Source organism: Oppia nitens, unplaced genomic scaffold (genome assembly GCF_028296485.1).
Source record: "Oppia nitens isolate AA-2021 unplaced genomic scaffold, nextdenovo-longstitch-racon4-pilon3 scaffold3_pilon_pilon_pilon, whole genome shotgun sequence".
In the NCBI taxonomy this organism is placed as follows: Eukaryota; Metazoa; Arthropoda; class Arachnida; order Sarcoptiformes; family Oppiidae; genus Oppia; species Oppia nitens.
In genome coordinates this window covers 4,922,015-5,036,571 of record NW_026533221.1, presented here as the reverse complement: position 1 = coordinate 5,036,571, position 114,557 = coordinate 4,922,015, and the positions used below count along the sequence as shown (strand labels likewise).

General features: G+C 26.5%; 25 protein-coding genes across 26 annotated transcripts; 10 read left to right on the top strand and 15 right to left on the bottom strand.

Moving 5' to 3' along the window:
• Positions 1-6,631: 6,631 nt before the first annotated feature.
• LOC128957905 (acanthoscurrin-2-like) lies at positions 6,632-7,369 on the bottom strand. The gene is made up of 2 exons (XM_054303719.1): positions 7,123-7,369; positions 6,632-7,071 (listed from the first exon to the last, which is right to left on the bottom strand). Exons 1-2 carry the CDS (start codon positions 7,367-7,369, stop codon positions 6,632-6,634), a joined length of 687 nt encoding a protein of 228 aa, XP_054159694.1.
• A 3,988-nt stretch (positions 7,370-11,357) lies between these two features.
• On the bottom strand, positions 11,358-16,318 carry LOC128958656 (transcriptional enhancer factor TEF-1-like). Its single transcript, XM_054304556.1, has 6 exons — positions 15,844-16,318; positions 14,915-15,215; positions 12,621-12,895; positions 12,054-12,560; positions 11,826-11,978; positions 11,358-11,708 (listed from the first exon to the last, which is right to left on the bottom strand). Exons 2-6 carry the CDS (start codon positions 15,195-15,197, stop codon positions 11,598-11,600), a joined length of 1,329 nt encoding a protein of 442 aa, XP_054160531.1. The 5' UTR covers positions 15,198-15,215; positions 15,844-16,318; the 3' UTR covers positions 11,358-11,597.
• Positions 16,319-21,002: 4,684 nt separating this feature from the next.
• On the bottom strand, positions 21,003-24,436 carry LOC128958905 (alpha-L-fucosidase-like). Its single transcript, XM_054304866.1, has 9 exons — positions 24,137-24,436; positions 23,927-24,067; positions 23,725-23,846; positions 22,268-22,395; positions 22,074-22,207; positions 21,940-21,977; positions 21,676-21,868; positions 21,441-21,611; positions 21,003-21,368 (listed from the first exon to the last, which is right to left on the bottom strand). Exons 1-9 carry the CDS (start codon positions 24,349-24,351, stop codon positions 21,137-21,139), a joined length of 1,374 nt encoding a protein of 457 aa, XP_054160841.1. The 5' UTR covers positions 24,352-24,436; the 3' UTR covers positions 21,003-21,136.
• A 3,574-nt stretch (positions 24,437-28,010) lies between these two features.
• Positions 28,011-31,419, bottom strand: LOC128958946 (transportin-3-like). Its single transcript, XM_054304912.1, has 6 exons — positions 30,827-31,419; positions 28,895-30,756; positions 28,742-28,833; positions 28,381-28,678; positions 28,203-28,315; positions 28,011-28,145 (listed from the first exon to the last, which is right to left on the bottom strand). The coding sequence occupies exons 1-6, from the start codon at positions 31,167-31,169 to the stop codon at positions 28,085-28,087; spliced, it is 2,769 nt and encodes a 922-aa protein (XP_054160887.1). The 5' UTR covers positions 31,170-31,419; the 3' UTR covers positions 28,011-28,084.
• A 16,984-nt stretch (positions 31,420-48,403) lies between these two features.
• On the bottom strand, positions 48,404-49,986 carry LOC128958350 (BTB/POZ domain-containing protein 10-like). The gene is made up of 6 exons (XM_054304195.1): positions 49,697-49,986; positions 49,501-49,621; positions 49,339-49,436; positions 48,912-49,011; positions 48,681-48,791; positions 48,404-48,608 (listed from the first exon to the last, which is right to left on the bottom strand). The coding sequence occupies exons 1-6, from the start codon at positions 49,919-49,921 to the stop codon at positions 48,526-48,528; spliced, it is 738 nt and encodes a 245-aa protein (XP_054160170.1). The 5' UTR covers positions 49,922-49,986; the 3' UTR covers positions 48,404-48,525.
• A 6,249-nt stretch (positions 49,987-56,235) lies between these two features.
• On the top strand, positions 56,236-58,434 carry LOC128957353 (BTB/POZ domain-containing protein 10-like). Its single transcript, XM_054303096.1, has 7 exons — positions 56,236-56,427; positions 56,503-56,804; positions 56,880-57,000; positions 57,065-57,162; positions 57,489-57,588; positions 57,709-57,819; positions 57,909-58,434. Exons 2-7 carry the CDS (start codon positions 56,505-56,507, stop codon positions 58,271-58,273), a joined length of 1,095 nt encoding a protein of 364 aa, XP_054159071.1. The 5' UTR covers positions 56,236-56,427; positions 56,503-56,504; the 3' UTR covers positions 58,274-58,434.
• Positions 58,435-62,216: 3,782 nt separating this feature from the next.
• Positions 62,217-63,934, top strand: LOC128957903 (LIRP-like). The gene is made up of 4 exons (XM_054303718.1): positions 62,217-62,318; positions 62,452-62,686; positions 62,801-62,983; positions 63,873-63,934. Exons 2-4 carry the CDS (start codon positions 62,452-62,454, stop codon positions 63,932-63,934), a joined length of 480 nt encoding a protein of 159 aa, XP_054159693.1. The 5' UTR covers positions 62,217-62,318.
• Positions 63,935-64,977: 1,043 nt separating this feature from the next.
• On the top strand, positions 64,978-71,968 carry LOC128958991 (nucleosome-remodeling factor subunit BPTF-like). Its single transcript, XM_054304960.1, has 4 exons — positions 64,978-68,578; positions 68,639-71,277; positions 71,495-71,579; positions 71,641-71,968. The coding sequence occupies exons 1-4, from the start codon at positions 65,167-65,169 to the stop codon at positions 71,835-71,837; spliced, it is 6,333 nt and encodes a 2,110-aa protein (XP_054160935.1). The 5' UTR covers positions 64,978-65,166; the 3' UTR covers positions 71,838-71,968.
• A 3,915-nt stretch (positions 71,969-75,883) lies between these two features.
• On the bottom strand, positions 75,884-76,216 carry LOC128957902 (heterochromatin protein 1-like). Its single transcript, XM_054303717.1, has one exon. It carries the CDS (start codon positions 76,214-76,216, stop codon positions 75,884-75,886), a length of 333 nt encoding a protein of 110 aa, XP_054159692.1.
• A 232-nt stretch (positions 76,217-76,448) lies between these two features.
• LOC128957901 (nucleoporin Nup37-like) lies at positions 76,449-77,827 on the top strand. The gene is made up of 4 exons (XM_054303716.1): positions 76,449-77,215; positions 77,280-77,461; positions 77,518-77,647; positions 77,708-77,827. The coding sequence occupies exons 1-4, from the start codon at positions 76,583-76,585 to the stop codon at positions 77,825-77,827; spliced, it is 1,065 nt and encodes a 354-aa protein (XP_054159691.1). The 5' UTR covers positions 76,449-76,582.
• A 97-nt stretch (positions 77,828-77,924) lies between these two features.
• LOC128958298 (39S ribosomal protein L23, mitochondrial-like) lies at positions 77,925-78,700 on the bottom strand. The gene is made up of 4 exons (XM_054304115.1): positions 78,570-78,700; positions 78,387-78,509; positions 78,155-78,317; positions 77,925-78,095 (listed from the first exon to the last, which is right to left on the bottom strand). Exons 1-4 carry the CDS (start codon positions 78,581-78,583, stop codon positions 77,925-77,927), a joined length of 471 nt encoding a protein of 156 aa, XP_054160090.1. The 5' UTR covers positions 78,584-78,700.
• A 596-nt stretch (positions 78,701-79,296) lies between these two features.
• On the top strand, positions 79,297-80,728 carry LOC128958770 (mitochondrial dicarboxylate carrier-like). Its single transcript, XM_054304694.1, has 4 exons — positions 79,297-79,782; positions 79,860-80,044; positions 80,101-80,229; positions 80,289-80,728. Exons 1-4 carry the CDS (start codon positions 79,395-79,397, stop codon positions 80,517-80,519), a joined length of 933 nt encoding a protein of 310 aa, XP_054160669.1. The 5' UTR covers positions 79,297-79,394; the 3' UTR covers positions 80,520-80,728.
• A 58-nt stretch (positions 80,729-80,786) lies between these two features.
• On the bottom strand, positions 80,787-81,568 carry LOC128958771 (protein BUD31 homolog). The gene is made up of 2 exons (XM_054304695.1): positions 81,164-81,568; positions 80,787-81,003 (listed from the first exon to the last, which is right to left on the bottom strand). The coding sequence occupies exons 1-2, from the start codon at positions 81,450-81,452 to the stop codon at positions 80,849-80,851; spliced, it is 444 nt and encodes a 147-aa protein (XP_054160670.1). The 5' UTR covers positions 81,453-81,568; the 3' UTR covers positions 80,787-80,848.
• A 289-nt stretch (positions 81,569-81,857) lies between these two features.
• LOC128958940 (COP9 signalosome complex subunit 6-like) lies at positions 81,858-83,140 on the bottom strand. The gene is made up of 2 exons (XM_054304905.1): positions 82,476-83,140; positions 81,858-82,412 (listed from the first exon to the last, which is right to left on the bottom strand). Exons 1-2 carry the CDS (start codon positions 82,995-82,997, stop codon positions 81,888-81,890), a joined length of 1,047 nt encoding a protein of 348 aa, XP_054160880.1. The 5' UTR covers positions 82,998-83,140; the 3' UTR covers positions 81,858-81,887.
• A 1,850-nt stretch (positions 83,141-84,990) lies between these two features.
• On the top strand, positions 84,991-86,489 carry LOC128958900 (oxygen-dependent coproporphyrinogen-III oxidase-like). Its single transcript, XM_054304860.1, has 3 exons — positions 84,991-86,006; positions 86,061-86,237; positions 86,300-86,489. Exons 1-3 carry the CDS (start codon positions 85,153-85,155, stop codon positions 86,487-86,489), a joined length of 1,221 nt encoding a protein of 406 aa, XP_054160835.1. The 5' UTR covers positions 84,991-85,152.
• Positions 86,490-86,643: 154 nt separating this feature from the next.
• On the bottom strand, positions 86,644-88,767 carry LOC128958749 (signal recognition particle subunit SRP68-like). The gene is made up of 5 exons (XM_054304671.1): positions 88,608-88,767; positions 87,851-88,551; positions 87,224-87,787; positions 87,030-87,158; positions 86,644-86,963 (listed from the first exon to the last, which is right to left on the bottom strand). Exons 1-5 carry the CDS (start codon positions 88,699-88,701, stop codon positions 86,736-86,738), a joined length of 1,716 nt encoding a protein of 571 aa, XP_054160646.1. The 5' UTR covers positions 88,702-88,767; the 3' UTR covers positions 86,644-86,735.
• A 316-nt stretch (positions 88,768-89,083) lies between these two features.
• On the top strand, positions 89,084-90,588 carry LOC128957900 (solute carrier family 25 member 46-like). The gene is made up of 4 exons (XM_054303715.1): positions 89,084-89,477; positions 89,548-89,726; positions 89,803-90,231; positions 90,354-90,588. Exons 1-4 carry the CDS (start codon positions 89,169-89,171, stop codon positions 90,586-90,588), a joined length of 1,152 nt encoding a protein of 383 aa, XP_054159690.1. The 5' UTR covers positions 89,084-89,168.
• A 44-nt stretch (positions 90,589-90,632) lies between these two features.
• LOC128957899 (myb-like protein I) lies at positions 90,633-92,107 on the bottom strand. The gene is made up of 6 exons (XM_054303714.1): positions 91,973-92,107; positions 91,809-91,906; positions 91,589-91,736; positions 90,878-91,520; positions 90,762-90,816; positions 90,633-90,660 (listed from the first exon to the last, which is right to left on the bottom strand). Exons 1-6 carry the CDS (start codon positions 91,997-91,999, stop codon positions 90,633-90,635), a joined length of 999 nt encoding a protein of 332 aa, XP_054159689.1. The 5' UTR covers positions 92,000-92,107.
• A 199-nt stretch (positions 92,108-92,306) lies between these two features.
• Positions 92,307-93,176, top strand: LOC128958392 (cytochrome c oxidase subunit 5A, mitochondrial-like). The gene is made up of 2 exons (XM_054304240.1): positions 92,307-92,567; positions 92,637-93,176. Exons 1-2 carry the CDS (start codon positions 92,492-92,494, stop codon positions 93,050-93,052), a joined length of 492 nt encoding a protein of 163 aa, XP_054160215.1. The 5' UTR covers positions 92,307-92,491; the 3' UTR covers positions 93,053-93,176.
• Positions 93,177-94,078: 902 nt separating this feature from the next.
• LOC128958370 (SHC-transforming protein 1-like) lies at positions 94,079-101,182 on the bottom strand. Of its 2 annotated transcripts, XM_054304217.1 has the most exons (9): positions 101,128-101,182; positions 96,894-97,343; positions 95,815-95,992; positions 95,669-95,742; positions 95,492-95,545; positions 95,254-95,432; positions 94,718-95,172; positions 94,377-94,654; positions 94,079-94,306 (listed from the first exon to the last, which is right to left on the bottom strand). In XM_054304217.1, exons 2-9 carry the CDS (start codon positions 96,939-96,941, stop codon positions 94,178-94,180), a joined length of 1,395 nt encoding a protein of 464 aa, XP_054160192.1. In that variant the 5' UTR covers positions 96,942-97,343; positions 101,128-101,182; the 3' UTR covers positions 94,079-94,177. The 2 variants fall into 2 exon arrangements, with proteins under 2 accessions (XP_054160192.1, XP_054160191.1); XM_054304216.1 differs by lacking the exon at positions 101,128-101,182 and having other exon boundaries at positions 96,894-98,141.
• Positions 101,132-102,149, top strand: LOC128958397 (cyclin-dependent kinases regulatory subunit-like). Its single transcript, XM_054304245.1, has 2 exons — positions 101,132-101,644; positions 101,727-102,149. The coding sequence occupies exons 1-2, from the start codon at positions 101,586-101,588 to the stop codon at positions 101,947-101,949; spliced, it is 282 nt and encodes a 93-aa protein (XP_054160220.1). The 5' UTR covers positions 101,132-101,585; the 3' UTR covers positions 101,950-102,149.
• A 114-nt stretch (positions 102,150-102,263) lies between these two features.
• Positions 102,264-104,016, bottom strand: LOC128958378 (G2/mitotic-specific cyclin-B2-like). Its single transcript, XM_054304225.1, has 5 exons — positions 103,906-104,016; positions 103,685-103,837; positions 103,314-103,622; positions 102,594-103,253; positions 102,264-102,533 (listed from the first exon to the last, which is right to left on the bottom strand). The coding sequence occupies exons 1-5, from the start codon at positions 103,933-103,935 to the stop codon at positions 102,432-102,434; spliced, it is 1,254 nt and encodes a 417-aa protein (XP_054160200.1). The 5' UTR covers positions 103,936-104,016; the 3' UTR covers positions 102,264-102,431.
• A 284-nt stretch (positions 104,017-104,300) lies between these two features.
• Positions 104,301-105,008, top strand: LOC128958395 (kxDL motif-containing protein CG10681-like). Its single transcript, XM_054304243.1, has 3 exons — positions 104,301-104,571; positions 104,634-104,833; positions 104,895-105,008. The coding sequence occupies exons 1-3, from the start codon at positions 104,411-104,413 to the stop codon at positions 104,972-104,974; spliced, it is 441 nt and encodes a 146-aa protein (XP_054160218.1). The 5' UTR covers positions 104,301-104,410; the 3' UTR covers positions 104,975-105,008.
• Positions 105,009-106,188: 1,180 nt separating this feature from the next.
• LOC128958387 (transmembrane protein 65-like) lies at positions 106,189-107,104 on the bottom strand. The gene is made up of 2 exons (XM_054304235.1): positions 106,583-107,104; positions 106,189-106,501 (listed from the first exon to the last, which is right to left on the bottom strand). The coding sequence occupies exons 1-2, from the start codon at positions 106,950-106,952 to the stop codon at positions 106,233-106,235; spliced, it is 639 nt and encodes a 212-aa protein (XP_054160210.1). The 5' UTR covers positions 106,953-107,104; the 3' UTR covers positions 106,189-106,232.
• A 224-nt stretch (positions 107,105-107,328) lies between these two features.
• LOC128958367 (kinesin-like protein KIF23) lies at positions 107,329-110,531 on the bottom strand. The gene is made up of 5 exons (XM_054304213.1): positions 110,340-110,531; positions 109,956-110,269; positions 107,653-109,885; positions 107,486-107,587; positions 107,329-107,413 (listed from the first exon to the last, which is right to left on the bottom strand). The coding sequence occupies exons 1-5, from the start codon at positions 110,348-110,350 to the stop codon at positions 107,398-107,400; spliced, it is 2,676 nt and encodes an 891-aa protein (XP_054160188.1). The 5' UTR covers positions 110,351-110,531; the 3' UTR covers positions 107,329-107,397.
• Positions 110,532-114,557: the final 4,026 nt, after the last annotated feature.

Here is a 114,557-nt window from a genome sequence, read left to right as displayed (position 1 = left end):
ATTAAATTATTTATGTTTATTTAAATATTGACATCAAATATTAATTATTATAATTTTTTTAAAGAAAATCTTAAATTAATTAAGAAATTATTCAAAATATGAATTACTTAAAAATATATATAATATAATATCAATAAATAGTATAATATTAATAAATGTTGAAAATATTTTAGTTATAATTTATTTAATCTCCAATTCATATTATGAATACACTAAAACACTAAAACTAATATTTCAATGTTTCCAATATAATGTTAATTATAATAATAAAGTCGTTATTAATAAAATTAATATACTAAAATATACCTGTATAATATTATATTAAATATTTGTAAAAAGGCAATTATTGATTGACTGAATTGATGATAAAATTGATAATTTTAATTTGCTGACAGCACTTAGTTTAATCCATAGATTTTATTAAAGATATATAAAACATTTAATGTTTAATTTAAATAAGTTTTACTATTTATACTTAAAATTAATAGATTTTTATTTGTAACAAAAAATAAATTAAGTTATTTTCCATTATTAATATTTCATAATTACTATTTCATTGATGAAATACTACTTTATATAATCTTACTTTAAATAAAATAACAATAAAATTAATAAAACAGTAATAAAATAATTTCTTTTTCATGATAACACATTTTTTAGTCCTTTTCTTAATAATTATTGTTTTAATAGACTGTATTAGAATATCGTTAATATATTAAATAAAGCGTTTTACCATTAATTATACAATAAATACAATACATTGAGCGATACCTAACAATTGTTCAGATTTATGATTAAAGTAATATCCAAGTTTACATATACTCAGATTTTTGCCATTTTTACTTCTCAATACCCCCACTCCCAATCCCACGCCACCCACCCCTCATTTAATCAAGAACCTTGTTTAACCCTGATTGCAATTTTACAAATTAAAATATAAATTGTAAATTATTTACTCTATTTATTATGAATTAATTCAATAAATAAATATACATTATTTTCTATTATACATAATTATTATATAATAATTATCATAGTAATGATACACTATTTTATCACATAAGATTTTATTATTCAATAATTAAATTAATTACAAAATTCAAAACACATGCAAAATAAATTCATTGATGATTTATCAATAATAAAAATACATTATAACTATTTTATTATTAATAAATGATAAATACATATTGCATTTGTAAATAAATCTATACATATATACTGTATATTTCCAATAAAATAGATGCTATTTATAAAATTGTTTAATTAAAAAATAACAATAATTTATATAATAAATATATTCTATTAATCAAAATATTTTGAGAGATATATCGGCACTTAATTCTTTAAATTTAAAAATTAAATCTTTTTAATAGTAAGCGGAATATCAAAAGCCTTTTCCCACTGACTTTTGATTGGAGTCAACAGTTTTTTATTCATATCATTAGTATATAAATTAATTGTAAATTGAGTCTCAATATTGTCGTCACAAAAGATTAATTTAAAAGACTTTGATTGAAGATTTATTAACACTTCTTGATTTAAATTAGTGATCATTTCTTTATAGAGCGCTTTAATCTTGTAGTCATTGTTTGCTTCAAATATAAGTTCGCCTAAAATTACCATTTCTTCAGTAACAATGACACAAATATTTTGCTGTAATATTAATTCACTTTTCATATCAACTCTCTTATATTGAGCTGATTTAATGAAATATATAATTATTATGTCATCATTAAATGGCATTGGATTTTCAAAAATTATTTTTTCATTTTTATTTTGATAATTATGTATTAAAAGTGATTTATGAGTCGATTCCTTAAAATATGTAATAAATGATTTTCCAATAATATCATCAAAGAAGACAATTAATGTATATAAAGAGTATGAATCAGCTGAGGATGACTTCTTTACTGAACCAAATCTATTAAGAAATGACTTCGATTTCGATCTTTGCTCTAACTCTTTGCCATCATTTCTAAATTCAATCCAAAATCCTTGTTCTGCCAAAAGAATTGGAAGATCTTTGACATTAGATATCGTAGAAATCGGTTTAGAGATAACAAGTCTAAGATAAGCGTCTAAATTATCATAATCTTCATTCTCATTGATGGCTATAATCAAAATATTTTTGTTGGAAATGACTAAATAAGACGATTCCAAGTGTTTTTGGTTACCGACTAATGTTCGACATTTAATAAGTGCTTCGAGTACTTCTTCTTCTTCTTCAGATGTCGAAGAAAATAGTTTAACTTCAATGTATAACTTAAGACTGTGTTCAACACTAGTAAAGAATGAATTATCATAAGAGCTATCGATTGAACACAACTCTTCCCAAACATTGCTCTCAACTACTGTTTGGTTTTCTTCTTCTTCTTCACTATCTGTTTGATTTTGTGGTGATTTCATAGGATATAGTTTATGGTTGTTGTCATTATTTTTAACCATTGAATTACTTCCGCAAATACCACAACATAATTCCTGAAATGAACTTCTTTTTGTTTGTCCGCATTCAAGACATTGGTATAGAAGTTCTTTCTTAACTATCAATCGTTTTTTCGAAAGCCAAGGAATTATAAATTTTTCATTAAATGCTAAACAAGACTCTGTATTATTGAATTGATATCTGACTTCGCGTTTAAAACTAACTTTTGTATCAAAACGCATCTTAAGGATCACATTATTAATTATCTCAACGTTTATTAATACTTTTAGATCATGAGTTCTTAGCATTTTTCCTTCACTATCCTTTTCAAAGAGTATACCATCCTCTTCACTGACATAAACAAAAATGGTTTCATTATTATCTAAATTATCGACAATTATTATGTTTGTGTCGTTTTCCAACTCTTTATCCGTCCAATTACTTATAGGTTCAGTAATTATATCAATGCCGTCATCATTGGTAGTATTGCTTTCCAATGATACTTTACGATCAATTCGTGGTGTCGATACTGCTATCGGCGAAGAGATATTAAAATCTAATGAATTAAAATCACAAATTAAAGCCGAAGTATTTTCTCCATTGTTTTCAAATATTTGTTTTATATAAGATGTATTTTCAAGACTTGGCTTCAAAGAGATGAGCCATTCATCGCCACCTTCTTTACGCTTTTGTATCAGCTCTTGTGCTTCATTCAAGTTATCATCATTTTTATGAATCCATGGTTTTGATTCAATATCATCACTAATATCTGTTTGATCTTTAATCTCAACAATTCTGTGTTTCTTTTTCTTATTTACTCCATTCTTAACGGATCCACTTATTAAACTACAATCCATTGAATCACAAGAAGCATCAAAATAAAGTTCGCTTTCATCGTCTGTCGATTTGGTCATCAAATTGCTATCCCTAACAATGTCTGACTTATTATCTAATGCTTCAACTATTGATTGATTTCTATTAACTATTTCATTGAGTTTTAATAAAAAAGGTAACTCTTTATGAATAACAACAATAGCTTTGCGATCGCAAGCAAAAGGATTTCCATCGATCCATAAACTTCTTAAAGATTTACATTTCTTAAGACATGAAATAACTTTATTCAAGTCAATCATACAATTATTTCCGATATCCAGTTCTTCAAGATTTGTAAACTTCTCGATGCCATCAATGGCTTCGATAAGATTTTGGCGAATATATAAAGATCTGAGAGATAGACAACAAATTGTATTAAGTTTTGGCACTTCAAGCAAACAATTGTAACTGAGATCCAGTTTATTGATTGCAATAACAGAATAGTTGGCAATATTAGTGAAGAGTTTTATGTGATTCCAACTGAGATCAAGAACAGTGACAGATGTCGGAACCATTGATCCTTTTATTGATATAATGTTATTGTGACTCAACTTCAAAGATGTCAGTTGTGGCCAAACACCAAACTTTTGCCAGAAGTCTTCGTCAAGTAATTGAGTGTCAAAGCATTTGAGACAATTCAATGTCTTGACGTGTGGTCTCAATTGGTCCAAACCGTCTAACCGATTGAATGCAATACGGATCAGCTGAAGTGACAGACATGACTCAAACGCGTCGACCGAAATCTTCATCAAATCGGTGGTCAATCTGATGTTATCACTGGTTATCTTTATTTGTGGTATTTTACGAAACAGTTGTTTCAAATAATTGTATTTATAATTATTTTTGTTGTCGTCTCTTGAGTTGTTGTTGTCATTGAAGACACAATGGATGAGTGTATCAGTCAATGATAACTCCAATTTGCCGATCAATAGATTGGTCTCTAGTTTTCGGCACATTTTAGCCAATCTTTCGACGTCTGCTATGACTGTATCTCTTGAAGACGACATTGTCTTCAGCTATCAGTTCATACAAAACACAATAAAAATTCGTTGTTTACAAACAAACACTTGTTTTGACTGTTTGTCGACAAACAGAGTGACGCCTCTCTACACGTATAACACGTATAACACGTATAACACGTGTCTATAATTACTTTCAATTCATTATTTAGTTAAATAAAGTGTATAACGATTGCTATATTCAACTAATCATTAATTTTGGCTAATTTTATGTCTACTTATGTTATCTATAATATGAAATAGCATTTACTGACTGTTAATACTGTAGTAATAATAATAATTTGTAATTTTATTAATAAACAAATAAATGATAACTATTTTTCATAAAATATTTTGATAAACATTTTCTGATAATTCATTAGTTTATCATTAATTTGTTATCCTCTTTGAAAACAAATTTGAATGTCATTTCATTATTGAAAATATTATTTAATAGTTTTTTAGTAAAACTTTGTCATATTATAAAATTACTACAATTTGTATATTGCATTGAAAATACACATATTTTTCTATTATCATATAATATATAAAAAACAGGAAATAAGAGAAATTTTAATTGATTTTTGTTTTAAATGTAAAAAATTAATTAACTAAAAAAGTATTATTAATTGCATAACAATTATGTAAAATTTCATTAACAAAACATTTATAATATCACAAGTAATTGCTTATATAATTAATTATAAAATATATAATAATTGTATTGACATTGTATTATGTCATGTATTTTATGATATTAAAAATATTGGTTTCAAAAGTAATGACACAAAGAAATGTTGAACACCTTCTCTAATGATTATTGATTAATATATATGTATTTTGTTATTAAATCTAATTTAAATAGTTTTTATAGTTTTGGAGATATAGCACATACTTGAGGTTACATATCAGTGCCTTAATATTATAAATTTATATCAAATTTGCAATACTATTGTATGTAATACTATGTATCAGTAGAATTCAATTTTTACATTAAATAAAGTTTACTTTGATATCTATTAATAGATTAATACAGTAAATATTTATTTTATTTTTAAGTTTTGTTAATATTTAAATAACCCGAATTCAAGCTAAGATTATTTACGTGTTAACTCAAAAATAGTATTTTAATAATAATTAAAAAAAACTAAAATCACTTACAGGTATAACAACACAATTATTTATTTTAAAATATAATGATTTATTAGATAATGTTTAACGAATAAAAATTTTAAAAATTAAATTTTATATAAATTGGCAAAAATAATGAATGACCTCTAAAATGGAAGTTTGAATTTTTAAAGGATATCAAATTGAATGAAACAATAGACTGAATATGTATTATAATTTTAGGCAAACAAAAAATGATTATCTGAGAGCCAGAAAGAGTCGGGGCATATCACATACACGACATCGACGGATATACTGTCCACCGACTACTTCACCGTCGGGATTGTTAATCAGATCCCATACTGTAAATAGCGCCGGTTTTTTGGTGGGTCCGCGATATGGAGTCCATGGAGTGGGCGGTTCGCTACGGGTTAGACAAATTACTGTCGCCAGATATATAACTATTGATATTAACTATTAAATTATTATTAATAATAATCTGAAATAAAAAACAATTTAAACCATATTTAATTAAACTTACTGTTAGATTTTTCATTTTTTTGATGACTATATTTTTTGAAACCGTTTAAATAATTTTTACTTTAAATAAATTTTATGTTAAGTGAACACAATTAGGACAACGATCTCAAAGATCTCTCAATTAATGGGAACAACATATCCATCACTGGAGGCGTTGTTTTTTTAAATAAATCCAGTTTTTGTGGCTTTAAATCAAAATAATCTTTAATTTAAAATTCAAGTTTAATCTTTCTATTTAAACAAAGACTTTATGACTATTTTTATAAATTATTTATAAAATACAATTTACATTACGTATAATTATAATAATTAAATTAATTTTTGTTTACTTTTTAATTGTACAATAATTCTAAATAATATCGCTTCACATTAAATGAATAAAAACTTTTAAAATAAGGTTTTATATTATGTAAAGTATATTTAAATTAAATAGAAAACAAATTATATCATTTACACAGAATATATTTAAAAGTGATATATAAAATGAAACTTATATTTTATTTTACAATATAATTACAATGAATAATAGACACAATTTTTAAATAAGTTTAAGTGTTATATAAATTAAAAAATTGTTTGAAAACTAATTAAAAGTATTTTAAAGACAAATAGCAATTAATTAAATAAATTACTAAATTAATCAATTTGACACAATTATGTGATGAAAATTGAAAAAATGATTATTTTATCCCATGAGACCCAATGGATCTAATCCAAGACCTCCTCCTAGACCTCCATCTCCAAGGCCGCCACCTCCAAGATCGCCACCTCCTAAATTTCCGAGACCTCCATCAGCGCCACCACCGAGGCCTCCAAAATCATTTCCACCACCTCCACCGCCTATATTTGCTAAATTTCCCAGACCACCTCCACCTCCATTACCTAAACCACCCAACTGTCCTAATCCATCGTCGCCCCCACCGCCGCCTAAAATTTGTCCTAAACCGCCGTCATTTCCACCTCCACCACCGAATAACTGTCCTAAACCTCCATCGCCTCCATTTCCTCCACCTCCTAAACCGCCTAGGAGTTGTCCTAACCCCCCACCACCACCACCACCACCATTTCCTCTTCCACCTCCGAGACCAAGTTGGCCTAAATCTAAACCACCTAATAATCCACCGCCTAATAAATTATATAATAAATAACTTTTTAATTAAAAAATAAACAAATTACCTCTTCCTCCATTACCGCCGCCACCACCACCACCAAGAAGTTGGCCAAGACCTCCTCCCTGACCGCCTCCAAGTCCACCTAATCCTAATTGTTGCCCCAAAGCTCCCAAACCTCCGAGTGGTCCGCCACCCTGACCACCACCTCCACCGCCTAAACCGCTGAGTAGACCTCCGAGTCCTCCTAATTCATTGCCTCGTTGTGCCGAAGCACTGGCTACCAGTAAAACAATACAAATTGTAATAGACATCTGACTTTCAAAACGCTCACAAATTAACCAAACTTTCTAATGATTTGAATTTTATAAACTTTTCATTTAAAAAGTTTTTTATATAATGAAAATTATAACAATAGGTTTATATGTTAAATGCTTAAATTGTAAGTAGTTTTTTAGACAGAAATATTTTCTTATAAATGGTTCACAAATCATAACTTATCTATAATTAGTATTTCCCTAAAAAATATTACACAAAATAAAACCAAAATCCTTGTAAAGTTCCGCTCATTTTTAAAGAGTTTTGGCGATTATTTTGATAAAATTTAAAGGAAAATAATGCACGCATTGGTGAACAATAGCTCAGAGAATATAGGTTTGACATTCCTATTAACTAACATTTCATTTGAAACAATTAGACATTTATTTGTTGAATAAAAAATAAATATTAAAAATTTAATAATAAATAGATTGTGTAATTTAATAGTTGTATATTTTACTATATGTATTGTACATATTTTTTTAATTTATCAGTTTTTTAAACAAATCGGAAATTGTAACTTGATTTTTAAAATATGTTAACAATGTTTGTTGTTATTTTAGTATTTCTAAATAAATTTAATCTAGATAACTTAGTGTTTTTATTAGTAAATAATTAAAATTAATTATTGATTACATTATTTAAAATTATTTATATTTAAAATTATAACATCTTTAATTAAAAGAAATAAAAATTAAATTAAATTAAAACACTATAATGTTAAATTTAGTTAGTATGATGATAATAAGATAAATATTTAAAGTTTTGAAATATGTTAATAAAATGCATATCATACATAGTTAATAATTTGCAATTCAGCCAGTTACTAAGTTAGTTAATTAAATTTGTAAAGTTTTAAAATTCACCCTATACAATTAATAATTCAAACAATAGTTGTCAATAGACTTAAATATTGTTTTTAAATATTACTAAATTTGTCTAATTTTGCTATAAATATCTAAATTTTTCAAATAATTACTTCTAATAGAATCACTGCACAAATTTATAAATTATAATAATTTATAAAATATCTAAAAATCTTTCATAATTAATTAGTTTTATATAAATTATTAGTTTTAACTTAATATGTTATTCTTGTTAGTTAATATGTTATTATTTTTTGATTATTTATAGTTATATTTACAAACTTAATCACAATTTTATAGATTAATGATTATTCTTATAATAACAAATGTATTGTATTTTATTTTTTTAACATTTTAATGTATAAAACAAAACAAAAATCAAAATTATAAAAAAATTAGTATACCATAAATTAATATTACTATATTTTCCTAATTAAATACATTATTACTATTAATATATATATATTGCTAAAATTTTATTTAATAAGCTGTATATGAAATCAATAACCGATAAAAATATATAGTTATCAGTAAAATGTTTGTCTCATTTTTTAGACATTTATTGATATGCGACAACTGTTTTGTCTAATATATTCAAAAATATGCAATTAATTTGTTTTGTAAAATGCAAGTCAATCATAAAACAAAAGACAGTTTTTTAGTATTTCTTTTTAATGTAAATTATATTAATATTTGAGAAGTAATCGCATTTCAAAAATCAATGTAAAAAATGCTAACTAATGTTATTGATAAATTTTTGTTTGCATTTCAATTATACATAGAGATGGGCAAATATAAATTTTCTAATAAATTTCCCTAAGAAAATTTTTAGAAAGTTTCTCAGGAATAATTTTCTATAGAAATTTTAATTTATGATTATACTATGGGATCCCCATATCTATAGCTATTGTAATATTGTAGTAATGATACATAATATATACCACACACTAATACAATGGGATTCTTATTTATAAAATTAATATAATTAAAATAATAATTCAATCAATTGAGAAAAAAATAGCGCTAGAGATCGTCATTTTAGTATTATGGGTAATACTAGAGGTCCTGTACTACTACTTGACATTAGTTTACATTTGATATCTATGGTAACTAAATATTTGGTCAACTTTTTTGACACAACTCTTAAATTACGTTATCATATTTATTGCTTACACAATAGCTTAATAGCAATAAATATGATAACGTAATTTAAGAGTAGTGTCAAAAAAGTTGACCAAATATTTAGTTACCATAGATATCAAATGTAAACTAATGTCAAGTAGTAGTACAGGACCTCTAGTATTACCCATAATACTAAAATGAGGATCTCTAGCGCTATTTTTTTTCTCAATTGATTGATTATTATGATCAATATTAATTAAAATACTAATAATAAAATTTAGTTAATATTTATAATTATAATGAATTGTTTGAAAATAACAAATATCGAGACAACAAAATTAATATGGGATCCCATTGTCAGAAATTTCTTTTAGAAACTTTCCAAAAATTTTCCTATTATTTTAGAAATTTCTATTTTTTACCAACTCTAATTATACAAAAATATTGAATTTCTTGAAAAATAAGTTTTTGATCACATTTTAAAAATATAGTTTTATATTTTTTATATACATTTTTAATTAGATTAATCAATGATAAATACAGTATTATTTTATAAACTTTATAAACTAATTTATCTAAAGTTTAGACTCTAAACTATTACTTTTTAAAAATGTAAAAATAAAATTAGTTTTTGCTAATCATAATTTATTTAATAATAATAATAAAGACTCCTTTATTAATAATAATAATATTAAATTACATTCAGGTTAATGAAAATCATATTAAATACAGATTACTGATCCAACTAATCAAAACTATTGACTAAATACTATGAATACTCATTGGAAGCAAAAATTAGTCATTACATGACAGCTAATAATAGTCTATTTGTTAGGAAAATTGATTTTAAACTACATGTTTAAGAAAACAATAAATTGTGTGCAAAATGAATATAAAGATTTGAAAACAAATTGAAGTCAAACATAGAGTTAAGCTGAAGATTGCGTGAAATAAAAGTCAATAAAATGAATAAAATAGTGAATTAAAGTAAACCATTATTTCATATATCCATTGGAGTCCTTGAGTTGTGAATCGGTTTACTGTATCTGTGATTCAGTTAAACGAGTTCTCAGTTGTGGTTTTCTTCTGTTTTTTTTTGTGTATCCAAACATATTATAAGCCACTTATATAACAACAAAAAACAGCTAAATATCGCAAAACGCCTTAACCTTAAACTTAGGTATTGTTCAGCACTTGTATGAGTCATCCAAAAAGGCAAAGTACTGTTGTTCAGCAAATTGTTTGAAAAATCAATTCAATACAAAACAAAATAAATGAAAATTATTTTAATAGTTACTAAACAAAAACATAAATAATATAAATAATAATAATAGAAATAGATAATTGTTTGGATCACATAATTATTATTATAATAATAAGATATAATTGTTTTTAATTTTGCTTTAAATAAAAAAATTACATTACTATAATTATATAATTAAATATTAAATTTTTGTTTATTTAAAGAAAAAAAATGTTTAGATTTAAAAAATTAAATTTAGAGCTACATTTATCAAAATTAAATATAGTATCATTATTTTACTCAAAATAATCATTTTGCTGTCAAACAAGAATAATAAAAATAAAACAATAATTATAAATGGCTAATTTAAAAACATAATAAGTGCTGCTCTTTTTTTGCATAGAATTTATATGGGAAAGTTAGCTAAATGTTAACAGTTATCAATTTAAGTCCCTAAAAGAGCTGCCCATAAAAAGCTTAAAATATACAGTATATATATATTTATATAAAACAAAGAATTGGCCGTTCATTCAATGGCACAATAAGTGAGATCTGTGTACATATTTTTTATCATTATATCAATTTAAATACAATTATTTTTTATATAATATAAATGATTTTCTTTTTCACATTTATCAATATATAATATATATTTATATAAATAATTTACAACAAAATCATTTAAAGATCAAAATCAATGTCTGCTTTAAAAAAGACAAGAATAGCTGATATTATCATAAAATGATTTAATTATAATATCGCTAATATAGGGTTGATATTGAGGCACGTTTTCTAATGGCAATTCAATATTATTTATAAAATTATTTAAAAGTCATTTACAATTTTTGTTGTTGTTTCGATTTATGGCATAAAAACGTTATGACAACTGAGACAATGATTCAAATGAGATACAAATATTTATATTATTAATGATGTGATGAGCGGATGAGTTGACGGATGAATTGATGGCTTATATTTAATGGTTTGTTTGTATTAATCCTTCACTAATCGGTAGATGTGATGTTGAGTTCCAGCCGTTTCCGAGACTTCAAACACGTATGCCATACATAAAAGTGTTTCTTGTGTTTCACGATTTGTCACAACCTATTCAATCAATCAATTGATACAAACGATTGAATGACATGACAGCACAGGAAATGAAACATTTAGACAATTAGTGGAAATGTATCTAAAAATAAATGTATCGCATCATTGACTCACTTGTAAAACAGTAAAGTTTTCGAGCACTGAGTTCATCATATATTTTTCGGGAAGATTTTTCAATTTATGTATGAAATTAATCATATATTCACACATTGGAGACCTATGTATCCGATATATAAACCGTCCGTTTTCGAAACGAGCGTATTCTGTCTGTAATTTATAAACATTATTATTAATATTATTATAACAATTAATACAAACAAATAAACACTTTAAGTACAATACCTCTACTTTCTCGACAACTTGTTTGCCAAAAGAGCACACTTTAGTAGAGCAAGTGATGGTCATATTTTCCGTACTTTCATATTGAGAAGTGACGCCATAGAAGGAACCGGACTCATCAAGAAGTGAAGTGTTGAGATCAGCCCAAAACTTAACCAAAAAGAAAGAATTTTGCGGTCCCTTATCGTATAACTCTTTGAGTCCGCCTTTCTTTTCAGGAAATTTATCGTAAATCTGTCGGATGTCTACCGACTCTAGCATTGGATCAGAATAAGTGGGTGAAGTAATGCCAATGTGAACAAACAGGTGTTTATCATTATCATTGTCGTGTCTCTCCATAAATGAGGAGAACTCCACTAATCGCAACTTRTGTGTGGCAATAGCCCGACCTTCCCATACGGGACCTGAATTCAGGTTATTATTATTATTACTATTAATATATTGACCACCGGTTGAATTGTTAAAAGGTTTGATGTCTTCGTTATTGGTCGGACCCATGGATTGCCAAAACTAATTATTTAATTAAATAATATTAAATTTCTATAATAAACTTGTTTTCTTTTATCTTACTGGTGATGGTGTATATGGGGTTACTGGAGGCGCCAGACCAAGAGTGGCCAATCCAGCGACGGCAGCGGCCACATGAGGTGACGCGTGATGGGCGTGGTGTGCGGATTTTTGGGAGGGCGTCAATGAATGTAATGATTTATTGTCCACTTTCAGCTTAGACTGTATTTCCCTAGCCTTCCGTCGGGCCAATACTTGTATATGACTAGAAACCTGTTTACGGGTTCGGGTTTTGCCGGTTCGTAATTTTATATATCTTGCAATTAACTCATTTCGACCTAAAAATAACAAATGGATGTATTTAGCCATTATTAGTCATTAGGCGTACTGTCACACCATCAGTGGTCAGTTTCACACAATTTTATAAATCATTTTAATATTAAATGTTTAAAAAATAAAACTGTTCAGTAATTAATAATGCATTTATTATGCACACAAAATAGTTTTTATTGATACTTAATAAAGGCAACTAAAATTATTTATAGTAATATAAAAATTTCAATTAATTATTGAATATATAATTTCTCAATATTATCAAAATTTATTTTGTAGGCTTTTATAACAAAGTTGTTAAGGTTTTAATAATCATTTACTTGAATAATAATTTTAATTAACCAATATTACTAAACTAGTATATTCTTGTAATTTTGCATCAAACTCGCTAAATGTTTATCAAAAAAAAWATATATATATAATATCATTTTTATATACTATTTTTATTTTAAATATTTTCTTTTAAAAATTAGATATCCTATAAATTATGACATTACTATAATTTCTATGAATGCATAACAATCAGGTGTCTATAAAGCAGTCAAAATCGACTTATTTTTAATAATTTATACAAATTTTCAATTATTTTATTTATTATACCTAAAACAGCGTTTTATGAAAATTTTGAATTTCATTATATTTATAAATTAAAGTAGATTTGAAAGCAAACAAAACTATCAGTTTCAGTGAACCGCACATTGTATGCCATTTGGTATATTTGTAGTCATTATTACTTTCAACTAAAATATAACTCAAAAACTCTAATATAACTCAAAATGTATGGATATTATAAATGCAATGTTATATTTGTTATATTTTATATCTCTATGAAAATATGTTAGGAATGCGAACTCATAAGCAAAATGCAATGCAAGCGATGGGATTGCAGTTGTATTTCATGTGTACGGTTGAGAGCACAGGCAGATGGGAGATGGCATACAAAGAGAGAGAAAGTAACTAACGGATGACGTAAGGGATGCCTATTCTCTCGCTATTATTGGATGCAGAGCTCAATCAAATAGGACAGAGAGCTATACAGTAATAAGTGGTGAATTTGGTATCTCTTGGATACGAGGAATGTTAGGAATGTCAGTAATGCCAGCGATTTAATTACGTGGAGAGCAGTCATTGCAGTCAAACTTTGAACACAACATACAGTTTGATTCAAACCATCAGTATATATATGACAGTCTTTTCTCTCTAAAATAAATGCTGTTATTGAAGGACTAGTACTATGCTTAGGGATCAACTAAATAATATTATATTCTATACAGTAGTTTCAGTATAGGAGAAACTATATGTAAATATGTCTCAAAACAGATCATTGAATTGATGCCAACTTTTTCGTTTAGTTTTAAAAGTCAAGTCAAACAACAAAACTCTTGCCATTTATTACACTTATTTTTAACATATATTTCCAATCCAAACGATCTTTAAAACTCATTTAATATACTATTTTGTGATTTATTTATTTATTTTGAATATATGATGATTTGTTGTATCATAACTATTGCCTTTTAAAATAAATGTTTTAATTAAGTTTTTCCTGAAGTTCTACTTTTAACTAAAAACAAAATATTAATACAAAATGATTAGTCATATGCAATGATTTTTAAATAAGATTTTCCTACAATTCAATCGTAGTTTTGAATAAGTTATGCAAAACATTAACTGATTTTTCATTATTTTCAAACTTGAACTTCAAAACCAATTGAAATTCATGTCAATATATATGCAATTCTGGTTTGAGAGCAAACAACAAAAAAGTTTATGGTTTTATCACAAATCAAATATTAAAGAAAATTCAGTTCAATATATAATTAATTCAAAAATATTGATTAATTATATGTAACAGAGAAAGCGTTAAATATATAACACAAAAATTAATATAATTTACAATAAAAGCTATAACACACTGGTATTGAAGCAAATAATAAAATTGAAATATAAAAAATAATTTCAATTTTAACGGCAAATAATCATTGAATTAATAATAATAATAATAATGTATTATTGATACATACCATACATCTTTCCCTCGTCAGATAATATGATTTTTCTTCGACCACAAGGAGGGTAAATGGCGAGCGCCTCCTGAAAGCTCTGTTCAATATCAGGACTCCAAACTCCTTCAGCATCACTGCCACCACCGGAGCCGTTGAGATCACCGGAACCTTTAAGAGATCCATCTTTACTGCTGTCGTCGTCATGAAGCGAGTCCTCACTGTCGGCATAATGAGGTGCCTGTGGAGCCCCCCCTCCCCAACCCGGTGGTGCCGCGCCGCCCGACATGTCTATACCTTTCATATATCGTACATATAATGTCTTTATATAATTGATTTAAAATAAGAAAAATTAAGTCAAATCTAAGTGTAAACTAAAAAGTTTAGCGAAAAATGAAATAAAGAGAAACTGGTTTTACAAGTGCTTAGAGTTAGCCATATTGTTGGCCATTATGTATGTGTGCAATGGTTTGGTTGGTTTGTGTGGACCAGACATTGAAACAGGTATTGCAAGTCAAACACCACTTCCAATATTAGACTATTACTTATGAGAAACAGAGAAGAGAGGGGAACGGGAGCTCAGGAAACACGACACGACAGGTGAGTCTCATAACGAGGGCTGTGACCACACTATTGTGTGCACAAACACCGGAGGCACACATTGGGGGTCAGGGGGTAACAGACAACACTGCCTGTGCCTCACTTATGCCAAACCAATATTTTATAAGAAATGCAACAAAAGCTCAAAAAAACTCAACGGAAATAAAGTTAAAGACTAACTCAACAAATGGGATCAAACAAGCGATTCAACTCATTGTACACTTTAAGACACAAAGACATAGAGAAAGACACAGTTAGACAGTGTTTAGACATTTGTTTAGACACTGTTAGCTAATGTGTTAATTGTAGTCAAATATGATTACAAATGATATGTAGAGTCAATCACTTACTTAATAATATGTTTGTAGTGTTTGTTGTGTTGTGTTATCACAACTATTAACGCATTCAATGTTCACACAAAACACTACACAACACAACACATCAATCACTTGAATGTCACCCAAACTGTCCATTCAATAGATTGTCAATACTGTAGACGTCTTAACTAATATTAACTAATTATTGACTAATCAAATGCACTAATTTAGCGCTCAGTTAGGTTTTTGGCAGACAAAGCAAGTATTGGTCACAACAGTAGACATACAGTGTTTTCAGTGGAAATACGTTTGGAGTTATCGTTGAGTTGTTTTATGCATTGCTTTGAGAGAGAGTGTGGAGAAACTCAACAGTTGTTGCACTGTTTGGACAGGACTTCGAAAAATGCTGAATATGTTGGGTATGAATACAATGCAATACTATGAATGTGCACAATGTGTGTGCATATGGCATATGTATGGCATAGTATGGCATAGTATAGCATAGTATAGCATAGTATGGCATACTATACACACACACACACACACTCACGTCACTAAACACACGCCCAATATATACTACACATACATTACGTCATTGACTAAGACTACATCACTACTAGACGACTGTTCTCTCAGATATATAATCAACAACCGAACCGAAAGACCCGATAATTACTTTTTTGTAGTTTGTATTCATATTATTTACTATATATTATCAATACATTAATTTTAAAATTAATTCCTTATAATAATTATTATTAATTAATACTATTTTTATATTATTTTTTTTGTCAGAATAGTACTGTAATTCAAGAATTCTCATAATATAACAAATGTTTACATTTTTATTTAGTAGTTTAATTAAAATTTAGTTAAACTACTAAAATATTTAATTCATAATCAAACTTAATAATATAATAAATTAATTTATCACAAGTTATATTTAAATTTGTAATTATAAATTATTGGATAAAATTTTTTCTAAACAATGATATTATTATAATTTTTATATTTAGTTGAATTTAATACCTATATGTATGTCTAGTTTGTAAAAGTTTCACAATTTTTGAATCAAGTATTGAGTGTTATATTGTTGAGTGTTGTTTAACCATAAACTGTACACCAATTCATGTTTAGTGTGAACTCTGGTGACAACCCTATCAAACATATGACAAGTTGTGTCTCATCTAAACTTGACATTCAATGTTATATAAGTTTTGATGAAAACTATTTGCTATGAAATAGTTTATAAGTTGTGCAATTGATGACAAACTAGAAATGCATAAATAGACCTGATCAGTTTTATTAATATTATATTTATTTATTTTTTAATAATATGCTTTACATACTGTTTTTACATAAATATAGATTAACACGAATGTTGCCATTTTTTTAAATAGAAATTAAATGTTTTTCATTATAAATAATAAATTACATACCTGTATAGTACAGTACATTACATACACTTTATGCAAACATTTTTAATTAAATATTGTTTTGATTTCCAAATATTATACAATTGTGTATTGAATGCAAATATATACTATATTTTTGATGGTTATCTCAATTATGATTGTTGTAAGAATCGGATGAATATAATTTTAATTCAAATAAACGCTATATTTGTAGTCAATAATAGCCTGCGGGTTGTAAGTCATGACTAATACACTATTAGTTATGCATAAAGATATTGTAGAAAATATATATATATATAATATAATGTAGTGATTATAAGTTTTTACTGCTTTTTCTTAGTATTACTTTTTAGTGATCAAACAGCAGAACCAGTTTCTCGAGGGGACTCATAACCACTTATAGCACCGTTTCCTCACTTATACTCTCTTTGTCTCAACCATTAGGTCTCCCTTTTTGTTGGACTCAAACCTAAACTTAAGTAAACTACAAACCACTGGCACATACACTACCCCTCACTCATATATAGAGTTGGCTCCACTTAAAAATTATATATGAATTAACTTAAAAAACTTTTTATATGTTCAGATATACACTAAATTTAGACTATATATTATATATTAAAGTTTGAGTCTATTTACCAAATGGCGATAAAAATCAAATCATATGAGACAAACAACATAGTGATAATACAATATTTCGTGGGAACTCCTAATGGCTTCTAACTTATGCTAATTTTCAAATGCATTAAAAGCAAACTTTTAATTATTTCTAAATCAAAAGTCAAGCTATAATCCGGTGCCTCAACTACTATCTGCACCTTTAATACCTGCAATGATATCTAGAGGGGTCACACATGATGTGAGTGACAACTCCTTTATAGGCTTTCTTGGGTTGGCACCAAACAAATCGGTGCAAAAATATTAGTTTTATTTTGAAAAGTTTTATTTTAAAAAACCGGAATTTAGAAAAACGTTTACTTATATTATATAATCATATTTTGTCAGCATTTGAGTGTCCATTTTAATGCCATTGATTGGTTAACATATCTGCAATGTATTTACCATTTATATGATAATATCATTTATTATATTTCTTATGACACCAACTCGTTTCATAACATATATCAAGTTTTTCATTAAAACTGTTATTTTTTAACAAATTATAGTTGAAATGCAAATATTCAAATCAAATGAGCATAAAATGCTTTAATTAATTAATTAACTGAAATTCTATTATTTTTATATTAAATAAAATAATGTTTAATTATTAAAATTACATTAATTTAATTATCTTAATTTGAACAAGTGTATTAAAACTAATAAAATAATTGGTTATTTTCATTACTTTTAAACCAATTAATCAATTAATTATATGGCAATTTTTATTTAAATTGTACATGTAAAATTGCAATATTAAAGATAAATATAGTGCCGGATGAGATAACAGTGTATTATTTAAATAAACTTTATATTAAGTGTAACTTTTTTTTATTATTTGTTTTGTTTCAATACATAATGATTAGCTGTTTGACAGTGAAGTCAAGCAAATCAACTTTTGTGCTCCGATTTCACCACTAACTCAATGACTAATCGTTGCCAAACAACCATCAAAAATAAAAAGACAAATTTATCTCATAAAACAATTTTCAGACAAAAAATAATAATTATTGATAAATAAACTATTAAATCAAACTATAGTTTGAAAATTACTGTAACTAAAAATTTCCACAAAAACTCAACAAAAATTAATATTTATTTATTTATTAAAATTAGTCTATCTTCATTAATTATATAAATTTACAGTAATATCTACTATTTTTAAATCATTATTTATCAATAACAGTTAATCAATAAAAGTTAATTTTTATAATTAAAATATAATATTTGTAATTTATAGATAGACAGAAATATTTTAAATAAATAGTATTAGAAAATATTTATATATAATGTTATTGAAATATAAAATATTATATTTTTTAAAAGATATAACTTTTTAATCAATTTTTAATACATAAATATGTAATATTTATTATATATAAAAGTTAATTTATAAATTATAAAACATTGCATTTGGTTTTTTTATAATAATATTTTATAATTAACATTTAAAAGATAAACAATAAATGTATGATTATAATATTTTTATTGTTTTGTTATGTAAAAACATGTATGAATTTAAAATAAATATTTTCTAGAAGTATTGAAACATGGTATTTTTATAAATTTCATTATATGATAAGATTATTTAACTTATTGTTTTAATCGCAACCTTGGATTATATGTTTAAATAATTTTACAATAAATGTTTTTCAAGTATTAACAAAACTATTATTATTATTATTATTGATGTTAATAAATTATTAATTATTATTATATTAATTTATATATTTAATTAAGATATCTATATATTAAATTATTTATATAATTCATATGAATAGTAATTTAATGAATCACAATTTAAAATAAATTGAATTATTGATTAGCAATTTTTTAAATATAAAAATAGTGTAACCGATTTTACACTAAATCATTAAATAAAAACTAGTTTGAAATTATATAAATCCTAACAACACTTTTATTTATGTATTATTAATTAAAATATGACTTCCATTTCAAAGTTGATTAGCTCAACGAGTTTATCAAATGTATATCAAACCGGTATTAATTGTCTTATTATAAATATAATTCAAATCTTTAGGATTTATGATAAGATATAAATTAATTAAGTTTATAATACTTAGTACCACAAGAATAATATTGGGATCAAATCAATGTTTTTTTTTATTTATAATAACTGTATTTATAAACTAATTTAACTAATTTATAAAATCAATTTATTATATTTTTTTATATTACAAGAACTTTAAAAATAAATTTGGTTAATATAGTTAAAACACTAACAAATTTGCTATTTGGCTATTGTGTAATTAAATATAATTAATATGTTGTTATATTTATATTGAATATAATACTGTGTATACTGTATAGTATAGTGTCTGTAATTTTGTAGTCAATAAAGAGGGAAACACCTAAAAAGAAAGAAATAAAAAGCAAAAATTTTCACGACTCTTATCCACGACTCAGAGATTTTTAGTAAAATAATTTTTTGTAGTAATTTTAGATCTCATTTAGTATTTATTACAGATTTTTAGCATAAAGTAATAAATTAAATGTAAATTAATTTGTTTTACAAAAGTTAATTAAGAGCTAATTGTGCGTAATATCCGGAAAAAATAAAGTTAACCAATAATACAATATCTCTATCGACAAACATTTTAAATGCTTTTATGTAAATAAAATATATTATAAATAATGAATTTTATTTGTATTTTAACGAAGCAAAACAAAAAAAGTCTAATCTATCGATTAAATTGTGATTACATTTTAACCATTTCTTTCTTTTTTTAGAAATTTTATTTTTAGCCAATTTTCTGAATTATCCAAACTTATCAACAAAAAACAAATAAAATCAAAACAAAGTAATAAAAAAGTAGTATTGTATAATACAACTTATGATTTCATAAAAAGATTTATAACGTTTTTTAAAAAACCTATAAAATTTTTGTTTAAGTACATTGAAAAATTTTATTAAAATATTTGTAGCAAATAAAAGGAAATAATTATTTGTTTGTCTCTTATTGTTGGTATCTCAGCAATAGATACTGTATGTCAAACATTAATATCACAATTTTTTATTACTTTTTCTACAATTTAATAGCCAAACTTGTGTGTGTTATTACAGTATACAGAAAAATAAAATAAAAAACATATTTGTTTTAAATCTTTAAAATAAACCACAATTATTATTAATAATAAAAAATAATATAAATTTCATAAATACTATTTTGATAAAAGCATTTAAAAATATAATATACTGTACAACAAAATCTGATAAGAATTGAAAATAGTATTTATTTAACGTTAATTTTGAGTACATAAGCCCATTGTAATAGTTGAGGATTGACCGGAGGAAAGGTCACTAAAGTATGTCCGTCAGAGTTGTTAAACTCAACATTTCCTTTAATACCGATAAGTTGAATGGTGTCCACTGTATTGTATTGGACGGCACCCAATAGCACTTTATTATTTTCGGGCCAATTCAATACTATCGAATAAACTATTTTACCACCATTGCTAGTATACCTGAAGTAACCAAATATATATATATATATTACCGTAATTATCATTAAAATAAAGTGATGCAGAAATGATTACCAAATATCTTTAGTAATCGTATCGTTTTGATGAGTCCACGCTTTAGTGCTATAAATTGCTTCTCCATTGACATCAAGCCATTTGCCTAAATCTCTTAATCTTTCCTCAAATATGGGAACTACACGACCATCATGTGTGGGACCAATATTTATTAACAGATTTCCACCACAACTTTAATTATAAAATTTTATTTAAATACCAAATAAATATAATTTGTTCAATAAATTGAAAATACCTAACAGTTTGTGCCAATGTTGTGATCAATTCATGAGATGTTAAATAATCACTTAATTGAGAGTTTCTTCTAAAACCCCACGAATACTTGTCTAAAGTCATAGCATTTTCCCATTTATGTTTTTGCAAAGTACCTGGGTTATATCTATCTGCACAACTATAATAACCTCCATGTTTGCACGATGTTCCAGCACCTTTCAAATTATATAATCAAATATATTTTAATTTCTAATATTAGAAACTTAGTTTTTTATTCAATTAATACCCCAGCGATCATTGACAACAACTGTATCCTTGACGGGACTATTATTTAAAAAAAAAATAAATACAAAACAAAACAAAACATAGATATACAGTAAGTTTTAATATTTATTATTGAAATAGTATTTTTAATGTTACCTTTGATTGTAAAGCCAGGCTAAGAAGTCAGTGCTGTTCCAGTAAGAGTCGGGTGCCTCCCAATCACCGTCAGACCAAATAACCTCTGGTTTATATGTATTGATTAGTTCTTCTAATTCAGGTCTTGCCTTAAACTATCAATAAATAGAAATATAATTTTCTATTTATTTTTTTCAAATTTTATTTTCACTAACTTTAACAAAGTCTTGTGTTTGCCATTTATTATCCTTATCTTTGAGATAAAGTGGATTAAACCATTCATACCATGAATGATATGCACCAAATTTAAGACCTGCCTTACGAACAGCTATAGCCAAATCACCTAATTTTGTTTGTTTTAATAAATTTATATAAATCAAAAATATATTCAAAATATTAAATAGTAATGTTATAATAAAGTATTTTATTGTCAATTATAAAATTTATAATTGAGTTCATTTATCGCAGCTATTTTTACCATTTGAAACAATAATTAAATGTAAAGATATTTTTTAAGTAATATTTTTTAAAAGTTAATAAATGAATATTAAGCTAAATAAGTTTTTTAAAAATAAAAGTTGATATAATAGATTGTTAAATTCATTAATTAGCTGAAATAAGGCAACAAATAAGCTTTAAATATTAAAATATTATTATTATTGTACAAATAATTTTATAAATGTCATTTACAAATCAGACTTAATTAAGATATTAACGCTTTGTGATTATCAGTAATTAATATTAATATTATTAGTTATTAATTAATATTATTAGTAATTAATTAAATTTATTAATTTGATATTAAAAGTTAACAATAACTTCATTTGTCACAATTTTCAGAAATTTTCATATGGATTTTTTTTTTAGAAATTTAAAATTTATATGTACATCTCTATTTTGAATATAAAAATATAACCAAAAATTTAAAATAATAAACTTTTACTGTATGTTAGCTTATTATATAACATTGAAAATACACACTTGAGTGACTTTATACTTTAATTTACATTTTGTACATAAAATACTAACCAGTTTAAACCAGTAGTTTTAATTGTCAAAAAATACTTTTTAATATAATAGTTTATTATTTGTCTTAAATTAATATTATAATTAAAGCATCATATAAAATTATATTTATGAGTCAAAAATTTAAACTTATAAAAGTATCAAAAATATAAATAAAATTTTTGTTTTTTTAAACTTATATTGTTTTTAGTTTTTATTTTACGAAACAATGCTTCTCTTTTATGATTTGTTTGTTTAAACGAGAAATTTATTAAACAAACAAACAAATGTTGGGTAAAATAAAAATAATACTAAGTATAATATAAGATAACAAAAATGTAAATTCTAATAAAAACAAAGTTTTAAAGGATTATCATTTCAAATGTGTTGAAAACATAAGTACTAATAAAACTACAGTACATATTATAAATTAAACAAATACTATGTATTATATTTAATCAGTTATATTGTATTATAGTTAGCAGGTAGACCACTATTTCATCTGATTTTTCTATTTTTGTACATAATTTTTCATATTTGTCTAATGACTTAATTTTTTATACTAATTGAAATAAATAAAATAATAATAATAATAATAATAATAATAATAATAATAATAATAATAATAATAATAATAATAATAATAATAATAATAATAGAGACAAACCTAATAAATCACGATTGGGTCCGATATCTCTTGCATTCCAATTCCACGATGTTTTGGACGGCCATAAAGTGTATCCCTCGTGATGTTTACTCGTCAATACTATATATTTAGCACCCGAAGCCCTTTTCCAAGTTTACACCAATAGATTATACATATTATTATTATAATTACTATAATTGTTAATATTATTGAATGAATATACTTGAAAACATCGGCCCAATGATTAGGATCGTAAAATTCAGCCGTAAATTGATTGGCAAAATCGGCATAAGTAAAGCCAGGCTTAAAGTTATGTGTCATATAATCGATATAACCCTTATCTTTAGTTCCCATCCAATTCCACCTATTTATGTCATCAAATAATTTGATATTTATGTCCAATAATAATGAATAAATTAAATATATCATTTACCAGAACCATTCACTGCCAAATGATGGCACCGAGAAGACACCCCAATGAATAAATATACCAATTTTTGCCGCGTCATACCAATCGGGAAGTGTCCGATTGTCTACTGATTTCCAATCAGGACTGTACTGTATGTCCATTGAATGGCTTTCCTCTGGTTTGCAATAAACCAGAAGAACTAACGCAACAAATATAACGATATGTTTACTATAAGCCATATTTGACAGATTTATAATATAAAACTTAATAATTTGTATAAACAGCTTATTTATATTAGAAGAGACACTCAGGATATAAACATTTAGTTTTCTCTTCACCACAATTTTGATTACTCTCACACCCAGAGTGTTATAATAATCAATGCATTAATTGATAAATAAATAATTTATTTATAATCTTTTTTTTGTTGTCCCCTTAACTTTTGTACTCTAGAGTACAGTATATTTTAGATTATATTTACTTAAATTTTTTAAAACTATTCTAAATTATAGTTTATACCTGATATTCCCAAAATATGACTATTTGTTTAAAAAAAACCTTATTGTTTAAAATTATTAACTATTATTGATAATTTTAGTTAATATTAATAGAATTTTATATAGATTAGTAAGTAAACAATTAAGTAGTTATAGTTTATTTGAGCATGATAAAATATTTTATAATAAAAAATAAGTTACTTGACTTATTTCTTTTTAAATTAAGCTCACTTTAAGGATTTGCTATTCTATATTAATGTCATGTATTAAATGTGTATTAATTTTTGCATACATCATAATTAGAAAATAAAATTATATTTAGTCTAAACAAAATATCATTACATATATAATTACAACTATAAATAAAATTACTGTATATAAAATCTGAGTTAATCAAGGTTTTCGATTTTAGGTATGTGTAGGGGGGGGGGTAAATGGAAAATAACTAAAAAATTAGTAGAAACCAGGGGTTAAATTGTAAAATTATGATTTAAAAGGTAAAATTAATTTGCCCTTTACATCCTTGATTAACTTTGATAGAAATATTAAACATAATATTTATTATTTATATTTCAAAAATATAATTTTTTTCTCTACATTTAATATTACAATTAATTATAATGTATTTTTTATTCTCTAATCATAATTTAATAAACACAATATATAATTTTATATATGATAATATGTCTCAAATATTGAATTTAAAATTTTATAAAATACTTTTTATGTTTAAATATATAACACTAAATAAAAGTCATTATTAATGTGTAAGAAATTTCATTTAGATATTAAGATAAATTGATAGAAATGGAAAATTAGTTTTTTTTTAAATATCTTAAATAATAAAATTATGTAATTTGTTTTATTCAAAATTGATAATAATAACGATGAATCAATAGAAAAACAAATATCTAAAAATAAGATTTGTTATAGATTTTAATATATTTGTTTATATATAAATTAAACATTTTTGATTTCAACAGTAAATACATTATTATAAATTTAAATACTGTATATACACTGCTATTGCAGATTAAGCGACGCATTTTGGTGTACTTTTTAAAACAATTATTACGGATAGTAATGTATAAATAACATTTTAGTTTTAATTTTTTTTATAAAGTAGACATATTAATTAAACATATGCAATATTAAATAGTTTCAATTTTAGATTAGTTTAAATAATATTAATTTAATAATATCGACATATTTTGAGATTTAAGAAAGTAATTTTTGTAACATTTTTTAATTTAAAAAGTTTGAATAATTCAATAATTTTATTTTTTTTCTAAAGTTAACACATTGGACCAATATATCTAATAATTATTAGATTGAAATATTATTTACTCTAATTAATATTAATTTTTAAAATATGATGATTTATATTACATTGTATGACAAATTGATGATCTTTCCATACAAAACAATGTAATTTTGAATCGAAATCAATAATTTGCAATTTAAATCATCAATTTTTAAAAATTAATATTAATTAGAGTAAATAAAATTTAAATCTAATAATTATTTAATTAATATGTCTACTTTATAAAAATAATTAAAACTAAAATGTTATTTATACATTACTATCCGTAATAATTGTTTTAAAATGTATATCAAAATGCGTCGTTTCATATGCAAAGGACCTATAAATGTATAATAATTCAATCTTTAATAGTATAATATAATAATATTTATGTATTTCATAATAATATTAATAGATATTAAAATATACTTTTATATAATAAATGGTTATTAATTCATAACTAAAAATGTTTTTTTAAAGACACTAATTATATATTTTTTTCATAAATAATTTTTTAAATAATAATTTAATAATTGCATTGAAAAGAAATTATTATGTTTTCCATGTCTTTTGCTTAGACCTTATGTAAAAAGTTTAGCCAAAAGTTTTAGTGTATTTACTTTTTATGCGAACCAATGAATTAAAACTTATTATAATTTTAAAAATAATCATTTTATTTAATTATTTAATTTTGATAATATATTTCAATAGTTTTAGTCCTATAGTACAGACATATCAAAGCATATAATGAATTGACAGTTCTGTTACTTATACTGTAGAGTGACTTAAAACAAAGGGTTGACCTTTAAATATGTCGGCAGGTATTTGATGGCTAATAAATGTAGTCAAAGTGCTATTTATGTTCAGTATATTAAAAGTATCCAATTTTACGTTTTTACAATAATTTGTTAATTAAATTATTGTTTTATTTAAATAAAATTTTACTAAATTTAAGTTAACTTAAGTATAAAGCATAGGTAACCGTACTTATTTATTACACTATTATTTTCCTGTTTGTATATTTTTATCATAATTTTGATATTTTGATAAAATAAATCATTAACTTATAAATATTTATTATTTTTATAAAGTAATAATCACTATGGACACTTTTAATAAACTATATTTTAATATTAGTTAATAATAAATATTTAATGTTAATCCGAATGTATTTTAAATATTAAAGTTTATCATTCAATACAACACTTAAAGTGGCAAAAAAAGAGAAATTTCTAGAAAGTTTCTAAAATAAATTTCTGTCTATGGGATCCCAATGTTAATTTTGTTATTTCGATATTTGTTATTATTTAACAATACATAATATTTATAAATAATAACTAAATATTATTATTAGTATTTTAATTAATTTTAAAAATAATAATAAATCTATTTAATTACACTAAACTTGAAATATAATTGAATGATGAATAAAATTTTACAAAACTAATTATAATATAGAGATAGCATTTGTAGAATAGTGTAATGTATAGTAAATTTATATCTATGATAGTATTATAATAGCTATAGATATGGGGATATCATAGTATAATAATAAAGTAAAATTTCTAGAAAATTAATTTTTGAGAAATTTATTAGAAATTTCTATTTGCATACCTCTAACAACACTTGACATATAAAGTGGTTATAACTTTGATTTATCATTTAGAATATTATCATAATATTGTAGATAATATACTGTAATAATAAAATTAGTTATTACCGTAAATTTAATTGAAAACAATAGCCATTTGTAGAAACTGAACCCAAACTTTTAGTTTCAAGTGTTTTTAATGAACTTTTGAATTAAAAAGTAATGAAATAATTATAATTTATTAAATACTGTATACAGTATTATCATAGGATTGCCAATAAATAGATACAATTGTTTCAATAGATTCAATAGTTATATTAGTAGTATAAAACAAAAAGTCGACACTCCTTTAAGGATAAGCCTTAAACAGTTGTAATTTCGACTTCAATTTATTAATTACATTATTAAAATTTAAATAATTGTAATTCATTTATTTATAGTCATTCAATATTATACAATCAATTAAATAACAATCAAAATAAAAATACATAATTCAAAAAATGTGGTTAAAATTTATTTTTAATTTATTAGTTCGTCGAAACAACATTTGCTAAATCAATAATACTTTTCAATTATCCATACTATCGATAAAGTCGTGCCAAATATCGCAATGAATTGGCGATCAATTTTGGATTACTTGCTCTGAATATAAGATTTATTCATTAATTTATAAATCATTCATTAATCCAAATTAATTACTTAATGCAGTCTTTGTAGAAATCCTCCAATTGTTCGGTACTGGCGGTAGTCATTGTTGTGTTATTTTGCGCCGGCACTGACTTCAATGAATTGGCCAACCATTCGTTTGCTGCCTATTTATTTCATAATAGATTATAATATTATATAATATAAAATAATAATAATAATAATAATATACATTTCGATCAAATGAAATCAAACTCCATAAAATATCAGTCATATCTGTGACCATATATGATGGCAAATGAAAGAGCGATGCATTGATGACTGCATCCATCAATTTTTGGCCAAAACCTTCTTTAAGCAACTTCTCAATCAAATGTCTATAATTTTTTACTTCAATCAACTCAATAGCAAACTTGACAACTGATCCATTGGCATCCTGGTGCTCTAATGGCATTGCGGCTATCAATAACTTCAATATATTATCCAACATATCGTTATTTAAGAAAGCATTACTACATTTTTGAAGAATTCTGTAAAATATGTTTAATTAAATAACAATTATCGGTATTTATTTAAATCAATTAATCACAAACCGAGTGCAAAGTCTAAAAAAGTCATCGATAGTATCGGGATGTTGTCGTAATTGGGAATCACATAACAGTTTAAACGTAGTCAATGAAAATTCCTAACAATTAAATTATTAGATTAATAAAATAAATAATTAATAAATAATAAATATATAATACATTAAGCATTCGGATGAGTCCTGAAGATATAGTAATGTCATTTTCAGATGCAAACTCATCCACTAAAATGGATCCCAAATAGAGAAATGAGGTGTGATTTGGAAATTGTTGATAGAGTGGCACAATTTGGTTGACAATTGGCTGCAAAAGCCACGAGGGTTTGAATGAACGGATAAGAAATCTCAAACAACGACTACATCTCTCAATTAAATGTGGATTTGTTGCCGCGTATGCCGTCAATGCAATGCTAGCCAATGGCCATAACTGGTCGTTCACTAATGAGGCTAATATTGGTGAATGAAGTGATACTTCACTTAATTTCATTTTCCTAAATATAGCGGCAATTCTATCGAAATAAATAACAATTTGACTTTCATTTGCTTTGTTGTTCACTAAATCTTGAAGTCTCTCCAAATGAGGTGTTAATAGCTGAGCGACTAAGTGGTCCTGATTTTGATCGGATGCCGATATAATAGCAGCACAACATTGGACTAAATTAGTCGAGGCTTCGGCGCTCTTTATTAGGTCTATTTGGGAACAGATTTGAATCAAAATTGATATTAAATTATGATTTCCAACCAAATGCTGTGAAGCACACGACTCTATAATTTTTTGAAGAGCTTGAGCGGCATGTGATGACAACTCTTCAATTTTATGACAGTTTGCTATCATATTAAGCAAGAAATTCAACACTGCGTCCAAATACATGGCGTTTGATTTAAGCCAATCTGAAAGCTCGCCTAATATATTACAAATAGTGGCATAGATTTGGATATGTTGTGAACTCTGGTTCACTGATGTATAGTTTAAAACTAAATTAATAATTTCAGCAATCATTTGATTGTCATCGGGTTCGACCTTTTGGCCGATAATACAACTAATTATAAAAAGATTTGACTCAATCACTTCCCATGCGTTTACTGTTTTTAAAGTATCGATAATATTATTGCCATTAATATAATTCTTGATACCAATTGTTGGAATCATTTCTTTGACTAAATCTTTGACTCGACATCGAAGTTCATATAAATCTGATTTATAGTCAAGAAGTGCAACGCAGTCAGAGTCTAATTGGCAATGTTTGGTGAGTGCGGCCATCAATCGATTGCAATGGGGTATGAAAGTAGTGGTTCGCCGGTTGTATATCTTTTCAGAAAACATATACCAAAAGTAAAATGTTATGTCTATTATCTCAATATCATAGTGACCACAACAAGTCAGTAAGAGATCCAATATCTTTAAATCAACTTCGTTGATAATTAATGGATCAATCACTGATTCAGCCAATTCGGTAATAACTTTAGTATAATTTTCTACTTTCTCTGTGTCTTCATTAGCCACTGCCAGATGATATGCTGTTTCCAATTGATATACTTGATTGAGAAGATAGTGAGTCAATTGTTGGTAAGTTTGGTATTCTTCACAAAGTATTGCTGTGTCACAGATTGTATTGGAAGCCGAATCATGAATCAGTTTCGGACAGTTTGGGTTCCGGAGGGCTTCAAAAGCAGAGGTAAGAATTGGCTCAATTTGGTTGATAACCGAAACATCTATAAATCGAAGCCAAGCGCCCAAACATTTGTAGATATCGGACAACAATTGTTCCTGAGTTTGACTGTTCTCTTGATTCCAATTGATTTTGGTTTCACTCAATGTCTTCATCAAGAGTTGGATCACATCATTGGAAATTTGCTTCAAGTAATCACTGAATACAGCCTTTCTTTTGCCTCCAATTCTGATAGCATTGCGTTCTCCCTGTACTTCTTCAGCCAAACAAATCAATATTTCTATAAGAATTGATACGTCGGGCACCTGTCGGGCCAACTCTTCAATCGGATGCGTCCATTCGGGTACTAATATAGCTATGAATTTAATAAACATAAATAATATTATAAATCAATGTTCAGTTAATTCAATTATTGTCGACAATACCCAAGTAAGTGATGGCCAGCGAGAGTTGTGTGCGAACAACAGTCTCCTTATTGTTGCGCAAGTGTTGGATAATCTTGTCCTTCAACTGGGAATAGCTTTCTTGTGGCAGCTGTTGGAAGTGTTTCTCGATCTTATTCTTGAGTATTTGAGCGGCAAATATACGACAATAGATGTCCGAGTTTTGGTCACTAAGTATTTGATCGGCAATAGTCCAGCCGTAGACCGAGTCCTGTATGGCCTCCATATTGCGGTGCACTTCGGGTTTTGGATCACTTAAATAAAAACTTTTGATCAGTGAATACACTGTCTTCAGATCGGGTACTGTGTCTGTAGTCGTGTCCATTATCTTCGGGTATTACAAGTGATGCCTTTGACCACTCAATTGACCAAAAATTATGTAATTTTAATGAAAAATATAATCAATTATTTAATATTAATTCAAATTTAAATCAAATTAAACACTCATTTCAGCCATTGTTTCGTTCATAACGTTCATAATGTATATCATATTATTATTGGAATACAGTTTCAGTCAATTATTTATACCTTATTTTTAATAATATTTATATTGAAAAGCTCTACAATAAAAACAACTGACTTTTGAAACGCCGGTTTGAATATATTTGACGAAAGGAGGCGTTAATCGAGTCTATGTTTATCACAAACAATCAGTCATTGAATGACTGCTTTAGACAATAGAGTCGTAGAGTTCTAATAGGGTTTCAATACAAAAGTCGAAACCGAATTTAATTTAATTAAAAAATAAGTTATATTAAGAAATTAAATATTATTTTTATTAAATTTACTAATTTTTAATAAATTATAAATTTTAAAAAATATATTGTTTTATTTAAATCACTTTAAATCAATTAGAATTTAATGAATTGCAAAAAATCTAAATTTTAAGACAAAACCCGAACCGAAATAAACACGGTTTGAGTTCTGGTTCTTATTATTACTTAATAACTAAATATATATAAAAAATACGGATATTTTGTATAAATTTTAAAACTTATTTATCTCTTATATATTCTTATTATTATTTATTAATCGGATATAAGTTTATCTGTGATTATAAATAATGCAAACAGTGTTGTAGTCCACACTTCAATCATTAAGAGATCTTTTTGATATTTTTTTATTATTTTTTTATGTATTGTATAAATGTTTTGTTATTTTTAAAGAAAGAAATTATTTTTTTATTCATTTATCTTAATTCTAAAGTTAAGATTTATTATTGATTTTATAAATTTAATTTAATACAGTATTATACAGTATTAACATATAATATACAGTTTAATATAACGTATAGTGAATACAATAAATAACAATCATAATAAATATAATTAAAATATTATAAATAAAATTTGATTATTAGAAAAAATATCAGTTAAAAAAATAAAACTTATATTTTATACGTTATATTATATTGTGTTAATCATTGTTTAATTTATTAGATTGAAAACTTTGCTATATTTGAATAATGATATTAACTATAATAAATAACTTTATAATTGATTAAAAGATAATTTGATTTTTATAGAATTGTGAGAATATTTTAGAAAATAGATATTCTTTACATTATATTATAGTTGTCTTACAATACAAACTCAATTGTGAAACAATTTAAGTCTTGATTTACACCTTCAGAGACAATACATCTAAAATGAAATTACTTTTAAGGGCTCTTTCTTTTTGAATGTACAGTAAACTCAATTTATTTTGTTTTCAAACCCATGTATAATATTATTGATTGTAACGATTAGAGATTAAAGACGAACAATGTTTTACACTTTTTTCACAAACAAGTATTGCATACAACTATTGCACTCAACAATCGATGGCATAAATTCATGTCAAATATGTATCAAATGTCGCTCTCTTTCGTCTCTTTCGTCTCTTTCGTCTCTATCATCTCTAACTAAATCAATAAAACTTTTAAGGAGATTAACAATTATTTTAAAAAGTATTTCAATATTTGTTTAGAAATTTCAACATTATTTCAAACAACAGTTTTTATCTAAAACAAGATATAAAAAGCTTAAGAATTTACTAAATTCTTGGATATTATGAAATCAATTTTGAGTTTAATATATAAGTTATTCTTTATTTATTTTAAACTTTATATCAATATTAAATTTTAAAGTACATAAATATATAATGATAAAAATTTTACATTTAGTTTCTTTAAAATCATTGTATTTTGTAAAGCAATTCCTTTTCAATACAATACATGAGTGAAAACAATATTATTATATTTAGTGCAATTCAATGTAACAAATAATGTGAACAATTGAGACCATCATTGAAGTACTGCTGACCTGACATATCAATACAATTGGAAATGTGGTGTCTTTTTAAGCATCGATTGCTTTTTATGTCTCTTCTCTCAGTAATGATATCTCATTTTACTGACATTTTTGGACACAAAAGCAGTTTAATCTACAACTTTACTAAACTCCTATCAATGCATTTTCAAGCAACACATTAGCTATAGATTTATATTAATATCATTATTTTAAACGATAATAATTGTTAAGAGATTGCATTTCTGTTTCATCTTTATATTAAAACTTAATACTAAATAATACAACACTTATTTAAACTCAAGAGTTCTTGAAAATAATGTTTGCATAATTTACAAAATTCATTTATGCAAACATTATACTGTATTTAAAGTATTGTCATAAAAGATTAGATATAATATTATTAATATTAAAGTAAATTTTTTAAAATTTGTAAACTAAAAATTAATTTGCATAATTGAAATATTTTTTAACAACATTATAGTATTGGTGTGTCATATGACTCATATCAATATAATAAGCATTTTAAAGATAAAAACGCAAATCATATATATTATATAATATAAGAAAATATGTTATGTACCCTATATTATCAAAAATATTTTAAATAAATATTATTTATGGAAATACATGTGAGTGAAAGTTTGAAAATATATATTAAGAAAATGTTTATTGAAAGTCAAATGTAACATAAATTTAATCGATTGATTTGATTGTAGAGTTTGTTTCTCAAGAATCAACACAACATATAAGTGCCAAAAGTGCTCAGTTATGCATCGAGAGTAAGCACTGACACTTCAGTACAGTATATATGCCTTTAAGTAAAAGCATATACCTCTCGATCATGTCATTGAATTTTGATATAATTCTGTGATATTCTGTATATTCTGTGTTATTCTAACAAATAATTCAGTTTTCTTTTGCCATTCCAGTCGTCACTTGTTTTTATAACCATTTAATTCTTATGTCAACACGTTTTGATCGTTTCTTTATATATTAAATTGATACCAAATGTACTGTAACTTTATATTATATAATATTCACTAATATAAAAATATAGTTACAATATTTATCTAAATTTTTCACAATTAACACTTATTTTAATGATTTTAAAACAGCATATTTATAATTGAAATTCTATGAATAAGACTATCATTTAAATGTGATTTGAATGATGAAAATATGTGACAATAAGTGTAAGTATAAGGCATATGTTATAAGACGTGCAAATTGTTTGAACAAAAAAACAAATTCACATAAAATATTAAGTTATAGTTTATATACAATGGCTTACCAAATGAAAACATAGACATTGAGAAACAAATTTAAAGATAACGTTATTTTCAAAAAAATCAATTGTTTGCCAAATATTTTTCAAACAAATATTACTTTCATATCTTTCTTCAAAAGCTTAGTTTCATATAAAATACAAACATTTTATAAATTTTCAATCATTTATTTATTTGATGATAAAATAATAAAAATTAATTTAATTTCTATAAATAAAATTTTTTATAATATAGTATTTTATTTAAAGAACAAAAATTTATTATCATAATTTATATAACATTTTGTACAGTATTTATATAAAATAATTACTTCCTTTTAAAATAGCATTTAATTATTTTTAGCATTTAAATAACACTTTAAAATGTAATTCATAATTATTAATACAATGAGTTGAGTACAGACAACGAAATCAACATAACATATAATGAAAAAAAAATTTAAGCGATAGTAATAAATAAAATAAACTATTGGTTATTAAAATTATTATACAACACATATCACTATTTATTACAATCACTATATTTGCTTTCTGAAAATAAATCAAAGTTTGATTTTTTTTGTATACTTCCCATTATAATCAAAATTTATTTTATTTAATAACTATGAAAATATTGATACGATTGATCTAAAATTTAATATATATATATGTAAAATTATAATATATATCAAAATATATCAATTAAAATATTAATTTCCAAAATTTGCTTAACCGCCCCTGCTACTTTATTATACACATATTATAAATATATAGTAATACAACTAATTTAAATAAAAAATATTAAAAGCTATTACCAATTCATAATAAGACTTATTTTGAATTTTTGAATTAATGTTAATATTTTTCAGAAAATAAAATCAATAATTAACTGAATAAGTGTTGAATAAGTTACTACTAGTCAATGATCTAATTATTGATTTCAATTAACTACAAATATTTACTAAATATTTTTAAAAATAAATAATTTAATCAAATGTTATTATAAATATTAATTATAGTTTTATTTTGTGCATGGTCAACTGTACCGTATTTTTATAGAATAACTAAATTTGTGTCAAAGTCTAAATATAAAACTAACTCATTATAAAAATTTTATTTTCTGTACTCAAAAATAGAAAATAACAATAATACTATTTTATATAATAATTAAAGTTTGAAAAAATGCTAAAATTATATGATTATAAAAATAAATTAATTTGCATGAAACATATTTAATAAATAACAAACTAGGTCATCCCAAGAGTAAAATACAAACATTATTTAAATATTGTTTTTTATATAATGTGTTTCATTATTTTTTCTAAATTATTTAAATAACAATTGTATATACAGTACATGTATATTGTGAGCACTAAACGACAGAAATTACTTTAATGAATATTTTCTTATTTTCTCATTCTTTACATATATTAAGCCAATAATGACTGAATCTTTAACTAAATTTATTTTAGACAAACTTATACTACAATATGTAAGAAATAGATTGACTTAAACTGAGTTTTATTATATAAAAATGTTACATTAATTAACACAAATTCACCATTATATAATACAATACAATAAAATAAAATAGAAAAGTTATTGTATTATATAAATAAACATTTTATTATTTCTAACAATTCTATACTAATATATAATTTGAAATATATTATTACTTTACATTAACCTTATAATAGCTTATAATTATAAACTTTCAATAAAAGTTTTATTTATATATTTACAGCCAATGTATAAAATATGTTTATACACAAATATAAATATATTAAATATAACTTTTGATATATACAGTATATATTAAATATATCTATAAAAATATTTAATGTATTTTTAATGATTTATTAGTAATATATATTTATGTTAACTAAGTTATTTAGTAATATATTTATAATTAAATTAGTTTTGTATAACCATGTTTAAACTAATAATCAAATTGGTGATGTAATGGGCAAACGTTATTGATAATTATAACTCTTTTGCCAATTAACTAAAAAACAATAAACATATAAATTATCAATTTTGAATACTTAACAGCTTTTATCAATACTATTCTATAATTCAATTTATAATTTATAAATATTTTTACAAATATAATAATTGTAGTATATATTTGTAATGTACCGATAATTACACTCAATATTAGGCCTAATATTCAATATTTTTTTTATTCTAGTTTATATAAATTCAAGTTATTAGTATTCATATTCAATACGATATATAAGTTTAATAATCAATGAGTACTAATGAATAATCAATTTCTATTTCGATCTCATTTTTCTATATTAAGTTAAATAATTTGCTATTAATTATTTATAATATTTTTATATTTAATCCTATTTTTGATATTTTCAATCGATTTATGACTGCTTGATATGCTTAACATAAGGGAGTGCCTATTCAGAGGCCATAGACATCAGTTCATATCATAACATCGATATGTAATCAATTTAAAACATTTTATTATTTCAATTATTAATTATCTGTATTTTAAATATTATTATTATTAATAAATCTATTGAATTGTTAATGTGAAGTATGAATTGATAACGAGTATTGCACTGATAAAGTGATTACCATAGTTGTGATATAAGTGTTAAGCAGTTATTTAGAGATTACTAAGTGATGTGATATCTTTGACATCATATCGGATATATTTTCCGAAGAAACTAAGGCCTGAAGTGCACCATTTGAGCTACCGTTCCCCAAGAGTTAGTCATTCAAGTCTATAAGCCATTACATACTTATTATTTTATTATTATTAAAACTATATTTTATACTATTTGATGATTAATTTCTTTATAAACATTTGATATTTATAATTAAATACATATGTATAATAAAATATAAGATAATTGTAAGTATTGTATAAAATATGTAATTATTAAAATTTAAATATGAAATTATAGTTTTTAATAAATAGAAAAATATTATTTAACTACTGTATGTGATTACACAATGAAGAAAAGATTAATAATTTATAAAATAATTTAAATAGGTTTTTATGACAAAATTATATACTTATTGAATTGAAATATTATTTTCCGGTTTTGGTTTGTTGTAATCAAGTAATTAAAAGTAACGTAATTTTGGGATACAATTGGAGAAACAGATTAATACAGTTCAGTGAACATTACAATAGTTTATCTCTTCAACTAATGTTCATTAATGACAATACAATACAATACTATAAATTTATTAAATCATTCAATAATTTTTTGACAACATTTTATTTTATTATAAAAATCGGGAAAACATTTCCAACGTAAATTTCTTTTTAATTTTTTCCGAATATTTATTACATTAAAAAATAAAAATAGTTTTCAATACTTTTTTTAAAAATTCTTAAAATAACAATATTTTAATGTCATTTTTTAGTTTCAAAGCTAATTAAATTTATTACTTTGATAATTAAATATTTAGTTTTATTTTTTATATAAAATTATAAATTATTAGATAAAAATTAGTACAAAAAGATTGTGTAAAACTAAGTTATCGGAAATTATATATTAATATTATTAATATTAAAAGCTTTAAAATCTTACACAATTACTTATACATCAATTTATTTACTATAAAAAGTTATAAATTTAGTTTAAAATTTTGATTATAAATTAAGAAAAGTCAGATCAATGAATAGTTTTTTATTAATATAAATATATTATAGAGAATGCAAACAAATAGAGATAATTTAATCATTTATATATAATGGCAAATAAACAAATAACATGTTTGTATGAAAATTGTAATTTAATTAATATTTATTACTATAAATATATAAATTATATAATATAATACACTTTTGTTAGTCTAGTTCAAAGTTATATGCATTTAACTGACTAATAAAGCAGTCCCTATGCTATACGTTTACCACATGTCACAGACTAACACTTAATATGATAACAGGTATTGATTATATGGGGTCACAGTTTATAAAGGATGACCTATTGTACACAACTATATAATTAAATATATTAAATATATTAATATATAAATTATACAATATATCACAATGTATTTGATTTTGTTTTCTTTCGCAACTTTTGGTTAATTTACAAATTTTGTTTTGTTAACTCAAATTTATCTGTGTGTTTATCTATTTTAAATTGGCCTAAAAAAATTCAATCAGGATAAATAATATTTAATTATTTTGTATTTTTAATTACAAACGTTTATAATGATAGACAGTTTATACAACAATTAGATATAGACTGTAGTTTATGTTTATTATATAAAATCTATTTTTGACATTTTAAACTGGGTTTTAAATAAAATTAGAATATTTAATGATTTTTGTAATGATCTTTATAAATTTAATTATCCTCATTAATTAGGTTTATAATGATAGTTTTATGTAAATTTTTATATAAATATATATTTCTTAACAATAAATTTATTTTAATTTACTTTAGAATATACAGTAGAGATGAGCAAATAGAAAGTTTCTAATAAATTTCCGTGAGAAAGTTTCTAGAAAATTTCTCATAAATAAATTTCTATAGAAATTTAACTTTATTGTTATACAATAACTGTATGTGATCCCCATATCTATAGTTATTGTAATACTATACATATAATATTATACTATACAGCAGGGCTTGATTTTGAGTGTTTTTTTGTCTAGACTGACTGGCATTATAATTATTTTTAAAATAATAATGACAACACAGAGAGAAAAATACAATACCAATAAAAATTTCTAGAATTGTCATTAGCTAAATAATAATAATTCAAGTAAAAATGTATTAAAAAAGTTTATAGTTTATTAATAATATTTATATTTATAAATATAAATAAAATTAATTATGTTTATTAATTATTAATTAATTAATTACAAATATAAAATTAACATTTTGCCAAAAAAAATAATATAAAATAATTATTTAATTATTCATATCTTTATAAATAGAAAAAATATATTGTTAATTATATTAATATTATATATTAATAGATATTTTTTTCACAAAATTACAAAATTAACCTTTTATCATTTTTTATTTAAAATTGTTTTGTTAAATTTAATTGTATATTTACTAGTTAGATCCATGTAATAAAATGTGTATCAATAGTTAACACGTGCAACAATACCCTCTCTCTCTCTCTCAATCTATCTCTTTACTAAACAATGCTTTCACGCGCTATATAATATACAGTGTATTATAAAAAGTATATTTTATTTAATTTATTTTATTTAATAAATTAAAATTATTAATAATCGCCGACACAAAAAAGTAATTGTTTGCGTGACAGAAAATGGCACAAACATTGAACAAATTATATAATAGTATAGATTAGTTTAAATAAAACAGTTGGTTTTATAATTTTTTAATTATAATTATAACTGTTTTTCATTTTAATTAATTTTTTAATTAATTATTTTAAATTAAATATTTTTAATTAATTCATTTAATTAATATTTTCTAATTACTTTATATTCTTTAATTCGTTTTTTATTAAACTATTTTATATCTATTTATATTGCTTCATTATATTATCTATTGTGTTTTTTTCTCTGTGTAGTTATTATTTATTTAAAATAAATTACAATGCCAGTCAGTCTAGACAAAAAAAAACATTCAAAATCAAGCCCTGCTATACAGCTGTGATTATCAATTTTGCTATCATGATAGTATACAGTAATATACAAATGTGATATCTGTATATATATATTATAATTATTTAATAATAATTAATTTTGTAAAATTGTATTCATCATTTTATTATATATATCATACTGTAGTTTAATTAATTATTTTTTTACTTTAATTAATAATTAAAATACTAATAATAATATTTACGGTAATTTATTGTTATATGATAGCAAATATCGAGATAACAAAATTAAAATGGGGATCCCATAGATAGAAATTTCTTTTAGAAACTTTCTATAAATTTCTCTATTATTTTATAAATTTTTCTTTTTTTGCCAACACTTATATAAAGTATATCATAAGTTTAGTTAAAGCAATTTACTTAAATAAATGTCCATTTCGTTTAATTAATATCATCTAAACGTTTTAACAAAATGATAATCAATACAAAATATGATTAAAATGATTAAATTAAGTAAATATGATTATAATTGAATCAATTAAAGTTATAATGTTTAATGTTATATATTTATATAATAATAAGATATACAGTATTTTGAATTGTAACATAAATATATGTAATTAAATAAATTTTTAAATTATAAATCATTAAAAATTTAATTTATAATATATAAAATTTTCTCTAAATTTATTATATTTATCAATTTTTAATATTATTGACTTAATATATTCATTTAATATAGTTTATTGTTAATAAATTAATATTAATAACTTAAAGTATATTACTGTAAATTAAATAACATTTTTATTTTCTAAAAAGCAATACTTTAGTATTAAATGAATAAAAATAATTAACGTTTAAGTGATTAAGTATTCAATATAAACATAAAACAAATGTTTTCCTTTAACAGAGTTTTCTATTTTTGATTGAATGTTGAGCTTATGTCTCAATTATTGACACTAATTATAGATTAATAAAAGAATCCATACATTAATTAAACTAAAAACTAATTTATCAAATTGTATTCAATAAATCAATTATATATTGATATTACAATTATTATATATAATTAAATATAAATAAATAACAAGTCAATAAATTAACTAGATCAGTCCATAAAATTTTTATACTCTCTCTCTCTCTCTCTCTCACTCACTCACTCACTCACTCACTCACTCACTCACTCACTCACTCACTATATAATTTGTTTTTTAAATATTTAAATTTTTACATTTCGTGCTTACTTTTAAGTATTTTTCTTGTATAATAATATAGTATTTATAAATTGTTTGAAAAATTATGTATTGTTTGGAGAAGAAAAAATAGTAATTTATAGTAAAATAATATGTTTCTATTATTATTATTATACTGTACAGTACAGTACAGTACTTAAAGTACTGTACAGTATCTATTGAAATAGCAAAAAAAACTTTAACATATAATTTACATAAAATTAGGTCTTAACACTAAAATGCTATAATTATAATTCAAGTTGTTATAAAATTATAATTACATGTAACTGTAAACTGTAATTACAATTAATTGATTATATATTATTATAATTATTTAAGTTTAAGTATAAATTTTATCAAAGTCAAAATATTATAATTTATAATAATTTGATAATAATTATAAACAATTTAATAATATAATTATACTTCTAACCCCAATAAATACAATATAAAAACTGATTGATTGAAAATTATAATATATATATATATTGTTTTTTAGCATTATAAATTTACATTATACAATATAATATATACTAAATAATAAAAATACTATTTAACAGTATCTATTGTATGAATATACTGTATTCATTAATAATTTTTTAATTAATAGTTAATTTTAACAAATAATTTAAAATTTTTATCTAATTATTAGAATTGTAAATATTAGCAATTAATAGACATGTAATAAATTAGATAGAGTTAAGCGAAAACAAATTTTGAATAAAAGGGGTAATGAGTGGAGTAAAATGGAAAAAAATCTCGAAAAATCTTGTGGAGGAGGGGGAGGGGGGAGTACTGATTGTGATGTATACTTTTGTTGTACAATATTTTTAAACAGAAATTTTATCGAAATTTGCAAATCAAGGGATAGTCAAGAGGAAAATTCCTTATTAATTCTCAAAGTTCCCGAAAACTTTGAAGAAAATTCTAAGGAATATAAGATAATATTTTTTAATTGATTCAATTAGTTTTTCAATATTTTTTTAATTCGGTGAGAAATTTTGATGACAATTTCACTGCATTTTTGAATTAAAATTTTGTTAATTTTCCAAATAGTCTGCCATAATATCCCAAAAATTTTGGTCTCTAAGTGGTAATATGGCTTCAGATCTTAACACTGAAATTAGATATTTTTTAGACAAAAATGTATAAATAACATGTATTATAGTTATTAATATCATTTATTGAAAGTTATTGACACATTAATATATTGATAAAGTATTGTTTTATTTTAACATAAAAAACATGAGTTGTCAACATTTTGACAATAATAATACAGTAAATTATGTAAAGTAATGATTAAAAAAATTTTAATCAAAATCTAATTTTTAATTTACTCAACATTTGAAAAATAAATAAAAATCATTTATAATTTATTTTTCAAACCGCTTATCAATCATTTTCTTTGTAAATCATTTTACTTTATTTGAAATAAAAAATTCAATATTTTATTCATACATTAAACATCGATTTTTTCAAATAATGTTTGATTTTTTTAATCAATTGAAATAAAGTGAAAATAGAAATAATAAATTAGTTATTTTTTGCAGACAAATAAATATACAATATAATACAGTAATAATACAGTAATAATACAGTAATAATACAGTATATAATATTTTAGTAAAATATAATAATTAATAAAATAACATACGAAGCCTAATAAAAATATCTATTAATAAATGCATATAAATATAATATAATATTTCGTATAAAAATATAATAATTATTAATAATATAAATGAAAATTGAGAATAAAGAGTAACACATGTTTATAGACATATCAAATGAGATGTCGTAAGTAAATGAATGCTTTATTACTCTTGTATTATCTGTACATTCATTGAATTATTGATTACATTGATAATGCACTTCATATGCAATAGTGTGTGACTGTTTGCCACCAAACAAACAAACATATATATACACAACACATACACATACACATACACATACACATACACATACACATACACATACACATACACATACACATACACATACACATACACATACACATACACATACACATACACATACACATACACATACACATACACATACACATACACATACACATACACATACACATACACAAAAATATATATAAATTATAACATAGCGATTCAATTTGTTTAATATCTGTATAACCTATAAATTGATAATCACTAAATATTGTACTCTAAATGCAACTAAAAATAAATATCATACATATATAAAAAAGTAATATTAAATTATTATTATAAATATTGATATTCTAAATGTCTGATAAATAAACTGATATAATATATAAACTTAATCTATATATATATATATATATAGATTTATTGATATATATATAGTATACATCACAAATATATTTTGGGTTAAATATAAATGTCATTTTAGTTATACCATTAACGTGAATATCATAAATAAATATCGAGTGAAGGCATTACATAAAACTAAAAAATAAACTAAGATGTAAATATTGATGGTATAAATGGAAATTAATAGAAATTTCTGGTAAATTTCCTTTAAAAACTTAAATAAATTATATTGTAATAAATTTACAAAATATGTGAATAAATTACAAGATATGAATTTTAATAATAATTTAATTAACACTATTATTAGATAAATAATATGAAAAAATATATCCATTAGACAGACATTTTTTGAAACTTTCTAAAAATATCCTAATTTTTAGATATTACTCTTTTAGTTCATTTATAAATGTAAAGCATTTGTTGATTTGTTTATTAAGACAAACACTTTTCATTGACTCACCCACTCATTCATTAAGTCATTCATTCACTCACTTTATATTTTTACTAATTGCTAATGCATTGAATCAACAATAATTATTATCATTTACTTTTAAAATGATTGCACAGTATTTACTTATTTTATTGTTAAATATACATCAAATAAATAACACATAAAACTAAGACATTTTTATAATAAATTATCATAACTTAGAATGTATTGTATACTGTATTATCAATTTTTAAGATATTAGATATTAATATTTCTTAGTTTTTTATTCGTATTAATTTTCAAAATAAAAATTTTATTCAAAAAAAAGTTAATTATACTATTAGTTTTAAATATAAATTACATAAAATACTCAATTATTATTTATATAATTAATATTATTTTGAAATCTAGACAATACAACCTCATTGTAACTAAAATAAAAGATATAAACATAAAAATAAAAACTAAATATAATATATACTGTATATATATAATAATATTTTGTTAGTAAGATTTGATGACATTTAGCATAAATAATAAAATAGTTTATTTGTGCGAACTATTTTAATGATGAATATTTTTAATAGGCTAGTCATGGATTATTATATATATATACTGTTATATATATATTATTATATATACTGTATTTATATTATATGATAATAAATTTTTTTACAAAACTAATAATAATATACATCTATATTATATTTTAATGACTTATTAACAATAAGTATAACAAAATATATACAATATGCTTCTTATATTTAAAGTCTATTTAAATATAAACCAAATGTTTAACTTTATAATAACTATGATCACGTTTTATTTTCCAAAAGTTCATTAAGTTCCCTGGGAAATCATAGGGAATTTATTTTCTTGTGCTACCATCTATTAAACCCTGAACAACACATATTAAATTAAAATGTATTTTATAGTGGTATTGATAAATAGTATCACTAGAGTTCGAGCAACTTTTTCAGGAAGGAAAGTTCCCTAATAAAATCCATCCAATTTTTATGGAAATTAAGGAAAATATTTTATTCTCTTCCCGTTCAGCGTTAGAACTGGAAAATATACTTTCAATTATTACAATAAATAGTACAAAAACGTTAATATTTTGCAAAATATTTTATTGAAATATTTAAAATTATCGTTAAAATGTGTTGTTTAGGGTTCAATAGATGATAACACAAAAAATAATTAACATTGAGGAGAGAACACAAGGAATTTTTGAAAAATATAATGAAAGAGAATTTGATCGAACCTTAAGTATCACTAAGTTTATTGAATAGAAATTTATTTTTCAATAATTTTTTGCAAAATATTTAAGTTTTGGTATTATTTATTGTATAATAATAATATATAATAAATTTTCCTTTTCTAAAGATAAAGGAAAAAAAATATTATATTTTCCAGTAAAATCAGAGGGATTTTATTAAGGAACTTTCCTCTCTGGACACTATACTGTATATATCATATCCTGGATATTCATAAATAATTTATAAATGTAGTCTCATTTGTCATTGCATTTGTCATTGCATTTATTAATAGTTTTAGTAGATTATTATTATTATTATTATTATTATTATTATTATTATTATTATTATTATTATTATTATTATTATTATTATTATTATTATTATTATTATTATTATTATTATTATTAGTAGTAGTAGTAGTAGTAGTAGTAGTAGTAGTAGTAGTAGTAGTAAAAGTAGTAATAGCATATCTTTTTTAACATTTAAAAAAATAATTTGTAGTGTATTAAATTAAAACAAAACTATCACAAATAGCATTAAACTTATACTTAAAATATAAACTCCTTTTTATATTACAGATTAACTTTAAATATATAATAAATAATTATAATGACCTATCTTTGAATCTTTTCTTTTATATTATATATTCCTAAATGAAGTTTTTAGCAAAAATTTTCTTTATGCAAAAAACAATAATAAAAATTTTGACACAAACTTTTAATTTTGTTTTTAGTTTATAAAAAATCATTTTTTTGTTAACATTAACTCAAAATTTTAAAAAATCTAGATTTTATAAATATTATAAAATATAATTATTATTTGTCACTATAATTGAAAAACTGTAGAATTTGTATGAATTGTTGTTAAAAACATTAATATAATACAAACATAAAAACTTGATTATTATGATTTGTGAATCAATTTATCTAATAGATAATAATAGAGTATTATTTTTAAACTTGTAATACAATTTGTAATATATTGTATCGCATATACTATACAGAAAGCTTTTATAAAAACAACTTAATTTCAATTTCTATTTGTTAATAAAAATTTATTCATTATTATACAGTATAATCAGCATTATTTGAATTTAATTTTAAATTTAAATTATATCTACATTTATTAAAAATATGAATCCTTTTACTGTACTTATTATGTAAAATATAAAAGATTTTTGAAAATTGTATTAACTAAATAAATTAGATGCAAGATTTGTAAGTTATTTATACTAGAATTGTATTTATATATAAAATATTTTTTAAAACTAAAGAATTTAATATTATTATTACTACTATTTTTTTATTTCATTTTATTATATTGATTGCTATTACATTATTAAGATTTTATACAGTACAATAAAATTTAATTATTTATAATACATTATATTTAACACAGTAGTTATTTATATAAAAATGTAGAAAATGATGATAAACTTTAAAATATTATATTATGTATTTTATATAAAATAAATAATATGATATTTGGTTCAATATTGTAATTTTTATCGGAAGCGATTATAGTTTTAGGATATACTATCATTATATTAATTGTTTTGCAGCAATTTAAGCGTACAGTTTAGAAATATAAAAATTTAATATATACTCATAGATAATAATAGAGGAGTTTATTATAAAAATATAGTGAAAGAGAATAAGTGTAGTGAAAATAGTATATAAGATATGAGTTAAAAGATATAGAAAAATGTATACAATGTTTGCAAAAATCAATGAAAGCTTTGTGTTGTAATGCTGTAACCCCTGACATATCGACAAATACTAAATATAAAAATAAAAATAATATTGTATTTTCTTTTATTTATATATAGTATATATATATATATATATACTATCAATAAAGTTATGAATAATTAATATTAATATTGCTAATGTAATAATAATAATAATGTTAACATACACTATATTTTGTCTTTAATAATAGTAATCGAGAGGTAATAAGTAATTGAATTGATTTATAAATTTTTATTGCATTTTAGTTTTACATTCACTATTAGATTTTACGTGTATATTATATTAAATATATAAAATTATAATAAATATTGTGTTTAATGCAATATGTTTTTTGCATAATTAATATTAAGCTTATAAAAGCATACCGGTATATATTGTATATATTATTTAATAAATAGCTAAATATAATTACTGCGACCTATTAATGCAAATTGTAAATATATTGATTACGTTTGGCAATTAAGGTATCATTTGATTAATTTTATGAGTTGAAGCCGCAGGACATGTCATCCAAGTGTATACAGACTTAAAAATACTGATGAAAATAACACATTATTATTAATTGTATATATTATTATATTATATTCATTAAGCATTGATATCCAATCTATTTAAAAATTTAATTATTGATTAATAAGTTATTAGCAATTCATTTAGATAACTAATGCAAAGTTGGCATCAAATGATAAATTATGTTTTCCAGAGTATATTAAGTTATGTCATTATATAGTATATATTGATATGAATAATATATATTCAAATAAATGAAATCTATATATTATAGTTGGCATTAAATGAATAATTTGATGGTCAAACTAAACACCAATTGCTATTAATAAATAATACATTACCTCATGATTTAAAACAAAATACTATTTTTTGAAAAATAGTTATTAAATAATTTATTATATAAAACATTTTTATTTATTTATTTATTAGAATTAATTGTTACAATTGTTATTAAATAAAATGCATTTTAATTTTTAAAAATTAAAATGCTATCTAATCTTAGTATTACAACTTATTATTTATAAATAGTTAGATTATATAAGCAATATATTTTTATTGACAATACTTAGGCTTTATTAAAATTAACAGCATTACTATACTGTTAAATCTATAACTTCTATAATATATTGTATATATTAAACACTAATAAATATACTGTATTTACAGTATATAATATTTACAATATAAAATTTATAAATGATTTCAACATACATTTGATGAATGAATTGTCATTATATGAATACAAGTCAGTGTCTGTATATCAATTCAATTGTGAAATAAAATTGTTAACAAAATCACATTTATTATTATATTAACTTTCAATTGATTTTCAAAAAAAAAAAATTTACTACTATTTTAACTTTTTCTAATATATTATTAAATATAATATAATATTAAAATAATAAAATCAAAATGTTTTTGAGCAAAAATATAAGTTAAACGGCGTTTAAATAGTTTTTAAACTGATTTTAAAATTGTAAGGAAGTGTTTGTCCAAATATAGTCTCTCTTATAAATATAACAATATTATTGTTATTGATTAGACATATGGATTGGTTACAAAACAACTCATTTTTGTTCAATACTATCAACCGATAAATTGGTTATGGATTTAAGTGTCACTATATTGGCAGTCCATTTGTTGTCATTTCCTAAATCGCAGACAAATATATTCAAAATAACTTAACATAACAATCAATAAAACAGTTTATTATCAATAATACCTTCAATTCCGAGTCTAATTTTTTTAAGTCCCCTTTCTTTAAGTACTTGTTTAGAAACGTCACGATTTTCTATGTATTTAAAGAACCGATACATAGGTGTTGAGTATATAACTATAAAAATTAATTCACAGTAAATGTCATTATTATAATACATGTATATAACTTTCATAATTTAATATTCAAATTCAATCTTATATCAAATATATTTAATATATAGTATTCATCACTTACTCTGTGAATATTCTTCACCGGTTTGTGGCGGATATTCTTCATCCCAATCGACCACATCTTCATTCAAAAGTATTACGATATGACTCTCTCTGTCGCCACGCTTTAAGTCAAACCAAACAAAATCAATTCATTTCAATCAGTTATCACGTAATCAATACAAGACTTGAATTGTGTCTCTAATTCAATACTCAATTCAATAATACTTTTCAAAATATAAAACTAAACTAAGTATTTGTTTTTTCAATAAACTCTTAGAAGAAAAAAAATCATTTTTTTCAAAAGTCTATATACAATATGTTATGAGTAAATCATTTAACCAAAACTCAACAGTAATATCATTCAATTGATTCATTGTTTGGTCATTCAATGATTGTATATCATATCTATACTATTAGGTTATAGTGTATATACGGTAAGTGTGTCTTACTTTGGCTGAAGTAACCATTTCTGGCAAAATCCTCTCTTCGACGAACTTCTCGAACTGACTTCTGGCGCCTTCATTGCTCAGCTCATGTAGTAGTCCTCCTGTCAATCAATTCAAATCAAATAAATGCAAACATTATTGTCTATTAATTACTTGATAACTCACTTAAATTATGGCATTTAATAGTCGATGCATCAAAAGGGATGAGAAAGTAGTCACAGGCCTCCCTAAGCTCTGGCACTGTCACACTGGGAGGACATTTGATAAGTCCTGTCTTGTAGTACTCCTAATAATATTAAATATATTATTAATACTTATCTACAGTATATTGTGTTCAATCAATGTATAACAATATCATTACAAGTATTGTCTTGAAAACTGTGGCCGAAAAGCCCTCGAACTCGAACTCTCCCTTTGGATTGGCTTTTGTCAGACTTGCAGACGAGTGAAACATCGAGTATAACATCGTTTCCTTTCTCGAAGTAAACAAATCACGACTGACCACAAACCGTGTATTTTCCACCACTAATGTGATCCTATCAGACATACCACTACTTCCTCGACCACTACTTATAACACCACTCATCGATGCTGTTGTCGTCAATGTCGACAACGTATTGACTGCTGTCGTCACTTCACATAAACTATCACTTAATACTATTCTTACTAATAATTATTATTATTTAAGTTTATATAATTTCAATTTATTATTTATATAAATTTCAGTAATATTTTTAAAAAAATCCTTTTATTTTCTTAAAACGTCAGATAGACTAAACAATCTATAAAAAAATATATATTGTTTTAAATAGTTATTTAATATTACACTATTAATTTCTTTATATAATATTAATGTATAAATTTATAGTTAGATTAGTATAAAATATTATTGAAATTAAGTTTGCATAAAAATGCAACACTTCAATTACAAACAAAATATGCTTTATTAATAGCAATTCAAAACACTATTTGTAATTATCATCATTTATGTCAAACGATGATAAATAATTAATTAATATATTTACCTTATTTCTAAAAAAATATAAAAATGTGTTTTTAAAAATTATATATATTTAATAATAATAATGCAAATAAAGAAAATATGTTTTAGGGGTTTATAAAGTATGAATCGTTTACAATGATCAACATTTATAGCCATACATTATATTCATTTCTCATAAATTAATTAATTCAAATAATTTGATGGATTCATAGTTTATGTTTTTATGTATGAGACACGCAATGGATGGCTTACAAGCCTTTATCCTATATTACTAATTAAATTATCAAGTAGATTTATTCAATGTTTTAATACTAAATTGCTATGTAAAATAAATAACTATAATTAATATTGCATTAAAGTAGTTAGAAAAATAGGCTAAACTATTCATTATAAAAAATAATTTATTTAAACCATTATTGTTTATTGCTATTATAATTGAATTTTTATTTTATATAAAGATTGTCTTTAATTATAAGAATAACAATAAATAAACTGAAAATTTAATATAAAGTATAATATATAACATTTTAAAAATAAATGAGTGCTATTATATATATAGGTATCTGTGTGTGTGTGTGTGTGTGTGTGTGTGTGTGTGTGTGAAAATAATTGCAACAATAATTTGAATATATATTATAATATTCAATATATGCATATAATATTTTTAAACATTTAGAGCATAAAAGTTGTATTGAGTATCAAATAAAACATATTTATATATCAATAGTTATATACATATGTCTTTATAAATATATATTAGTTTGTGAATAGTGTATATAAAATGTAAATCGATTTTATATAGTATTTATAGTTATGTGAATATATTTTATATATAATATATATCTAATATATAACCCCAAGTAATGCATTTTCGGGTCAAGAGTTGTCTGATAAGAGCCTTTGGCAATCATTTAGAGCCCATTTGTGCTGTTATTGCAGTTATTGCTTATATAAGGAACTCATAAACTGCTAATATGTTAATGCATTCAATTTTAAGCCTATTCTCACAACATATCATTTTGCAAGTGTTTGTAAGGTATAACTCATTTGTAGACTACTTTCTAATAGAGTGGGAGGAGATATCTACTGAATGGCAATCATAACCATAATCATAAACATCACTATTTTCTACCACTTCTTCCACAACTCTAATAATATATAAACCATTGAAAATGTTTACACAAAATAAAATAAATAAAAGAATTAAATTCAAAGCAAAGAATAACATTTAAAGAGATGTTTGAAGAAAAATAAAAGTAAATCAAATGTTTATACAATATATGACTTAAAGCATATGTCTGTAATAGTTTTAAAAAATATACTGTTGTTAATATGAATTATAAGTACCAAAAATAACATAAATTGATAAATAAATATTTTTTCTGATAAACTCATTCAAACATTAATCAATATATATATATATTAAATGACTAAATTATATTCAATCAATTTATATAAATCTATCTAATAGTCACCTAATGTTGTATCAAACAGTCAATGAAAGAGTGAATGAAGAGAAAAAGAGATAATAATTTTGAAAAAATGTGAGAATGAGTTGAGAAAAAGGTCAGCCCTGAGCACCAGGTGCTCATCCATACACTTAAATTACAATTCTATTTGATTCATCATTATTTCAATTTTAGGTTTTCTTTTAAGCATAAACTCTCTCTCTCTCTCTCTCTCTCTCTCTCTCTCTCTCTCTCTCTCTCTCTCTATGATTGACTCTTTTAGAAAAAATCCAAAAAAAATCCTATAAAAATATATAAATAGTTGAAAATGTATGGCCTATATGTGAGAAATGATGTGAAATATGGTAGCACTTGTACCGCATGAGTGATATGTTATTTGGAAATACATTAATCGTTGGCACCGTTTGGTAGTACACAGTATGATGTGATATATTTGTTTAAAAAATTGATAAATGTTTTATAGAAAAACAAAATTCACTGCTAATATTATATCGCATATGGGAGTCGCAAATGTCGGTTATTACAGACCATATGAGTGGTTTGTCAAGGCTTTCACTTATTAATAGCTTAATATTTTATATAATATTTTATATACAGTACAATACATGTTCATAATATGTTATATGTTATGGCTCTATTTCGATATATAAATTGATATTTGTATGTTAGTTTGAAAATAATTTATAAATATAACTTTATATTATATAGGCATTGACAACAACATAATAAATATTGTAAACACTGGCCTATGGTTTTAATGAATATTTAGATGTTATAAGTAAATCTTGTTAAACAATGCATAATAGGAAAATAGATATGACTCTATTGGCACAATATTTACTATAGTTTGCACATCACTGCTATTCAACCATCACTGAGATTGTAATGTTGAGACAGAAACAGTTAGTATACAGTATTTTGATATTGCATTATATACAGTACACTAACATATACAGTGATAGCATGTACTCTATATGTGCCATATATTTATATAGTAGTACTATATTTAAAGGCAAAGCATTGAAACAACATTTTTAAAAGATTTCCCTTTTATAAGCTTTCTTTCCTCAAGTTAATAGATTTTTCAGTTCAATGTTTTTGAATAGAGAGTTATATTTGAGAGTCGAGTAAAAAATTAAATCAAAACAATGCCATCAAATAAATTATTTGAGGCCCAGTAAACACAGTTGGATCTAATTTCTCAAATATAACACAAATCAAGGGCTCACGTGCTGTCCATTGGCATACATGTCACCTACAATCACCATCAACTGGTTATATTGGTTATAAAATACTGTATATTGTTGTACAGTACATACAGTATAAATACTTATGTAATGTTTATGTGTTTTATATATTAATAATATCGAATATAACTTTATATGTCACTGAAAAATTGGTTGATCATTAAAGTCAAATTAAATTTATTACAATTTCATCTCATTTTTTTAAAGATATTTTACAAATAAAAATTCATCATTTTAGCATAGTAATATTTTATCACATCATATAATTTACTTTATACTATTAATATTATAAAGTTAATAGAAAGCTAACTAATAGAAAGTTAATATAGAGGTTTCATTGTTATGCAAATTGCTATAAAACCGGGGCTTAAGTTTAAGACTTGACTAAATGTTGATTTCCATTCATAATACACACTAAACTTTATATACACTAATATATATAATATATATTTTATTTTGTATATCTCTTAGCATTCATTCAAAAGCTTCAAATGTTTATTTTAAAACTAAAATAAATGACAATAAATAAGATTTTATAAATAATTGGCAAATGCTATAAACAAACTTGGACATTTTTGGGTAATTCAAATATTTGATTTAATGGCATGATTTGTATAAAAATTTTCTATGAATAACTTGATATTACATAATCATTAATGTATATAATATAAAAATAAACAAATGTATGTTAAATACTTATATTATGTAATATAAAGGAGGAAATGTCAAAAACAACTGGACATACATTTGAGTTATGCATTCATAGCATATATGTTAGCCATAGGCTCATTACTGGACTAATATATTGTATAATAGCTTACATTGAATATTATACTCAAGTTATTGGTTACAACCAAACAATAATCTATTCTTAATGTTTGAGTTAGTAATTGATAGTTAAGAGTAATGAATCAAATGATTGGACAAACCTGTGATACAAATCCATTCAATGATTGATATTATCATTAAATTTAATTCTTTGATATCAGAGTTGATGCGGTCATGACATGAGATAATGGAAAAGTGGTGATAAAACTATGAAACCAATGATAAGAAATGCTAACAACACTATTACAAGAGTCGACAGTTTCATCAAAGGCTGAGAAGTTGCCCGATATCTTAAATTACGTCTCTGTTGTGTCCAGTGGTGAAGTGTCCTCATAGGTGCCGTATGACGGCTTCTGTCATCTGAAGCACTATTGAGAACTGCACTTTCACTTTGAGGACCGCATCCCAAGTCTGATCCGGTGGTCGAGTGAGCGCCCGTACCATATACTGCATAACACGGCTCATCAGCAAAAGCTACACCTATCATACCAGCAGTAGAGCCGTCGGAACCCATGGAAAGTGGTCGACGACATGCGTTAGGAGTGGCCGGTAATGATTGGGCACCACGAGAGAACTCAAACTGAGTGGACGGCGGGCTCGTAGCGGGTGCTAGAAGTGGTCCACCACTGCCGCACCGACACAACAGAGATGCACCACTACTTCGATGTGAACCACCACTACTAGAACCTGTCGTATGAGTTGCTGATTGCGATGTGCGAAGTGATCTCTTTGATCCGTAATATGTTAGATCTGTTAACACGGCCTGAGAGTCGGGTGTCGGTGGACTCCGACATAGGCTGGCCTGCCGTGAATGTTGACCGCCGCCACTCCAACGTCGACTATGAGACTGTGTTGAGCTCCTATAGGCGGAGCCAACCCGTGAGCACGAGGCGGGCAATTGTGTGGCCAGTGGTGGTACTGGTGGTCGTCCGGCATTAATATCCGATCGGGAGATCACTTCCAGTGCTCTTTCAGCCGATTCTCTCGTGACTGTCGTGTCTCTCCTGTAGAGCTCATATGCGTTGCACTAAACACTCCTTTCAGGCACTCATTCACTACTGACTCTAACACTGAACACAACAAACACATAACAATACAAAACAATATATTGAATAATACATTGAATGTTATATACAGTATATAGTCATACACTACACACTGTAGTACACACTCTCTATGATAAGTGATTGCCATCACTAATACTACAACTACTACTGCCATCCAATTCAAACATATTATAAATATAATAATACTTTACAACACATATTATATAGACATATGTTTTTATATTTATTAGTAATTATAACTTATAATTCACTATTTTTATTTATATTCAACTTTCAAATCTATATAAATAGATAGATAGATAGATATAGTACAGTACAGTACAGTACAGTATAATTTACTTAATCTACAGTATTATATAATACATTACATTATACCGTATAAAGTGCTAAAATCTAACACATTGTAAGTACCAATGTATAGTAGTTGTAATAACAGGTTATAAAACTTGATTGTAAACCATTTGCTAAAAAAATCATACAAAATATAAATGTATTACAAAACAAAAATAATACAATAACTAGTGAACAATAAATTAATATAATTTTTGTTTTAATAAAATAAACACTAATCTATGAATTAAATTTTATATAAACTGTTAGATCTCCACGTAATAAAATGTGTATCAATAGTTAACACGTGCAACAATACTTACGCGCTTACAGTTTATTAGAAAAAATATATTTTATTTATTAATTTTTTATTTAATAAATTAAAATTATTAATAATCGCCGACACATTAAAAGTAATTGTTTGCGTCACACAAATTTGATACAAACATTCAACAAATTATATATCATAGTATACTATAGTATAGATTAATTAATTTGGACTTATAATTGTTTTTAGATAATAAATTTTTACTTAAAAACATATTATAAATTAAATACACTTTTATATATTAATATTCATAAGTTATATAATTATAAGTAATAAAAATTGTTTTTAAATATAAATAACAATATTCTGATACAAATAAATCTGAATTACATTTTAATTGATTTTTAAATTAAAATAAAACTAAATCATGTAATACTTGTGTAGAATAATTGACACGTTGTATGTGAACAGCACTTAAATATGAGTTTAAATTTAATATTAATAAAATGTATTTTAATATTTGTTTTGAAATGAGTTTAACGTAATAATACACTAATAGTAATATACAGTAATTATTATTATTATTATTATTATTATTATTATTATTATTATTATTATTATTATTATACTGTATATAAAAATACTGTACATTTAAGTCATAATAATTATCGCATAAAATGTTTGTTTAGATTTTGATAAAATAATACAATTATTGTTTATATTTAACTATAAAATATAAATACAAATATAATGATTGAATGATTGACTTAATTATTGATTATAATTGAAAATCATTTGTTTAGTGATTCAGTCATTTATTTGAGTATTTTGTGGTCAATATTAATGAGCCTTAAGTTTGATACCAATTGATGATTAAGAAGTAGTATTTAATTGATGTTTAGTTAATGTCTTATTAAACATAAGTAATCTTTTTTGTCGTATCATCGGTGGTAAGCAATGGTATTAAGTGATAGTTTATGTGAAGTGACGACAGCAGTCAATACGTTGTCGACATTGACGACAACAGCATCGATGAGTGGTGTTATAAGTAGTGGTCGAGGAAGTAGTGGTATGTCTGATAGGATCACATTAGTGGTGGAAAATACACGGTTTGTGGTCAGTCGTGATTTGTTTACTTCGAGAAAGGAAACGATGTTATACTCGATGTTTCACTCGTCTGCAAGTCTGACAAAAGCCAATCCAAAGGGAGAGTTCGAGTTCGAGGGCTTTTCGGCCACAGTTTTCAAGACAATACTTGTAATGATATTGTTATACATTGATTGAACACAATATACTGTAGATAAGTATTAATAATATATTTAATATTATTAGGAGTACTACAAGACAGGACTTATCAAATGTCCTCCCAGTGTGACAGTGCCAGAGCTTAGGGAGGCCTGTGACTACTTTCTCATCCCTTTTGATGCATCGACTATTAAATGCCATAATTTAAGTGAGTTATCAAGTAATTAATAGACAATAATGTTTGCATTTATTTGATTTGAATTGATTGACAGGAGGACTACTACATGAGCTGAGCAATGAAGGCGCCAGAAGTCAGTTCGAGAAGTTCGTCGAAGAGAGGATTTTGCCAGAAATGGTTACTTCAGCCAAAGTAAGACACACTTACCGTATATACACTATAACCTAATAGTATAGATATGATATACAATCATTGAATGACCAAACAATGAATCAATTGAATGATATTACTGTTGAGTTTTGGTTAAATGATTTACTCATAACATATTGTATATAGACTTTTGAAAAAAATGATTTTTTTCTTCTAAGAGTTTATTGAAAAAACAAATACTTAGTTTAGTTTTATATTTTGAAAAGTATTATTGAATTGAGTATTGAATTAGAGACACAATTCAAGTCTTGTATTGATTACGTGATAACTGATTGAAATGAATTGATTTTGTTTGGTTTGACTTAAAGCGTGGCGACAGAGAGAGTCATATCGTAATACTTTTGAATGAAGATGTGGTCGATTGGGATGAAGAATATCCGCCACAAACCGGTGAAGAATATTCACAGAGTAAGTGATGAATACTATATATTAAATATATTTGATATAAGATTGAATTTGAATATTAAATTATGAAAGTTATATACATGTATTATAATAATGACATTTACTGTGAATTAATTTTTATAGTTATATACTCAACACCTATGTATCGGTTCTTTAAATACATAGAAAATCGTGACGTTTCTAAACAAGTACTTAAAGAAAGGGGACTTAAAAAAATTAGACTCGGAATTGAAGGTAATGTAGTATTAATAATAAAATAGATTTACCGATAATTTAGTGATTATTATGGAAAGACGATTATAAATATTTACAAAAATTTAAAGGGTTTCCGACACATAAAGAGAAGATTCGTCGTCGACCGGGTGATCGTCGACCAGAAGTGATCTACAATTACGTCCAAAGACCTTTCATACGGATGTCCTGGGAAAAGGAAGAAGCAAAGTCAAGACATGTCGACTTTCAATGCGTTAGATCTAAATCTATAACTAACTTATCAGTTGATGGCATTGAAAGTATTGAACAAAATGTTAACAATGAATTGATTGGTGTCGTTGCTGTCGATGAAATAGCAATTGGAGCCATTGGTGGTGCGGCTGCATCTCTTCCTCCAGCTTCTGGACTTTCAAATGAACCTCCAGTGCCCTCTGAAACAAACACTGAGCCTAAAAAAGGTCCAAATGCTGACTAACTAATCAATTGCTCAAATCATTAACAAATAATTATATGGTTTTCTCGATTGCATTTTTATATTTCTTTACACAATTTATTGCTTGAAAAAAACAAGCATTTTTTAATGTGTTGTCAAACAAGCTTTGAATCATACATTTTAATTGCAATAAATTTTAATTTTGATCACATTTTATCAAATTTAGTATTTATGTGTCATATATTATAATATTCTTATTTTATATTAAAGGATATTTACAATAATCACTTCTTTAAGAATTACATATTCAATATATATATATATATATATAAATTTATATCTAATTATAATATATTTTAAAAGATTATATTGTTATGATTTAATAATAACGTTTTATTAATTTAAAATTAATTTTATATTTATTAATTTTTTGTGTAAATATATAATATTGTGTTTATTAAATTATATGATATTATGTATAAAATTTGATTGATACAAATAAAATTCTTATAAAATTTAATAATATAAATATTGTACTTTTAATCATTAATTTTGGTTAATATATTAATTATTAATTAACCTGTATAATTAAATAAAATAATATAATTTATATTTTAAAAATTAATTAAAATTTTGTTTTATGAGTTGAAAAATTGAGTTTTAATGTCTAAATTGAGTTGAGATGTAGGATAAGTCACAAACATAATAATATTTCTTAACTTTTTTCATAATTATCTATTATTGAATTTCTAAACTACAATATTTTCAAACATTTCTATATTGTGAAATTACATAAAAAAATTTATTCATATAAATTATACATGAGATTAAATAAATATTTGTAACTTTCAGTTTAAAAATGTTATATTCAGTGTAATTTACAATTCATTTATAAATAATATAATATAAATCGAAATCAATTTGTAAAAATTGTAAAATAATTTATTAGTATTAATTCAAATTTAAATTATAATAAACAAAACAATTAATAATTTTATAAAATATTCATTTTGTTAATGATTTTTATTTGATAAAAGATGTAATAATATAAAAAAATTGTAAGAAAATGAAGATTGAATTCAAGATGATATCAATTCTTAAAACAAATTGTTGCCAAATAATAAAGTAAATGAAGCCAACAATGCTTGGTATCAATAGGATTATATTAAACATCGATGCGTTCATATGAGACAATTGAAAGGCACATAATTGTAGACATATTAGGATAACATAGAGAAGCACTTCAGCCCAGAATACTAGGCTTCTATAGGGTAGTGACCAACCTATGGGTTCAATCAATAGTTAATAAACTTGTTTAGAAAATAACAAGTCTTACCCTTATATATAATGATTAATAATTGAATTAAAACAAATAATTTTAAATAACATTTCGTCCAAAAGATAATAATTGAATGAATTAAAGACATTTCTTGTTATTATTTAATTCATATGACATTAGTTGTGGCAAAGAATCCGTTGCCATAGATATTAGTGTTTTTTTTGCCAAAATATAACAGTTTTTTGAAAATATTTTTCAAAACAAAATACTTATCCCATAATTGAGGATTAAATATAGTGTAATATACAATATATATATCAACTCTCCTAATACTCAAAGTATAAATATCTGCAAATCCAACAAAATTATAATTAAACTCTACTTCTTCCTTATAATAACTTTTAAAACTGTTTTTATTATTGTAGTCTACGTACTAATTATTTTAAGTTTGTATTTATTTGCGCTAATTATTTTTTATCAGTGTTTTTTTTGATAATTTTTAAAAATTTATATTACTATTAAAATTTTTAAAGGATAGAAATTTTTATCTTATAAATAATCAAAAAATATTAATACAATTTATAATACATTGAATAGAGTAGTTATTTTAACTCAAGTACAGTAGAAATATAATATTAATAACTCATAATTTATAAACATTTTACAATATTATCTCATTATTATGTCTAGTGTATTGATTAATAATTTTTTATACTCTATTAAATAGTTGTTATAATAGTTGCTAAAAAACGTCAAATAGTTGTTAAAATAGTTATTTAAACTGTATTAAATAGTTGTATATAGTTGTCATAAAAGCCAAATAGTTATTTATTTTCTTATAAATATTTCAACTGATATATAATTCACTTGTTTTCAGCATATTTACAAAAATGATTTATATAAATAAACTAATTATTTCTATTGTTAAAAAAATAATATGAGTTGATAACAGTTTAAGCATTTTATATAATTTATATAACTATTACTTTTTGTTTTTACATATATTTGAGCAATATTTTACAATTTAATGCTTATATTTTTCAAAATAACTGAAATAGTTATTTATAAGTTTTTATAGTTTCTAACCTAACAAATAGTTATTTATAGTTATAATAAAATTTCGGAAATAGCGTCCACTGGTCAACTTCGGTGGACATACTAAGTCCCAGTTATAAGCGTTAAACCGACAAAATAATTTATTTAGTTGAAAATCAAGACACTAATTATGTCTATATGTTTAAGTTAATGGTTACGTCTAATAAAATACAGTATACTTAGATATAATTAAAAAAAACTATTACTATATAAAACTAAAACAAATTTATGATTAAATCATAATCTTTTAGATGATTATCATTGATTATCATAAATACATTAAGTAAAAACCCCAATATTTTTTCTATTAATTTTCTAAATCCATTGATTAAGTTATCCAACAGAATAATTAGTCAATCAATTAAATTTATAGACATAAATATTGTATCGGTATATAACACCATAATTTTTATATTAATATTTATATACTGTATATTATAAATCCATAGATATATCATAACGAAAATATAGATATAACTTACTGTATAAAACATTGACATCAAATTACTTGTAATATATGTCCACAACATTCAACTCATTTGTATACTCTTAAGATTGTTGTAACAAATCAATTGGATATTAAATGAAATAATATTATAATTTACTTATTAGTGATATTGAAGGGCAAAAAACAAGAAAATCCCGATTTGTCCGAAAATTGAAGCCTATGTAACACTAAACATATCAATCACTAATAATTGGGTTCATGTTTTTATATGTTTACTTCATATGATTAACATGTTTTTAAATGTTTTAAAAAATAAATTATTGATATTACAGTATATTATTATGCAGTATAAAGTGTGAAACATTTGCTATCAAACTCATTGATATCAAATTTACAGATTACTACCAAAACTATAACCGGTATCAAATCCCAACCCAAACCTTATTTATTTTGTTTTATTTTAAATATTTAATAGTAAATAATTGTAAAAGATTTATAAAAGCTAAAATATATACAAAATTATAAACAATTAATTAAAAATTTATTAAACTAAATAAATTATTCTTTATTAAAAAAATAATTATAGTCATTAAAGTAATTCAATTTAAGATATACATAGATTTTAACCTAAAAATTATTACTTCGCGATTGGTTTGGATTTGTAAAAATTGTTTAAGTGTTCAGAATATAACTATTTTAGGTTTTTCTATAAATTGATCCATAAATTTATCAAATAATATCTTTTATACTAAAGTATTATACAAATAATAAACGTTTTAAGAGATAATTGAGTTTAAAAAATAGTTATAAAAATATGAAAGAAAATTTTGATTTAGTAAAGAAGTGTCAAAACAAATTGAGACTATGATTGACGGAAATCTTGATTTATTTTAGTTAATAACAAAAAATTAGTGGCATTTCTCCTACGTTTATGTCAATGTCATACACACAGTGTATGTATTGAAAAAGGCAAACAACACATCAGGTTTGCTGAGCTCAACGTATTAGGAATTAACACCAAATCATGACTTCAACCACTAAGAAGTTGCCCACCAATAGGCCAATAGTCGATGAGAAACACCAAATCATTAGTTAACTCACAAAAAATATATTAATTTTACACAAATTTACTACAAATTTGTTTCTAATTGACTATAAAAGCTATACATTAGTCAACAAATTGTGAAAGTATAAGACAATCGTTTACTAACTTAAAGTCATTATATTGGCGCTACAATTACATCAAATTCAGATAATATTTTAAAGTAAGTTATATATATATATATATATATATATATATATATATTAATTAAAATATCTTATTTTAAAACAATTGTCAAAAATAATATTTTAATTGTTTTAAAAATTTTGTTTTTACAATAAATAAATTTATTACAGATGACAATATCATCCGTACCGATGAAATGCTTCAAAGTGTGTGTATTTATTTTACTTTATATATCGGTCACTCTAGCATTTCATAATAATTATATGTATGGCGTGCACAAAGTGGACACCCGATCGACCCGACACTACTGCGGCAATAACTTAGTCCGAGCTCTGCATTTTCTCTGTGAGAGCTATAATAAGAGAAGCTCTTTGACGGCAAACCCAAATATTATGTCAGCCGAAGGTCTTCTAGTTTTTTAACAGAATATTCTTTAATATATAAATTAGAAAAATTGTTAAATACATTAAAGAATTTTAATAACTATTTTTAATTTTAATTAAATTTTTTTATATACAGATCAACCAAATGGTTTGATGATAAACGATGATAACATTGATGAACCAAATGATACTTTTAGTCTATTTAAGACACACATCAATAATGATGATAACAATAACAAACAAAGTATGGGATTATTTCACAGAACTATTAGAGGAGTGGTTGACGAGTGCTGTCGGCGATCGTGTTCTATAACACAGTGTAAGCATCACTTGATTTCTAATATTATTATCTATTTTATCGCTTGTCTTCACATTTAACCAAATATTTAAAACATTAATATAACTTTACAATAGATTTTTTTGATTAGATATACAATATCTACAGTATGTTATCATATAATTGGATTATAATGTATATATTGCATGTTTCAGTATTTTTCCTATATTTTTCATTTAGTTAAAAATATTTAAATTATTCATTTATTATAGTATTAATCATAAAATAGAATTATTCAAAATATGTTTATAAGTTAAGTACAGTATTATAATTATAATAATTGTCATTAATATTTAGAAATACTATCAAATTAATAGGCATATATTATTGCAAATAGATTTATAGTGGGAGTTATTACTAGATTGACCCTAATTTTAATATAGTTTTTTCTTAATATATATATATAAATATAATTATTACTGTATTTATTGTAATAGTTGCATAACTATATAATTTATGTAATACAGTACATCAAATTATAACGATTATATTATCAACAGTTCAGAATGTATGGTATAGTTATAGTACTATATATTAGTTACAACTAGATTTTATTATACATTATAAATATTTTGAAATATAAATTCACACAATTAAAGCAAAAAATTATTGGATCAAACATTAGTTTTTTGACACCTTCTTTAAACTCCTACAACAACTTAATATATAAAATCATTTTAAAAATCTTTTCCTTTAAAACTAAAGATTATATATTAAAGTCGTGCAAAAACTAGTAAAAGAAATAAAAACTATATTACACACCAAACGCCCACAAAAGTACTTAATTAAAACAAATGTCGCAATAATTGTCTTAATTATAGGAAATAAAGATTATTATTAAAAAAGTCTAAAACATATGTCTCTCTTTCAGTGTCACAATATTGTGGAGTCACACGAGTGACCACTACTACTGTCTCATCAATTTCAGAGTAAATCGACAGCTAAGACATGGTTTGGTTTACAAATAAAATTATGTCTAATTAGCCTTTTTTGTCAATTTTACTTATAATTAAGTCAAGAAATTTATATTATTATAAATTATTAATTATGTAAATCATAACTTAAATTAGTAAATAATTTCTTATTTAATATTCATTACAATACATGAGTTGGCTAAATGTTTAAAATGCTTATTTAAATAGACTTATTGTATTTCTGTATAATTTTTTAAATATAAAAAACATTATTTATATGCATACATAACAAATTGTTATTTATTAATTGTATTTATTATTTTTAATTTAATTTAAAATCATGTATTTAATTATATTTGATAATTAAGACATACAAATAACTTTCACATATTTTATAATCAATTTAAAGAACAATAATTTATGTTATAATTTTAATTAAATACCTAGATTAAATTGTTTATCAAATATTTTTCTTTTTAATTTAACATTATTACTATTTTATCAATATATTATACTGTATAACATAATATAAAATGTTTAAAAATAAATTTACAAAAATATTTTGTTAAATAAATTAAGTTTGTTAATTTAAAAATGTTAAGATGAGCATGTTCAAATTAGAATTGATCGTTCAATTTATCTTTAATACATTATTTATAACTTAATTTTATAATTTCTAAAAATGATTGCTTAGTGTCTTAACGCTTAGTGATGGTCTCTGTCGTCAATTTTTATCATAAATTAATATTAAATGTAATTTAAAATCAATTGTATATTTGATAGTACAGTATGTCTATTATAAAATCAGAAAATAATATGCATTTAGACATTATTTTTGTCGACAAACTTATTTGGTATATACTGTACAGTACTGTATGTATAATATTGTACAAAGATATCTGTAGTCTATTAGACAATTTAGTACTTTTTTATATATGCGTATCTATTATACAGAAATATGTTTAGTATTTGAAAAGAGCAATAAAGTCTATTAAGTGTAAAATTGGTACCTTTTTAAATAAATTCATCTAAAAGTAAGTATAATAAAAGGTACGAAATGTGTGTAGTAGTGAATCAAGACATGCGTTATGCATACAATGCCAGTGAATGGCAATAGACTTACGGTTTATCCCAACGTTGAGAGCAAAACAATGGCCGCGATTTGAATCGGATTTAAACTTTGATTGCATTTAAATAATTGATTTACTTTTCATTACATTTATTTCTGGAGTTTAATTGGTGTCCAATTTGATGACCGGAAGGGGCCGATCGACCCGTCGGGGTAGGCCTCCAAAGGATCCAGAGTCGGCCGAAAGATTGGCAAAAGCAAAGAAACCGCGATATTTATATCCCGGATCTAATGGACCCGATTTGGACGATACTTCTAACGCGTCCAACAGTACTAATGCGTCCAAATACAGGACCCGATCCAGTGGTCGCAACAACGCTAAGAGAAAATGGGATGACAGTGAAGAAAGTGACGCCTATGACGATGATATCAATGACATCCAATCGCATGAATCAGAAGTTGATGAAAGTGATGACTACACTCAAGAAGAGACTGATATAGACGATGAACTCGAAGAAGATTTGGACAACGAGTCGACAGAGAGTTTGTCATCTAAAAAGAAGCCACCATTTCGTGCTCCGCGCGTCAAAAGTCCACTATTTTTTGAGGACATAGAAGTTCCCGAATTGACTCTTCCGGACAGTAGTGAAGATATATTATTGAGTAACGAATACCTCATGCAAGCCGTCTGTGTGTATGAAGTGTTGAGACATTTCAGAAATATTTTACGTTTAACTCCCTTTCGTTTTGAGGACTTTTGTACAGCACTTCTCATCGATGAACAGAACTCTCTTCTTTCAGAAATTCATTTACAACTTATTAAAGCTATTCTAAGGGAAGACGACTCATCTAATACATGGTTTGGACCTCAAGATCTCAGGGATTCAATAAACATATACTTATTTTTTAATGATTACATTACGTGGCCGGATGTGCTGAGAATATATTTATCGGCTGACATGACTTTAAACCGACAAATACTTGATGAATGTCTTAACGACACTGAATATCCTTTTACTCGAGTGGACAAAAAGTTGAAAGTTTTACAACATCTTTGTGACCAATTTTTGACAACAACACCGGCCAGAGAAGATTTAGTCAATGAAGGTATCATCAAACACGACGATCACTGTCGAGTCTGCCATAAGTTAGGAGATCTTCTCTGTTGTGAGACATGTCCGGCAGTATTTCATTTGACGTGTTTGGATCCACCATTACTTGAGGTTCCCAATGAGGAATGGGTTTGTGCCATATGTAAAGGCAATTATGTGGTCGGAGTCACTGACTGTGTGTCTGAATATGAAAAAAGTGGTTTCCTTTGTCGTCAGGAACCGTTGGGTTGGGATAGACATAAACGCAAGTATTGGTTCCTTTGTCGTCGAATTATTGTTGAATCTGAAGACGGAACTATTAAGTGGTATTATTCAAGTAAAGTACAGCTCGAAGAAATGCTTCGATTATTAGATTCAAATCAATATGAAGCTGATCTTTGCAAGAATATTGAAGAAATAATTGAAGATATTAACAAACAAATGGATATTACAGAAAAATTAACAAATTCTTCGAAGTTGTCACGAAAAAGCTATTTAGAAGTGGAAAATGAAAGGTTAACTAAAATACAGACTGAAAGACTAAATTTAAAAAACAAATCCGAAGAAATTGAAGAGAAAAAAATGAACGGAATTGAAGACGAAGGAGAGGAAAGTGAGAAAAAGGATACGGAAAAGGAAGCAGAAAATTGTAAGGAAGGAATTCTTACTCGTCTTAAAACTGGATCCATTCAACCAAAACCAATTAATTTGGATCCATTGAAGAATAAATTAAGCAATGGATCAAATAATAAAGATGACGAAACAATTCTTGTGCTTAATAAAGATGGTGAACTGACTCGCGTGCCCAAGAAGTCATTGTTGACATCAAGTGCTATGAATAATAGTCTACTATTTAAACTCGGAATGGAAGGCAATTATAGGTCGTATCAAAACCACTTCATTACAAATCATTTGTCACTCAATAAGCACCAGCACTCTGAAGAAAGGGATAAAAAGAGACAATTAAGCCATAAGTTTAGTCTGACATTAGCCTCTGAACTCAAATGGCAGGGACAGACATTTGGCACCCGATCTATAATTGTTACAACTCTAAGACAAACTATATTACAATTAGAAAGTCAATTATCAGTTCCATTCTTACACCAGAATTGGCCACTTCATCGACCAAATTGGCTCAAAGCTGTTAATATGTGTTCGAATGCCAAAGATTTTGCTTTAGCTCTTTGTATACTTGAGTCGTCAATGAAACCGGTATTGTTTAACCCTTCTTGGCTCGAGGCTCTTGGATTCACGTGTTTAAACAGAACAACATTTCTCGAAAGGGAAGAGAAAAAGAAACTCGAAAAACGTGAGCGAAGGGATCAGATTGAAGAACAGGACAATCAATTTAGGTTTGGTGTTGGCGTTCGCTATATTTTGGGCAGAATTAAGCACCAAATTTGGAAACAAAAGGGTGAAGAATATCGTCTGACAGGAAGGGGTGCCTGGATTTGGAGGAGTACTACAAAAATCATACACGAATTGCCAGAAAAGAACAAACCATTGAATATAACAGTCATTCCTGAAGAACACAAAGATATGCTAACGAAAACACCGACCATTGATATTAGCAAATGTTTAGCTGAAGACACTTCTAAGCGATACTATTATCCAAAAGTATATAAAACATGTAAAGTATTGGACAATTTGTTGGAAAGAAGAAAATTAATGAAACAAATTGAAGAAACAGAAATGAAAAATGAGTTACAAATAAAAGAAGAAAATAAAGATTTAAAAGAAAAAGTCAATGAAGAAGAAGAAAGTTTGATTGACAAATGCTACTCGAGTTGGTGTCGATCGGAAAGTGATTCAACTACTGCTGTAAAGACCTGCTATTCCAGTGTATGTCGTTTTGAAAGATTAAAAACTAATAAAATAGACGACAAAAGTAAAATAAAAGAAGAAAATGATGATAAAGATAATGTTTGGAATTATAATTGTTTGGATTGCGACCAAATAGCCGACTGCTCTTCGCCATTATCTTTAGCTAAAATTGTTAAAGTGAATGGTGTGTTGCAAATGGCTAAACGTATTGGTAGGCGTCATATTAAAGGACAGTTACCTCCCTGTCCTCGATTTACAACTGTCAAAGGGAAACGAAAATCTATATTAATTTTACCACAATTTGAATTAAAGCGTTTGGCAAGAAGTGGTGCGTTAAGAGAAGTGAGTGGTTTTAGTTATTCAGCCAAAACAAATCCTTCCATTTGGCCCTACGGTCAAACACCGCGTCCCATATTCCGGACCTCTTGGCTCTACCGAAATCAGAAAATTGATTCACTTCATGGTGTGTCCACTCAATTAAGAGTACTCTGGGCCAGCATTCGATGGGATGATTTGTCGACAAAGCCACCGCCTTCTGGTGCCAATACAATCACCACTGAAACAGAAGTGCAAACGAGTGAAATACTTAAACGTAGAGAATTGGCGCCATTTGGTATCAGATCTGAATATTTAGTGCGAAGAATCATTGTTCCCATTGAAGTTCCATCAAAACCTCGAGGTTTGTTAAATATTTTTAATGAATGATTTATTTTATTTTTTGAAAAATCTAATCCAACAGAAAAGTCAACTCCAATTCGAAGCGGTCTTCGAGAACGACGTAGACCTGAGTCACCAAAAATGAGGGGACCGTCAGTTACAGAGTGTTGGGTTCCTGAAGAAGAACTTGAATTGTGGGAAATCAGACAATTTGGTGAAAAAGTTGAAAAACAACAACAATTAGCTAAGCAAAGAGCTGCTGAAGAAGCACAAAGACAGAACTCTGAAAAGATTCGCAAACAAATGGAAGAACAGCTTAAGAAACAAAGAGAAGCACTTCATCAGAAACGAATGGCAGAGGCGGCGGCAAAGGTTTCAACAAGTGTTTCACAAACAACACCATCAACGCCAACGACCGGCAAATTTACGAGTATTATTCAAAATAAAGGAATGAAAAGAATATTCACATCCCGTGGTATTTCTCCAGTTATCTCATCAAACGTTACGACTCGTACACAAACTCCCAATCAATTTGCAACTGTCCGAACACCGGGTGGTCAGACATTTAGAATCCCTATTTCAGCCCTTCAGGGCAAATCTCCCGGACAACAGATCATTATTAGAAGTTCAACAGCTGTTCCAACACTGCAAACATCAACGCCGATGACTACAATAAGCACTCAACCCGTTACGCGAACGCCAACTTCTAGTACAACTTATATAGTGCGGACACCAACCGGACCAACGGGACAGCTGAGACCAATAATATTGCAAAATCCAGTGCGTCCCACATTAGTTCAATCTAATACCCAAACTCTTCAACGACAGGTACAGCTTCCCATTCGTTTACCCGACGGAAGGATGCAGTTGTTACAGATTCCGTTGTCGGCCATTGCAGGGAATCAACCGATTCAGATAGCAATTAATACTCAATCAACACCTTCAACATCTAATGTCATCTCTAATTCTATACAAATTGTTTCTACTAATAACAGTCCCGCGACAACAATCGTATCGACACCACAATCAGTGAACCCAACCCAACAAATTAGGATTATTTCCACAAATAACACACCTGGAAGCCAACCAGTGATGGCCAAAGTTGTACAAATGAGACCGCAATTAGGACAGAATATTCAGCCAATAACAACACCGACGACTCAAGTTTTTCAATTGCAATCATCTCAACAATCTATTCCTCAACAAAATAGTAAAATTCAAGTGAAAGTAAATACATCTTCAACTGTAACTGCTAACCAAACTCCTCGGCCACCCATTACTATTCAATCGCAGATCATTAAAGCTCAGCAACCAGTTGTGACAACTGTCAGAATTGAACCCAAAGCACAACAAACATCTACACCAGTCATGACAACTGAAACTAAGAGTACATCTATTAAACCTGTAGTCACTCCTGTCGTTACTTCTTCCACTTTAAATCCTCAAAGTGTTACAAAAGATGTGATTCCAACAACAGCTACAACCACAGCATCACAAGTGAATTCACCACAATTTGTATTAACATCAGCAATGACTCAACAGATTGTTAGACAAGCGCTAATGAATCCCAAAATAGCACCAGAAATACAACAGAAGTTAATGGCATTACAGCGACACCATCAGGAACAGGACAATACCAAAGACACTGTAACTAAAATATCGACTCCTGTCAATAGTACACCGTTATCCAGAAATAGAATTAAATCACCATCGAGTTCACGAAGAGTCGCAAACAGATGTAAAAAACAAACACCGGTTCAAATAACAGCTGAACAGAGAGATGATTCGGATATTATGAATGTTTGCAAATCAGTGATTAAGTCATTGTTGGATAAGATTGACAAAGAAGATAAACCTAAAGGTCAATCAAGAAATGCTAACCGAAGAAATCAGAGAACAAAAGAATCGATGGCTGAGAGGCGTCAGAGACAGAATGCTAACAGACTTCAAGTTTTGCTTTTTAAACAAACAGAACAACTCAAGAAAGATATCATCAAAAGACGAGCACTTTTGGAGAAAAATCTTAAAATTGAAATTCAAAATGAATTAAATACTATTACAAACACATTGCCACAGAAGAACACTACTCCAGTAAACAGTTCGCCGACAAAGAGTGCTGTTATAGGAAATAAAAGAAAAATAAATCTAAATAATGTTAATAATAATGTAGTCACTGATGAAGAATCAGATAATATGGATGAAATACGTCCTCCAAAACAGAAGCGATTAAAACTTAATTCAAATTCTCCTTCAGTGTCACCAAAGAAGAATAGATCACCGGGTAGTCAAGCAAGAAGTGGTAAAAAACCAAATGCTTTGTATTGCATTTGCCGTAAACCATATGATTCGTCAAAATTTATGGTCGGCTGCGATATCTGTTCGAATTGGTTTCACGTCGAATGTGTCGGACTTAGCGAAACTCAGGCTAAGAAAGCCGATCAATATATTTGTCCGAATTGTGACGAGAAAAGAGCCAAAAACAATGAACTCTATTGTTTGTGTCGGAAGCCATACGACGAAAGCCAGTTCTACATCTGTTGCGATCGTTGTCAGGACTGGTTTCACGGCCGATGTGTCGGTGTCTTGCAATCGGAAGCCACTGCTATCGAGGAATATGTTTGTCCTAATTGTCAGAGTGACTCTCAAATCAATTTTGCAAATTTAAAAAAATTAAATTCAAAAGATTTTGAAAATCTCAAAAAATTACTCAAAACCCTTCAGGTATTCATTTATTTTACATATATTACTGTATATACAGTATATTATATATTAAAATGATTAGAAAAAATTAAAATTAATTTTTTGACGGTTACCAGTAATATCTCAACACAACTATTATAAAATAATTACAAAAATAATACATAAATCTTACACAATATTATTAAAAACAAACTGAGTTTATATAAAATGATTAAATAAATTGATTGATTGATTACAGACACACAAGAGTTCGTGGCCATTCTTAACTCCGGTCGATCCCAAAGAAGTTCCCGACTATTTCACAGTCATTAAAGAACCTATTGGTCGGTAGTATTGACTTTAATTGTATTAATTTGTTATAATTTGTTATTATTATTGAAATAGATTTGAAAACAGTTGAAAGTCGTATAAATCGTGAAAATTATGAATCGTTGGCTCAATTCATTGGTGACATAACAAAGATGTTTGACAACTGCCGCTACTATAACGCCCGCAATTCACCATTTTTTCAATGCGCTGAACAACTCGAGGCCTTCTTTGTCTCTAAAATCAAGACATTCCGCGAAAATATGAAATCATAGACTAAATGATTAGTGAAATGCCTTTCTATCCCTTCTTTCTATTTCTTTCTCTCTTAAACATCAAGACATGCAAACCATAATAAAAATGTATATTTTATTTATTAAATCAATTGTTAGTGACTAATGCAGTACACAGTTGTTGTAAATATATATTTGATAAAACAATTTATTCAAACATCAAATCAGTATTTATATATAGTTTCGTAAATTTAACCATTGATTAAAAAATTGTATAAAATATAAGTTCAATATATAAAAAGCATTTTTTCATTTAATGTAAAAATTTTATTTATTTTGTTTTTTTATTCATTTTGAAATGAATTATTTGTTTATTAATTTTATTATTATTTTGTTAACTGATTGATAAGTTTTCAATAAAATCAACTAACAGTTTGTTTTGAAATTAATTATTTTTGTATTTTTTAATTATTAATACAATAGGTTTATACAATATTACTATAAAATAAAAAACAGTTATTTCGAAAGTCGAAAAATTCAAATATTTTAGTTAATAATAAAATTATAATTTACTAAAAAAATTAATTACAATGTAATGTAATAGACATTTGATAATAAAAGTTAAAACTATAAAATTGTGACAATAATTGTTAATATAGTAATTCTATAAAATAGTATGATTTTCATAGAATAAAAGTATTGATATATACAGTATATACAGTATAATAATTAATTTCTAATTTAATTGTTTAATAAAAATAAATGATTTTAATTTGTAATAAAGTAATGTAACAAATATACTGTATGTGCTCTCATATGACACCGTGTGGTATGTTTTTAGTTGAATCGCACGTTTCGGACAAACTATTATTGCATTACAACATCTCATAACAGAATCTGATGTATGAATTACTTAAAATTTCATTAAAAAATCTCAATTCTATCAAAAGTTATTAAAGAAAAACCTGTCGGTATTAAGCAATTGAAAGTGTATTTAATATTCGTTTAGTTTTAATTTTCACGAACTCCTGAAAGGAGTTCGTATCTGAATTCTATATGTCCTTCTGTCCGCATTTGATTGAATTTTTAAATTTTGACCTCAGATTTGGATTTAGCATCAAAAACAAGGTATAGGGTATTGACATTAAAATTTTGATATCTCTTCGGGAACATAGAAATAATGGCGACCAAAGTAGAAAAATTTTAGGTAAAAAATTTAAAGTTAAGAATTGTATAAAGGATCAAAAATAAAATATGTCGAATGAGTTCATTGGTTTGTTGTACCAATTAGTTGGTAATTAGTATGTTTTTGTCGGTTTTTGGGGATCATTCGTATACAACGTGAAAGTCGATTTGATAACCAGTTTATTTGGTTTTGATTGTTGTCTACCGTTTTTGTGTTGACTTTCGGTTGTTTTGTTATTAGTGATGTCATTAATAGTCAATATGAGTGACCATTGTTTCGTTAAACGACAACTTATTTTTGCGATAATATTTGTGTTCATTAACGATCATTCGGTGCTTTAATTGATTGTCGGTTCGATTGCGATGTCTGTTGCAGACATGACATGATCTGACATAATATCGATAGGTTTCGGTCATACCATTGGTTAACACGGCTATTGTGTCGTCTGTGAGACCGGCTCTTTGTGTCAAACGTCTCGTCATTTTAATACGAAGTAACTGATTCGTGGGGTTGTAGTGTGGTTTGAAATGCTTCGATAACGGGTTTGTGGTTTGTCGACCAAACCGATTGATCATCAATTAACGGCAGCGTTGCTGTGACATTGTGCCCTTCAGGACTAATTTCTATTTGCGAGTGTATCACTTGAAATATGTCGATATAAGACGACCATCTTTTGTTTATCTTCAGTGATGTCGGAGGTAAGGAAGTAGAAGACGTCGAGACATTCCTCTATAGTAAACGATGAACTCGAATATTTGTCGCATAATAATTCGGTATATTGTGTTTTGATATATAGCGTCAATCGCGTCACTGAAATCAAAGCGAGTGTTTGTTGAAAATGGCTCCGATTGTGAATCAGTTTCATATGCGCTTCCGTTTCAGTTACACGTGTGTTGGTTGTACGCAACGGTGAGAACGGTTTCGGTGTCTATCGCTTTGTGTATCGATTTGTGACCGTAGTCTGAGAACTGTTACGCGTATGTGCTGTGACAGCGCGAGATGCTTTGGCTATGAGTGTTGACCATTGATTGCGCACTACGTCTTCGTGAGCGGCTTCTGGTTTATGCATCCGGTATGTCCGATGATTTCAGGTGAGTAATGTTGGAGTTGATGCTGACGACTGCGCCAAAATTGTTAGCCCGTTGTGTGTGTGACCAACTAATTATCGGATCTATCGGTGAATTTGTTGTTTACATTTCCGTCTGATTTATCAGGTTTTGGCAAATAATTATAATTTTCGGGTTATTGTCATCAAATTGACGGTTAATATAAACAATTTATACAATATATAGAAACAAAACAACAAACAAATCACAGACAAATCGGACGAAACTGAAGTTTATTAATAAGATATACAACGAATCTAACAAATCAATCGTCACGTTAATCATTACTGAACCAAATGTACAACAATTTTAATAATAATAACAATGAAAACATTTGGACAACAATTGATAATCAATGGAATACCACGACATCTATCACTTTCAGTGATGATTCGACTACTTGTGCTACCAATGCATCGAAGCCAATGATTACCGAGATTTGGACTCATTGGCACTCATCGGCACAGACACGGCTTGAAGACATTCGGTGATCGCGATTGATGTCATGTGTTATTCAAACTTAAAACTTTAAGACCAATGTCTTTGTCCGCATATTCGCTGAATTCGACAAATGGATGAAATGGTCTTTTATCCGATTCGGACGATTTGCCATCGATTTGTAAGCATTTTCGCTGACGTTTAGACCGATTACCGAAAAAGATATCAAAATTTGTTAGTTTTGGTCAGTCTTTGGTTCATATATTACATTCCATTGGAATTCATAGAACACTTCAATATATATTTGGGATATATATTAATGAGTGAATCAATTCAATAATTTTGTTGAAAGTGTTTAAGCATTTATATAGACTTTATATTGAGCTGCTATTGGCTATTGAGTGGTTAGCAACAGTATAGAGCCATTTGATTGGTTGACTTAACATTGAAAGCCTAAAATTTATTTAAGTTTTATTAATAGATTTTATATTAATTTTAAAGAGTTATATGATATCTGTGTTTAAATGTCGACTAAATTTATTTTTTGTTAATTCATTAAAATGTATTTTTTTCTAACAAATATAGGCAACAATTTGCACACATTTATGACAATATATATTATTTGTTATCAAATGTTGTATTTGTGTGAATCAATTGAAATCAATTAATAGCTATTAATTACACATTAATTATTGCATTGAATTAAAATTAATTCAATTAATGAATCACTTATTTAGGTTAAGATATAAATAAATTAGTAATAAATACAATAAACAATACAATTATATAACAATAGTATAACCATTGATATTATTACTTTAAATACATAGCAAATGTGACCCAAAGTGGGTCCAACACTCACCCCCACCACAAACAACACAAAATTGTTTAATTAAATTCAAATAAAACTATTAAATCTCTATTGAATTATTATTTCAATTATATCAAACATTATAGTTATAAAAATAAAATTATATAAATTAACTTAATATTTGGTTAAATGTTTTATTAGTTTAATCGTAAAATTTTATTGACATCAATATGTGTGAAGAGTCGAGATTTATAAAAATGAGTTTAATATCTATTAAATTACAATTAATATTATATTTTAATGAAACTTAAAATAATTATAATCTTATATTAAAATTGAAAACTTATGAAAAAATTAGATGAAATGCTTTTAATGTTTTCTTTTATAAATCAAATGAATTGAAAGCTAAAACATATTAATAATCTTAAAAATAAGACAAAAATATAATAAAATAAAAGAAATGAATTTATATGTTAAACGACGAAAACTATTGATTGATTGAATCAAATGGTTGTTTCAAAGAGTTGTATTCTTGTGTATCAGTTGTCTATCGCCTGCGTTTTGATTTCTTGGCTGTCGTTGCCTTTTGTGTGGCTTTACGCTTACGATTACCCGCTTTGGCCGCCTTTCGAGTGGATCCGCGCTTAGAAGTATTAACCTCTTCTTCTTCTTCATCATCTTCATCTTCGTCTTCATTTCCATCGTTACCATTTGCGTCATTTGAATCACTTTTATTTGCTTTAAACTCTTTGAGTAGTTTAGCACAGTGTAGACCGGCTTCTGCCTCCCAGGTGGGCGCCCAACGAACCAAATATTCAGTTTTATTACCCTTTCGTCGTGAGTCCAGAATTTCTTCGACGTCATAGTCTTTATTAGACATTATTATTATTATTACTTTTACTTTTCTATGTCTTCTTCAGATTTCTTGTCCAAACAATGGTTTGTTTTTGTCGATTATAGAGTCAATCGATTCATAGATTCATTCATTCAATGCATTCAAACATCAAAACCGTTGAAAAGCAATGAAAGCGCAAAACAAAAGACATATTCAATGGCTAACAAAACATCAATTCAGACATCAATGACGTCCACAACAAACACATCTTTGACCGCATTTCTAATGTTTTACCAAATGATCGACAAATGAGAGATTCAGTCAAAGAGTTGGCGTTTATTTAAATTACTAATTAATAATTCAAATCATTTAAACATTGTTTACATTTCATCTCAAATTTGCTTCAAATCAATGGATTTTTTGTCTTCGAGTCGTCTTTTAAATACATCTAATATGATGTCCAATGCATCTAAACTAAGACACGAAGAGATGACTGACATTAAAGTACCGAACCATTGGTCACATCATCTGATTAATAGTCCCGATGTTGTAAATTGTGTGGCCTTTAGTTCAGATAAATTATCTCATAATTTGTTGGCATTTGAGGCCAACTCAAGAGTTTTTGTCATTAAGTTAGTCATAACTGATGATAAACTTGACACTAGTTTTGATTACGAATTAATCCAAGATTTTATAATTGGTGTCAAATGCTGTGCGATAGCTGTGAGTCCCGAAACCAAATTGGATCCGATAGATACATGTCTTAAGTTCGCAGTGGCCACACATCAGTACGACATTCGGGTCATTACATCAGACATCAAGTCTAGCGAACCCATTGTTAACTTAGCATATCTTAGACAACATACAGATTTTGTTAATGATATTTGTTTTGAACCATTTAATGGTCAGACATTGGCTTCAGTTAGTGATGACTGCACTTGTTGTTTGTGGTCACTGGTCAATGATGAACCCGAACTCACGGCCAAACTTACATTGACATCGGCGGGCGTTACTGTTAAGTGGCATATGAGTGAACCAAACAAAGTAAATGATTATTAATTGAATCAATTGATTTATGTCTTCACTGATGACTTATTTTCTTCAATAGTTATTAATCGCAGAAAAGAAGGGAACCATTCGTTTTTATGATTGCCAAACACAACGTCCTCTCTTGTCGTGTGATTGCAACCGATATCCACTTTTGTCCGCCGATTGGTCGCCAACTAATAGCTTGTCTATAGCTTGTGTCTCATCGAGTGATATATACTTTTGGGACACTTCTCTTTCGAGGTATAATTTGATTGATTTATTTCATTATTTAATTATTAACTCATTGTATCATTAAGTTTGCCAATTGAACAGCGAAGAGGTCACTTGAATGGTTCTCAAGCCATCAAATTCTTTGATGCAAATATCATTGCTACCCGAGGAAGACCTAATAGCACTGTTAGGGTTGAGAACCTTAAGACAAAACAGGTTTTTCTAATTTGAATTAATTTGTGAATTATTTAATAAAAATATTATTCAACAAATTAGGTATTACTAAATGAATTGATGAAAGCGGGCGCCGGTATTGCTTGGAATTGCAAACTACCCATTCTTGCGGTCGGCGCTAATAAATGTGTTCATATTTTTAGGTTTTCTACAATTATTTGATAATATTATCAATTTTCATTATATATATATATATATTGTTTAACTAATTAATGGTTTTATTAATAAAAAATGAAAACAAATAAATATTATGATTTATTTAAATGCCGAACCAATCGGGAACGTTATCTCTTTTATTATTATATCTTTTTCTCTTTTCACGTAATTTCCCGAATTCAACCTCTTTCTCGGCGTCCGTCATATCTTTCTTCGTTTCATTTATTTTCTCTTTCGGGAAGAGTTCGGGAAATTTAAATATCATATCCTTTGGCTTAAAAATAATTTAATAACAAAATATATTAATAGGATATGATATGATATATTGCTTACCAAATCAACAGTCGCTAACTTATAATCATCTTCTTTAATAAGATATGGTTTCTGAGTTGTCTTAGCTTTCTTGATGTCACCACACATGACATGAGTCCGAACATCAATAACCGGTATTTTATAGATTTTCTCCAAATAGTTCTTAACATCCCATTTGGTCATACTTTGGACAACAAAAACGGTGTCGACATTAAAGCTTATATTATTTTTTTTAAGTTAAATGATAACATACAAGACAGGTATCTTGAATTGCACCTGATTTGCAGGTAACGGATCCAGAGGTTTCTTTAATATCATCCAAAAGTCGGGCAAAAAGACGCGTAACTGAGGATTACCCAAAACATATCGCGGATACCTATTATATTCAATCATAACATATCATTCAATTTCATCACTTATTTCACACATGTATTACCATCGAGAAGACATTGACACCAATTGACAGCTTTTAATGAATGTCTAATATTATGGCGATTAGTGTCAATACATGTGATTAATAATGTAATCAAATAAATATTTATACAAATAGTATACAACTGTAGACATGATATCAATAGATGTCTCTTAAATGCATTCATTGCTGTCAATTGAATGTTGAAATAATTGCATTATTTTTAGTGTTTCATTCATTTATAATTAGCCAATGCTTTACATTTTAATATTACTATTACTTTACTTATACTTAATATTAATTAATTAATTAATTAATTAATTAATTAATTAATTATTTATTTATTACACAATTTGCTGATACAATACATCGATGATTGTATTGAAAACACATTCAATGATATAAATATTGATAACAATATTAGAGACACTTTAGAAAAAAGTCTCAAAATATCAGTCAAACCAATGATAACATGAAATGTGACTATTTTTCCTCAATTATAATAATAATTGTTAATTAATTTTTAACGATAAGTTAATTATAGATATTTAATATATCATATTAAGAGAGTATTGAAATCATTTATGATATCACAATCATCTCATATATAGTAATATATATATTATTTGTTAAAATCACAACAAATCAAAATATTTGGTAAAAATTATATTAAATTATATAATAACTTAATTATAATAATTATTATCATTAATGATAAAAATCATGTCTTAAAAAATTAACAGCAAAAGTGTTTAATATATTTTTAATAACTAATTGAAGTTATTGTCCACTAAATGATTGAGTGCTTCCATAAGTGTCTAATCAATTGAGTGATAAATAGAGCAAAACATGACATCCCGTGACAACCGATTGGCCAAATGGTATTTCGGTGGTCTGGCCAGTGCTGGTGCCGCGTGTTGTACCCATCCATTAGATCTGCTTAAAGTTCATTTACAAACGGCCACAACAAAGGCCCGATTGTCGACCACTTCTGGTTCGGGAAGTGCCTCTGAAATGGGTCTTTTGGCTAATACTCGTCTTATTATTCGTAGTCAAGGAGTTATAGCCCTATATAATGGTTTAACGGCTTCTCTTTTAAGACAATTGACTTATTCGACCACAAGATTCGGTATTTATGAGGTGTTGAAACAAAGGATTTCTAAGAATGGTCAACAAATATCAACATTTCATTCCGTCATTTTGGCCGGTATTTCGGGCGCAGCCGGAGGTTTCATAGGTCAGTCTCTTTTGTAATATTTTATTTTAAATGACTAATAAAAACTCATTTATAACATGACTTTGGATGACATTCAGGCACTCCGGCAGATATGGTTAACGTGCGGATGCAAAATGACATCAAACTGGCCGCCGATAAGAGACGCAATTATCGTCACGCCATCGATGGCTTAATTAAGGTTTACCGCTATGAAGGTATCAAAACTTTATTCAATGGCACAACTATGGCCACCACTAGAGCTATAATGATGACTATTGGACAGGTATTACTATCGCATTACTATTTTAATTGAATTAATTAATGAAATGATTTAAATAGTTGGCCACTTATGATAAATTTAAATACTTGTTGATGACAAATGTTCCCAACATTTTTGATGACAATATGTTAACACATTTTACGGCGTCCACATTAGCTGGTGCTGTGGCCACCACTTTCACTCAACCGGTATTTAATATCATTTGAAAATTAAGAATTTATTTTAATATAAGTAAATCATTGAATAGCTGGATGTGTTGAAGACTCGGCTCATGAATGCCTCACCAAATGAATACAAGAGTGTCAGTCATTGCATTGGATTACTCTTTAAACAGTCAGGTTTTGCCGGTTTCTTCAAGGGTTACGTCCCAGCCTTCATACGTCTGGCCCCACAAACTATTTTGACATTTGTTTTCTTGGAACAGCTAAGGATTAAATTTGGAATAAGAATTACCAGTAGTTCTGAGACTATAAAATAAAGAGATTAAAAACTCACTTAATCTCAATAATGATTATTATATTTATCTCTAATTGTTGTTAAATATTAGTTTTATATATTTTTGGTGAATATCATGTGTCCGGTGATCGATATGATGATGACATTTACAGTTAAGACATTAGACATTTTGTCCATAAAATATATTTATTATAAGAATTTTTATTTATAGCATTTAATGACAATATAATTGTTGTATTTATTTATTTTTAAATACTGTATGATTAATGAATTGTAAGCATTTAATAGTGAAAGTAATATTTGTAATAAAAACAATTGAATGGCTATTAATCTATTGATCACATATCATGTCTAACCAGAACAGCCACGACATCCACAGTGGATGCACTCACGAGTGGTTGTATTTGGGTCTTCAAGTTTCTCTCTCGGGACCCGACAAATACAATTGGTCCCGAAGTTGGTGTCTCTTACTTGAATACATCTCAAACAACACAAATTTTCATAACCTATAAAACAATGACAATCAGTGATTAAATATATCTTTTGTATCCATCATAATCTCAATAATAACATAAAAACTTATTTAATTAAAAGTTAATGACAGAGATTAATGTAATATTATTTTTTGGTGTCAAATGTATGACCAATTGGTCAGTCCATACAAACCCTGTTTCTTCCACTTCGCGATCAACGCCTGGTCTGCAATCCGTTGTTTAATACAATAATCATATAATTCACGAGAAATTGCTTTCCGTTTATAGAAGAGATCGTAAATATATCGACTTCTTTGGTGATGTATTTTGAAGATCGGCCACAAAGACTCTGTCTTTCGTTTGCCTTCATGTGATTCTGTCTCCGCGTCTCTCATCTTAGCCTCTAATTCTTCTAGAGTCGGCTCAATTAGTTCCCAGCCTTCGGGTGGCGGCTTATTTCGGGCACGTCTTACTTTTGGCATCACTTTTACAAAGATTATCACAACAAATGGGTCCACAAGTTGTCGACAACACAATGAAAAACTATAAACAATTGTCACAATTATTGATACATATTATACATACAATACGTTCATTAATATATGAAAATTATTGATACAATAATTAAATGTATTTTTGTTTAACACATTTTGTTTGTCAATTAATGTCATTAATTAGTAATCAATTTAATTATTATTAATTATAATTTGGTGTACAAAATGCAGTTTATTGAAACAATAACTATAAATATTATCAAACAATTTATTATAAAACAAAATATTTATATATCGAAGCATACATTATAAGTATGTTTTTAAAAAATTTTAATTAATAATAAATTAATTTTATATTTATTTTGCTTTTGAAATACAATACAATAGTTTTAGATAATTATAAAGTAATAAAGTATTCATCAATCAGAAGAAGAGACCTCTCATTCTACGACCCATTCCTTGTCTATCGTAAAGAATGTTAAACTTATTGACGAATTGGTTGACAGTATTTGATCCTTTAGTCAACATTCCTAAGTAAGTCATGAGCGCCACATCATTGCATTGGTTATAGAAATCTTGTGAGAACTTATCGGTGGTCAGCACTGGTAGTCGATGGCATAAATTGAATGTCTCTCTCAGTATTTCGTGATTCCATTCAATACTTTCGTTACGAATATCGCGAATATAGTCAAGAATTAGGCGAACCCTATCTCTAAGCATTTTGACGGCACTGTATTGGACTCGTAAGTGTTCGGCCACTAATGAGTTGGTCATCTGACCAGATTGGGTGGTCGTCGATGTCATCCTCGCCATGTGATCCAAACCTATACGCTCGGCCTCTTCTGTGGCCAAATGGTACGGAATGTCCACAAACAGCATCGTTGCCTTTCCGTTGACTAAATCTATAACCGATTCGTATAACTTTAAGGGAAGACCTGTGTGTCGAGTCTAACAATCAATATATCAATTAAAAAACAATTTCTATTTATCTCAAAGTACTCTCAAACATACCATTGGATTAAGTTTCATGAAAAGAGGACTTTCATTGATTTCAATAATTTGTTTGTGAATCTTAAGATCTGATTCATTTGGTTGGTCACCACTGGCATACCAGCCCAAGAAGTCCAGATCGGGAAACACTTGTTTGAATTGTGATTCTTTGGTATTATAATAGTCTCTATCAATAAGTATATCACTTTCGATGCGATCGTAATTCAGTTCAAATGAATTCATTATTTCAATGTTACGGCCGTTTTGTTTACCGATCAGAGCGCCGATCACTTGACTTCCAACCACACCATCACTGTCTTGAGCTCTAATTCGTGTCCAGTGTTCCGATACATTCATTATAACTAATGGGTGTAGCGAAACATTGATAGCAGCCGTGGCCACCGTTGCCGATGCCATAACCGATGATGTAATGGCCGGCGATTCGCTGTCCATCGGTTGATCCGTACATCCATTTATCTCAGTGGCTACTACTTTGTCAGCTGATTCTTGTGTATCCATAGCGTCGGCATCTGATTTGGACATTGTTTTTGGTGGTAAATGTCTGTAACCGATGTGTTTGTGGCCAACAATAAGTGCAACAAATAAATGAAAGAAATATTGAAATAACAAACCATTGAATTGAATACACTTTTAGTTGCATTCAATCTATTCATACATTTCAATAGCCATTCAAATCAATGCTAACTCTTTGAGCGCTTTATTCAAATTAATTCATAATTTGTTAAAAATTATATTCATTGAAAAGTACAAGTATTTTAGTATTATATCATATAATATAATTTAATTTATATAATTTATATGTATGAAAACAAATCTTATGATTGATTTTCAGGTAAATTACAAATTAAAATAAATTATACATATTTTCAGAAAAAATAAATCAATAAATATTTTGACGATTGAAAAGTTGAATCAATCGACAAATTTGTTCATTTGTTTTCATTTATTAAAATTGAATTATTATTTATAAATTTTTGAATTGTTTCAGAAATAAAATTGTTAAAAGTTTAATGCAAATAAAAAAACAAATGTTTTATGTATTTTAAGTAAAACTAATGTAAACTAAATCTATATAAAATATTTTTTAACTAATCATTCAATTCTGTCCAAAATAAGATAAAAAAAAGTTACTTATTTTGAATTACAATTAATTTTTTAAATGTAATAAATGTTTAATAAATGTTTTTAATCATTATTTCTGGGATTAGTCATAACCAAAAAAATTTTGGTTATATTATGGTTACTATAGATTTTTTGTATCAATGTATGGAAATTTCAATCAAAAGTTAATACAAAAATTTAATACAAAATACAAGGTTAGTATAAAAATATAATTGTTTTTGGTTTGAATTTCTCGTATACAGTATTTTTAAGTACTTTTTTGTGTATTTGATTTTTTTACATATGTGTGACAACTATAATATTTATTTAAAAATAAATATCAAAGTGTTATAAATTGAATTTATTTGTTAAATTTTTCCCCTTTAAATCAATGTTTTCTTTATGTATCAAAATTTATATCTATTTATTCATAAAATAAAACTGTTATAATACAAGTGGTATTTAAGTATTAATTAATTAAAGGCAATGTCATGACGTGTTATCAAATATATAATTTATTATATATTACTATACAATATATCAAACAATTCCTTTATTATAACTATAGTTCGAACAACTTTCCTATGAAGGGAAGTTCCCTAATAAAATATCTCATATTTTCCGGGAAAATATGGAAAATGTTTTATTTTTTCCCTTCATTGTTAGAATGGAAAAATATATTTTATATTATTACAATAAATAGTACCTAAATTTAAATATTTTGCTAAAAAATTTATTAAATTATTTAAAAATAAATTTCAATATAATAAATTTAATGATATTATGTACTATATGTACTATATACTATTTATCAATACCACTCAAAATACTGTTTTTAAACATCATGATAAACTGTGTTGTTTAGGCATCAATTAGGTAGCACAAGGAAATAAATATCCTAATAATTCCCAGTGATTAGGGAACATAAGGAACTTTGATCGAACCCTAATTATAACTAAACTTATATTTACTTTCAATAAAACAGATTTCCATTTCATTCATATAAAAATAGGTAATACTTATAATTAATCATACAATTAATTTGGAAAATTTATTAAATAAAAAATATTTAGTTCTGGAAAATTATAACTAAAAAAATAATAAATAAATTTATTTTATATAAAATCGTCAATATATTTTATTTTATATCTAATAATAATATTAAATATTAATATATTTCATTTTAAACATTATATTACTTTTATTTAATAAAATAACTTTAATGTTATTAAAAGCAAATAATTTATAATAATTATATATATATATATATTATTTATCTATTTAAAGCAATAAATTAAGTTAAAAAAAATATTAAGTAAAAATTCATTTTATTTATATATTAATCTTTATTAAAATTTTAGTCCTAATTAATGGTGTCTTTACTTATTGAATAAAATGCTTTTCCTTTAAACGATTTAAATGTTTGCTTACATTTGTTGTACATTTGATTAAAAAATTTGTTATTTAATAGAAAGTATTACTACTTCACTGGTTATCATATGTTTTGCTTTTATTTTCAATGATTTTAGAGTTTATTTAATTATTTTAGTTTTGAAAATCATTTCAATCAACAAAAATGTATCAAATATTTGGCAATAGTTTTGTCCGACACATGAGTTTTGTATGGATATCGACCCGAAAACGGCTAAACACTCGACAATTGTGTCGACAGACCAATCGTGTCATCAAAAGTCATGTCTCGGTGTTCGCCAAGAGTTCGCCACTTATGTTGTCATTGATGTGGTGGACAAACAAAGACAAACCATTGGATGAAAACAGTTTTATGTCTCAAACCATTACACCATTCAATGAATTGATTGCCAATGAAAGTGATATGAAATCAAAGTTTGAATTATTTGTTATGAAAGTCCAGAAAGAAGTTTGTCTTGAATTGCAAAAAGTTGAAGACAAAGAACACTTGATTGATACCCAAGTCGATGGTCAGAATCAATCGGTAAAGTTTAAAGTAGACCGTTGGACACGAGCCGAGGGTGGCGGTGGTGTTACCTGTGTTTTAGAGGACGGACAGGTGTTTGAAAAAGCAGGCGTCAATATATCGGTTGTCTACGGAAAACTGCCGACACCGGCGGCACAACAAATGAGAAGCCGAGGAAAGACTCTTAAAGAGAACGCAGATCTCAAGTTCTTCGCCTGTGGTGTCAGTTCTGTAATACATCCAAGAAATCCAAACGTACCGACACTTCATTTCAATTATCGATATTTTGAAGTGGAAGACGTGACCAATAATGAGAAGCACTGGTGGTTCGGTGGCGGAACTGATATGACTCCTTACATACTCAATGAAAATGATTGCATTCATTTCCATAAGACTTTAAAGAATAGCTGCGATAAACATAATAAAGATTATTATCCAAAATTCAAGAAATGGTGTGACGACTACTTTTTTATTAACCATCGCAAAGAATGCCGGTTTGATTTTATTAATCAATTTAAATGAAATTATTTAAAATTATGTTTTATTAGAGGAATCGGTGGATTGTTTTTTGATGACATGGATTATCCCAACCAAAAGGATTCCTTCGAGTTTGTCAAGTCTTGTGCTGATTCTATCACCACTTGTTATATACCTGTTGTTAATAATAATGTAACAAAAGGTTATTCTTATGCCGACAGACAGTGGCAGCTCTTAAGGCGCGGAAGGTATGGATAATCGATATTTTGTATTCAATTCAATCTATGATCAACTTATTTGTATACAACAGATATGTTGAATTCAACCTAATCTACGACAGAGGAACTAAGTTTGGACTTTTTACTCCCGGTGCCCGTTATGAAAGTATTCTAATGTCGTTACCATTAGTGGCCAAATGGCAATATTGTCACTCACCTGAACCCAACTCTAAAGAAGACAAATTAATTCAAATTCTCAAAACACCGAGAGATTGGGTTTAATATAAAAATCATTTATTAATATATTTATAGTTTTACCCTATATTTGGTAAAACAAATCAATTATTGATACATTTATGAAAAAATTTATATAAATTTTATTTACCGTTAAGAATAAATCATTATATAAATTAATTCACATTTTATAAAATAGTCTATTATTGAATTTGACAGAAATGATAGTTACTATTAGTTTTTTGAGTTTTATAAAGTGTATGTATTACCGGTAAAACAAATACCGGTAAATGGTTACTTTCGCCAACCGCCGAGCCATCCTTTGACGAAACCAGTAATCCCTGTATTTTTTGGATTAGTTTCAGTCTCAAGTGACGGGAATTTTATGTGATTTAAAGCCAAATCAAAAAATAAAGGTTTGCATGGAATCGCTTTAAATTGTGGCGGAAATTCAGCTAAAGATGAATTACCAGTTAATAGTTCGCTATCTTCATAGTAAGTGTCCAAACGTGATATCAAAGGCTAATAAAATGGTGAAATTATAGTATATTTATCACATTATTATATTAACAAATTATTATGACTTACAGGAATGTCTTTATTTGTCTTAACTTTCGTTTCAGATGACAACTCATCTTTCATTAAATTATTGGCGTAAAGAGTAAACTTCTCAGACTCTGATTTGGACATCAATTGCTTCAATTCTGATTTCATTTCCTGTTTTCAATTTAAACAATAACCGGTAAGTATTTGATAGAAAATTATATTAAATTGTTAAATACATTAGTAGTGTTGGGATCATTGATGGCATCTTTACAGTACTGAGTGGACCGATGAAGAAGAGCCACCGATTCTTTCCAATTATTTTTATTGAAATTTCCGATATGATAGCATCGGAAAGCCTTGAAAGTTGTTATTTTTGCTTCAATTTGTTTGTTAAATAAGTCCAACGCATTACTCGAGCCATAGAACTGTTCCAAAGGCAATGACTGCATCTCATTAAAGCTTCCGATAATGATTTCAAACGGACGGATCATTTCCGATGAATTTTGTAATGTCTTTATGAGTTGCAAATTACGTCCAATTGTTAGATCAAGTCTTAAATATGATAAGTAATTAAATAATAAACTCTTTTCTTGATTTGTTTCTCTTAAGAGTTGAAGACAATCCCGACATTCAAAAATAATTTTCTCAATTTGAGACACTTTTGCTGATCCGATGACCAGATCTTGTATTAGCAATAAAAACGTGCGGATCTTTTCTTGTTTAATCGAAATTGTTTTGCCTAACCATTGAATTTCACTTAATGTTACCGATTGTTTTTCTCGGGCCTGAAGTATTAATTGCTGTCAAATAAACAATAGTTTAGTAATTTGTAGTCAATTGGTTTACAAATATTTAAGACTTACGTCTAACTTATTAACCAATAACTGGTCATCCATTTCATTGACCTCACTCTGCATTCGGCTCAGATCTTGAGCCCCAATATTTTGATCTCCAATATTAAAAGCACAATATCTGAGAGTGGGTTTGATTTCATCGCATCGTTGTTTATAATGAGCGGCCACTTCTTCGTCAGCAATGGTTTGGAAGAGCTTTTCATATATAGTTTGAGCCTTCTTGAGGAACTCACTCGCTTTAATCCATTCTTCAGTCTCAAAATAAAACAGTCCCGTCAGGTATGAGGCATAAGCACTGGCCTCTAGTTTAGTGCGAGCGTCACATTTGGTCGGTTCAGTGTTACAAATGGTCTGCAAACTGTTACCATAATTCACTGCTTTCTTATACTTCCTCATCATATGAAACTTCTTGCGCGGCTCTGTATTGGCCTCTTGTTTGAGTTGCATAGCGTGAGCCCAACTCCTTTCGGCGCACATCAACGGTATCATCAAATATCTGATGGGATCCTTCTTTGCTGTCTTAGCCTCAGTGACCAACTGATTGGTTACAAGTTTAGGCTGATATGTAGAGCGCGCTTTACCCGAGCTCTGGACATAATTTAGTGATCGTCTCAGTCGGTTAAGACGTCGACTACAGTATTGTCGATATCGATGATAGTCTCCGTGTTTGAGTCCGTGTTGGCTCTGAGTCTCTTTGACCACATGAAGAACTATAACAAAATCAATTTTAATATCATTTGACTAATTCTAACCATTGATGACATACTTTCAAATGAAATGCTATCCTTATGTGAGACATCAGTGGTGTGATTGACCACTAAATCAATGCAATCACCTGAAGACACGTCGATCTCACCCATAGTTGTGACGATAACTAACTGATTGATTGAATCACGTGATTGACAGCAATCCTCACATCAGTTATGTCGACATTTCATACATTCAATGCAAACATACATTCAATGCAAACATACATTCAATGCAAACATACATTCAATGCAAACATACATTCAATGCAATCATTTGAACCAAAATTATTGATATTTCTATTAAAATGCAATCAATTTATTAATTAATAATTTACTACAAATAAGATAACAATTAATTCATTTATAATTAGACAACAATTTTATTAAATAAAATTAAAATTAAATTAAACTCTAAATGTCTTATAAATTGTTTGTTGACTTTTATCGTCATTTATAAACAAATTGAGTGAACAAACAGTTTGTATATGAATTGTATTATGAAATTCATTGATTGATTGATAAATTGTCAGTCATTTTGAAGTATTTTTAATTAATTTATAATTTCAAAAGCAATACAAATGTCAGACAATTTAAGACATTTAATCGGTGAAGACAAAGACATCGACATTTGGCGCTTGAGTTCAGCTAAAAGTGATCAAAATTTAAGTCATACTCATCGCCGCAAAGTCGAGTTCAATGTCAGCCAAAGATTGGCCACAACTGACGGTTCGGGTGATGACCACATCGATAGACATTTTGCCGATAGTATGGCCAAAGAGTCCTCAGATCGAGAAATGAAGATTGCAGTGGTTGTGTTGGATTCAGTGAATGTGATGACACAGTATCTGATAACACATCCATTTGTTGTGATTCGCAGACAAACACAAGTATTTGTTATTATAATATAACAATTGAATTGAATTTAAGTGATAAATGTTTGTTGTCTTCAAATGAAAGGTCACTCTTCGGAGTCAAGTCTATCACTTGACGCCATTCACTGTCATTGCATTTATTGTGAGTCTTCAATCTAAACAGGGATTCGGTGTCCTTTGGAAAGGTATCGCCAGTGTCTTCATCACAAAAGCCATACAAATTGGTTTTGAGTCAGTGATTGCTGAGTTGACCACATTTCCCAAGTAATGAATGATTGATTATTTTATTATAATTTATAAGTTATTTTTCAATATAAATTGTTTTCTAACTAATCTTTAGAGATATTAGTTCAAAACGAAAGAGTTTTGAATGCATTTGTCAGCACTTAATCCTCAAAGGAATGGCTATAATATTGGTGACACCATTCATGTGTTCGGGTTCTGCCGAAACAGTCCAGAGTTCAATTGCAACAGAAAATCCCGGTATTTTTGATACTATTTGGGAAGGATTTCGTCGAATAACTCACTGGAAAATGGATCGAAAGCTTCCCATTTGGCTGATATGCGGACCAACTCTTAGTTATCATTTAGGATATTATATCATTTCTAATTGTATTCAAAATATAGCATTTTATGCGAGAACTGCTGACATTAAAGATAAAAACAATGAAAATACTTTTACTAATAAATACAGAGATATTATGAACAACTTTTGGGGACAATTAGTAGCAGATATAATGCTATTCCCCTTACAAACTGTTTTAATGAGGTATTCATAACCGTAATTACATATAAATTCATTATAAACTTACATTTATAACATTTGTAACTGAAATGATAACTTAAAAATAGTTGACTAATAATAATCACAAAATAATATCTCCATAATAGGCTCTACCTTCAGGGCACCAGAACTATCATCGATAACATAGAGAAGCCCAACGCTGTTATACCAATCCTATCTAATTATGAATCGACCAGTGATTGCATTACAACTATTGTTAAAAATGAAGGAAAGTCCGGTCTCTTTAAAGGATTTGGAGCTCTTGTTCTTCAATATTCAATTCATTACTTAATATTGAGATTAACTAAATGTTGTCTAAAGAAAGCAATTCCTAGTCTTTAATAATATAATAATAATAATAAAATTCATTTATTTGGTTATATATTTTATACATAATTATGTTTTTGATGATAGCTTAAAGAAAACGTAAAATAAAATAGTTTTAATCATCGAATTTAGTTTTGTTTGTAAATGAATTCTGGTTTAAATCGATTTTAAACTTTTCTTTAGCTGACCTCTTGGCCGCCCACGAGGGGTGCAGCGATTCACCACTATTTACATAGCTTTTATCTAATGATAAATATTTAATTATTATTTAAAATACGTTAAAAAGATATTCATTTAAATATACCTTTAATTTTATTATTATTATTATTATTACGGTTTATATTCTTTGGATGAGTTTTCTGGTTCTGGAAATCTTTCGTTTCAAAACGTTTGTGTGATTTCTCAAAACCTTTCTTTTCGTTTAATTTGTATCTCTTTTCTTTGATATTATTTTTTCCATTTGTTGTTCTCTTTCTAAAAACATTTTCATCCATAATTTGTTCAGAATCTTCCTCCTCTTCTTCATCATTACTTTCCATATTATCGGATAAGAAGAATGGATCAGATTTTGTTTTATTTATTTCAGGTGTCAATTGATTGTTAGGTTTATCAACATTTTTATCACTTTTAGTGTTTGATTTATTGATTTTCTTAATCTTTCTCTTATTATCATTTAAGTTGTTGTCAGTTGATTCAGACGTATGATTGACAGCTTTAGACAAATTTGTCTCTTCATTTTCAGACACTTCGTTTTCATCGACATTAATGCCTTTTTTCTTAAGAATTTTATTTCTTTTAATGGCTTTCTTTTGTGTCCAGATCTCGATCTGTGAGGGCAACCATTCATCGCAATTTGGATTTTCTTCTTTAAACTTTTCAACCGCTTTCGCTACCATTTCATTGATTGCTATTTTAGCCAAACATTTCATATCAATAGTTGAGTGAATCTTAAATAATATTTAAAATATAAATAAAAATTATTATCTGAAATATATTTATATCATTGAAAGCATACATTAGTAATGATGTCCTCAAAGTATTGTTTGTTGTGAATGAGCGCCTGTTTGGACACTTCGTCCACATTAACGGTCTTTAAAATCGCTAATTCTTTGCGTTTGTTGTCAATCTTGTGATCATATTTTTTAGTCGACTCTTGTGTCACACTATTAATCAACAAAAGTAACAACAATTAGATTTAATAAAATAGAGACAAATTGTGACAATAATTGTAATACTTTTTTGTCGCAAAAGTTTTCAATTTTTTTATTTGTTTCACATCTTTTTGATAGACATATCGTTTGCCTTTTCGTACAATTTTTCGCATCAAAACAATCTATAAATCAATTAATAAAAAATCAATTAATAAAATAAATAATTATATAAAAAGTGAATCAAAGACCTGATTGTTAACCAAATTCTTGTCCATAGTTTTGGTCACTTGAGATGATTGTCGACTAAAACCACTTTCAAAACAAGTGTTGTATTTGAGAGAAGATTCACACGTTTTGAATGACTTTAAAATACAATCAATGATTGACTTATATTTCTTACATCAATGACAACCACATCTTGTCTTTGATTTTCAGTTTATGATTATTTTAGTCATAATATGATTTAATTAATTTAATAATTAATTTAATAATAATATTCACTAATAAAGTAAATAATTTAATGTTTTTGTATTAAAAATATTAATTTAAGTGAAAAAAAGTGTTAATCAGTGAATCAGTGAACGTATTAATTGAATACAAACAACACTTTTGTTTGTTTGTAAAGCAATTCTCCATTTAATTGTAGATTTGCTTTGACTTAGACTTTGAGATCAATTAGAGATCACTTTGTTGGACAATATTAGATATAATTGAGTGGTATTTAAGTTAATAAAAGATAAACCGATTGTATTTAGATATCTGAAGACATGTTCGGACGCTTCGTAACAGTGAGTCGTTTGTCGGTTAGAGCCGTGAAGTTGCGGTCATTGAATGTAATGAATGGTAAGTTTTTAAGTATTAATATATTTTTATTGATATATTGATTAACGTTTTAATTATTGACGATTTCAGTGACCCGAAGTGCATCATCTAGTGTTGACCCGAACCCGGGTTTGGCGGCACCAAAACATGGCCGAAAAGAGACGGAGGAAGAGTTTGACCAAAGATATATCAATTACTTTAACCGTAAAGATATCGATGGCTGGGAAATCAGGAAAGGCATTAACGATATGCATGGTATGGATTTAGTCCCCGAACCAAAAGTGGTGATCGCCGCTCTTCATGCTTGCCGTCGGGTCAATGATTACGCACTGGCCGTCAGATATCTTGAGGCACTCAAATTCAAGAGTAGGGAAAACAAAGAGATATATCCATACATTATTCAAGAGATTAGATCGACTCTCGACGAGTTAGGTATCAGTACTCCTGAAGAGTTGGGTTACGGCGAACCCGAGTTAGCTCTGGCCAACCCTTTCGATATGCATTAGTCTTATTGTCTATTATTGTTTATTTGCTGCCATTACTTACTGTATAATTAAAGTATAGTCTCTATAGTTAGTAATGATAATAAATACAATTTATTTAAAAATCTAAAATATTGTTTTAATAATCACATAATTTTATAAAATTAATTAATCATAAATTAGTTTTAAAAAATAAATAAATTTGTTGACTTAATTAAATCTTATTTATATTAAGGATAATCAATAAAATATTGATAATAAATGAGCAGTTTATGTGTGTTTGCTTATCAATATAAATATATATATATATAACATGAAACAATTGATGACAAATAAATTTGAACATTCACAATTTATGAATTTATATAATCATAATTACAATATCAATGTTTGATTTGTATTATAAACAATCTCTATTTAATAACTTTGCCTAAGTAAGTTTCCAGGAAATTTATATAACTTACAAAATGAAATAACTTATATTACAAATATTTGAGGCACTCTTTAAATATATGTAATTTATAAACTTTATAAACAAATGATATAATTGATAAACTTTATAAAAAAGTTTTAAAATTATTTTGATTTTTATGACAATTAATGGTAAATAAAATATTTCATTTATGATAAATCTAGTTTTATAATATCTAAATTGTGGTTGCATTTAATTTTTAATTAGTCATTCATTATATTTAAATGAAACCAACTTTATCAAATAATTTATAATACTTTAAATTGAAATTGGCACTAACTAATATTTGTCTCAATTTGTTAATGTAAGTGAGTCTATCTAAAAACGGTATAATTTTAAAAATTAAATATACTACTGTATATACCAAAATAATTTTTTAAAAACATTCAAAACTCAATATCAAAATAATATATTACTTTTAATTATATTAATTATTAAATTATTTTAAATAATTTGATTAAATTATATATAATTTAACTGTTTTAAAACTGCAATATCGCAACAATTTAATCACTATTACTAAATTTTCTAATATAGACCAAAACTCACTTATTATCAAAATGAGACAAAATGTATGTTTAGGTAATTGTGAGATTCGGACAATAAAAATATACCATAATTTAAAAATTTAATTTTAGAAATATAACAAAAAATAGTCTAAATGTCGGTTTCAGATCTCAACGTTTAACTAATACTGGATTTCTAAGAAGGAGAGCACTTTCCGCTGAGATTATGGGTAAACCATTGTTTCGATGATAATTGATTAGATGGCTAACGCTTTCAAATGTCTTATCTTTTGTTCGTACCTTAAAAAAATAAAAAATAATAATTAGAAATATATTTACAATAGTTATAATTGTTATTTAAAAAACATACCACTCCTTCAGGATCCACAAGTAGTAAGTGTTTCCTAAATCCGCTTTGCATACCAGTTAAGACATACTGTCCAACTGATCCTTGAGATTCTCTCACAAGAAAATCTCCATCTTTTACAACAAGTGTTTCACTTTCTTTACGACTGATAGGTCCGTGAAACCATTCTTCTTGTTCTAATTTACAATTTATTGTACTCTTTGTTGTTGTTGTTGTCGTTTGAGAACAATTTGCTTTTAAAGGGTCTGTCGTTACCTCTGCTAAAGCACTATTGAATGGTTCTGTCAAATGATTATATACTGTATTAATAATTAGTTAAAAACTAAATTGTTTTCATGTCTTACTCATATCAAATGGATCTTTTGCTGTTTGTATCACTGACTCATTATTTGAATTATCTGTTTTATTTTGATTGTTATTATTATTAGAGTCATCAGTGGAACAATTGACATATTGATGATCTACTATTTGGGTGTTTGGATCAATGATGGAGGACTCTGATTGTGTTGTATTGATGTGGTCTTGAATATCAATATTTAAATCAATCAAATTAGGACTGTTTTGTTCGTTTGACTTCTTAATAGCTGTTCTCGGAGCTGCTTGTGGTACTCTTTGAGTACTTGAACAGTCTCTAAGAGATGTTTTAGAGTTTGTTTCAACAGGAGGCACATCAGGTGGTATTTTTCCGGGTAAATCATTATAATAATCGCGTTCATCCAATCTATTTTTACTATCGTTGTCTGTATTAAAATTGTTATTAATTGTATGACACAGACCATTAGGAACAGCACTTTCGAGTCTATAAATAAAAATAAATATATAATTAGAATTAAATATATTTATATATTGTATGAATTAAATATTCAAAAATTTCAAATACATTTCATTGACTGAAGTAGTTCTGGGACTTCGGTTCAAAAATTCTTTAAATCTGAGTTCAAATGCCTGTCCAATAGCAGTGATAACATCATGTGCGAGACCGCCGCCACACTCGAGTACAAAACAAGCTCTACCATACCTGTGATCTTTAGCCACATAAGACACAAAATCTATAGTATCCTAAAAATAAATTTATTAATTAGTATTAATAATAATCAATCTATAAGTTTAACACTTACAGCATCGCCTCTCGAAGCAAACGATATATTTGGCATTTCATGTTTGGCAATAACCTTTCAATAAGAAATTAATAATTTTAATATCATTTTTGATGACATGACATCAATTTATAATATATATAAATATAAATAATATAATTATAATATATATATATAGATATATTGTATATATTATACCTCTCCGGTCTCTATAGTAGTTAAATGCAAGTAAGAGCTGGTTATTACTAGATTGACATCAACGCCGGCAAACTCTATGTGTGGGCAGTAAACAAAAAATTATTAATTAAAATACTTGGATATCAACCCATTATTCCAAGACATACCCATATTGGGGGTGTCGGCTAACATCTTATGAATTCTTTTTTCAGGTCGTCTTTTCTTGTCGGGGGTCTTCAGTCGACCCAATTCACAAACTCTATTAATGCACTCTTTGGCGATTTGGGATCGGGTGTCAAAATCTAGACTTTTCATCGATGTATTGATTCCCAGACATCCGACATACTATTCAATATATATATATATCACATATTAACATAAATTAAATTTATAAAATGTAGATCATATAATTTACTAGTTAGTTAAATATTAAATAGACATCAATATAAAATAATGTATAATTATAGTGATACCTATAATTGAATTAGTATATGTAACAAATTTTGACCTTAACCTAAACCAAACCTAACCAAATTAACTTAATATTGTACTATATATACTGTATAACTATATTATATGTGGTATAACTTATCTTAATGTTATTATTTGTGATATCTGACAAAATGTCAAAATAACAATTTTAAGTTTAATAAATTTTCATATTATTATAACTAATAGCCTATAGTATAATTGATTAGTTTAATAAAGTTTGTTCACACCTTTATTAATAATTAAAAGGGTATTATTTAAACTTAACTGTTTGGCGCCTCATATTACAATTAAATCATTTGTATTCATTATAGTACTGTATTTTAACAAATACATTATATAACATTGACTTATATAAGTTATATACTGTACTACATTATAATGTCTGTCTATATTAAGTTATATCATTATATTAAAATAAAACGATATTTAGAAATAGGAAATAATAGTAAGAAAATTAAGTTAAACTGTTGAATGTGTTTGAAAATGATATCCGCTTTGAGGGGAACTTTAGCCACCAAAAGGATGTAATTTATAATTCATGTTATTTTATGTCATTATCTTAATTTAATTGTGTTATTAGTAATCAGTTTGTCATTTATGTATTATATTTATTAAATGTAAATTATGATAATCAATATAAATGAGTTGTTGCAAACAATTAAGTTTAGTTCAATTAAATTAAATCAAATTAAGTGTTGATATTAATTAGAAAATTATTAATTTATTGAAAATATTATACAGTATATAATCAAACCTTTGTAATATATGACTGATTTGATTTGTTAGTGATTGAAGAAGTCATTGATTTAGTGGGAAGTTTGATATATCTTTGTGAATGAAGAGCCGCTATATGTGTTTCGTTAGACTTTCTGATGGCTTCTCTCTGCAAATGTTCGGTTCCTTTGCTTCGATGAAAACCTAACTTTAAAAGACTTGATTTGGAGGAACTGTTCAATGAATGAGTATTGGATGGAGTGTTGGACACCGGAGTTGAATTCAATAATAGTGAGTGTGGTTTTCGGAAAGTTCGCGGCACAGGAATCGGTAGTTTTATGTTATCACGGGTTGGGATTTGTGGTGACGACAACTCACTTTTGGCCAAATTTTTCAGTTTATATTCAACTGTAGAACTGTTTGTTGAGATAACTGATTGATTGTGATTTAATCCCTTAATATGGTTTGTATGTTGTGTTTGTTGGTCCTCCTGTTTTATAAAGAGGTGACTGTAGTCATAGTCATCATCTTTTAATGAAGAATAAGGAAATGGGAAACAAGAGAGCATTGTTTGACAGTTGGCATCCAATCATCAAATCACTCAACACTTAATCACTGTGGAGGACATCCGAGTTGACCATTCAAACAATCAATTCAAATAAATACAAAGTTATACTAAATATCCAAATAAGAAAATGATAGTAATGTCGATGTATTTGGTAGTGATATTTGGTTAGTGTTGGTGTCGATGTGTGGATGCAGTTATGTTAGTCATGTCATTGATGGAGTTGGCAGTCATACCACTCATACTACTACTAATACTACACATTTGTATCGCCCATTCAAATGTATAATCTCTTATCAATGAGATGTTGGGCTGAAAGGCGCGGGCGTTCACTATATGTATGAGTATATGACATCAAATACTACGGTATGCGTGGGTTTCATATATATAGTATACACACACACAGTATATAGTGAACCACTAGTACAGAGCACCGGATGTTATATATAAATATTATTAATCAATGAAATAAGCATTAATTTACTCAATGAAACCTTCAACTAATTCATCAATGAATTTGACCGTATATTTGAGTAATTTATTAAAAACTATTTGAAAATAAAAAGACAAAACAAGTTGAGAGTAATCCTTAGTGAATGAGTTGAGACACAAACACTGGTGTAATGGTTAGGATTAGTATAAATTGGTATGAATTGAGGCACTGTTAGTATGTTTCACATGTGAAGCCTAACATCAAACTAACAGCTATACGATGCTTACAAAGCCTTCAGTAATACTCGATGTGAATGAATGAGTGCTTTAGTTGTGGGGAACGCCTCCATATAGTGTACGTAAATGCAGAGGAAATACATGTTAGCACAGCCACTACAGGCACAGCCATCAGTGCATACAATCATCAACAACAAGCACTACAGACAACTAACTAAACCAATTGAGGGGACGCTACAGGAAGCGTCATTGCCCGGGGCTTATGTCGACTTGAATACAACACACACAGAGCACTGGATCCCTGTCCCGCTCCCTCTCCCTCTCTCCGCTCTATTATCCATTGCTAATGTATTGCCTCTACTATTTAGTCCCCCTCTCGCTCTCATTCACACTAAGTCTCTATAAATGGTTTGAATCACATATCGAGGCAATAGATTGTACCAACTATTTGACTATTTTTACTATTTTATACATATTTACTCTATTTATACCTATATATTAACCAAAGTCTATCACTTTTTATAAATTTCAATATATATTCAATAAAATACAGCATATATTGTAAATAGTGATACATTTATGTCGTTTTCCATTAGATTGAATATATATATATATATATATAGAGAGAGAGAGAGAGAGAGAGAGAGAGCTCACGTGAACGGCTAACATATAAAAGACATTTAAATGTTTGAATGTTTGATAATTGTCTCAATTGTGTGATTGTATACCTCAATGATGTATTAGGCAATTCATACACAAAAGTCAACATTGAATGAGATGTTATTATTAGAAACGCATTATTATTACTATAGTATTGTAGTAGTGGTTGTTGTGATTTAGTGCCCAATGAATCACTATATCGACCAAAAGTCTAAGGAAGAGAGTGGGAGAGTGGGTGAGGAAATGAGAAACAGGGAGAGGGAGACAACTATAAGGCAGAGGGGGAGACATAGGATTAGATCAACAGCTCTGATACCAAGTCGTGGTCCAAATGTTGGCAAATGCCAAACAAGAGACTCACTTCCAACAGATGGTCGACTACTTCAATACCATTACAGCCAGTGATTCAACTCACGAGTCGACCCAAACCTATGACCACTTAATATAATATAAGCAATAATATCGTCACGAGTTCTATATAACAATCCTTTATGTATTCAAAAAAGTTAGTTAAATGTTTTGAATTAAAATTAATGAAATTAACATTAGATGAGACAAATGGCCACTAATTTTCATATTTAACTTAATATTTAAACAACGCTTCAGTGAACAGACATACAGTCAATTTATGTTTGAATTTTGGATATACACTATATTATACAGTACTGTATGTATGTATATGTGTGGACAAGTAGCTGAACGGGAAGGCAGTCAATCTGAATGTCATTCTGAATGCTTTGCTCTGAGCACCGGTGCCTCAATTCTCCTCTCACATCCTCTATAAATAAATGTAAAAATGACCCAAAATTTCATACAGTATTGGTTTAAATGTAATGTATTGATAATTATTGTATAAAAACTTACTAATAGTATGTACCGTAAGTAAAATATTTGGTCTCATTAAACATTATATAATTTCAATTCGTATTATAGACATATAGAGTATCAATTATTAATATCGTTAATTTAAATAATAAAATAAAATAAATATTTTAATCTTGTATTTCATAAAATTGCCTAAAGTTTTAGATAAAAATACATGTACTAATAATGTGGTTAAATTTATTATAATAAATACATGACAAATTTCAAAATAAAATTCTAAAACTTTTTATTTAAATTTCTAATAAAAACTTAATTGTCCAGCAAATACTAGACGTTTAACAACTCTAATTAATTATCAATTTTTGATATCAATTTGAAACATATTAGTAACTTTAGTTACTATTACATGTAATTTTAGATCATATAAAATAGTATAAAAATTGTTGAAAGACAACATTATGTCTAAACGAGTCTTAAGTTTATTAGTTTAATAACATTTTAATTTCACTAATCAAAGAATATTAGATTTAATACATAGGATATATTTAATCAAAACAACAAAACATGAAAATCTAAAAAATGTGTTTATTTTATTAAATATCATAACTTATGATTAGCTGAAAACCAGAGATAAAACTACTGTATCTTAAAATGAATGCTTTTTTACATTAGATATAATTACCGCATATACTGTACAGTCTGTACTACATTAACATAAATTAAATATACAGTATATTTATAATCATCAAACATTTGCTAATAATATTATTGTATTAAATAGATATATAATTTATAATATTCAAACTTATAAAAATAAAACAATAATTTTTTTATGCAAAAAAAGTAATTAATGTATTATTATATAAAAGATAAATTTTTATCAATAGTGAATATTATATAATTAAAATACTGTATTTAAATTTATGACATATTATGCTAAAATATAAGACAATTGAAGTGTTGACAGTGAATACAAACAATTATATAATACAGTAATATATTATATATTATTTGAATGAAACTTTTAAAGACAATTCATATTAAATGAGTTGATAGTTGTAATGCCAATGAATGATAAGTATATTGATTGGCAATAAAGTTGTTTTTTGACTTAATATAAATTATAAAAAACTTTTTTATAAGTAATACTCAATACTTGTTTGATTACAATTTGCAAACCTGCTATCATTGCTGTCATTATTATCATTGGTATTGATAGCTATGGGCAACATTGGTCTCAATGGTTTCACCATTTGCTTCAAACATACCATTCCTTACACAACAACCACTTCAACCACTTTTCTATACACACTATCAGACACTTGACTATAGGTTCAAGTAATGCATCACTAATGCCATCACTTGTAGCCATATATCAACTCAAACATCAACTAAACCAATACTTTGGTAAATCAATTAAATAGCAATCAATAATTGATTGGTGATAAAGATGATCATCACAGACATTGGTCATCACTATACCATGCAATCAATGGCATCAATGATGACAATCAAAAGACAACAGCATAACAAATAATAACAAATGCAAACTTACCCGACAAATGGTCCAGACATGCAAATTAATGGTCAGTGGCCGAAGTGGACAGTCGTGTCAATGGCAGACATATAGAGCCGATGATGTGGTCAGTGTAATGGCGGTCATCCTAAGTGTCAAAATATGGATCAATTGTTTATCTTTTATTATATTACTTAATGACAACACAATTGTTATGCTATTGACTGCTGTTTTCATTGAGACAATACACTGAGCGCACACCTCTACTAACAACAACAGTGAGTGCAGTGAACATCCCTATCAACTATGCAATGTGTGGTCCAATGGCGCCAAACGTTAGTTTGCATTCAAAGCATTGATTGGCGCATAAAATACAGTCATTTCTGTAAATACGTTAGTGTTTAGTGTTTGTCACACATATCACACCATTTGATCCAATTTTGACCACAATTTCACCTCTAATATCACATTTGTGGCTAACAGTCATCAACATTAAGATGTCACACAAAAACATTTATTATTCGGATAAATATTACGATGAAAAGTTTGAATATAGGTTTGTATGCATTGATATTAACATTGATATCATCTATTGTCATGTCTTTGAATGGTATACTGATGTGAATTATCTTTTAAAGACACGTTGTTCTGCCTAAAGATATCTCCAAATTGGTACCGAAGACTCATCTTATGTCTGAAGCTGAATGGAGAGGACTGGGTGTCCAACAAAGCCAGGGATGGATACATTATATGATTCACGAACCCGAACCACATATTCTACTATTTAGACGACCGGTCACTCTAACGGGTCCACCGCCGTCACAGGTGGAACAGTTCAGGGCTGAGCTCAATGAACAGTGAATGAGTCGACTGTTGATACAGTTGTTTGAAGACAATCGGCGGTCATCTCATTGATCGATGTTTGCATTCAAAACAATTACAATCTAAATGTTATTTTTATTATTATTTGCACTTAATATTCATTTCTATCTATTTTGTGTACATATTGTATCAGTTGTTCAATAAAATGCTATTTTTGTTTAATTTGCAGAAATTTAAGTCAAGTCTAAGTAAAAGTCAGTTTATCGATATTTTAATACATTTATTCACTATTTAAATATAATTATGCATACATTTGGTAATTATTTTATAAATATAAATATATAATTACCGCTAATAAAAAAAATACAAATATAAAAAATTTTTTGTTTAGATATTAAACACATGAATATATAATTATAATGAAATATTTTATTCAAATTTGTATATAATTAAAAACTTGAGTTTAATTAAGACTAAGAAATATAATAAAAAATGAAAATAAAATCTTAAGAGAATCGCAATTATGGCTCAATTGCCGCGATTTCATCAATGATTGGTGACTTGAGTTGAGGGATACGCGATATTTCCATTAATTTAGTGGACGAGTACTTTTGGCGACAGTTCTTAATATCAAATAATACCTTATTATTAGACAATTTATAATTTTTAAATCATATAAATACCTGAAACTTTGATTTTTCCGACTTTAGTATAACTTTACAAACTCGTGAAGCAAACGACATAAGCTGTTGTTCGCTATAATTGCTATAATATGCCAGAGTTGGCGTCCATTTCTCTGACAAATCGTTAGTCTCGGCCAGAATACGGAGAGTCACGTAAAGAACAGTTGCCGCCAAAAGAGATGGACGCCAGTGGGCGCACTCATACTCAACGAGTGTCAATTCCATCAAATATTTAGCCACACAATGAATACGAGAGTCGGCGTACGCGGCCTTAGAATTGCGACGCAAGAAGTGGATGGGTAGGGGACGACCCAACTCGAAGTTTAGTGACCTAAGTATAGCCAATTCCATCTTTATTATGTCTCTCTTCTGATACAATTTGTCGCATATCATCACAAAGTCTTTAATGTCTGGCGGATATATCTCTTCAAACTTGGAAGCGATGTAGAAGGCGGTCACTCCAACCAATTGAATCTTATCTTTGCTAATAACTTCTTTCATGAAGAAGCGGTCCATTATTGAAATACCCAAATATAAAGTTTCTGGAAGTAATTTGAACTGATGGTGAACATTGATCAACCAATCAACAAGAACTGCTCGCATACGAGGAGTCATCTCCTTCTGAATCGATAAGAAGTTCGGACTAACGAACTGTTCCTTCTGTTAGTTTTAAAACAACTCACTATTAGTTTTAAAAGTTAAATATTACTTAAAACTTACCTCAAGTCGTCTCAAATAATTATAGATATCATTGACATAACTATATGTCAGAAAAACGTTAGACTCGTCATTGGCATCAATGTCCTCAACATTATCGGGCAAACATTGAGAAGAAAAGCCTATTTCTTGATCTTCAATATTAACTTCGGGCTCAACCTTAGCTTTTGTCTTCTTGTTAGCGTTTATTTGACTCTTTTTCATGACATCTATAGGAATCCGTGATTTAGCCAACGCTTTGTTTTCCTCTGCATTCTCATCGTTGACTGAAGTTTTGCTCGACTTTGTATGTCTTGACACACGAGTCGTTGTCTTTAAAACAATTAAACAAATCAGTTAAACAAAAGATATTTTATCACTTAAAAGCTAATTACCTGTTTGTTAATCGCTTTGTTTGATCGCTGATTGGTCTCACCGATGGCCCGATTTTGGCGCAAAGAGACGGCCAGCGGAACTCGTTTTGAGTTCAATGCAAGTGTAGTCCGACTCTTGAGTCCAACGAGTTTTCCGCCGATACCAACACCTGACTAATCATTTTAAACCAAATCATTAGTCAAATATAATCATAATTAATAATAATTAACAAATGTCTCACCGTTTGTCGATTTTCTCCAATGTTTGACATTATATATGATGTCTTAATATTAATTAATTGAAAGATCAGTCAAAAAATGATTTAATGATTAAATAATTTAGTGATTGAGTTAATTGAAGTTAAATTGAGATATGATTTAAATATCAATTTATAGAGTAATTCATTAAGTGTTGTGTTTCTAACAATTGAATATTCAATACAACAATCAAACAGTCAGTCAATCAGTCAGTCATACAATGCATTGACCGTTGAATTGTAAATCAATTGCACTTTAAATTTAAAATTCAATTCAATCTAACATTTGATTGGCTCTCAGTTTAAAAGTCATTGAGTCATGCGTTCAACTCACTAATAGTTGTGTTTTACACTAGTATTGAGTTTAATGTATAAAATAGTTTAATAATAATAATAATAATAATGAGTCAAATGTTTAGAATAAGTTGAGTTTATTTTATAATTATTGAATCAATTAATTGAATGTCAATTGAATGCCAATTGTGTGTCAATGAGTGCAACGAGTGATCGCTTAACAGATGACTCAACAGAGTCTATACAAAGACAGTCATCCGATAAGTGTACCAAAAGTGGTGACACTTTCATCCATTTAGTGTCTAATTTGGTTGAAGACAATCACGTTATGACTATTAATGATTCACAGATTAATATGTTGTCAATTGAATCCATGAATTGGTCACAAAATAATTGTTTTTTTTAAATTTGATGAATAGGTTATCGCGTTTTGAGAAAACCAACGAAATGTTAGTCAATTGTAATGCTTTGGCAGTCATTAGGTTTGAATCAGCAAATCGTGATCTCAAGAGATATACACAACAATTAGTTGATCTCCAGAAAGACTTGGATTCAGTGTTTCACAGAATAAAGTTTCTTAAACTCAAACTAACTCAACAATATTCACAAGCGTTTAAAGGTTTGATTCATCAATTGATTTGTCTTTTAGTTATAATTTCTAAAGTCTTGTGATGTCATAGATTGTGGTAATGTTTTCAATCCATTCAATGAGGAAGAAGAAGAGATTAACGAAGACTTGAAAGATCTTAGTATTAATTAATGTCTGATATTTTGTTAACAGAAATCCAATTGTTTTGATTATAAAGTAGTTTTAATAATAAATTAATTTAATATTAAATTACCGTTAATTTGATAAAACATTTCCATATAATTAATATTTATTTAAATTTTATTTTGTTATTAACTTCATTGTAAATATATCATTAAAATCATAGTCAATATTACATTTTATTAGTAAAATTAAATAAATAAATAAACAATTGTTAACTGATATGATAAATAAGTTAATTATTTGTGCTAAAGTTGTATTAATTACACTACTAATTATATTAACTAATACAGGTAATGCCTATATTATATAATATAGGCTATAGTTTTATTATTATTAGTAATTACCGTAAAGTAATTATTACTGTAATATTATTTAATAAATTTCAATAAAATGGCTAAATCACATTAAATTACATTATGCATATAATTAACAGCAATCTTACACAATTTTTTTTAATAATTTTAAGCGAATTATTAAATAATTGACAAATTGAAAAATGATGATAAAATTATTCAGATAATTATTATATCTTTTAAATTACCGGTAAGTATATTTTAAATAAACAAATGTTATATTTTAAAATTTAAAAAAAAGATAAATATACTGGTAATATTTTTTAATGCAATATTTGTGCTTAAATTTACGGTAATATAAATATATGATAAAAATTAACTGCCTTTAGATGAACTCACTATAAAATATATGTAATTTTTAACAAGTTTACGATAATTGATTAAATGATTAATTGCTTCGTACCGTAAGTTTGTAAAATTGCATTAAAAAAGTGTTAAGTAATTTGATAATAAAATATGACAACTTTGTTAATCCTAATAAAGTCATATTAAATCAATGATAATTTCATATAAAAGTGACCACATTTTTGAAATAGTGCTCAATTATTGGACATTTAACACAACAAGGTGTCAATTACTATCATATATTTAATATATAAATCTATATAAAATATATATGATATTCAAAATCTTAACCAACTGTGTCTGTAAGTGACTGTAAAATAATTGACAAATTAAGTCAAATAATTATTAATTTTTAATAATAATATGAATTCATAATATAAGGCAATTAGAATAAAATGAACTAAAAATTATATTAAATTAATATTTTGGTTTAAAAGCTATATTATAACAATTTCTAATAAAATTAGCTAATAATGATAATAAACTAATTACGTTAATACATGTAGTGTTAATTTATTGAAATAAATTGAAAATTTAATAAATAATAATTAACGCGACTTATTATCACCGGATTTATCGGCTTTTGTCGGTAAAAACAATAGCGGAAACATTCCTATAATACAACCCAATGTAATACCGAAAGCTCTGCCCAACTGTATTGACCATCGGGTGCGAGTCATCTGCAGCTGAGCTAATGAAAGATCTGGCGATTTAACACCAATTCTTGTGGCTAACTGTTCCACATAATAAGCTGATCCAATGCCGGCAATGTCTGACAGAGCGTTGCCAAGCCCTGCGGCGGCCATTGTTGAGATTCCTGACCATAAATAGACATTCAATACATACAATATATGGTATATCTATATATAAAATAAATTTTATTTCTAACAGACAATACCTAATGTCACACCAATAGTGGCGTCAATATAGTCGCCGGCAATAATCATAATGAGATTATCTAAAAAACCAAATCCTATGAATGGCAGCGATTGATTGAAAAAGACTTTTCTCAGTTCTTGAAATGAAGGATAAGTGACACAATTGTTGTCGCTATTAGTGTCTTGTTTGACATTTTGCTGCAATCTATGCAACTCGTCGTACAAGAACTGTCTTTCTTGTGGCGCCAATAATGCTATGAAATCTCTGACCCGATCCCTGTCCGACAAAAACGATCGGGTCGTCTGTCGGTAATTTAAATGACGATTTTGTATTGCTTTTACTCCATATCTTATACAATGAGTTGGTCTCAAATTTCTTAATATAATCATTATTTGGTTAACATTTATGAGTGATGTCAATGTATAAGAAACCAATATATTTGTCTCATAATTGATTCACTAATGAAATAACAATTAATGTCTTCAATCAAATCAATTGCAATAAAATTATCATTTGTTTGACTTTTAAAGATATTTATGTATTGTACGCATGTTTGCAATCAATTGTTATATAACTTATGCAATACTTAGCCATAAAATTTTAATGCATTTATTTTTCCACATAATTTAAATTTAACACAACATTATAGTGTTTATTATTGATTCAACCGTAAAAATTAATTAAAATCAATTGAAATATTTTATTCAATATATATATATTATATTTATAAGAAAAAGTATTACAGATAAGTAGACAAAAAGTGAATAAAAAAATATTTCCAAAAATTATAAAATAAGTAATATTTAAATATGAATACATAATTTAGAAAAAATATTAATGACGGCTTCGTCTAAAATTCAAAATAAAATTTAAAAAATTATTTAGTAAATTAAAAAATTATTTATTTTAAACAATGACTTACTTTGAGATACCGATAGGTGGGTTGTGGACATCAGCTTCTGTTATGACTTGGTTTATAGGCAATTGTGGTGACAAAAGTCGAGTGTCACTAACTGTTCGCTTTCTAAAAATAAAATAATAAATAAAACAAAAAATTGCTAAAATTAAGACAATTAAATGACAGTAAACCTGGCTCCGGGAGGAGAACTCTGTTTTAGAGTCTCGATATCATTGAAGATAACTTGTGCGCCGCCAGTGCTCGACGGAATTACCTCTCCTTTGAATACTTGTGTTTCGACCTCTCCATCACAGTTTGCCTCGTGATGTGTCAATGCATACTTCGAGGCATCTCTAAGAATATCTGATGATTTCAATTTAGAAACAGATTTTCTATTTTTGATATGAGGCTGAAGAACAGTTCCCAATTCAATAGTACCGGGAGGTCTGTGATCTATCCATTTTTCATTACCAGTCGATAGTGAGCGTCGGTGTCTTGGATTTACAACAGGAGGTTTATGTAATGAAGTACCGTCTCCTCCAACACTGGTTAGCGTTTGAGGAGTGTTGGAACCAATATATGGTGATCCATATGCGTGTAAATCGTATTCAGTCTTTGATCGTTTCGTTTGTTGAGGTGTTTGAGTACTGGCCTGACTATCGATACCATTTGAGTGAACATTTGGTGCGTTAGACGGTTTAAAGGCTGAGTAAAATTCACGATTAAAATAGTCTCTGAAATAATCAATATCTAAGTCGGAGTTCAATATTTCTTTAGCCAAATTCATCTTATTTTTATCAATCATTTTCTGTCTTTCAGTTTTTCTTTGCATTTCTGTAATCACGTGTTCAAAGACATCTTTAAGTCTTTGTCTTTCTGATTCCAATCTCTGTTTCCATACGGTTTTGATTGTCTTTTCATTTTCTTCTAATGCAAATACTTCTTGAGATTTGTCATTAAAATTTTGTCGTAACATTTGGTTTTCCTTCTGCAAGTCTGATATCTTTTTCTTGTAGATATCATCTGATCTTTCTTTATGAACCAATTTGTTCTCCATCTCTTTGATCTGTCCCTCTCTGGCTGTTAAATCCATTTCAATAGTAGCGACCCGTTGTTTAAGAAACATATTCTCATTCTCCATAGCGGCAACTCTTTGTCTAACAATCAGTTGATTTTGTTTGAGTTTTTCGTACGTTTCGTCCTTATTTCTCTGTCTTTGTTGAAGGCATTCAATCCATTGGGGATAAACTGAATCATCTTCAGGATCTTCAAGAAAACATGTGGGAAAAGCTGGTCCAATAATATTAATTGCGGCCAAGTTTACAGAGCCTATGTTATCGCATAATTTGGGATACGTTTGTCTAATATTAAATCGATTCATTGCTTTATTTATCATCACTTCTTGTGATGTTTCGGCAAATTTCATAACATGAAGAGTCTCATCGTATTCAGAAGCCGATGGATTCACACAAATAACCATTTTGACAGTTCCTTCGCCTTCAAAGTAACTCTTAAACAGATGTGTCAATTTGTTGTCTCGATAAGGAACTACTTTATTTGCACCAGTAGTTTGATTCTCTCTTAAGATATCAATACAGTTCCTTAAACCCATTAATGAGTTGTTAATATTACCGGCTTCACGAAGTCTATCGCCTGTATTTTTTGTCCTAATTGTCCGCTCACTACCGGCCAAATCAACAATAGATAACTGACTAATGGTTAGAAAGCGATTATCTTGAAGCACTTCAGCACCATTAGCATCGAGAGGCGCCTGAACCACACGAATAGTAAACACACTATGAGAACGACTGGACTCAGTATTAAGATTTGTGTGAGCAATACGTCGCCGGCGGACACCTTTGATAAACAATTCAAACGCTTCGTTAGCACTTTTGACCTCAACTTCAGTACCGGTGTGGACATAAACTCGACGTCTCGAATCTTCACGTAATACTTTAGACTGTGGCTGACGTGTGTTTAATACCGAATCAATTTTTTCATCCAACAAATCGTAGATATAATTGTTATAAATTTCGACATAAGAAATAAAAATTGCGTAATGATTATCACAACAAATGTCTTCAATAACTTTTGATTCAATAAGTCGTTGTTCCCATTCTTCGTTATTCTCTTTCTTTTTGGCCGATCGTGGAGTACGTGAAGGCGTAGAATAAGTGGGCGCTGAGGGTGTCTTAAATACTTTATTCTCTCGTTGGGCTTGAAGTATGGCATCGGGAGAGGACTGAATGGTAAAGTAGTTGGAGTCCGACGGTTTGAAAACATATTTACGGCTTTGGATATTGTTATTAATCAGTGTATTAAACAAAACATCTAAAGAACGGGGAAGTATTCCCGGCTCTTCTGGTGTGCCAACTATTGTATAGGTCTTTCCCGAAGAAGTTATTCCATATGTAAATAAAAGACCTGAAAAGACAAACATTAGAAACAATAAATTATTATATTTTTAACAAAAGTTGTAAAAAGTTCAACAAACCATTCTTGCCGTTAACCAAATCGGTAACTAAAGGAAAAGCTATGTTTTCAAAGACATCCTTTTGATTGGTATTATCAGTAAAAACGTGTTTGAATTTAAAGAAAAGTTCGGATCGTTGGACGCCATTTGGTGGCCGCACTCTAATGATGTGGTTATTATTAGCCACTTTCTCGATCACAATGTCATCGGTATAAACATTAACGGGTCGTAATCTGCAAAACACTTCGACCGGCTCTTTGTTGGACACATTGTTTGGATTCGGAGGTTTGGGTCGAGTCGGAGGTCCAGACTTCTTGAATGGGGTTTTAGGCCGACTGTCAAAAACAGACATATTATATGATTAGTTAATTTAAATTTATCAATCAATTTGACTAAATGTCTTACATTGGGGCCATCGATGGTCAATACAGATGAATGAAATAAGTATAACAAGTAATTAATAATTAAATTAATCAATAAATCGTTTGATAATAAAAATGATTAAAACAATTGATTTCAATGAATGAGTGAATCGTTTCAAACGTCTAATCGTTTGTTTGCGCTCTTAGTTTGCAACGGAAAACACACAACCAATCAAATCATAGCATTCAATATATTTCAATCATTCATATATAACGTTAGGATTATTATAATATTTTCAGTTGAAATTATTTATATTTTATACAATGTATTACAAAATGTATTACACATTAACTATAAGTTTGCATATATTTATAAATCATATGATATTAATAAATAAATAATAGTATACTAACTGTAATATTGAGAGCAATAAAGTATTTTCGACTAAACATCTATGCATTTAATTGAACTGTAATTGTGTTTAAATCATTAATTAATTAATTAATTATATTTTGATTAACAATGAAATTGTTAGCAATCATTGTATTTGATTTTAATAACCAAAGTTTGAATATTAATGATTTTAGATATTTATTTCAATTATTATTTAAATATCAAATCACTTTAAAGTTAAGTGATTTGAAATGCAAAGTAATAATAATAATATTTATTTATTTAAATAATAATACTTTATTGAATCAAATGACAGTCATATAAATATTCATAAATTATATCAATTGACAAAACCAGACATTTTAAACAATTATTTTAATAAAACCTATCATCAAAATTGTGATTGATTTTGATTTTTTTTTGTAAACATTGTTTATAAAACAGTGTATTTTAATATTTCAAATTTTCTTTTAAAATCAATATTTAAAAATTATTTATGAAAGTTAATTTTTATGTATAATTAATTAAATAATTTTAATGTTAAAAAGTCAATGAAGTGGAAAATACTAATTTACAAATTATAATGTGTTTAACATTTGCAACTCTGGGTTAGTTTACTTAAAATTTGAACAAAAAACTGCCTAAAGTTGTCAATGGGTTTCAATATATTGTAATTGTTATTATTATTCATAGTTTTGCAAATACAGTATACATTAATTAACTGTTTGAGAAAACTCTTAAAATTAATTAACTTATTAAATACAAACTTCATTTGTATAGTAGATTGAGTGCACTCTATAATATAGATTCTATAGTTGTATATATAGTGTATCTTAATGTCCATCCAATTGACAGCACATTAAAGTGTTAAAAGTAAGCGTTTGAATAAACTTTTCAATGAATCACTGAATAAATTGAATAAATGAATGTAAATTATTTGTATGTTTTAAGTAGAGTTGATATAATACATGATTTAGAATTGGTTTAGAAATTGGTTTGAAATTTTTACATAGAATAATATAATATTGCATAATATAAATATTGTTTGTTTTTATTAATTTTATTATTATTAAGAATTTGTTAAAATAATTTATTGCAATTTTAGTAATATATCAGAATCTTATGCAGTATTAATCAGAAATATCTATAAAAAATATATAATTGAAAACATAGATAAATATTGTATAAATACATTTAGTACTAGAATTAAAGTGTAATTTCAGTACATATAACTAAATTAACCATTTATTATATGTATTTACGATTTGTAATATAAACTTTGTATAACTCCCAACCCTAATGTTGAGCTGTTTTTACTTGACTTAGGCATTAAATGCACACATCTTTTACATAACATAACATATAGACTATGATTTAACATTAAATTCAGTGAATTGTGTTTAGAAATCAATAGTTTATTTGCTAAACATTTCAATCGATTCACTCATTTTTTCATTCATGCAATTTATAATATTGTATATATAATATAAGATCTATATTTATAATAACATATAATAATACCGTATAATTCTACATACAGTCAAATAAAGTCTAGTTAATGCATATGTTTGTTAGTATTGATAACAAAATACAATTGAGGCACAGGTAGATAACAGACCTCATGTTAGACTAACTCATTAGACATTTATGACTTTTTTAAATTTCAATATCCGATTCTTTAACTATTCCTGTAGTTTACTATATCAACAAATCCCAGTCAGAGACCTGTTTTTATGTTATATAATTGAATGTTTAGTTATATACTATATTTTATTGATAATGACATATCTCATTGTCTTATATTTACTAAATTATTATTAATTGATTTCATTGAAAACTATCATAGATAAACCATAGATCATTATAAAAATAATAATTAAATGAAAACTATACAATATTTATATATTGAAAACGACATGAATTACAGTTTTATTTTATCAGTTTTAACAGTTGATATAAAGTGGAAAAAAGAAAAGTTAATGTAAAAGAGTCAGTATTTTTGAGTTTCAAATGTCTGTCCCTCAACTATAGACTCATAAGATTGCTATATCTGTCCGATCTTTGATTTACATTTATATCCATATCGTATGTCGTGTCGAACCCGACGCTTATCGGTGTATCAAACATCGGGAATCGTGTTATAAATGTCAATCATTTCTGACTTTCCGTCTAATGTCGTGTCAATTGATGTCTATCAGTACCTATGCATCTATTCTGTGTTTTCGTTGGTCTGTTTGATAATTAGACAAAAATTAGATATATTTTTTAGTGTTGTGTTCTGGCAATGCTATCTAGCATTCTCAACTTGTTTTTATATTATATTAGTGTAGTACTTAATTTCTATTAGTATTTCAATTTATTATATGCAATAATCAATCGATTATTCACTTATAACTCTACAAAAACAATACAAGGCTTTAATATTCAATGATTAATATCCGGAAGTAAACGTCTCTTTATTTAATCTAATTGTTAACTAATAATAAAACTAATTTCTATAAGAATGGGTCAATCAATTGTTAACAAAGACATGTGTTTATGTCAATCAAATAATTTATAAAATTATTTGTATAAGTTATGTAATTAATTTATATTATCAATAACTGATAAGAATAAATAATATATCAATAAAGTTAACAATTTATTTAATGTAGTTATTTACTTAATTATTTAAATATTATAAAATTGTTATAAAATTAAAAATTATTATGCTAACATTTAAGTCTTATAATTAAATTATTATTAAGTTTATCATATAACACAATACAGTAGATAAATTAGTAATTACTACAATATATTATTATATTACATTAATCAATCTATTCAAATATTTTATAAACATTTTGAATTATTTGACTTTTTATAATTATTATACAGTAATAATAATTATTATACTATTATTGTAATATTTATATTGTATTAAATCAATCTATTTAATGTCTGTTTTAGTTATTTTTATATATAATAAAATATTGATAAAAATATTTGTCTCATCAATAATCATTTTGGAAGTTTAATCAAATTATTGAAATATAAATATTTTGATAATGAATTTTGTCATCCATGTATTTTGATAAAATTAGTAAAAATTAGCTGTAATTATTAAAAAATATTGGTTACAATATTTTAGTATATCAATTTAGATAATATATTTAAATAAAAAACATTTGATTGTAACTAATGGTTAATTATGAATATATTATATATAGGGTATATTATAGTTCTCATAATAAGTAAATGTATGACATATTGACCCACATATACAATGTTTAAATCAAAATAAATAGTAAATGTATTTTACTAATGTTTAGTGAAAATGCAAAACGATTCCCAATAATATACAAACATTTATATATCATATAAAGGCTTTTATTAAAAACGGATTTTTGTGCTTTACTTATCTATAACTTTATTATACTTTATATAACATGAAATCAATACATTATATCCTGTTTTTTGAGTGCTTCGGTGTTAAACTATGGATATATTCTACTGTCTATACAGAATAGTATTGAGTTGACTGTAATTTTTTGAAGACTAGTTAAAATGTAGAGATAAAAGTGGAAAATAGTATAAAAGAAAATAAATTATATACAGTATATACTGTATTACCAATTGGTAGCAAATGAGATGATTTTTATTTGAAAACTACGTCCATATAGTCCTGATAAGGTCCGGATCTACCAATTAAACCGTTTAGTTTGTTATGTCTATCTTCTATTGATTTCATCATTGATTCACTCATTCACTACTGAATAACATAACATTTACTATAAGTTATATATAGATATAGATATAAAAGAGAAAATGCCTTCACTGTAAAGGACAGCTCGATTAAGATTACAAAATAGAGGGTAGACTTAGAGT

Excerpts from the sequence above, each read along its gene's own strand:
- LOC128958298 (XM_054304115.1), bottom strand. Across the intron at positions 78,318-78,386 it reads CAATTCAAGATACCTGTCTT|TATGACCAAATGGGATGTTA; the intron begins GTATGTTATCAT and ends TGTTGTCCAAAG. Across the intron at positions 78,096-78,154 it reads AGTTAGCGACTGTTGATTTG|CCAAAGGATATGATATTTAA; the intron begins GTAAGCAATATA and ends ATTATTTTTAAG.
- LOC128957902 (XM_054303717.1), bottom strand. The coding sequence starts at position 76,216 with ATGTCTAATAAAGACTATGACGTCGAAGAAATTCTGGACTCACGACGA.
- LOC128958350 (XM_054304195.1), bottom strand. The coding sequence starts at position 49,921 with ATGAGTGGTGTTATAAGTAGTGGTCGAGGAAGTAGTGGTATGTCTGAT. Across the intron at positions 49,012-49,338 it reads AAATGGTTACTTCAGCCAAA|CGTGGCGACAGAGAGAGTCA; the intron begins GTAAGACACACT and ends TTTGACTTAAAG. Across the intron at positions 48,609-48,680 it reads AATTAGACTCGGAATTGAAG|GAAATGACAACAAATGGACT; the intron begins GTATTATTGATA and ends TCTGCGATTTAG.
- LOC128958392 (XM_054304240.1), top strand. The coding sequence starts at position 92,492 with ATGTTCGGACGCTTCGTAACAGTGAGTCGTTTGTCGGTTAGAGCCGTG. Across the intron at positions 92,568-92,636 it reads GTCATTGAATGTAATGAATG|TGACCCGAAGTGCATCATCT; the intron begins GTAAGTTTTTAA and ends TGACGATTTCAG.
- LOC128957903 (XM_054303718.1), top strand. The coding sequence starts at position 62,452 with ATGACAATATCATCCGTACCGATGAAATGCTTCAAAGTGTGTGTATTT. Across the intron at positions 62,687-62,800 it reads AAATATTATGTCAGCCGAAG|ATCAACCAAATGGTTTGATG; the intron begins GTCTTCTAGTTT and ends TTTTATATACAG. Across the intron at positions 62,984-63,872 it reads ATCGTGTTCTATAACACAGT|TGTCACAATATTGTGGAGTC; the intron begins GTAAGCATCACT and ends TCTCTCTTTCAG.
- LOC128958905 (XM_054304866.1), bottom strand. The coding sequence starts at position 24,351 with ATGGCTTATAGTAAACATATCGTTATATTTGTTGCGTTAGTTCTTCTG. Across the intron at positions 23,847-23,926 it reads CATTGGGCCGATGTTTTCAA|GGCTTCGGGTGCTAAATATA; the intron begins GTATATTCATTC and ends AACTTGGAAAAG. Across the intron at positions 21,869-21,939 it reads TGTTGTCAATGATCGCTGGG|GTGCTGGAACATCGTGCAAA; the intron begins GTATTAATTGAA and ends ATAATTTGAAAG.
- LOC128958900 (XM_054304860.1), top strand. The coding sequence starts at position 85,153 with ATGTATCAAATATTTGGCAATAGTTTTGTCCGACACATGAGTTTTGTA. Across the intron at positions 86,007-86,060 it reads AACCATCGCAAAGAATGCCG|AGGAATCGGTGGATTGTTTT; the intron begins GTTTGATTTTAT and ends ATGTTTTATTAG. Across the intron at positions 86,238-86,299 it reads CAGCTCTTAAGGCGCGGAAG|ATATGTTGAATTCAACCTAA; the intron begins GTATGGATAATC and ends TGTATACAACAG.
- LOC128957905 (XM_054303719.1), bottom strand. The coding sequence starts at position 7,369 with ATGTCTATTACAATTTGTATTGTTTTACTGGTAGCCAGTGCTTCGGCA. Across the intron at positions 7,072-7,122 it reads CGGCGGTAATGGAGGAAGAG|GCGGTGGATTATTAGGTGGT; the intron begins GTAATTTGTTTA and ends ATAATTTATTAG.
- LOC128958395 (XM_054304243.1), top strand. The coding sequence starts at position 104,411 with ATGAGTGCAACGAGTGATCGCTTAACAGATGACTCAACAGAGTCTATA. Across the intron at positions 104,572-104,633 it reads AATGATTCACAGATTAATAT|GTTATCGCGTTTTGAGAAAA; the intron begins GTTGTCAATTGA and ends TTTGATGAATAG. Across the intron at positions 104,834-104,894 it reads ATATTCACAAGCGTTTAAAG|ATTGTGGTAATGTTTTCAAT; the intron begins GTTTGATTCATC and ends GTGATGTCATAG.
- LOC128957899 (XM_054303714.1), bottom strand. The coding sequence starts at position 91,999 with ATGGACAAGAATTTGGTTAACAATCAG. Across the intron at positions 91,521-91,588 it reads TTGAGGACATCATTACTAAT|ATTCACTCAACTATTGATAT; the intron begins GTATGCTTTCAA and ends ATATTATTTAAG. Across the intron at positions 90,817-90,877 it reads TAATAATAATAAAATTAAAG|ATAAAAGCTATGTAAATAGT; the intron begins GTATATTTAAAT and ends ATTTATCATTAG.
- LOC128957901 (XM_054303716.1), top strand. The coding sequence starts at position 76,583 with ATGGATTTTTTGTCTTCGAGTCGTCTTTTAAATACATCTAATATGATG. Across the intron at positions 77,462-77,517 it reads TGGGACACTTCTCTTTCGAG|TTTGCCAATTGAACAGCGAA; the intron begins GTATAATTTGAT and ends TGTATCATTAAG. Across the intron at positions 77,648-77,707 it reads AGAACCTTAAGACAAAACAG|GTATTACTAAATGAATTGAT; the intron begins GTTTTTCTAATT and ends TCAACAAATTAG.
- LOC128958940 (XM_054304905.1), bottom strand. The coding sequence starts at position 82,997 with ATGTCCAAATCAGATGCCGACGCTATGGATACACAAGAATCAGCTGAC. Across the intron at positions 82,413-82,475 it reads TCATGAAACTTAATCCAATG|ACTCGACACACAGGTCTTCC; the intron begins GTATGTTTGAGA and ends ATTGATTGTTAG.
- LOC128958367 (XM_054304213.1), bottom strand. Across the intron at positions 109,886-109,955 it reads TTTGGTTAACGGCAAGAATG|GTCTTTTATTTACATATGGA; the intron begins GTTTGTTGAACT and ends TTGTCTTTTCAG. Across the intron at positions 107,588-107,652 it reads AGTTCTCCTCCCGGAGCCAG|AAAGCGAACAGTTAGTGACA; the intron begins GTTTACTGTCAT and ends TTTTATTTTTAG.
- LOC128958370 (XM_054304216.1), bottom strand. The coding sequence starts at position 97,421 with ATGCTCTCTTGTTTCCCATTTCCTTATTCTTCATTAAAAGATGATGAC. Across the intron at positions 95,743-95,814 it reads AGCCGACACCCCCAATATGG|AGTTTGCCGGCGTTGATGTC; the intron begins GTATGTCTTGGA and ends GCCCACACATAG. Across the intron at positions 94,307-94,376 it reads TTGTGGATCCTGAAGGAGTG|GTACGAACAAAAGATAAGAC; the intron begins GTATGTTTTTTA and ends TATTTTTTTAAG.
- LOC128958770 (XM_054304694.1), top strand. The coding sequence starts at position 79,395 with ATGACATCCCGTGACAACCGATTGGCCAAATGGTATTTCGGTGGTCTG. Across the intron at positions 80,045-80,100 it reads TAATGATGACTATTGGACAG|TTGGCCACTTATGATAAATT; the intron begins GTATTACTATCG and ends TGATTTAAATAG. Across the intron at positions 80,230-80,288 it reads CCACCACTTTCACTCAACCG|CTGGATGTGTTGAAGACTCG; the intron begins GTATTTAATATC and ends ATCATTGAATAG.
- LOC128958378 (XM_054304225.1), bottom strand. The coding sequence starts at position 103,935 with ATGTCAAACATTGGAGAAAATCGACAAACG. Across the intron at positions 103,623-103,684 it reads ACAAAGCGATTAACAAACAG|ACAACGACTCGTGTGTCAAG; the intron begins GTAATTAGCTTT and ends ATTGTTTTAAAG. Across the intron at positions 102,534-102,593 it reads CGGAAAAATCAAAGTTTCAG|AACTGTCGCCAAAAGTACTC; the intron begins GTATTTATATGA and ends TTTGATATTAAG.
- LOC128958991 (XM_054304960.1), top strand. The coding sequence starts at position 65,167 with ATGACCGGAAGGGGCCGATCGACCCGTCGGGGTAGGCCTCCAAAGGAT. Across the intron at positions 68,579-68,638 it reads AGTTCCATCAAAACCTCGAG|AAAAGTCAACTCCAATTCGA; the intron begins GTTTGTTAAATA and ends CTAATCCAACAG. Across the intron at positions 71,580-71,640 it reads AGTCATTAAAGAACCTATTG|ATTTGAAAACAGTTGAAAGT; the intron begins GTCGGTAGTATT and ends TTATTGAAATAG.
- LOC128958771 (XM_054304695.1), bottom strand. The coding sequence starts at position 81,452 with ATGCCAAAAGTAAGACGTGCCCGAAATAAGCCGCCACCCGAAGGCTGG. Across the intron at positions 81,004-81,163 it reads CGCGAAGTGGAAGAAACAGG|GTTATGAAAATTTGTGTTGT; the intron begins GTTTGTATGGAC and ends ATTGTTTTATAG.
- LOC128957353 (XM_054303096.1), top strand. The coding sequence starts at position 56,505 with ATGGTATTAAGTGATAGTTTATGTGAAGTGACGACAGCAGTCAATACG. Across the intron at positions 56,805-56,879 it reads CAGTTTTCAAGACAATACTT|GAGTACTACAAGACAGGACT; the intron begins GTAATGATATTG and ends TAATATTATTAG. Across the intron at positions 57,589-57,708 it reads CGGTGAAGAATATTCACAGA|TTATATACTCAACACCTATG; the intron begins GTAAGTGATGAA and ends TAATTTTTATAG.
- LOC128958387 (XM_054304235.1), bottom strand. The coding sequence starts at position 106,952 with ATGATTATATTAAGAAATTTGAGACCAACTCATTGTATAAGATATGGA. Across the intron at positions 106,502-106,582 it reads CACTATTGGTGTGACATTAG|GAATCTCAACAATGGCCGCC; the intron begins GTATTGTCTGTT and ends ATTTATGGTCAG.
- LOC128958946 (XM_054304912.1), bottom strand. The coding sequence starts at position 31,169 with ATGGACACGACTACAGACACAGTACCCGATCTGAAGACAGTGTATTCA. Across the intron at positions 28,834-28,894 it reads GACTCATCCGAATGCTTAAT|GAATTTTCATTGACTACGTT; the intron begins GTATTATATATT and ends TTTAATTGTTAG. Across the intron at positions 28,316-28,380 it reads TGATTTCATTTGATCGAAAT|GCAGCAAACGAATGGTTGGC; the intron begins GTATATTATTAT and ends TGAAATAAATAG.
- LOC128957900 (XM_054303715.1), top strand. The coding sequence starts at position 89,169 with ATGTCAGACAATTTAAGACATTTAATCGGTGAAGACAAAGACATCGAC. Across the intron at positions 89,727-89,802 it reads GAGTTGACCACATTTCCCAA|AGATATTAGTTCAAAACGAA; the intron begins GTAATGAATGAT and ends ACTAATCTTTAG. Across the intron at positions 90,232-90,353 it reads TTACAAACTGTTTTAATGAG|GCTCTACCTTCAGGGCACCA; the intron begins GTATTCATAACC and ends TCTCCATAATAG.
- LOC128958749 (XM_054304671.1), bottom strand. The coding sequence starts at position 88,701 with ATGGGTGAGATCGACGTGTCTTCAGGTGATTGCATTGATTTAGTGGTC. Across the intron at positions 88,552-88,607 it reads GGATAGCATTTCATTTGAAA|TTCTTCATGTGGTCAAAGAG; the intron begins GTATGTCATCAA and ends ATTTTGTTATAG. Across the intron at positions 87,788-87,850 it reads TATTGGTTAATAAGTTAGAC|CAATTAATACTTCAGGCCCG; the intron begins GTAAGTCTTAAA and ends TTTATTTGACAG.
- LOC128958397 (XM_054304245.1), top strand. The coding sequence starts at position 101,586 with ATGTCACACAAAAACATTTATTATTCGGATAAATATTACGATGAAAAG. Across the intron at positions 101,645-101,726 it reads GATGAAAAGTTTGAATATAG|ACACGTTGTTCTGCCTAAAG; the intron begins GTTTGTATGCAT and ends TATCTTTTAAAG.